We start from the raw sequence: 144,179 nt of genomic DNA on the forward strand, positions 1-144,179 counted from the left end.
TTTTCAAAGCTAATAGCTCAGATATCTCCTCAGTCAGTTCCTTGAGTATTCTAGGATGCATTTCATCAGACCCTGGTGACTTGAAGACATCTAACTTGTCTAAGTAATTTTAAACTTGTTCTTTCCCTATTTTAGCCTCTTCTGATCCTACCTCATTTTCACTGGCATTCATTATGTTAGACGTCCAATCACTATCTACCTTCTTGGTGAAAAACAAAACAAAGAAATCATTAAGGACCTCTGCTATTGCCACATTTTCTGTTATTGTTTTCCCCCCTCATTAGTAACGGGCCTACCCTGTCCTTGGTCTTCCTCTTGCTTCCAGTGTATTTGTAGAATGTTTTCTTGTTACCCTTTATGTCTCTTGCTAGTTTGATCTCATTTTGTGCCTTGGCCTTTCTAATTTTGTCCCTACATACTTGTGTTATTTGTTTATATTCATAGTTTGTAATTGACTTAGTTTCCACTTTTTGTGTGACTCTTTTTTGATTTTTAGATCTTTGAAGATCTCCTGGGTAAGCCAGGGTGGTCTCAAGCCATACTTCCTATCTTTCCTACACAGTGGGATAGTTTGTCACAGGTGTATAGATTCCAAATGATTTCAGTGTTGCCCTGGAATCTTTTAGGCTATGCAGCTTATCTTCCATCTTTTGTGAAAAGAGGAAGAGACCCTCAAAGAGCAAATCCTGGATGGTATGCTGTATTTCGGGAGGGAAACCAGAAGACTGCAGCCACAAACACCTCCTAATAGATATGGCAGATACCATGGATCAAGCTGCTGAGTCTGCCATATCCAAGCTGTCCTTGCCACCAGCTTGCCCTCCTCTATGATAAGAATGAATTACTGCCTGGAGTCCTCCAGTAGCCTGTCTTTAAACATCATGATATTTTCCCCTAGGGTGAAGTCGTAGCAACATAGGAGTGCTTGTTGGTTAGCAATTCTAAGCTGTAGGCCTCCTGTAGAATAAAGTTGATGACCAAACAAGTCCAGCCTCTTTGATTCTTTACCCTTTGGTGTCAACCCTTCTTGGTGTCCCTGCCTCTGCCACTCATTAGTTGTTGCAGCTACTGGAGATGTAGGGGGATGAGAGCAGAGGTGTTTGGAACCCTTAGAAGGGACACAGTGTCTGTTCTCTGCCTATTTAGCCGTGGGGAGAAAGGGTTTGCAAAAATGTTTTGATTGGTTCCAGAACTGCTTCGTTAATTGGAAGCGTCACGCTGGAGGGCCCCGCACACGCTAATATGTCCACTATCTTGTGGGATTTTTTCATGGACCTCTTCTGCTTGAATGTCTAACACTGGGGCACTCTTTTAAGCAGTCCGTGGTAAGCCTTGTAATCCTCTAGTGGTGGTGCATACTTCTCTACAGCCTCATCTGGCAATGAAGAAGATGCACCAGGATGCCGAGGCAAAGGCTGATCTACCTCTTGCAATGGAGGAGCTGCCTGAGCAACTTTCAGCTGATCAGTACCAGTGCCTGTACTGGGTGTTGGAGAATGTTGTCTGCAGTACTGATGGTCTCTGTGCACCCTTGAGGAAGGCAACTCAGATGGGAGAGGGGTTGTCATAGCAGGGGCTAGGGTACTTCACAGGGTCCAGAAAGGCCACTGACATAGCAGTGGTGGACTCCATGGTTGTACAGGCCATTACCCCTTATGATTTGGCCACTGTTGATACTGCTGTGACTTCCATGGACACTAAGGCTCTGACAGAGGATAAGCTTCCTGTATGGTATGGGACACAAAAGACCCTTCTTCTGAATCCAACAAAGATGAGTCAGATTCCTGCTATAACAGTGGAGAAGAACCCATGTGGACAAGAGATAGGTAAGCTGAACACGGAGATGGCGGTAGTGAGGATATTAATAGTGGCTTGCCCCTGGAACATACTGGCTTTTTAGGTACCGGAAGCAACATCAGAACCGCATGTTCTTGTGAAGCTGATGTAGGAACTACAGTCACTAGTACCAGCTGAAACCCTTCCTTAAATGCTGGGGACATTGATACCAAAAGGTTAAGCAAATCTCAGCATTATTGGTACTGGAATTGGGTCTTGAGTCTGGTGTCTTTGTATAGAAATTTCGTGGGTCAGGCTTGATGGGTCTAGCATAAGTTCCAGAGTCAAAAAACACTCTTGTAGCAGATGAATGTTCTGTGAAATGCCATCCCACAGAGTCCTTGTCTCTAGCTGGTCTCAGTACCTAAGGTCTTGCTGAATGAATTACCGAGGCCTTGGAAGATCTGTATCTCTTCTTTAGTACTGGAGACATAGAACGTGGTGCCAAAGACATCTCAGGAGGCACCTCTGTGCTGAGGGTGCCACACTTGGAGTATATTTTGAGTCCTATGTTTCCATCAGAGGGTGAAGTGCCACCTCCATAAGGAGACACTTATGCCTTGCTGGTCCATCCTTTTTAGAGTGAGGCTTAAACCCCCTACAGATGTGACACTTGTCACTTATGTAGGATTCCCCCAAACATTTTAGACAGTTTGGGTGCAGGTCACTGACCAGCATCAGTCTGGCACATGACAGGCAGGACTTAATCCCAGAGGGCAAGGCATGGCTCTGGACCTAGTCCTGAGAATCAGATTTCGTCCAAAAAGGACTTAAAAACTGAAACTTATCACTAACACAATCTAAGCACTATATCTACTAACTACTAAACAACAAAGAGAGTATATGCAATGAGTGATGGAAAAACTTGGATAGCAAGACTGGAAGTGCACCAACAGCCCTCTCTGGTGGTAAGAAGGAACTGAGAGGGCTGGGGTCAACTCCATCCTCTTATACCCATGATGCACAATGGCAGAGGGTGCTCAAGCCACCCCAATGGGTATCGCTGAGAGAAAAAGTTCTCCAACAACTGTGCACAAGGCGAAGAATAACAAACATAAAGAAGTACTTCTTCACACAATGCACAGCCAACCTGTGAAACTTGTTGCCAGGGGATGTTGCGAAGGCCAAAAGTATAACTGGGCTAAAAAAAGAATTAGAGAGGTTCATGTAGGATAGGTCCATCAGTGGCTATTAACCAAGATGGTCAGGGTATCCCTAAACTTCTGACTGGCAAAAGCAGGGGCTGGATGACAGGGGATGGATTAGTTGATCATTCATGTTCCCGTTCATTCCCTAGGCTAGATGGACCATTAGTCTGACCCAGTATGGTCATTCTTATGTTTTTATGTTCTAATCCCTGCTTTGAGTGCCAAACTGAACTCAGCCTTAACTATGGAACCATGAACAATGATAAAACCAAAATGACCTCCCCACAGTATTTTCTTGAAGAGTAGTTTTGAAATTGGATAAAACACAAGAAACGTACAATGCTTCTGTAAAACCTGCATTAAACTGATGTCTTCAGTTACTAACCTCATCCATGCCACAGTCACATTCCTCCTCATCGTCTGTCACACCATTACCACACATCTGTACTCCAAATGCTTTCTTTTCTGGTATGTCAAGTAGACAAGTTTTTTCTGGTTTTCTTATCATGTCATAATAGTTTGCTCTAGAGCAGTTACTGAACTCTGTACACTGTATCCTCCTGCGTAAGGAGAAGATATCTAATACTAAAGAGCACTTTAATCTGTCAGATAGATGTATATCAAAATCCAATGGCTGGAAGTTAGACTCATAGACTTAAAGGTCAGAAAGGACCATCATGATCATCTAGTCTGACCTCTTGCACAGTGCAGGCAACAGAACTCACCCACATACTCCTGTAATAGACCCATAAACTCTGGCTGAATTACGGAAGTCCTCAAATCATGATTTAAAGACTTCAAATTAAAAAGAATCCACCATTTACACTAGTTTAAACCTGCAAGTGATGCATGCCCCATGCTGCAGAAGAAGGTTAAAAAAACCCTGGGGTTTTCTTCTTGAAGTAGAAACATGTATTACTTTGAAGCCATTCATTCAGATGGTGGTCTGATTTAAAATTAAATGGACTCCTCTAATACACAGACAAACTGACCATGCACATAAAATATAAAAAACAGACTAATCACTTTACAATAATGTTTATACTGTAGCATGAAATCAACTTTGCTCTATATTTTCAATTGAATATTCTCTGATCAGGAAATTAAAGTTGTTATTAAAATACTTTTGATTTTATAATGAATCATGTTTTAAAAATAATTCCTTACCTCATCATTGTTCCCTGCAGATTGATTCCATTGGTGCAAACTAGGTGGATAGTCCTTTCTGTATATGCAAATCAGCTTGGAGTCAACCAGTAGTAGCTGAGAATTTTCCCACTCTCAGTCACTGACTCCTCTTCCTGTTTTCTCCAAAGTTTTTCAAAGCTGTACCTTCAGTTTAAGTGAGCCAGCAAGTGAACTGTGGGGGGTTGTAGTGTTGGATTTTGTCCACAGAGAAGAATTCCCAGATGAGAAATTCTTTCTTCTGCATCCTGTTTCTACCAGGATGAGAGACAAAGCTGTGGTGAAAGGAATATCTTCCCTCTCAGCAGGGGCTAGGAGGGAGAAGAGTCAGAAAGAACCAGACATCAGAGCTTTGGAGGATTGGGAGGGATGGTCCTAGCAAAGGAGCCTATGAAAGAACACAGAATCATGGACTCGTAAGACTGGAAGGGACCTAGAGACGTCATCTAGTCCAGTCCCCTGCGCTCATGGCAGGGCTAAGTATTATCCCAACATGTTAGAAAAATGAAGGTTACTTACCAGTAACTAGAATTCTTCAAGATAGACTCTGCATATTCTGACTCAGCGGATGCTCTGACCAGTGGAACCCTAGCTAGCAATGCCCATTACAGAACTCACACAGCTCCCCTGCCCCTCCCCTTAATGAATGCAGAATGTTCCACTGCAAGGGTATACAAGGGCACAGTGCTTCTGCAGTCTCAGTTACTTCTGCTCCGGCTTAAGGTCCTTTGGTAAGTAAGGCTTCCAGGAAGTGGGGAAGAGTATACGGAGAGCATGAATATGTAGAGTCCATCTCAGAGATCTCTGGTTACAGGTAAGTAACCTTCATTTCTTCTTTGAGTATCCTCTGCATATTCCCACTCATGGAAATAACAAGCAATAACTAACCAATGATGGTGGGATATGGAGTCCTAACTGAACAATGATTGCAGAATTGTTATATCAAACTTTGCATCTGATCTAGAGTCTCAGTCTAATGAGTTGTGCTTAGCCCTGGTCTACACTAGGACTTTAGGTCGAATTTAGCAACGTTAAATCGATTTAAACCTGCACCCGTCCACACAGTGAAGCCCTTTATTTCGACTTAAAGGGCTCTTAAAATCGATTTCCTTACTCCACCCCTGACAAGTGGATTAGCGCTTAAATCGACGTTCCCAGCTCGAATTTGGGGTACTGTGGACACAATTCGATGGTATTGGCCTCCGGGAGCTATCCCAGAGTGCTCCATTCTGACCGCTCTGGACAGCACTCTCAACTCAGATGCACTGGCCAGGTAGACAGGAAAAGAACCGCGAACTTTTGAATCTCATTTCCTGTTTGGCCAGCGTGGCAAGCTGCAGGTGACCATGCAGAGCTCATCAGCACAGGTGACCATGATGGAGTCCCAGAATCGCAAAAGAGCTCCAGCGTGGACCGAACGGGAGGTATGGGATCTGATCGCTGTTTGGAGAGAGGAATCCGTGCTATCAGAACTCCGTTCCAGTTTTCGAAATGCCAAAACCTTTGTGAAAATCTCCCAGGGCATGAAGGACAGAGGCCATAACAGGGACCCGAAGCAGTGCCGCGTGAAACTGAAGGAGCTGAGGCAAGCCTACCAGAAAACCAGAGAGGCGAACAGCCGCTCTGGGTCAGAGCCCCAAACATGCCGCTTCTATGATGAGCTGCATGCCATTTTAGGGGGTTCAGCCACCACTACCCCAGCCGTGTTGTTTGACTCCTTCAATGGAGATGGAGGCAATACGGAAGCAGGTTTTGGGGACGAAGAAGATGAGGAGGAGGAGGAGGTTGTAGATAGCTCACAGCAAGCAAGCGGAGAAACCGGTTTTCCCAACAGCCAGGAACTGTTTCTCACCCTAGACCTGGAGCCAGTACCCCCCGAACCCACCCAAGGCTGCCTCCTGGACCCAGCAGGCGGAGAAGGGACCTCTGGTGAGTGTACCTTTTAAAATGCTATACATGGTTTAAAAGCAAGCATGTGAAAGGATTACTTTGCCCTGGCATTTGCGGTTCTCCTAGATGTAGTCCTAAAGCCTTTGCAAAAGGTTTCTGGGGAGGGCAGCCTTATTTCGTCCTTCATGGTAGGACACTTTTATCACTCCAGGCCAGTAACACATACTCGGGAATCACTGTAGAACAAAGCATTGCAGTGTATGTTTGCTGGCATTCAACCAAAATCCGTTCTTTCTCTCTCTGTGTTATCCTCAGGAGAGTGAGATATAATTCATGGTCACCTGGTTGAAATAGGGTGCTTTTCTTCAGGGACACTCAGTATAGCCCATTCCTGCTGGGCTGTTTGCCTGTGGCTGAACAGAAATGTTCCCCGCTGTTAGCCACGGGGAGGGGGGAGGGTTGAGGGGGTAGTCACGCGGTGGGAGGAGGCAAAATGCGACCTTGTAACGAAAGCACATGTGCTATGTATGTAATGTTAACAGCAAGGTTTACCCTGAAAGACTGTAGCGACTGTTTTATAAAATGTGTCTTTTTAAATACCGCTGTCCCTTTTTTTTTCTCCACCAGCTGGATGTGTTTCAATGATCACAGGATCTTCTGCTTCCCAGAGGCTAGTGAAGCTTAGAAAGAAAAAAAAACGCACTCGAGATGAAATGTTCTCCGAGCTAATGCTGTCCTCCCACACTGACAGAGCACAGACGAATGCGTGGAGGCAAATAATGTCAGAGTGCAGGAAAGCACAAAATGACCGGGAGGAGAGGTGGAGGGCTGAAGAGAGTAAGTGGCGGGCTGAAGACAGGGCTGAAGCTCAAATGTGGCGGCAGCGTGATGAGAGGAGGCAGGATTCAATGCTGAGGCTGCTGCAGGACCAAACCAGAATGCTCCAGTGTATGGTTGAGCTGCAGCAAAGGCAGCTGGAGCACAGACTGCCACTGCTGCCCCTCTGTAACCAACCGCCCTCCTCCCCAAGTTCCATAGCCTCCACACCCAGACGCCCAAGAACGCGGTGGGGGGGCCTCCGGCCAACCAGCCACTCCACAACAGAGGATTGCCCAAAAAAAAGAAGGCTGTCATTCAATAAATTTTAAAGTTGTAAACTTTTAAAGTGCTGTGCTTAAAGTGCTGTGTGGCATTTTCCTTCCCTCCTCCACCACCCCTCCTGGGATACCTTGGTAGTCATCCCCCTATTTGTGTGATGAATGAATAACGAATGCATGACTGTGAAGCAGCAATGACTTTATTGCCTCTGCAAGCGGTGATTAAAGGGAGGAGGGGAGGGTGGTTAGCTTACAGGGAAGTAGAGTGAACCAAGGGGTGGGGGGTTTCATCAAGGAGAAACAAACAGAACTTTCACACTGTAGCCTGGGCCAGTCATGAAACTGGTTTTCAAAGCTTCTCTGATGCGTACCGCGCCCTCCTGAGCTCTTCTAACCGCCCTGGTATCTGGCTGCGCGTAACCAGCAGCCAGGCGATTTGCCTCAATCTCCCACCCCGTCATAAACGTCTCCCCCTTACTCTCACAGGTATTGTGGAGCGCACAGCAAGCAGTAATAACAGTGGGAATATTGGTTTCGCTGAGGTCTAAGCGAGTCAGTAAACTGCGCCAGCGCGCTTTTAAACGTCCAAATGTACATTCTACCACCATTCTGCACTTGCTCAGCCTGTAGTTGAACAGCTCCTGACCACTGTCCAGGCTGCCTGTGTACGGCTTCATGAGCCATGGCATTAAGGGGTAGGCTGGGTCCCCAAGGATACATATAGGCATTTCAACATCCCCAACAGTTATTTTCTGGTCTGGGAAGAAAGTCCCTTCCTGCAGCTTTTGAAACAGACCAGAGTTCCTGAAGATGCGAGCGTCATGCACCTTTCCCGGCCATCCCACGTTGATGTTGGTGAAACGTCCCTTGTGATCCACCAGAGCTTGCAGCACTATCGAAAAGTACCCCTTGCGGTTTATGTACTCGCCGGCTTGGTGCTCTGGTGCCAAGATAGGGATATGGGTTCCGTCTATAGCCCCACCACAGTTAGGGAATCCCATTGCAGCAAAGCCATCCACTATGACCTGCACATTTCCCAGGGTCACTACCCTTGATATCAGCAGATCTTTGATTGCGTGAGCTACTTGCATCACAGCAGCCCCCACAGTAGATTTGCCCACTCCAAATTGATTCCCAACTGACCGGTAGCTGTCTGGCGTTGCAAGCTTCCACAGGGCTATCGCCACTCGCTTCTCAACTGTGAGGGCTGCTCTCATCCTGGTATTCATGCGCTTCAGGGCAGGGGAAAGCAAGTCACAAAGTTCCATGAAAGTGCCCTTACGCATGCGAAAGTTTCGCAGCCACTGGGAATCGTCCCAGACCTGCAACACTATGCGGTCCCACCAGTCTGTGCTTGTTTCCCGAGCCCAGAATCGGCGTTCCACAGCATAAACCTGCCCCATTAGCACCATGATGCATGCATTGGCAGGGCCCATGCTTTCAGAGAAATCTGTGTCCATGTCCTGATCACTCACGGGACCACGCTGACGTCGCCTCCTCGCCCGGTATCGCGTTGCCATGTTCTGGTGCTGCATATACTGCTGGATAATGCGTGTGGTGGTTGATGTGCTCCTAATTGCCAAAATGAGCTCAGCGGCCTCCATGCTTGCCTTGGTATGGCGTCCGCACAGAAAGAAGGCGCGGAACGATTGTCTGCCGTTGCTCTGACGGAGGGAGGGGCGACTGACGACACGGCTTACAGGGTTGGCTTCAGGGAGCTAAAATCAACAAAGGGTGTGCCTGTACATCAAGGAGTATTTCAGGCAGGACTGCACGGAGGGTTCCAATAAGAAATGGTGCACCAAAGTTATCGTTGTTATTGGAACAAGGAGGTTAGCCTGGCCTCTGATTGATACATGGCTAGATTAACCTCGCTGCGCCTTCTCTGTGACTGACTGCAGTGTGATCTAGACAGGGGAGGAGGAAAATGAGTCCAAAACAAATCTGGTCTATTTCTTGTTCTGACCCACTCCATCTATCCTTTACATCTTTGGCTGGCAGCAGACAAAAAAGGCGCGAAATGATTGTCTGCCCTTGCTTTCACGGGGGGAGGGAGGGTGGGAACGGGGTCCTGACGATATGTACCCAGAACCACCCGCGACAATGTTTTAGCCCCATCAGGCATTGGGATATCAACCCAGAATTCCAATGGGCAGCGGAGACTGCGGGAACTGTGGGATAGCTACCCACAGTGCAACGCTCCAGAAGTCGACGCTTGCCTCGGTACTGTGGAAGCGCTCCGCCGAGTTAATGCACTTAATGCACTTAGAGCATTTTCTGTGGGGACACACACACTCGAATATATAAAACCGATTTCAAAAAAACCGACTTCTATAAATTCGACCTAATTTTGTAGTGTAGACATACCCTTAGTGAAAGTATGGATTGAACTCCATGTTGCCGTTCTACAGATTTCCACTACAGCTGCCTTTGTCTTATAAGCTTCTTGAATACATAACGCTAAACCATCTAGAAAGCATTTGCACACTGACAGTTTTCCCCTTGTTTTCCTTCTTATAAGACATTAGCAAATTGAGTAATTGTCTAAAATGCTTAGTTTTGTCTAAACAGAAAATGAATGCCCTTCTAGCATCCAATGTAATCTAGTTTCACCCACTTGGTTGGTAAAATTAATGACTGATTAATATGAAAACCAGAAACCACCTTGGCAAGAACTTCATGTGATTATGTAATACTATTTTATCTTTATGAAAGACAGGAAAAGGAGGCTCTGCCATTAACAGTTGTAACTCACTTACATGCCTCACTGAGGTAATAGCTACTATAAACAGTCTTACTCAGTAAATGAAACGTACAATCTTCCATACATTCAAACAGATGCTGTATTAACTGTGAAAACACTAAATTTAAAACTCAAAAAGGTACAGGATCTCTAATCGGTGGATATAGATTATTAATACCTTTTAAGAAACTCTTAACCACATAAGTAAATACCAATTTAATGACAGGTTTCAGAGTAGCAGCCGTGTTAGTCTGTATTCTCAAAAAGAAAAGGAGTACTTGTAGAACCTTAGAGACTAACCAATTCATTTGAGCATAAGCTTTCATGAGCTACAGCTCATTTCATCGGATGCATTCAGTGGAAAATACAGTGGGGAGATTTATATACATAGAGAACATGAAACAATGGGTGTGACCATACACACTGTAACGAGAGTGATCACAAGGTTAGCTATTACCAGCAGGAGAGCAGGGGCGGGGAACCTTTTGTAGTGATAATCAAGGTGGGCCATTTCCAGCAGTTGACAAGAACCTCTGAGGAACAGTGGGCGGTGAGGGTTGCGGGGGATAAACATGGGGAAATAGTTTTACCTTGTGTAATGACCCATCCACTCCCAGTCTCTATTCGAGCCTAAGTTAATTGTATCCAGTTTGCAAATTAATTCCAATTCAGCAGTCTCTCGTTGGAGTATGTTTTTGAAGTTTTTTTGTTGAAGAATTGCAACTTTTAGGTCTCTAATTGAGTGACCAAAGAGATTGAAGTGTTCTCCGACTGGACAGATTGACAGAGCCAGAAGAGTACCCAGAAGTCACCTACTACAGGACAGGCCCAAGAAAGAAAATATGTGTGATTTGGCCTTCCTGATTTCACTCCTGCATGCCTGAGCAATATTTTTATACTCCTCCCTGGTCATTTGTCCAATCTTTCACTTCTTGTAAGCTTCTTTTCTGTGTTTAAGATCAGCAACGATTTCACTGTTAAGTCAAGCTGGTTGCCTGCCATATTTACTATTCTTTCTACACATCAGGATGGTTTGTCCCTGTAACCTCAATAAGGATTCTTTAAAATACAGCCAGCTCTCCTGGACTCCTTTCCCTCGCATGTTATTCTCCCAGGGGATCCTGCCCATCAGTTCCCTGAGCGAGTCAAAGTTTGCTTTTCTGAAGTCCAGGGTCCGTATTCTGCTGCTCTCCTTTCTTCCTTGTGTCAGGATCCTGAACTCGACCATCTCATGGTCACTGCCTCCCAGGTTCCCATCCACTTTTGCTTCCCCTACTAATTCTTCCCCGTTTGTGAGCAGCAGGTCAAGAAGAGCTCTGCCCCTACTTGGTTCCTCCAGCACTTGCACCAGGAAATTGTCCCCTACACTTTCCAAAAAGTTCCTGGATTGTCTGTGCACCACTGTATTGCTCTCCCAGCAGATATCGGGGTGACTGAAGTCTCCCATGAGAACCAGGGCCTGCGATCTACTAACTTCCATTAGTTGCCGGAAGAAATCGTCGTCCACCTCATCCCCCTGGTCTGGCGGTCTATAGTAGACTCCCACCACGACATCACCCATGTTGCTCACACTTCTAAACTTAATCCAGAGACTCTCAGTTTTTCTGAAGTTTCGTACTGGAGCTCTGAGCAGTCATACTGCTCTCTTACATACAATGCAACTCCCCCACCTTTTCTGCCCTGCCTGTCCTTCCTGAACAGTTTATATCCATCCATGACAGTACTCCAGTCATGTGAGTTATCCCACCAAGTCTCTGTTATTCCAATCACATCATAATTCCTTAACTGTGCCAGGACTTCCAGTTCTCCCTGCTTGTTTCCCAGGCTTCTTGCATTTGTGTATAGGCACTTGAGATAACTCGCTGATCGTCCCTCTCAGTATGAGGCAGGAGCCCTCCCCTCTCGCATTCTCCTGCTTGTGTTTCCTCCCGGTATTGCACGTCCCCACTTACCTCAGGGCTTTGGTCTCCTTTCCCCGGTGAACCTAGTTTAAAGCCCTCCTCACTAGGTTAGCCAACCTACTTGCGAAGATGCTCTTCCCTCTCTTCCTTAGGAGGAGCCCGTCTCTGCCTAGCACTCCTCCTTCTTGGAACACCATCCCATGGTCAAAGAATCCAAAGCCTTCTCTCCGACACCACCTGCATAGCCATTCGTTGACTTCCACGATTCAACGGTCTCTACCCAGGCCTTTTCCTTCCATGGGGAGGATGGACGAGAACACCACTTGCGCCTCTAACTCCTTTATCCTTCTTCCCAGAGCCACATAGTCTGCAGTGATCCACTCGAGGTCATTCTTGGCAGTATCATAGGTGCCCACGTGGAGAAGCAGGAAGGGGTAGTGATCCGAAGGCTTGATGAGTCTTGGCAGTCTCTCCATCACATTGTGAATCCTAGCTCCTGGAAAGCAGCAGACTTCTTGTTTTTCCCGGTCAGGGCGGCAGATAGATGACTCAGTCCCCCTGAGGAGAGAATCCCCAACCACCACCACCTGCCTCCTTCTCTTGCATAACAAGTGCAAATACACGAAGTAATCCAGGACAAAATTGTCTGTGAAGAGATTGGGAGACCTTTCATCATGTGAGCCATAGCTGTATATAGTTGGGTGAAATTTTGGAATAGTTTAGTTCTTTCTGGTAAAGATCATTTGTGTATTCCATGAGGGGATGCAAGGTCAGGCACCTTTTACAAAACAAAAGTAAAAGAAATACTAATAAGAGAAGCACTTTTTGCGGATGATTGTGCCCTCCTAGCACACACAGAGCGAGATCTCCAGTACATCGTAGATGGCTTTGCCGAAGCATCAAAATTGTTTGGCCTCAGAATTAGCCTGGAGAAAACTGCGGTGGTGCATCAATCATCTTCACCGCTCCCTGCCATATCCCCGAGCATCTCCATGAGTGGAACCCAACTAAAGCAAGTTGACAATTTTACCTATCTCGGCAGCAACATCTCCAATGATGGATCTTTTGATAAAGAGATCACGAACAGGATACAGAAAGCTTCTTAGTCACTAGGAAAGCTATGTAGAAAAGACCTGAAATCCTACAACATAACCCTCTCAACAAAAAGAAAACTTTACAAACTTTTGTGCTCACATCTCTTCTCTATGGCTGTGAGACCTGGACATCATACAAATGACATATCAAAGAGCTAGAGGCCTTCCATATGTGGTCTCTGTACGCCATTATGGGGATCTGCTGGCAAGACAAATTACAACCCTGGAGATTCTCCAAAAGTCAAATGCCACAAGCATCGACGTCATGCTGATAAAAGCCCAACTATGCTGGGTTGGCACATTATTAGGATGCCTGTACATCGACACCCCAGAATTTTTTTTTACGGAGAATTGGCACAAGGATACCGGAATCAAGACCGCCCCAGAAAGCACTACAAGGACAGCATCAAGAACAGCACACGCTTTGGTGCAATAAAATCGGATGATCTCAAGAAGGCTGCGTCAGTATGGCAAAACACCACACTCAGAGTTTTCCGAGCCTTTGAAGAGGACAGAAATAATCAACTGTTAGCTGCAAGGGAAAAGTGTCATACCACTGCTATAGCTACCAAGATGCTCACCAATGACTTTTTTCAGAGTAGCAGCCATGTTAGTCTGTATTTGCAAAAAGAAAAGGAGTACTTGTGGCACCTTAGAGACTAACCAATTTATTTAGTATAAGCTTTCGTGAGCTAGAGCTCACTTCGTCAGATGCATAAAGTGGAAAATGCAGTGAGGATGTTTTATATACACAGACCATGAAAAAATGGGTGTTTATCACTTCAAAAGGTTTTCTCTCCCCCCACCCCACTCTCCTGCTGGTAATAGCTTATCTAAAGTGATCACTCTTCTTACAATGTGTATGATAATCAAGGTGGGCCATTTCCAGCACAAATCCAGGGTTTAACAAGAACGTCTGAGGAACAGTGTGGGGGGGCGGGGGTAGGAAAAAACAAGGGGAAAATAGGTTACCTTGCATAATGACTTAACCACTCTCAGTCTCTACTCAAGCCTAAGTTAATTGTATCCAATTTGCAAATTAATTCCAATTCAGCAGTCTCTTGCTGGAGTCTGGTTTTGAAGTTTTTCTGTTGTAATATTGCAACTTTCATGTCGTTCACCTGCACATCTACCAATGTGATATATACCATCATGTGCAAGCAATGCCCCTTTGCCATGTACATTCGTCAAACTGGACAGTCTCTACGTAAAAGAATAAATGGACACAAATCAGATGTCAAGAATTGTAACATTCATAAACCAGTCGGAGAACACTTCAATCTCTCTGGTCACGCGATTACAGACATGAAAGTTGCGATATTACAACAGAAAAACTTCAAAACCAGACTCCAGCGAGAGACTGCTGAATTGGAATTAATTTGCAAATTGGATACAATTAACTTAGGCTTGAATAGAGACTGGAAGTGGTTAAGTCATTATACAAGGTAACCTATTTCCCCTTGTTTTTTCCTACGCCCCCCACTGTTCCTCAGACGTTCTTGTTAAACCCTGGATTTGTGCTGGAAATGGCCCACCTTCATTATCATAACATTGTAAGGAGAGTGATCACTTTAGATAAGCTATTACCAGCAGGAGAGTGGGGTGGGGGGAGAGAAAACTTTTTGAAGTGATAAACACCCATTTTTTCATGGTCTGTGTGTATAAAACATCCTCACTGCATTTTCCGCTTTATGCATCCTATGAAGTGAGCTGTAGCTCACAAAAGCTTATGCTCAAATAAATTGGTTAGTCTCTAAGGTGTCACAAGTACTCCTTTTCTTTTTACCAATGACTTTATCTGCCTGATCTGCTCACAAGCATGCATGTTATGCTTTGGACTTCAGAGTCACTCCAGAATTCACAAAAAGAGATAGAATGAAAATATAGTCGAACAGATGGAGTATGTGAGATGTAAAGAGCTAGGGCTCATCTAACATCCAGTGACTGAAGGCATTGTTCATTCCTATTTGCATATGGCTTCAGGTACAATAAACTTTCCTACAAAACAAGTCTAATTTCTTTGAACCTTTTGATTTTGGGGTTGCACCCTGATGACCCTGCCTTTCTTTCTCATTGGCCGCAGATACCATCAGAGATACTAGGGGGAGGGACAACGGGTGTACAGGAACTTGTGGCCTGGGCCGGAACAAAGAGGGGAAGGGATGCGGGGTCTGCCACAAGGTCTTAACAGGATCCATAATGGCCTCATTGAGAGGCAGGGCTACTTTTGAGGGGCCCATAGCAGCTAACATGCCAAGTAGGCTTTGCACTACCTCCACCTGTATGCTTAGATTTAAGGCCACACTCTTCAACAATTCTTGGTGAGTCTTACAGTCACTGAGGGGCAGTGACACGCCCCCTCCTGAGACAGCTTATCCAAGGAGGAGGAGGAGGTGGCCAGCACTGGCTGTGGAAGCTCTTCCTCTCTTTCTGCCTTGGCAGGATACCATTGATCTGGCTCTTGCAGCTTGGTTTCGGGTTCAGTACTGCAGTCCAGATTGGGTGCTGCCCAAGAGGACAATGCTCCCCTTCTTTCCAAGGCCACTGAATAGGAGTACCAGGAATGAGCCCTGGAAACTGGGGGAACACCCCAGGGGGCTCTAAAAGGGCCACTGCACCAGCGCAGTCCCCAATGACCTCCTGGGCATGCACTCAACGGTACTTCTGTGCCCAGGTCCATGGAAGCATAGAAATGCCTAGAGGAGTAGCAAGAACTGCTCCTCAGATGGGAAGAGTAAGACCCGGTCTCCAATTCCAAAGAAGACAGGTCTCTCTCCAGTGAACACAGTGGTACCATTCCCACCTGTGCCAGAGACTGGTGCCAGGGTGGAGATGCCTGCACCAAGGCCAGCAGAGCTTGTTTCCCTTTTACAGTACTGAAGGGTACAGGACTGAACGATGACAGGATCCAGCAGGTTCCCTCCTCATTGCCAGCACCGATAATGCTGACTCTTGTACCACCATTGACACTGATATCAACAGTAAGACACAGTCTCTGGCAGTGGCAAATGACTCCAGTGTGGTCGGTACTGTTTGGATTGCACTCTACTCTGATCCCAATGCCTGTCTGTCTTTGGTGTTGGCGATTGCCCCCTCTTGGCCATCTGTTTCTTGTGCCTTTTCCTAGGCACTGCGGATGGTGATCATTGCTGGGACTCTAGTACGGTAGGGGGAGCACTCTTAACTGAAACTGAGGCACTCGGTGCTGAGTCTTACTGGCCTGGCTCAGATGGAGGTCTCAGTGCTGTCTTCATGAGCGAAAACTTTAGTCTGGCCTTCTGGCCCTTTTTTGTGCAAGGTTTTAAGTCCCTGTAGACCTAGTAATGGTCCCCAACGTGAGCTTCACCCAGGCACTTCAGGCAACATGAGTGTGGGTCACTCAGGGGCACAATCTTGTTGCAGGAGATGCAGGGCTTAAGGTGCTGCCTCGGCACCAGGGAACCAACAAAATTCTGCTAAAACACAAACTTACAGAACTTCACTAAAATTATCTAAAACTGACTACAACTAACTATGTACAGAAAGAAGAAAAAAAGTCCACTGAGGGAGTTTTCAAAGGCAAGAATAGCTGTTCCAATGACCATCACGGGCACTAAGAAGGAACTGAGAGGGCACAAGATTGGCTGGGCATTTTATACCGGTGCTATTGGAAAGATAACAGAAATAGATCTGCAACTAGGGTCCTAGATTTCAAAAGATTTCAACTTTAAAAAAATAATGGAATTAGTTAGGGAAGTGGACTGCATCAAAGAACTCAAGGATCTGAATGTGGAGGAGACTTGGAAGGAGAAAAACCAATACACCCAAGTCTATCAAAGAATGACTATGAGCTGAGCTGCCAATGCGATGCCACCATGAAAAAGGCTAATGCAGTGTAAGGATCCAAGGTATTTCCAGTAGAGACAGGAAAGTTAGTACATTTATACAAGGCACTGGTGAGACCTCATCTGGAATAATGTGTGCAATTCTGGTCTCCCATGTTTAAGAAAGATTAATTCAAACTAGAACAGGTGCAGAGAAGGGCTATTAGGATGATCTGAGGAATGGAAAACCTACCTATCAAAGAGCTTGGCTTGTTTAGCCTAACCAAAAAGAAGGCTGAGGGGAGATATGATTTCTCTCTATAAATACATCAGAGGGATAAATACCAGGGAGGAAGAGGAGTTATTTAAGTTAAGCACCAATGTGGATACAAGAACAAATGGATATATACTGGCCATCAACAAGTGTAGGCTTGAAATCAGGTGAAGGTTTCTAATCAGCGGAATGAAGTTCTGGAACAGTCTTCCAAAGGGAGCAGTGGGGGCAAAAAACCTAACTGGCTTCAAGGGTGAGGCTTGATTAGTTTATGGAGGGGATGGGATGATGAGACTGCCTACAATGGCATGTAGCTGATCTGCGATATATCTCCAATGGCTAGTGATGGGGCACTAGATGGGGAGGCTCAGAGTTACTACAGAGAATTCTTTCCCAAGGGTCTGGCTGGTGTGTCTTGCCCACATGCTCAGAGTGTAACTGATTGCCATATATGGGCTCAGGAAGGAATTTTCCCTCTGGGTCAGATTGGCAGAAACCTTGAGAGTTTTTTACCTTCCTCTGCAGCACTGGGCACAGGTCACTTGCAGGTTTAAACTAGTGTAAATATGAAGTCTTTAAATAAATATTTGAGGACCTCAGTAACACAGCCAGAGGTTATGGGTCTATTACAGGAATGGATGGATGAGGTTCTGTGGCCTGAAATGTGCAGATCAGACTAGATGATCATGATGGTTCCTTCTGACCTTAAATTCTGTGCATCAATGACCCTATCCTTTGCTCCCCTGTCTCATGAAACTATACACCGGCCACCTCGACAGCATCAAGGAAAGATTCAACTAACAACTCAGCAGGTACAGAATGAATTAGATGTGCTTTTGGAAGACTGAAGTGACCCTGGCATTTTTTCCTCACAAGATTGGATCTCAGTGAGAATAACATCTCAATGATTACAAGTCTCACAGGTGCACCAGGCTGAGGCTGATTGTGCCCAGAGGAGCCCTTTAACTCCTTTCTGACTGGCGTGGGGATCTGCCCACATACTCTCCCATTTAACGTGATCCTCAGGACCCCAATGACTGAGCCTGACTCCTTCACTTCCCATAAAAAGAAGTCCACATTGATGCAGGAAAGAAACACAAATAAAATTCTTAAAAAATCTGGACTGAAGAGGACAGGCTCCTAGCACAGCCTGTCTTTCAAAGCGCTAAAGTCTTTCTCACAATGTTCATCTCTATGGACCTTCTTTGAACTCCCATCTTGTATCAGGTCTACCAAAGGGATGGGATGGCAGTGAAACTGGGAATAAACAGCCTATAGTAAGTAGCCAATTAGTCCAATGAAGTGCCACACCTGCCTCTTAGTGTGCAGAATAGGACATACCAACAATGTCTGTACATTGCTGACTAGTGGCCTAAGTTGGTCTCCTCTCACAGTATAACCAAGGTAATTCACCAATTTGCATTTTGCTGGATTGACTATGAGCGGGATGTATGGACATCCCACTGCACTTTTTCCCCAAGGTCCTACCATATCCATCCCAATTCAAGTGAAGGGAGTTTTGATTGGGAGAGTGTGATCAAATGGGCCTTTGGGCACACAGGACAGGAGGCACAGTACTCTCTGACTTCCTGGTAGATGCCAGGCCAGTAGAAATGAGCCAACATTCAGGACAAGGTTGTGATGCTGGCACCATTAATAGACGGATCGTTCTCTTGTGGATTGGTACTAGAAACAGAGACTGATGCCACTGAATGCTGAGTCAGCCTTCAGAGCCTTTCTCTGGCTCTGGGATCCCTTGGTGCCTCCTTTATCCCAGAAGCTGGTCTAGGAGGCTTAACCAAAAGCGTGGGAACCCTCAGTTCTAGGAGGCTTCACTGCTAACGCTTCTTAAGGCAAGATTCCCTGTAGTCTTTTCTGCCACTTTTTCTTTGTTCATATGGTAAATATTAAGTGTATTGAGTACTTTGATGCTGAGTGACCCTGGCCCAAGAATGCCAGGCATCTAGATGCTGGGAATACTAATGGACATGACATGCATCTTTTAAAACCTGATTTCTTGGTCTTTGGTTCTGCTATCAAAGCACCAAAGAAACTTATACTTATAAAAATTCAAACTAAACTATACTAATACATGTCTAACTAACTACAACTACCATCTAACTAGGCACTACATATATGGATCTGGAAGAATCCTGGATGGATTCCTAATCCATCTGCTGGTCATGGCTGGAAGAACATGAAGCAGCTGAAGTGCTTTTATACCCTCACCATGGAACATCTGATGTTTGCTAAGGGGATGGATGAGGGAGGCATGCGAGCGCTCCAATGGGCACTGCTACCTAGGCTTCAACCATTCAGAGTGCACTAGTCAGAGCATCCCATGAATGGGAATATGCAGAGGACATTCAAAGAGGAACTTATACATATTTTAGTCTTTGAAGGGAAAACTCCTGACAAAGAACTTAGCCCTGAATTATGAAGGGGAGGGGTAAAACTGTGTTGTTTTAGTCATTAATAGCCACATCCAGCTGAATCTCCAAACAATATAGAACATGGCATAGCCATCAATGTACCAAGGCCTTAACTACAAGGCCTTGAGAGCCAAAAGAGAAGGATGCTGCATTTGTCTTTTAAATGTCCTTTGTTCAAACAAAAAAAGACAACAGGAATACCAATCAAGGGCATCGCTTCCTGACAGTACGTAGACAACATGTGTGAGGTAATATCTTTTATAAAAGTAATGACAGTACATACAGTGTTTAAATCCTGGAGAGTCTGTGTAGTTATTAGCAGAAAGGACTACAGAGAAACAAAAGAACTATTTACCAATAACAAGAGATGATAAAGCTAGGTGAAGCAACACAGGGAGCTCCAACTTGCATCACAGGCAGTGAGAAAGAACTAAGAGGGACTTGAGGTGATCTCGCCCTTTATGCCCTGAGCTGCAAGCACAAGGACATGCAGGGCACATGCGTGCGCACAACAGTACTGCTAGCAAAAATCTGACTCAAGTGTCCTGGGTGCACATACACCTATAGTGAAATCGCTTGAAGGAGAACCAGTGCCACAAGGTGCATTCACCTCCTGGGGAAGGTCACTGCAAAGTGGGCTAGCACAAGGAGTAGGAGGCCCATAATCATTTTCCATTCTTGGGTTTCATACTGAACTCCAAAACTGCAATGCAATGGAAATGAGGTCAAATGTGGAATAAGCAGCCAAAAAATCCCAAAACAACTCCCCGCCCCCAAACGGACAAATAAAAACCAAAGGAAAAATATTACTTGTTCGAGACAGAGAAGACTTCTGAATTTAACTAATTCGTCAAAGGCTGGAGCCAACTGGCCACATGGAAAGGAAGGGAAGCGGAGTCAGTGACTGAAGATGAGAACATTTTCAACTGCTATTCTGTTCCCGTACATGATATGTTATGTAGAGGAAGGACTATCCTGTCCCATGTGCATCGGAGACAACCAGTCTATAGAAAAAAGAAACTATTCTCCAAGATGATCTTATCAAAAGCCATAACTGTTGTATTTAAAAGTTTAAAAACAAAATATTACTCACGAGGCAAATGACCACATGATGCATTTTCCTCCTCCAGGGCATTTGCAAACACAGCCTCTAGCTGTATTTCTCTTAGAATTATCATGAAGGAAGCCAAGAGAATGGCCCATCTCATGTGCAACACTGATTGCATCATAGAGCACTGAGCTAGATCTCGCCTGTACACAGTTAGACAAAACACAAAGACAAGAGGGAGTTATGAATTACATATGAACATAAAAAGCCACATTTTTAGTTATTGCACGGACACACTGGATAATTTCATTTGCAAACAGATAATTCTAGAACATTGCAGAATTCGAAAAGAGAACTTTCAGAGTGAAGGAATAATTTCTTCACACTATTCTCTGAGATCCTTTTAACAGGGGGAAAAAATGAACTACTTACGAGTGATATGCCTAGCTCCGCCAAGGTCCCCAGGCCATAAAATTTCATCCCATAATTCCTCTACATCAAGCCTATAAGTGGAGATTACTTACTGTAACTGGATGTCCTTAGAGATGTGTGGTCCCTATCTGTACTCCACCCATGGGTATGCGTGCACACCATGCACGTGAGTCCGGAAATTCTTCAAAACAGTGTCCATTGACTGGCATATAGGCAGGAGTTTTCCTCATGCTACTAACTGATGGTATGAGAGGCAGCATGGGTCAATGCCTCTCCAATTTCTCTTCTTACAGCAAATCCAACAGGATCTGAAGCAGATGGGGTGGAGGGCAGGTTGTGGAATACAGATAGTGACAATACATCTTGAAGAACCTCCAGTTACAGCAAGTAACTTTCACCACTTCTTTTTCAAATGATGGTGTATTCTCCATGTGGGTGACTGGTAAGCAGTGTTCAGACTGGAGGAGAGTGCAAGGAAGATGACACAAAAATGCCATTCCTACCGCTTCATCCACAGTCAATCCATTACAGTGTAATGTGTCACAAACATGTGGACAGAACTCCAAGTCACTGCCCTGCAAATGTCCCAAAGCAGGACATCAGATAGGGATGCTGTCAAGGCTGCTTATGCTTACATGGAGTGAGGTGTCATATCCCCAGGGAAGGAGGAATTCTTGATATTTTGTAGCACTCCGATATGCATCCTGAAACCCACTTAGAAATCCTCTGGGAGAATATATCTTGCCCATGCGATCTTTCAGCTATGGCAATAAAAAAGCTGAGATTTTCTAATGGGTTTGTTTCTTTGCATATAGAATGCCAGGGCGCACCTGACATTAAGAGAGTGAAGTCTCTTGTCTTCAGAAGCAAGGGGTTTCAGGAAAAATACAGTAAATTGTATTGTTTGATTGATGTGGAATTTAGAAACAATCATGGGGAGAAATATGGGGTGTAACTGAAGAGAAATCTTCTCTCTGTGAAACACTGTATAGAGAGTGTCTGCGAGGATGGCTCCTCGTTCACGTACCCTTCTGTTGCCATAGGTTCGAAGGGCAGACCTGTGAGTGTTGACAGGACAAGGACAAGGTCCCATTGCGGTATAGCCTTAATGATCAGTGCGAATAGCCTGATCTAGCCCTTCATAAATTGTACAGTAGTTGGTGAGAAAGAAGGAATGTTGTTCCACTGGAGGGAAGAAGGCACTAATCACTGCTAGGTATACCCACAGCAAAGTAAGAGCTAGACCTGAAGTCTTCAAGGATAGGAGATAGCTTAGGTCAATTGGAATGCCAATGGTATCCAGCAAACATTGGTGGAGACATCCATAGGCCGAAAAGTGCCTCCATTTGGTTAGTTAGCAGGTTCCTGTAGAATCCTTTCTACTTTGCTTAATGATTTCCTGAACAGGGGTGGAGCATAAGCATTCTATTTTGGATGCCCATCCAATCACCAGATCATGAGGTGGAGAGAGCTCGGGTTGGGGTGCTTGATCCCTCCCTCCTTGGGTTAGGAGATCTGTAAATGGTTAGATCCTGATAGGTGGGCAGATGGACGTATCTAGAAGTTCTGTGAACCAGAACTGTCTGGGCCAGTAAGGTGCTAGGAGAATGATGTTGGCTTTGTCGCAATGGATCTTCCCTATGATTTCTGGGAGTAGGGGGATGGGAGGAAACACGTATCTGAGGCCATCCGTCTAGGAAAGCAGGAGAGGGTCACCCTGAGAGTTGCAACCCATGGCTCCCCTGGAGCAATACACTTCCTTTAATCTGGGACACAAATCAGTCCCATAGTGGAGTACTCCACTGTGTAAATATCTTAGTTAGGACTGTGTCATGAATCCCTCATTCATGATCTGCAGAGAAGATTCTGCTTAGTTTGTCTGCTAAGGAGCTGTGAACACCTGGGAGGTACAAGGCCTATATTGTGATATGGTTTCTCATACACCTGTTCCAAAGTCTGACATCTTCCAGGCAAAGAGAATGAGATCTTGCTCTTCCTTGTTTGTTTATAGGCATCACAGCAGTGATACTGTTCAATGATATCTATACGTGTAGCGAGTGTAGGAGGGGAAGGAAAGCCTTGCATGCAAGGTGGACGGCCCTCAGTTCCAGTGCGTTTATATGTAGCCTTGCCTCTCGCAGTATCCAGGCACCCTGAATGGTGTGGCAGTCCTGGTGAGCAACCCACCTCATAAGGGAGGCGTCTGACACTATTTCCTGCATGTGGGAGGGATGAAAGAAGTCCCCACCATGACTTTGTTTGGGTTCAACCACCAAGTAAGGGAGGTGAGAACTCTGGTGGGAACAGTCACCTTGGAACTGTGGTCCCTGTTTGGTCAGTAAATCAAGTGGAGCCAAGCTTGCAGACACTGCAAGTGGAGACTGGTGAAATGTGTCATGTAGGTGCATGCAGCCATGTGGCTTAACAGAAGGAGACACCTGGCACCATAATTCATGGTCTGTCGGTGACATGGGAAATCAGGTTCCTCATTGCATAAAATCTGTCTCTGGGGAGGAATGCTCTACCAAAGACCAAGTCCAAACATGCTCCTATAAAACATGCTCCTTTTATTGTCCTTGTGGGAGATAAAATGGACTTTTCTTCATTTATGCAAATGTTTAAGGTAGCAACAAGTTGCAGAAGAGATCCTGTTGCTGACAGGACTGCCTGATGAGACTGGCCTACCAGAAGCCAGTCATCCAAGTACGGGAACACAGTTAAGCCATGGCACCTCATCTGGGCTACTACCACAGAGAAAATTTTCATTAAAATCTTGGGTGCTATAGTAAGCCCAAAGTGGAAGACCTGAAACTGGTTGTGTTCCTGGCCAACCATGAAATGCAGGAACTTCCTGTGTGAGTGGTGAATGTTCACATGGAAATACGTGTCCTTCGTGTCAAGAGCCACAAACCACATCCCCTCCTGAAGAGAGGGGATTACAGAGGCCAATGTAATTGTAATCCATGTGCCTAATAGGGAGATATCCCTTTAAGAGATCTACGTAGGGGGATGAGTTGTGACTCTTTCTGTAGCTGCCTGTACCACTGATTTGGGGGCAGGATGGGAAAACAAAGTCAGCTCCTTTGGCAGGAACAAAATGCCTCTCAGCCCTTTTTGGTGTATGCGCACAAGATGTTTGTGTGTGCCAAACCACGCCATCCAGCTCTAATATAGCCTCTTTAATCGGAAGGGCCACCTTACTCAGTCCTTGCAGTTGCAAGATGTCCAGGAGCTGGTGTTGAAGGTTCTGGACCTCTTTAAATGGGATCTGTAGATCATTTGCAATCTGCTGTAACAGCTCCTGGTACTGATGGTGGTTATCTGGCAGAGAATGTGATGAAGAAGTGACAGCATGGTCCAGAGATGATGAAGAAGCTCCTGTTGGAACCATCAGTACCAGTGGAAGCAGTTCTGGCTCTTTCTCCTCGTACACCAATGGAACCAGTGAGCGAGAGGGGGAGGAGTGGTACTACCTCTGAGAATGGCCCAGATGCCTGATATATTGATCCCATGGGCACCAATAAAACCAGAAGGAGGGATCCACTGGTTGCAGAGGACTGCCAAGGGAATCAGTACCAGCGGTTGCTTGGGGAGGGAGTCATACCCAGAGGAGTGGTGAACATATCCTCTTGATTGTCGGTCAGGCTCCTGTACCTCTGAAGAGATACTGGTGCATATATCTCCTCTGACTCCGCTGATTCAGAGGACTGTTCCCTCAGTAGTGGCGATGCCATCAGTACCGGGGTACTCTGGCCCCATGGTTGGAGATGGAACCGCTCTTGGGATATCGGCATAGATTCATCTTCCAGAGTAAAAACATCAGTTAGTAGGGCAGAGCCAAGGAGGAGTGAAGAGTAAGGGTGTGGGAGAAATATATCCTCCAGTGTTATATCCTCCAGTGTTATGTAAGTCTCTGTATGGCCCATGGTAGTCCAACAGACACGCCTGAAGGACCTAGCTTATCTGTTTCAGCTAAACTGTTTTTAGATGAACAAGGCAGTACCGATGATGAGTCTGGCCCTTCACTCACAGAAGGAACTGGCAAGCATCTGTCTTTCTATTTCAGTACCACAGTCACCATTGAAACTAGTGGATCCCTCTTTCTGTGCACCTTGCCCTCCAATCTGGGGATCTTTGATGGAGCCTGTTCCATGGGTTCCATATGTGATGTCTCACCCGACCTGGACTATCTCAGGGAGGGAACGCATTTCCTATGGACATTCCTCTGTGGAGATCTGTCCTTGCACCCATGGGAGTGCCCTCTACTCTCATGGGGAGCCCTCGAGGAAGACTCATTGGACTTCAAGGTTAGAGGCTCTGCTCCAAGGCAAATGCTCGGAGGGGCACTGCTGGTTGGTTGAGGCTGAAGTATATGGTGGTCTCCTGGACCCAGATCAGAGGAGGGCCTCATAACCTCCTCCATCAGAAACTTTCTAAGTCAAAGCGCCTAGGCTTCTTGAGTTCTGGGTAGAAAAGATCACTTTGCAGCAATATGTGCCTCACACAGAAAGTACAGGCACCGCAGATGCTCATCACAGATGGAGAAAGAGCAAAGGGAGGAGAGACAACTCTTGAATTCCAGACTCTGTGTATAATCCCAGAACAGGGAGAACGTCCCCCGACAGGGGGCTGGGCGGAACTACTCTATACTACCTATAAACAATACTAACTACAAACTACTTAAGCTAAGATATTTACAAATATTTTTACTTTACAGTTTGTACACAGAGTGAAGGAGGACATGATTCTGACTAAGCCCAGGCAGCGGGTAAGAAGGAACTGAAAAAGCATTTACCTACACTGTCTCTTAAATGGTCAAGAGCATGGGGAGAACTACTACACATGTGCAGGTCAACGGACACTACTTTGAATAATTTCCAGACTCAAGCGTATGGCATGCATGCATACCCATGTGTGGAATACACATAGGAACCATCACTTGAGGAAGAACTTCTGGTTGTGCTGAAGCATTTCTTTTAGAAGGAAATTAATTCCTGATTTCAAGACTCCATGTGATGGAAAATCCATCACAATGGTCAATAAATTGTCCTAATGGTTAATTACCTGTGATGTGCCTTATGAACATAAGAATGGCCATACTGGGTCAGACCAAAGGTCCATTTAGCCCAGTATCTTGTCTGCTGACAGTGGCCAATGCCAGGTGCCTCAGAGGGAATGAAAAGAACAGGTAATCATCAAGTGATCCATCCCCTGTCACCTATTCCCAGCTTCTGGCAAACAGAGGCTAGGGAAACCATCCATGCCCACCCTGGCTAATAGCCATTGATGGACCTGTCCTCCATGAACTTATGTAGTTCTTTTTAAACCTTGTTATAGTCTTGGCTTTCACAACATCCTCTGGCAAGGAGTTCCAGAGATTGACTGTGTGTTGTGTGAAAAAATACTTCCTTTTGTTTGTTTTAAACCTGCTGCCTATTCATTTCATTTGGTGACCCCTAGTTCTTGTTATGAAAAGTAGTAATAATACATTCTTATTTGTTTTCTCCACACCAGTCGTGATTTTATAGACCTCAATCATATCTCCCCTTAGTCGTCTCTTTTCCAAGATGAAAAGTCCCAGTCTTAGTAATCTCTCCTCAGAAGGCAGCCGTTCCATACCCCTAATCATTTTTGTTGCCCTTTTCTGAACCTTTTCCAATTCCAATATATCCTTTTTTTTTTGAGATGGGGTGACCATATCTGCATGCAGTATTCCAGATGTGGGCATACCATGGATTTATATAGAGTTAATATGATATTTTCTGTCTTATTATCTATCCCTTTCTTAATGATGTTCAGCATTCTGTTCGCTTTTTTGACTGCCACTGCATATTGAGTGGATGTTTTCAGAAAACTATCCACAATGACTCCAAGATCTCTTTCCTGAGTGGTAACAGCTAATTTAGACCCCATCATTTTATATGTATAGTTGGGATTATGTTTTCCAATGTGCATTGCTTTGCATTTACACTGAATTTCATCTGCCATTTTGTTGCCCAGTCACTCAGTTTGGAGAGATCCTTTTGCAGCTCTTCACAGTCTGCTTGGGACTTAACTATCTTGAGTAGTTTTGTATCATGTGCAAATTTTGCTCCCTCACTGTTTACCCCTTTCTCCAGATCATTTATGAATATGTTGAACAGGAGTGGTCCCAGTACAGAGCCCTGGAGAACACCACTATTTAACCTCTCTGCATTCTGAAAACTGACCATTTATTCCTACCCTTTATTTCCTATCTTTTAACCAGTTACCAATCCATGAGAGGACCTTCCCTCTTATCCCATGACTGCTTACTTTGCTTAAGAACCTTGGTGAGAGACCTTGTCAAAGGATTTCTGAAAATCTAAGTACACTATATCCACTGGATCCCCCTTGTCCAAATGCTTGTTGACCCCCCCAAAGAATTCTAGTAGATTGGTGAGATATGAGTTCCCTTTACAAAAACCATGTTGACTTTTCCCCAACAAATTATGTTCATCTGTGTGTCTGGCAATTTTGTTCTTTACTATAGTTTCAACCAGTTTGCCCAGTACTGAAGTCAGGCTTACTGAGCTGTAATTGCCCGGATCACCTCTGGCATCATATTAGCTATCCTCCAGTCATTTGGTACAGAAGCTGATTTAAATGATAAGTTACAAACTACAGTTAGTAGTTCTACAATTTCACATTTGCATTCTTTTAGAACTCTTGGGTGAATACCATCTGGTCCTGGTGACTTATTATTGTTTAGTTTATCAATTTGTTCCAACACCTCCTTTAATGACGCCTCAAGATGGGACAGTTCCTCAGATTTGTCACCAAAAAGACTGGCTTATGTTTGGGAATCTCCCTCACATCCTCAGCCATGAAGGCCGATGCAAAGAATTCATTTCGTTTCTCCGCAATGGCCTTATCATCCTTGAGTGCTCCTTTAGCATCTTGATTGTCCTGTGGTCCCAGTATTATTTATCAGGCTTCAAGCTTCTGATGTACTTATATATTTTTTTTGCTATTACTTTTTGAGTCTTTGGCTAGTTGTTCTTCAAATTCTTTTTTGGTCTTCCAAATTGTATTGTTACACTTCATTTACCAGAGTTTATGCTCCTTTCTATTTTCCTCACTAGAATTTAACTTCCACTTTTTAAAGGATGCCTTTTTGCTTTTCACTGCTTCTTTTACTTTGTTGTTTAGCCATGGTGGCACTTTTTTCCTTCTCTTGCTATGTTTTTTAATTTGGGGTATACATTTAAGTTGAGCCTATATTACGGTGTCTTTAAAATGTTTCCATGAAGTTTGCAGGGATTTCACTTTTGGCACTGTACCTTTTAATTTCTGTTTCACTAACTTCCTCATTTTTGTGTAGTCCCTCTTTCTGAAATTCAATGCTACAGTGTTGGGCTGCTGTGGTGTTTTCCCCTCCACAGGGATGTTAAATTTAATTATATTATGGCCATTAGTACCAAGCAGTCCAGCTATTCACCTCTTGAACAGATCCTGCACTCCACTTAAGACTAAATCAAGAAGTGCCTCTTCTCTTGTGGACCTAGGGGTTATAATGGATGAGAAGCTGGATATGAGTCAATGGTGTGCCCCTGTTGCCAAGAAGCCTAACAGCATTTTGGGCTGTATAAGTAGGAGCATTGCCAGTAGATCGAGGGATGTGATCATTCCCCTCTATTCAGCATTGGTGAGGCCTCATCTGGAGTACTGTGTCCAGTTTTGGGCCCCACACTATAAGAAGGATGTGGAAAAATTGGAAAGCGTCCAGCAGAGGGCAACAAAAATGATTAGGGGCCTGGAGCACATGACTTATGAGGAGAGGCTGAGGGAACTGGGATTATTTAGTCTGCAGAAGAGAAGAATGAGGGGGGATTTGATAGCTGCTTTCAACTACCTGAAAGGGGGTTCCAAAGAGGATGGATCTAGGCTGTTCTCCATGGTAGCAGATAACAGAACAAGAAGTAATGGTCTCAAGTTGCAGTGGGGGAGGTTTAGGTTGGATATTAGGGAAATCTTTTTTACTAGGAGGGTGGTGAAGCACTGGAATGGGTTACCTAGGGAGGTGATGGAATCTCCTTCCTTCGAGGTTTTTAAGGTCAGGCTTGACAAAGCCCTAGCTGGGATGATTTAGTTGTGGATTGGTCCTGCTTTGATCAGGGGGTTGGACTAGATGACCTCCTGAGTTCCCTACCAACCCTGATATTCTATGATTGCTATTAGGATTCTGTGTCAAATTCTAGTGTGCACACTTTGTGGAAACACTGGAGAGATTTTAAAGGAGAGCCATAAATATGATCCACACACTAGAAAACAAGCCTTATGATGTTAAGCTTATAGAGCTCAACTTATTCAGCTTATTGAAGAGCAGGTTGAGAGGTGAGTTGATGACTGTGTATATAGCTTGTTGGGGTTTTCGATCTTGCTGATGAAGCCATAATAAGATCCTATGGTTGGAAGTTGAAGTTAGACAAATTCAACCTTGAAAAAAGGTGCAATTTCCTAGCAGCAAGGATAATTGAACACTGGAACTGAATAATTTCTTAGAGTCTTTAAAATCAGGTTAGATATCTTTATAAAATATATGCTTTAATCACAACTGGCCAGATGTATCCAAGCAGGGGGAGTTCATTTTCCTCTGAAAGATCAGAGATTGTCCACAGCTGGAGATGGGGCACTGAATGGCTGAACCAATGCTTTTAGGTAGTACAGATGTCTGACTGGTGGGTCTTGCTCTCATGGCTCAGGGTCTAACTGATTACCAGATTTGGGTTTGGGAAGGAACTTTTTCACAGATCAGATCAGCAGGGACCTTGGGTTTTTTTTGTTTGTTTTTGATTTACTTCCTCTGCATGGGGCATGAATAACCTGCTAAGATCATCTAGACATCTTCCACCTAGTTGTTTCTCTGTCATTGCAAGGGCCTTGGTGGCACCTGTGTCTTTCCTGTGGTCTGCCTGTGGTACACAATAGTTTAGTCTTCTGAGGATTGAAATGCTTTGGCCTGACTCAAGTTATTGGGATTAATATAGGGATGTCTGGGTGAAATTTAATGTCCTGTTATATACAGAATGTTAAACTCGACCATCCTTCTATGCTTAAAATCTATGAAATTATGAATTATTAGCATAGTGTTAATTAAATTATCAGTGTTCAAAGTGTACGTACTGCGAACTATACTTCACATACTTTGACAGTAGCTACTGAGGGAAAATTAGTGCACAGATAGTCTCCATATGAATATCCATCATATCCTGGGTATCTTCCACCACTGCAGTACAAAATACAAAAAAAGATATAGAATGTTCTGTTGATATTACACTGCTCTCTACAGCTATAAATGCATTCAGTCTAAATAAAAAGAGTGATATATAAACCTATGTTTAGAACGATAAGACGACAATTTATTCTCACCTGTAAATACATCTTCTCATAACATAAATGTCCACCAATCCAGAGTCACTTACTGACTAAAGTCTGCCCCTCAGAAACAATTGGAAACATCTCTGCTGAAATGTATTTCACTGGGAGCAGTGACCATGTTAAAATATTAGCTATTTATGTGACACCATATTCAAATATTAGTCACGCAGTCAGGATAAATATACATTCCATTCTCATATTCATAGGGCCAGAACTTAGCTGCTGTGAACTGGTGCAGGTCCCAATTGAGCTATACCAATCTATATTATGTGCTGATCTGGCCCAAATTGTCTTCACTACTGGGGAACTGGTTTACAGTAGTGCAGAAAAAAGGGGCATTGAAACTATTTTCAGAAACATGTCAGTTTAGACAGGCTCTTTGTCAACGAATACATTAGAAGCAAGAGGAAGACCAAGGACATGATAGACCTGCTACTCAATGGGGTGTGGGGGGAAGACAATAACAGAAAATGTGGAAATGGAGAAGTACTAAATGACTTTTTTGTTTCAGTTTTCACCAAAAAGGTTAGTAGATATTGGATGTCTAACATAGTTTATGCCAGTGAAAATGAGGTGGGATCTGAGGCTAAAATAGGGAAAGAACAAATAAAAAATTACTTAGACAAATTAGATGTCTTCAAGTCAGCAGGGCCTGATGAAATACATCCTAGAATATTCAAGGAGCTGACAGGAGATATCTGAGCCATTAGTGACTAGCTTACTTAGAAAACTCATGGCAGACGCAGTGTTCCCTCTAAGCTGTGCGACTGCGCAGCCACACAGCAATCCATCAAGTGCCGCGCACTAGATTATTGCAGCTGCATAACAGGGTTGCCAGGTGTCTGGTTTTCAGCCAGAACACCCGGTCAGAAAGGGACCCTGGTGGCTCTGGTCAGCACCATTGACTGGGCTGCTAAAAGTCTGGTTGGTGGTGCAGTGGGGATGGTAGGCTCCTTGCCCAGCTCCGTGCGGCTCCCAGGAAGCAGTCAGCATGTCCCTCCAACTCCTGGCAGAGGGGCAGCCATGGGGGCTCCACACGCTGCAACTGCCCTGAGCGCCAGCTCCGCAGCTCCCCTTGGCCACAGTTCAAACTACAAAGCAATTTATGAAGTGATCAATCCCATTGTTCAGTCCATTTCTAGCAGTCAGAGGTTTTGGGACACCCAGAGCATATGGTTGCATCCCTGACCACCTGAGCTCATAGCCACTGATGGACTTCTCCACCATGAACTTATGTAATTCTTTTTTTAACCCACTTATGCTTTTGGCCTTTGCAACATTCTCTGTCAATGAGTTTCACAGGTTGACTGTGCGTTATATGAAGAAGTGCTTCTTTATGTTTGTTTTAAACCTGCTGTCTATTAATTTCATTGGGTGACCCCTGGTTCATGTGTTCTGTGAAGGGTTAAACAACATTTCCCTTATTTATTTTGTCCTCACCATTCATGATTTTATAGACCTCTGTGATAGTCCCCCTTAGTTGTCTCTTTTTTAAGTTAACCCATCCCAATCTTTCTAATCTTCCCTCATATGGAAGCTGTCCCATACCCTTAATCATTTTTGTTGCCATTCTTTGTACTTTTTCCAATTCTAACATATCTTTTCTGAGATGGAGTGACCAGAACTACAAGTGGTATTCAAGGTGACAGTGTACTACAGACTTATAAAGAGGTATTATGATATTTTCTCACTTATTATCTATCATTTTCCTAATGGTTCCTAAATTTCTATTAGCTTTTTTGACTGCTGCTACACATGAAACAGATGCTTTCAGAGAACTATCCATGATGATTCCAAGATCTCTTTCTTGAGTGGTAACAGCTAATTTAGATCCCAACATTTTGTATGTACGGTTGGAATGATATTTTCCAGTATTTATTACTTTGCATTTATCAGCATTGAATTTCATATGCCATTTTGTTGCCCAGTCACCCAGTTTTGTGAGATCCCTTTGTAAATCTCCACAGTCAGCTTGTTTCTTAACTATCTTGAGCAGTTTTGTATTATCTGCAAACTTTGCCACCTCACTGTTTATCCGTTTTCCCAGCTTATTTATGAATGAACAACACTGGTCCCTGCACAGATCCTTGGGTGACCTCGTTATTAACCTCTCTCCACTGTGAAAACTAACTGTTTATTCCTACCCTTTATTTCCTATTTTTTAACTAGTTACTGATCCATAAGAAGACCTTCCCTCTTATCCCATGATTCCTTACTTTGCTTAAGTGTCTTTAGTGGGGACATTGTCAAAAGCTTTCTGAAAGCAAAAGTATGCTATATCCACTAGATCATTTTTGTTTGTTGACCCCCTCAAATAATTCTAATAGCCAGCTGAGGAATGATTTCCCTTTACAAAAAACATGTTGACTCTTCCCCAATAAATCGTGTTCATCTATGTGTCTGATAATTCTATTCTTTACTCTAGGTTCAACCAATTTGCCTGGTACTGAAGTTAGGCTTACAAGCCTGTAATTGCCAGGATTACCCATAGGCCTTTTAAAAAAAAATTGGCGTTACATTAGCTATCCTCCAGTTGTCTGATACAGAGGCTGAATTAAGCAATAGATTATACACCACAATTAATTCTGCAATTTCATATTTGAGTTCCTTCAGAACTCTTGGATGAATCTCATCTGTTCTTGTGATTTATTACTGTTTATTGATTTGTTCTAAAACCTTCTCAACTGACACAGCTCCTCAGATTTGTCACCTAAAAAGAATGGCTCAGGTGTGAGAATAATAAAATCATAGGACTGGAAGGGACCTCGAGAGGTCATCTAGTCCAGTCCCCCACACTCAAGGCAAGACTAAGTATTACCTAGACCATTCTTGATAGGGGTTTATCTAACCTGCTCTTAAAAATCTCTAATGATAGAGATTCCACAACCTCCCTGACAATTTATTCCAGGGCTTAACGACCCTAACAGTTAGTTTTTCCTGATGTCCAACCTATACCTCCCTTGCTGCAATTGCTTTTTGTCCTAACCTCAGAGGTTAAGAACAACAATATTTCTCCCTCCTCCTTGTAACCACCTTTTATGTACTTGAAAACTGTTATGTCCCCTCTCACTCTTCTCTTTTCCAGACTAAACAAACCCAATTTTTTCCATCTTCCCTCATAGGTCATGTTTTTGAGACCTTTAATCATTTTTGTTGCTCTTCTCTGGACTTTCTCCAATTTGTTCACATCTTTCCTGAAATGTGGCACCCAGAACTGGACACAATACTCCAGTTGAGGCCTAATCAGCGCAGAGTAGAGCAGAAGAATTACTTCTCGTGTCTTGCTTACAACACTCCTGCTAATATATCCCAGAATGATGTTTGCTTTTTTGCAACAGTGTTACACTGTTGAGGCATATTTAGCTTATGGTCCACTGTGACCCCCCCAGATCTTTTTCCACAGTACTCCTTCCTAAGCAGTCATTTCCCATTTTGTATGGGAATCTCCATCACATCCTCTGAAGTGAAGACTGATGCAATGAATTAACTTCTCTGCAACAGCCTCATCTTCCTTGAGTGCTGTTTTAGTACCTCAATTGTCCAGTGGCCCCATTGACTGTTTGGCAGACTTCTTGCTTCTGATGTACTTTAAAAAATTGCTATTAATTTGTGTCTTTTTCTAATTACTCTTCATATTCTTTTTTTGCCTGCCTAATTCTTTTACACTTGATTTGCTGGAGTTTATGCTCCTTTCTATTTTCCTCAGTCGGATTTGACTTCCACTTTTTTTACTCTAATTGGCTCTTTTACTCTGCTTAACCAGGGTGGCATTTTTTGGTCCTCTGTTTTTGTTTGTTTTCATTTTGTATATACATTTAATTTGAGCCTCTGTTATGGTGTTTTTTTTTAAAAGTTTCTATGAAGTCTGAAGTCATTTCACTCCTGTTACTGTTCCTTTTAATTTATGTTTAACTAGCTTCCTTATTTTTCTGTAGTTCCTCTTTCTGAAGTTAAATGCTACTGTGGTAGACTTTTTTTGGTATTTCTGCCACATCCAAGGTTGTTAAATATAATTACATTATAGTCACCCATTGACAAGCAGTTCAGATAGATTCACCTCTTGGGCCCGGTCCTGTGTGCCACTCAGGACTACATAAAGAATTGCCTCTTTATTGTTGGTTAGAGGATTAGTTGGTCCCAGAAGCAGTCATTTATGGTGTCCAGCAATTTTATCTTTGCATCCCATCCCGGGGTGATATGGAGCCAATCAATATGCAGAGAGTTGAAATCCCCCCTTAATACTGAGTTTTCTATTTTTGTAGCCTCTCTAATCTCCCTGAGCATTTCACAATCTCCGTTACCATCCTGGTCAGGTGGCTGATAGTATAGTAGTAGGAATGTACTCTTATTATTCAAGGATGAAATTTCTATCCATAGAGATTCTACGGTACTGTTTGATTTAAACACTTATAAAGTTTGTCAATATTTAGTTTTCTACCTTCATGTGATGTAATTGAATGGGATTCTTTTTCACCTGTTTCTCTTCAGTTCCTACCTATATTTTATCAATGTCTATCCTCTCCTCTTCACTCGGATATAGAGAATCCCTGTTAATTGATTCTCCACTAAGGGATATCTCTGTCTGAATCTTGTAATCCTCTTCCTCAATCAGCTTTCCCTTAGCTCTTAGTTTAAAAACTCCTCTATGACCTTTTTAATTTTACATGCCAGCAGTCTGTATCCATTTTGGATTAGGTGGAGCCCATCCTTCCTGTATAGTCTCCTTCTTTCCCAAAAGGTTACCCAGTTCCTAATAAACTTGAAACCCTCCTCCCTACACCATAGTCTCATGCACTGAGACCCTGCCATTCTGCCTAACTGGCCCTACATGTGGAACTAGAAGCCCTACCTTCCCTATGTCACTAGTACATACATGGGCCATGCGTACCAGCTCCTCTCCAGCACTGCACATGAGTTTGTCTAGATGTCTTGAGAGATTCTCAGCCTTACCACAGCTCCTACAGGAACTAAAAAGAGTGTGTGTGGGTGTGATTAAGGTGATGCACTCAGATTGTAAGCACCTCAGATTGTAAGCACTTGCATATACTGATTCAAAATCAACATACAAAGAAAAGCCTTGTCGAAGGGTTGGAAAAAACTTTGGTCTAATAGGGTCCCACAAGACTGATGGGTGACTCCAGGTGTGTTTAAATCTGTTTATTTTTATTATGCTTTCTCTGTAATGCTTTTACCTTATGTGACGGGGCAAGGCCAGAAGGCTATAGAAAAGTAGTGGGAGATAGATATATTAGCTCCAGGCTAAACAAATCCCTGGTACCAGGATAAGTGAAATGGCAGCTGCTCCAGGTCAATTAAGACACCTGGGGCCAATTAAGAACTTTCCAGAAGGCAGGGAGAAGGCTAGGTTGATTGGGACACCTGAAGCCAATCACGGCTGGCTGAAACTAGTTAAAAGCCTCCCAGTTAGTCAGGTGGGGGTGCATGTCAGGAGCTGTGGGAGGAAGTTGCGCTGTTGGAGAGGCTGAGTAGTACACACCATATCAGGCACAAGAAAGGAGGCCCTTAGGTAAGGGTGAAGTAGAGCTTGAGGAAGTGAGAGCTGCTGTGGGGGAAGTAGCCCAGGGAATTGTACATGTCATGTTTTTAAAAGGTCAGCTACCATAGCTGATACTATTAGGGTCCCTGGGCTGGAGCCTGGAGTAGAGTGGAGTAGCCCCCACTTTGCCTCCTGATTAATCACTGAGACTGGGAGACAATAGAGACTGTGCAAGGAAGGATAACTTCTCCTCACCTCCCTCGCTGGCATATGATGCAAATGGCTCAGTAGACTGTGACCCTTGTCTCTAGAGGAGGGTCACAGTGAGCCTCTGAGGCTAGCGAAATACGCCAGGAAACGCGGGACCCACGGAGGCAAGGACAGAGCTTTGTCACATTTAAGAATAAATGTACTTGCTTAAAAAGAACTGTGTGGTTACTTGTAACTGCTGACAATATACCGTTCATACCCCTCAGATAGAAAGGAAAGCATAGGTGCTGGCCGTTAGGCAGACTGGCTTGCTAGGGATATCGCAGTGTAAGGCAGGGAGCTTTGTAGCCTTAAAATCCCCAGTAGGAGGGAGAGACACATGGGTCTCCACCCAAGAAAGGTGGTGGCTGGAAGCCAGAAACTTTAAGTGGGTGCCCTCAAGGAACCACTCATAAGCAGGAATATCGAGTAGTAGTAGAGAGGTTATATAACCTCTGTACTTGGCACTGGGGCAACTGGAATATTTTGTCCAGTTCTGGTGCCCACAATTCAAGAAGGCTGTTGAAAATTAGAGAGGACTCAGACAAGAATTAGGAAAATAATTAAAGGATTGGAAAACATGTTTATATTGAAAGACTGAAGGAGCTCAATCCCTCAAAGACAAGATTATGGGTTTACTTTTATCAGAGGCTATAAGTACCTATATTAGAAACTGAAATTTTAAAATAGGAGGCTCTTCAATCTAGCTGTAAAAGATTCAGTGGCTAGAAGCTGAATTTAGACAAATTTAGACTAGAAATAAGGCATATATTTATAACCAACTTACCATAAATTGTGGTGGATTCTCTATTTTAAAATCAAGACTGGATGTTTTTCTGAAAGATATGCTCTAGTCCAAAAAGGAATTAATTCAGGTAAATCCTGTGTCCGGAGTCATGCAAGTCAGACAAGATGACGACAATGGGTGCTTCTGGATTTAAAAATCTATGGATGTTTGTACAGTTTCTAGAATAAACTGAGATTTTCCAAAGCAAGTGAGAGACTATCAAACTCCCCACGCTCTTAGAGTACACCTACACAGTAATTAGACTTCAGCTGACACAGGTTTGCAGGGCTTAGGCTGAGGGACTATTAAATTGCAATGTAGATGTTCCAGCTCAGGCTGCAGTCTGAGGTCTGAGATCCTCTCACCTCGCAGGGTCCTAGAGCCTGGGCTCCAGTCCAAGCCAAGAAAACTACACTGGAATTAAGCAGTTCCGCAGCCCAAGCCCCATGAGCCCAAGTCGCTGGCATGGGCTAACCATGAGTTTTTAATTGCAGTGTAGACATACACTTTGGGTGCAGAAGCAAGCGAAAACCCAGTACTGAAATGGTCAGCTGGGTTACACCGGAAAATAAGGGATACTTTTTGGGGATATTTTTTCTAGTTTCCAAACAGAATCTTGCAAAATATCTTTAAAATCCTAATTAATAAGTGTAAATCACAGTATTTACATATTTTTACAGATTAAGATAAAAGTCTTACACAATTAATTCCGTGTGGTCAAAATGTACCCGGTGCTGAAGAAAATTTTCAACATAGCTTAAAAAAAATCCAATAACCTGATCCAAAAGGTGAGTAATTGTTATTAGGTCCCTTTCTGTCCAGATCTCTAATCCAACCAGTATAATATGAAGACCAAATGGACGGTACATCTAAAAACATAATATTAAGTATTAAAAAGAAGTCATCTACATGTAAAACTTTGAAGCTATTATCCTTAATAGATCCACATTGTTGGTGTCCCTCCCCATGTGTATTTCTGTTGGCATCATCAGTAGCTGCAGGACTCAATTTAAAATCACAATGTTAAAGGGAGGCTTATGGATTTGAAAATCTTATTTCTGGCTGGAAAAACGTTTACATATCATAATTACAAACAACACTTGTAACTACAAAAGCTGAAATAACTTAGAACAATATCTGCTTTTTCATTTCTTTACTTTGTGCATTTGACAGTATTTTGTGTACAGCTTTTCTGTTCTGTCGATGGTCACTTGTACTTTCTGCCTCATGCACGAACATACCATCACTTTCATGCACTGTTCGGGGAATGGGGGGGGATGGGCTTCACTCACGTGCATATTGTTTAACTGGAACTGAAGAGAGGGTTTACCATTAACAAAATTATGTTGTAGAGAACAATCCAACAATAAGTTGGCAGGAGGCTAAACTCGTGGTGGCTTGATATACTCATGGCAGCTCTATGCTAGACGTGCTCCATTGGCACAGCTGCACTGATGCAGCTGCACTGCGGTAGTGCATCTGGTGAAGCTGCTCTATGCTGATGGCGGGGCACTCTCCTGTCGCCATAATTATTCCACCTCCGTGAGAGGCAGAAGCAATGTCAGTGGGAGAGCATCTCCCACCGACATAGTGCCGGTGTGGATAGCTCTTAGGTTGCTGTAACTTGAGTCTTTTTCACACCCTTGAATGACGTAAGTTAGATTGACTTAAGCTGTCGTGTAGACCTGCCCTCAGACTTTAAGGCCAGAAGGGACCGTTATGGTCATCTAGTCTGATCTCCTGCACATTGCAGGCAACAGAAGCCCACCCACCCACTCCTACCATAGGCTCATAATGTCTGGCTGAGTTACCAAAGTCCTCAAACCGCGATTTAAAGACTACAGAGAATTCACTATTTACTCTAGTTCAAACCAGCAAGTGACCTATGCCCCACGCTGCACAGAAAGGCAAAATCCTGTCAGCACCTCTGCTAATCTATCATGGGGGAAAATTTCTTCCCGTCCCCAAACATGGTAATCAGTTGGACACTGAGGAAGTGAGCAAGACCCACTGGCAAGACACCTGGGAAAGAATTCTCTATAGTAACTCAGACTCCTCTCCATCTAGTGTCCCATAGAATCACAGAATCGTAGGACTGGAAGGGACCTAGAGAATTTATCTAGTCCAGTCCCCTGAACTTATGGCAGGACTAAGTATTATCTAGAGCATCCTTGACAGGTGTTTGTCTAACCTGCTCTTAAAAACCTCCAATGATGGAGATTCCACAACCTCCTTAGGCAATTTATTCCAGTGTTTAACTACCCTGACAGGCAGAAAGTTTTTCCTAATGTTCAACCTAAACCACCCTTGCTGCAACTGAAGCCCATTGCTTCTTGTCCTATTAATGAGAACAATTTATCTCCTTCCTCCCTGTAACAATCTTTCATGTACTTTTATGTCCCCACTCAGTGTTCTCTTTTCCAGACTAAACAAACCCAATTTCTTCAGTCTTTCCTCATAAGTCATGTTTTCTAGACCTTTAATCATTTTTGTTGCTCTTCTCTGGACGAGGCCTAATCAGTGCAGAGTAGATCGGAAGAATCACTTATTGTGTCTTGTTTAGCACACTCCTGCTAATACATCCAACCCCTCTCAATTTGGTATCATCCACAAGCTTTATATGTGTTCTCTCTCTGCCATTATCTAAATTATGATGAAGATATTGAACAGAATTGGACCCAGAAATGATCCCTGAGGGACCCCACTTGATATGCCCTTCCAGCTTGACTGTTAACTCTTCTCTGGAAACAGTTTTCCAACAAGTTATGCACCCACCTTATAGTAGCTCCATCTAGGTTGTATTTTCTTGCTATTGGGCTTGCAATTTCATGTGCCAATTCCTTTAATATTTTTGGACAGAGATTTATCCAAACTGCCTGATTTGGGTTTGATTAAGCTGTTGGAATTTGGCTTCCACCTCGGATGTGGTAATTTCTACTTCCATATCCTTGTTCCCATTAGCCACACTGCCCCCAAGCTCCTCATTATTGTTACTAAAAACTGAGGCAAAATATTTGTTTGGGTGTTGGGCCAGACCTATATTATCTTTAATCTTCACCCTGTCGTTCAGTCCTTAGCAACCCCACTGGGAAGCATAGATCAGTGTTCATGTCCCGCTCCCTGCCAGTATCCAGCCCAGGCTGAGGAAGCTAATGATCCCCAACAGCAGCTCATGCACTCATGATCTGTCTCTTCTTGTGACTCAGCCCTCTGACCAAGTCATTTAAAGCCTCACCCCCTTCCGAGATAACAAAAAGTCCAAATAAAACTTAAGGTCTAATGACTTTAGATTAGGTCTTCAAGCCTGATCTAGGCTCAATATTCCTTGCCTCTTTACTCCTGAGGTTTACACCTCCCCTCCTGCGGGCAGTGGTAAGGGAACCCAGGCTCACCTTCTTCTCTGGGTTCCAGCCCAGGGACCCTGTGTTAAGCAGTTAAGATCTACTTCTTACAATCCATTGGTGCTTCCCTGGGTGGCTTCTATCTTTGCCTGGTTGCAGACATCTTTCACAGAGCTACACTCTAATCCTCTGTCCCCAAAGCTCCATCTCCTTGGTCAGCTTCTTCCCAGTCTGCTGCTGAGGAACTTCCTCAAGGTAACTCTCAGATTCTCTAGTAGGGTTGCCACTGATGCATCCCCAGAATACCGGGAACCCAGGTACTTCCAAAACAGCATAGATCCACCCCTGCCTGCATAATCCCTCCCCGAGACCTTGCATGAACTCACAAAGAGGACACCATTTTGCAGACCATGCCACCCCAGCCTGTCCAGTGCATGTGAGGTCACTCCACATGGAGGATGCCATTTTGCAGAGGGTATCACCCCTCCCTTTACCAGCATGACCTTGCAGGCACCATGCGTGTGAGGTTGTGTTGCACAAAGGATGGTGTGACCTCAGATGCACAGTACATGGAAAGTCATTCCAGCAGTGGCAGAGCAACATGCTCTGGAAAATGACATCTTCTGTGTCATGACCTCACATGCACTGTGCGTGCAAGATCACACTGGCACAGGTGGAGCAGCATGCTCTGATACCAGACAAAACCACATCCAGTACCAGATAGGAACAAACATTACCAAAAACAGGTCCAGCTGGCTTAAAACCAGTTGAATGGCCAGCCTGCTGTTTGGTTGTCTCCCTTTTCTGCCTAAGCTATAGCCTTTTATCACAGCGAATGCTAATTATCCACTTAATCACAGCTAGAGATGTAACTGATCCATTTATTCACCTCTTCCTGACTGCTACCGTGTGAGATCTAGACACCCCATCACAGATGGACTATATTTTGTTGGTTCTACTCGATGCCAGCAAAAAACAGGAAATTTGATTGCTAAAGGAAAAGGCATAACAAGACATTCCCTTGAATTGGGTAGGTTACTAACCTAGACTAGGTACAATTGGTCAGTCCTAACACTGCGTCAGCCACAGGAGTCCCAAAAATGAGAATAAGGAGAGTAAATAATAACTCACTTCACTTGTTAAATGGATATATTGAAGCATCTTCAATGTCACTAAAGTTTCATTGGAATCCTCAAGGCGAAACTAGGAGTGAAAAGAACATTTTAGAATCTCCATCCTGAAGAGAAATTAATTCCATGTGATATCTTTAAACAGTAGCACATTTCATGAAAAATCTTTCCATTAAGTGTGATTCAGACATATTTGCTTACATATTACTATTTCACTTCTCCCATTAATTTTTATTAACTTACATTTTCCAAGAAAAGGGAGTTATATTCCTGTGATTCTACTTCTCTGAAAATACTCCATCAGGATTTTCACCCTTGGATCTTGACTGAAGAGCTCATTATCAAAAAACTAATGTTCTTGTAGGCAATTATCAACTGTGATCAAATCACCCCTTAACCTTCCTTTTGCTAAACTGAGTAGATTGAGCTCCTTTAGTCTATCACTATAAGGCATGTTTTCTAATCCTTTAATCATTCTTGTGACTATTCTCTGACCTTTCTCCAGTTCATCAAACATCCTTCTTGAATTGTGGACACCAGAACTGGACACAATATTGCAATAGTGGTTGTACTAATGCCCAACACAGAGGCAAAGAAACTCTCTACTACTACTCAAGATTCCCCTGTTGATGCATCTAATGATCACATTAGCCCTTTTGGCCACAGCATCACGCTGGGATCTCATGTTCAACTTGGACTTAGGCAAATCTTTTAGAAAGTCATCCAATCTTTATTTCGAAACTTCAGTGATGGTAAATCTATGGTATCCCCTTGTAAATTGCTCACAAGGTTAATGAACTGCTCTGTTAAAAATTTCCAGTCTGAATTTATTTAGTTCCAGTCTCCAGACACTGGGTCTTGTTATATCTTTGTCTGTTAAACTAAAGAGCCTCTACTATCACTGATCATCTCCCATTGTTGTAGACTGTATGCAAGTCACTTCTTAACCTTTTTCTTTGTAAACTGAACAGATTGAACTTCTTAAACCTCTCACTGGAAAGCAGGTTTTCAGACCTCAAATCATCTTTGTGGGTATTTGCTGAATCCTCATCCATTTTGCAACATCCTTTTTAAAGTGTGGATATCAGAACTGGACATAGTGTTCCAGTAATGGTTTTACCAATGCTGGATACAGAAGTAATACCATCTTCTTACTCTGACTCAGTGTTGCCCTGTTTATAAACCCAAGAAGTGGTTTAGCTCACTTAGCTAGGGCATTACACTAGGAGTTCATGTTCAGTGGGTTATCCACCACCATCCTTGTTTTCCAGAGTTTTCCAGTCTCCTATAGATGCCGATTCTGAGGGTGCTCCGGGGCTGGAGCACCTACAGGAAAAATACGGTGGGTGCTGAGCACCCATTGGCAGCCCATCAGCTCCCCTCCACCCACCAGTGGCTCCCGCCTGCTGAGGCCCCCACAAATCAGCTCCTCCCTCTCCCTTCCTGTACCTCCTGCCTGACGCGATCAGCTGGTTCGCGGGGTGCAGGAGGCTGGGGGAGGGAGGAGCGAGGGCACGGCATCCTCAGGGGTGGGGGCGGAGTGGGGTCGAGAAGAGGCACGGCAGAGCCTTGGAGGAAGGGGTAGAGTGGGGGCAGGGCCTGGGGCAGAGCCGGGGTTTGAGCACCCCCCAGCACTTTGGAAAATCAGCACCTGTGCAGTCTCCAATTCTGCTAGTTACATTCTTTGCTCCAGAGGTCTGTCTACACTGCAGACTTACCACATTCTTATGTGTTTTAGCCCAAACGCTCCTACCATCCACACACAAAACCATTAGCCACAAGCTTATATGTCCTTTGAACCGATGTTCTATTGCACTCCTGGGGTATGGGTAAAAGCATGTGTTTCGTTTTAAGGTGTATGCCTACTTCCTAACTTCGTAATGATCATGGAACTAAAGTATGTGTAACTGAGTGGGTGTTTGGTTAATCCTCCAATACCATCTCATAATTCCTAGAGCTTGTGCCTTCCACCTCTTCTGTTTACTTCCTTCCTTTTACCCTCCTATGAACAGGTAGCTACCTGCCAGTTTATTTACACTGGTCAATTAATCTTTCTTTCCACATGACTTGCTCCATTTTCTACAGAGCTCAATCTTCAAGCTGAGCCAAATACATGATGCTTACCCAGCATGCTGCTATCTGGCCAGAGGAGCATGCCAGCGTTCTGGTTAACCTATGGTGTGAGGAAAGCAAGGACCATGATTTTAGAAGAAGCATCAGAAACCTGAAATTATATGTAAGGATCTCAAAGAATTTGATGGAGTGGGGATCAGTTGGACTGCTACCTAGTGCAGGGAGCATAGTAAATACCTCAAAACCATCTACTCACAGGCCAAGGATGACAATGGCAGATCCTGGAACTCCCTGACTACTAGCCCCTACTACAAAGAGTTCAAATAGCTGCTTGCCCCCATCCTGAGCTTAGAGCCCACAGTGACTAGCTTCCTAACAGGGATGGTATGATGATTTTCAGACTGAAGGAAGAGGAGATGTGGATAGCACCAGAAGAATGACAGAGGGGGCAGAATAGCAGAAAAAGACCCCAGAACAGACTCTGCAGCAGGAACCAGCACCATACCAGGCCATGCAGCAGAGTGGGCCTGGAGCCATATTCCAAAGAGTTGTTCAGGAATGAGCCTGGGGAACAGCTTGGAGAGGAAGAAGCGATACAGCAGAAACCTGTTGAGGTTTCAAAGAAATCTGATGAGGTTCAATAAGGATAAGTGCAGGGTCCTGCACTTAGGACGGAAGAACCCAATGCACAGCTACAGACTAGGGACCGAATGGCTCGGCAGCAGTTCTGCGGAAAAGGACCTAGGGGTGACAGTGGACGAGAAGCTGGATATGAGTCAGCAGTGTGCCCTTGTTGCCAAGAAGGCCAATGGCATTTTGGGATGTATAAGTAGAGGCATAGCGAGCAGATCGAGGGACGTGATCATCCCCCTCTATTCGACATTGGTGAGGCCTCATCTGGAGTACTGTGTCCAGTTTTGGGCCCCACACTACAAGAAGGATGTGGATAAATTGGAAAGAGTCCAGCAAAGGGCAACAAAAATGATTAGGGGTGTCATAAATATAAAGGGAAGGGTAAACCCCTTTGAAATCCCTCCTGGCCAGGGGAAAGCTCCTCTCACCTGTAAAGGGTTAAGAAGCTAAAGGTAACCTTGCTGGCACCTGACCAAAATGACCAATGAGGAGACAAGATACTTTCAAAAGCTGGGAGGAGGGAGAGAAACAAAGGGTCTGTGTCTGTCTGTATGCTGGTTTCTGCCAGGGATAGACCAGGAATGGAGCCTTAGAACTTTTAGTAAGTAATCTAGCTAGGTATGTGTTAGATTATGATTTCTTTAAATGGCTGAGAAAAGAATTGTGCTGAATAGAATAACTATTTCTGTCTGTGTATCTTTTTTGTAACTTAAGGTTTTGCCTAGAGGGGTTCTCTATGTTTTTGAATCTAATTACCCTGTAAGATATCTACCATCCTGATTTTACAGGGGGGATTTCTTTATTTCTATTTACTTCTATTTTTTATTAAAAGTCTTCTTGTAAAACACTGAATGCTTTTTCATTGTTCTCAGATCCAAGGGTTTGGGTCTGTGGTCACCTATGCAAATTGGTGAGGCTTTTTATCCAACATTTCCCAGGAAAGGGGGGGTGCAAGTGTTGGGAGGATTGTTCATTGTTCTTAAGATCCAAGGGTCTGGGTCTGTAGTCACCTAAGCAAATTGGTGAGGCTTTTTACCAAACCTTGTCCAGGAAGTGGGGTGCAAGGTTTTGGGAAGTATTTTGGGGGGGAAGGACGTGTCCAAACAGCTCTTCCCCAGTAACCAGTATTAGTTTGGTGGTGGTAGCGGCCAGTCCAAGGATAACGGGTGTAATATTTTGTACCTTGGGGAAGTTTTGACCTAAGCTGGTAAAGATAAGCTTAGGAGGTTTTTCATGCAGGTCCCCACATCTGTACCCTAGAGTTTCAGAGTGGGGGAGGAACCTTGACAAGGGGTCTGGAACACATGACTTATGAGGAGAGGCTGAGGGAACTGGGATTGTTTAGTCTGCAGAAGAGAAGAATGAGGGGGGATTTGATAGCTGCTTTCAACTACCTGAGAGGTGGTTCCAGAGAGGATGGTTCTAGACTATTCTCAGTGGTGGAAGAGGACAGTTGCAGTGGGGGGGAGGTTTAGGTTGGATATTAAGAAAAACTTTTTCACGAGGAGGGTGGTGAAACACTGGAATGCGTTGCCTAGGGAGGTGGTGGAATCTCCTTCCTTAGAAGTTTTTAAGGTCAGGCTTGACAAAGCCCTGGCTGGGATGATTTAATTGGGGATCGGTCCTGCTTTTGAGCAGGGGGTTGGACTAGATGACCTCCTGAGGTCCCTTCCAACCCTGATATTCTATGATTCTATGAACCGCAGCTAGAGCCTTGCAAGTGGCACCGATCAACTCTGTTATTATTATAATGTTGGAAATTGCCAGATAAGTGGAAGGGGAGGAAGGAGGGATATCCAGATTCCAACCAATAAAATTATTGTTACACAGAGATTACATTAATGGGGGATGAATTTAGCTTCAATTGAGCGTGGAAGCCACACCTTTTCTCTAGCCCCCCTTTTACCTCCCCAACCAAGACAGATTCCAAATGGGATAAAGATGTAAATAAGCCACTATCAATTCATTTTTTACAATTAAAAAAGGATGAGGACTACAGATTTAGTAATCATTGGTGCATATTTCTGCATATACTGTTCTCTTTGTAACTCTGTCACATTAGTAGATTGCTATAAAATTATACCACTGTTGTAGGCAGTGTTGTTGCAGCTATGTGCGTCCCAGGATATTACAGAAGGTGGGTGAGATATTATTTTATTGGACCAACTTCTCTTGGAATGCTTTCAAGTTTACACAGAGCTTGTTTACAAGTCTGGGTACATTTCTGGTCTATGTGAGCTCAAAACCTTGTCTCTTTAACAAACAGAAGCTGGTCCAATAAACTTCACGCACCTTGTCTCTATAGAATTATAACACTATTAGCAGTACAGTAGTATGCTTTGGTTGAGAAGTCCCAGTGGCTCTAGTAAGTGGAAAAGTCCCTTGGGGATGGTGATACTGGGCTCCTGGCCCTGTCCATTCGTGGCATGCTATCTGGAGTGTGTGTGTGTGCTGGGGGGTAGATGGAGGAGGCAGAAGAGAGTCTGTCCTGGTGCATCTTACTTCAGCACCATGCCAATGTTTGCCTGGATTTTCTCCCATTGCCGGCAGTTGATGCTTGAAAAGTTTGCACATAAGAGAAATTCTAGATGGTTGGCGAGATTCCTGGGCAAGACAAACTTCCAATGGCCATCCTTGTAGTTTAATAGCCTTCTTCTCTAATTGACATGCTCTTCAGTTAGCAGATGATAAAAATAAATCTCCTCTGTATAGATGGAATTCCTCTGCTGGCCTGGAAAAGTTGCTCCCTCTTCCACTCTAGGACCTCCAACAGATTAATATCTTCCCAGGTTTCTCTGGCCTGAAAGAATGTTAAAACCTAATACTGGTAAGAGGCCATGATCTGATTACCCCCACATGCCAAAAGCAGGTCCCAATTAAAAAAAATAAATCAAATTGTCACAACAGTGTATCTTTGGTCTGGATATCTGACTAGCATGAGAATCTGAACAGTCCTGTGTATAAAGATAGAATAAAAGTATACTTAGATGATAAAAGTATTAAACTTTAGCCTTGTCATGATGTTCAACACTAAAAGGGGGAGCGGAATTTTTTTCTTTCTTTCTCTCCATGGACAGAAAATATACTCTTCCATGTTCTTGACAGACCCTCCCACTTCTGCTGAACCAAGGCAAGCACCTGGATCTCTTACAGAGAGGACTCTCAACCAGTACAGGAAAAGGCTCAGATGAACTGCTGCACGACAACGTGGACAAGTCAGACGAACAACTGTACTATCGCCAAGGGAACGAGGATCAGAACATGTAGAGCATCAAGAGTCTCAACACTGCCATGGATTAATTGCCCAACAAGACCATCACCATTGCTTTCTGAAGGACAGAAACTGCTGCTGAAATGCCCACCACTGGTTCACAGAAATGACAACGCAGCTGCAAGCAAAAACAGCTCTTCCACAGGTACTATATCCATGGCTTGCCACTGGCTGGGATTCACATACAATGCCAAGCTTACATAGTGCCTCCAGGACCCAAGCTTTATTGGTGATAGGTCCATGTGTTAGGAAGTCATGGCATATAGCGGAAGAACTCAGCTGCACGTGCTCAGAGCCAGGAATCTGATTACAGGTAGGACGTCTCCTCTAAAAAAAAAAAAGTTGCTAATGAGCATCACTCCTGTGGCTAATATCTGAATCCCATTAACACTGATGTTAATGGGACAGGACTGGTTCCTGGCAAAATGTTGCCTTTAACCTGAAGTTGCTATTATCACAATTACTATTAAGAAGCATCCACTATAGGAGTACAAGATGTACTGGTGCAGAACTGATATCCAAATAGGTGAGTCTGTTGAGTTTATGTCAGAGCATATTCTTGAGGCACTATTTAAGACCCCTTCCTTAATCTCAAAGCAGATCGATCCAGCCTTAACCAGCACCATTTTCACACAGGCTGAACAGCTGCAACTATAACCAGTGACAATTACATTTCATGGACACACAAATTATGTCAGTGAACTTTCATCAACTGAAGAGTATATTTACATTTCTAACCAATGACTAAGGAGAATGGTTCACATCCTGATCTATAAATCAAACTTCAATGTTTCATATATATTTCTACTGGGAGATTTAAGTACAGAAGGATTACTACTAAAATAGTTTTAATGTATCAAATTACAATTAGAACAAAGCACTATCGTTATAATTTGATGAGACTTACCTTGGCTTTGTCTGCTACAAAATAACATTCTAAGTATCTGGAAGATGTGTACGAAGGGCTTAGTCCATCTTTCTGGAAGTGAAGATATGTAAAGCAGGGTTATGTAAAGTAAATTCAGGTGTTTTACCTGTATGAAGAGTCATAGAAATACAGCTCTGAACCATACTCTCCTGTATTACACAATTCACCCCATGGGAACATCTCACAGAAATATAATTCAATACAATTCTGCAGAATAACATTGTCATGGCACCTACAATATGAATTTGAATAGAACTGCACAAAACTGACAACACTGAGTATGTAATACTGTAAAAATAATTTTTCTTTGCCATAGGGCTTCTCTAGAGCAGTGGTTGTTCACATTTTTTTCAGTGGGGAAACAAAACCATCTGCAGTTTCTTGCTGTAACCCACCCAATCCCACAATCTTTTTGTGCAGCAAAGGATTTAGGTCAAAATAAGAAGTAGTTCTTTTGGTCCCAGTGCTGTTGCTGGGTATGGACAAGCTTCTCACTTCTTTTTTTCCTGCAACACTTGGTTTCAGTGAAGCTGGGCTTTAAGAGGCTGTGAACTGCTCATGACAGTTTAGCAGTCATGGAATTTTATATATTTCCACCTCACTACACCTGGAGGGCTGTCATTGAAAAGGCACGCACAGTTGATCTGCCTCTGCTGGAGACAAGAGCCCCAGATCTATTTCCCTCCAATGTAAGTTGAAGGGCTCCATTTGTTAACATCATAGACTACTTGAATGCAATCAGCAATCCATCCTGAACACTTCTGAGCTGAAACTGATTGTTCTTTTGATATGCAACCGAATGCCACAAAGAGTGATTGATTTGCAGGTGGGTTTTGTTTTGATAAGGTGGTACAAACGTGTTCTTTAATATGAAAAATATGAAGCTTTGCTTCCCCTGCAGATGAATGAGTTCTTAGGGAAAAAACACTGATAAGTGGAGGTATTGGTTGATGTCAAAGTCTGAGACCCCCTTCAGAATGAAAATTAGGACAAGGTCTCATTGTCATTCTGTCCACAATAAAGACAATATATGAAGAATTTGACGTGAATTGTATATCTTTACTTTTTCTCATAGAATAAGCAAAGGCTACTAGGAATACAGTTGTCACTGATCACTGATGTAACAAACAAGATGACAGGCTCATAGGGTGGAACAATCTATTTTGAGAGAATCAAGTTTAGGTGCCATGAGAGAAGTATCCAATTTATGGGTGGAAAAACTCATGTTAAACAATTTAAAAGTCTGTTAACTGTCTGGTGGGGAAAAACAGAAGTTCCTTGTTCTGGTGGATGACAGGCCAACATTGCTGCTAAATGGGAAACTGAACTTTTGGGAACTTAACAACAAACCTGATATCTTTAAAGATAATAAATAGCACAAAAATCATGAGAACAGAAGCTTAGATCAGAACACAACTATGACTGGATGCCAACTGTTAGAAAGCTTATTCCTTCGCTCTCCCACTTCCCTGGTCCTTCTTGCATGAAGAGAGAACAATACCCGAAGTCTGAAGGTGCAAACAATTCAATGTTTATTGGAGTGAACCTCCAGTAAGCTTAAATCCAAGTTCCTTTTTCCTTATTTTCGAATCCCAACTTACTTCCTGTTTGCCCCTAATTTATATAGTAATATTCTTAGCTATACCTTAACCAATCATTCTACTGAAATTTACCTAACCAATCCTAACATATTGTAACATGATTAGCTAACCAATTATATCCCACCACCTTAATTAGTTTACACCCAGCAAAATTAATTATACAGCAGACAGAAACAATCACAGAATCAGACACAGACCATGCAAATAAACAATAGCAAAGTGGGAACTATAATGACAAAACAATACAGAAGTGAGGATTTCACAACTACATCTATAAAGACATAAGGGTTTCCCAGCTGTGTCTATTGATAAGTGAGTTCTTACCAGACAGAAAACTTAAATTTCCTTTTACATCTTCTAGGCTCTTCCCTTTCTCTGGAGGTGATAGATTGGATCACCTTCCTAACAGCCCCATATTGACTAGCTTGGAATGTGAGGATCTGACCGTACGATTCCCAGCTTATGGCTGCCTCTGTTGCTTAGCCAAAGACATTGGCCTAAGAACAGGGCCTCAGACTGTCACAGCGAGAGAAGGCCCTTACACAGATTCTTTCTTGTATACCTCTATTACTAGCTAAAAGATAAACATATACCTACATTCTTAAAGTGTAGGCCTGACCGGCAGGCCTGAATATCTATATCCTAACACCAACAAGGAAAAATGCTTCCATTTATCCACGTATGTTCTTCTAGTTGCTTTCACGCTCTGTAATACAATATTTTGAATGTCCAAGAAGCAGCTCTTGTCCACAGAAGTCAACCATGCAACATCCACGCCGTCAGGCAGAGGGATACTGACTCTGGATGAAGGATTAAATCATGATTCTGAGAGATTATGTCCTTCTGTGGTGATAATGTTTATGAAGCCACAGTTGAATAGATGTACAAGGTCTGAATACCAGAAGTGGTGTGGGCATGTTGGAGCTATCACAAGACCGGCAGGTAATTGCCTCTGATGACGCATCACACTCTTTGGCTCAGGGATGACTCACTGGGCTTAAGTAGGCACAGGCCCAAAGGTAACTCAGAAATGACTCATCACAGTCACAGCGGGGAGAGCCAATGAGAATGGGACTCTCTCGCACACGTTGTCTTGGTTTATCTACCAGTTCAAAGATGACAATACCCTGGCTGGATGCATACTAACTAGTCCAGATGGTGTATCTGAGGGGAGTAGACTGATTTGAGCCATGCCTACATACCTCAGAGATGGAGTCTGGCATGCGGGGCGGAAGTAGCAGCCATGTGCCCAGGAGCCTTAGGCAATTCTGCCTGTGGTTTGTGGCTGACCTTTGAACATCACACAAAGGTCCTGTATAGCTCAAAACATAGGTAAGAGCAAATAAGCCTTGGCTGAGGTCAGGTCCAGGACCACCCCAATGAACTCTATTCTTTGGAGTGGTGACAGGAATGATTTTTCTCTATTTATTTTCAGGTGTATAAAGGTGAACAGATAAAGTCTACGGGATATTGCTCTTCACCTGATGACTGGAGTGACCCCAGAGCAACCATGAACGTCTCAACAGCAGAGTTAGGCTGCTACAACTGCCATGCACTAGGTGAAAACCCTCGGTGCTGATGATAGTTCAAAGGGTAGTATGAGTAACTGTTAATGATGTCCTCCGATCAAGTACCTTAGGAGCCTTCTGTGGCCAGGGCTGATTGCCCCATGGAAGTAGACATCCTGCAAGTTGAGGACAGTATGCCAGTCACCCAAATCTAGAGAAGAGATAAAGGGTAGAAAGGGTAACTATATGAAATATTAACTTTTTGAGTGTGAGGGTTCGTCCTGAGATCTAACGCCAGCCCAAGATGAGTGGGGGGCAATCTCCACAGCTGTGGGAAACAGGGACTGGAGAACAGAGTCCTAATTTCACTTGCCTGCTCCCAATGCACTCCCCCACTTCAGTCCATAGGTCAAGAACACACCAAGAGGAAAAGGAGAAAGAAAGGTGGGAAAGATTAACTGCAACACTAACTCTACTCTCCGTTCTACCCCAGAATCTCAGGCCTTCCCTATGTGAAACACAAACAGAGGGGGAAAAGTGAGCTCTTTCTGCAAGATGGAAGCAGAATATTGGGCTTTTTCTAATCCTGACCAAAGGGAGACAACATTTCTAGAAAGCATAGATGACAACATTTCTAGAAAGAAATCAGCAAATAGAAATAGATCTGGAACTTCTACTCCAGCAGAGACAGATCAACTGGGGCATTTAGGCACACAGGTTTAGCATAGATTCCATGATTCTGACAAATTGCTTTCCTCACAATCAGACAGGAATGCTTTTAGTTTCCAGACTTATAGATGGACAAACTATGGAAGAAGAGATTTATTTTGTGAATTTCCAGCAGAGGTGAGCTCACTTCTAACAATGAGTTTGAAAGATGGGTCTAACACGCATACTTTGTAAGTTCTCCATAATATCAGTTTACTTTACGTGAATCTATATAGAACACTTACACCTATTACAAGCTGTTTCTCAGTTTGAATCTCAGGTATTTGATGTTCTCTGTTTTCAGCTGCTCCATCTTTGATATCTTCATCAATTACTCCACACCGACCAGGTGAGTCTTCTTCAGCCATCATTCGATAAATAATGTGTTGAAACGTAGAGGAAGATTTAACAGGTTCAATTTCATAGTTTAAATCATAAACCTTCAAATGTCCCCTGAGAATTGCAAAATTGAAGTGTGATTAAGGGGCTCAAAACTGAAAAGTTTCTTAAAAGATGTACATAAATATTAGAGTTGGTCAGAAATTTTTCATCTCAATTATTTTTGATGTATAATGCAGTTTTTGAAATATTGAAATTTCCTCTCTTCCTTCCTGAAAGAAAAGTGCTATAGGGGAAAATCATTTTCAATTAACAATCAAATACAAATGTTCTTGGTAACACAGCTACTCTGGAGAGGCAACAATTAAGAGCTTGAAGAGTCCCAAGTGATCACCATGCCACAGATCAGTCATCACTGCATTACATTCTGTTTTACAATCTATAAAATAAAAAAAGAAAATAAGATTACAGACTTTTGAATCTAGCTCTATGGAATGACCCTTATGAACTAGTTTGCATGAAATCTGCATTCGGAAAAGAAGGCACTAAAAATGATTCTGTTATGTTAAATCTACATTCCCATCTCAGAAGAAAGTAATTCACATTGTTTACAATCTAACCAAATGAGGGGCCAACATTACCAGAGCCCAGAGCAGGTGCTGAGAACTGCAACAGATTCTGGCACATCCTCCACATATCCAGAGTAGTAGCAATCATCCTGCAAGGTCCAAAAAAATGTTTTTCTTCTCTACCATTAATTGTAGTCAAATAGAACAACAGACACTAGTTACACAAAATTAAAGATACACAACACAATGACAAAACTCTTTTGCATCTGCTCTCAAAATGTGGTTCTAAGATGAAAAGTGACCATATATAAATGGCACCTTTTCACGCAGCAGATCTGTTTGTGTGTGCACTCAGAGTTAGTTCTGCTGACTTTGGTAGCAAAACCACGTTTTGCTACTTTTTACTCATGTTAACCATGCAGAGACAATGCAGCTGAAACGGAGTGAGCTTCAAAAGGGAGGTTCTCTTATATTGCACCTTTCACACAACAAATTCCTATCTACCTTACTATTCACACTTCTGCAGCCTTAGCATCAACAACTAGCTGAAGGCTGCTGTTTGCAGTACATGATGGAAATGATATTAATTTTTCTCATTTAGTGCAGTCTAGGGAAGGTAAAGGAAAAGGGATGAAGCAGCCTCAATTTAACACCCAAACTACATAATCTTGCTTTATCTAGTATTTCAAATAGTTGAGAAAAAAGTACTGATTCATATGGAAATCTGACACCATATGTAACAAGGATGATGTATACAAGTGCTGGCAAGAAACAGAAGTTAAAAGGCAGCCTTACTTGTGTATTTTCTTCCTCAGACCCTCCATGTCCGGACAATGGCCTGTTCCCCTTTTCCCTAATACTGGAGGCAGACCAACTCCAGAACAATATAATTTCTTCCACTTGAGAAGACAACTGCATAAAAGTTAAAGTATTATCTGGCTCCGTTCATTTACAACAAAGCCTTGATAAGAAGAATCCCCAAATCTCTTAAGAAAATAAAGCATTCTTCTCTTTCAAATTACTTAAATGAATGATCCTTGAAGGGAGAATCAAATTGTCAGACATGGGGGATATTAGAAAGTATATTCACAAGCAGGACTGAAGTTTCCTATTCATGTATTTGTATTACAGTACATAATAATTGGGGCTTATTAGGACTACTCCAATATGTAAAGTACACTAGAGTATAGATCAGTGGTGGGCAACCTGCAGCCTGCACGCTGCACACGGCAAGTCAGGGTAATCCACTGGCAGGCCACCAAACAGTTTGTTTACATTTGCACGGCCACCTGCAGCTCCAGTGGCCAGGGTTCACGGTTCCCGGCCAATGGGAGCTGCAGAAAGCAGCGCGGGCCACAGGGACATACTGGCCACTGCTTCCTGTGGCTCCCATTGGCCGGGAACAGCGAACCGCAGCCACTGGGAGCTGCGGGCAGCCGTGCAAATGTAAACAAACTGTTTGGCAGCCTGCCAGTGGATTACTCTGATAGGCCACAGGTTGCCCACCACTGGTATAGATCATATAAAACAGTAAATACTGCGCACATGTAACTGCCATATTTTCCTCACCACTCCAGGGTATTCTTTGGGCTTGGGTTGTCCAGAGTTCTTGGACCATCTGGGCTTAACAAAGAAGACAAACCCCCCCCTTGTTCTCTTGCCCCCAAAGCCTCCTCCCTGTCTGGCTCTCTCTGTTTCTGTGCGGCTCACTATTTAAAACCCTTCACTCCCTTCCTTTCTTCTGTCTTTTGGATAACTTTCCTCTCTCCTTCTTTCCCTGTTCCCTTCAGACTCAGCTAAACTGCTTTTCTAAGGATGCAGCTCACCCATTGTTCAGGTGTTTGCGCCTGAATAGGGTCACTGAGGCCTAAGCACTGCCCCATCATATCTGTATGGTGTATACCTTCCTGTCATCAATGGTGAATCCACAGACATTAACACACTCATGATACAGCCGTTTTTCATAATACAACTTTTCAATATCAACCAGAATTCATAAGCTGTACAGACATAGGCCCAATTCATTACATTTCTCATTTATAAAAAATAATAAAACAAAACAAAACCATACACATCAGGAGTACCTCACCAGTATTCCCAAGATGTGCTGGCACCCCACCTTTAGACAGAGCATCTGCTGTTACTACTTATTAATTCAAACTTAATATATTAACTCAGTTATTAAACAATTCCAATGATTGTATCAAAATACAAATTTCAGGAAATCACAGATCAGCTCTTACCTAACTTGCACAAATCTCCTCCCTCATTATTCCATGGAAGAGGTAACTACGATTAGAGTTGCTGAGCTCCCATATGCTCATTACCCCAATATGTCTGATTGGTTGGGGTCGCCACAAAAGCCTGGGGTTTTTGTAGGGTGAGTCTTAACACTGTAGCACTTCAGTCAGAAGACTCATACCTGTCCCAGGGTGAGGTGGTATCTACACACTTTTCTCTGAGCCCAATCCCCTTCTTCACACCTCCTGGAGAGAGTTGAAGTGTTACTCTCCTCCGTTCCCCTACATTTAATTACATCATGACTGAACAAGCTGAAGCCAGAGATTCACAGATTCCAAAGCCAGAAGGGACAACTGTGATCATCTAGGCTGAAATTCTGTATAAACACAGACTAGAGAACTTTCCCAAAATAATTCCTAAGCAGATTTTTTTAGAAAAACATGCAATCTTGATTTAAAAATTGCCAGAGATGGAGAATCTACCACAAGCCCTGGTAAGTTGTTCCAATGATTAATTACTCTGACTGTTAATACTTTACATTTCAAATGCTTTAACTGTTCTTTCCTTATCTATATCTTTAATAAAGGTTAAAATGATGTTTTAATTGTGTGTTTGTCATGGGATTAAGCAGGCCAATGTGTCTGTATTGTGTTCCAAACCCCAAGGTTTAACTGTATAATGTTGAACAGTGATAGGGTCACAGTAACACCTTTGATTCTCTGGGCACATTTATTCCATCTAAATTAACACCACAGCACTATACAAAAATATAGTAAGAGACAGTTTCTGCCCTCAAGAGCTTACATTCTAAAGACAAGATGGACAAATCGGTGGGTGGAGAATCAGAGGCAGAGAGATGTAAAGTGACTTTCCCAATGCCACACAAGTCAGATAAATTTGAGAACTGAACCCAGGTCTCAGTCCCACTCCAGTGAATTATCTACTGAAGTGTATTGCCTCCTTTGCTCTCTCCCCTCCATGTTTGATGGTCTTTATACTGGGATGTAGAAAGCAGTAAATCATCCCTAGAGAGGAAGGAAGATTCAGCTTAACTATGTACATGTTGGAAAGAAAATAAAGGATTTCTGAGGCACTGTGTGCTGTAGTGCCCATCTACCAACAACGCATGTGAGATATGTGGATGTCAACCTTATGTCTCTAGCCTCCCTGGCTACTGCAGTATCTCTTCTGACTGGCTCCTGAATGGTGAATTTAAGTTTACTGCCAGCAACAATTTTAGCCACTTCTACTTCTCACTTCCTTCGGCTGAAGTTAAAGAGCACCAAAGCTTACATAAAAAAAGGACAAAATACCAACAAACCAAAGAAAAGGGGGCTGTCAAACTATTGAAAGTGAGTGTTTTTTAGAGTGTCCTTGTTCGATTTCCTTCCTTCAGACACAATCAATCCTCCTCTCAATGAGGTCAACAGGAGTTCGACCAATGACTTCAATGGGAAAAAGATTGGTCCCTTCCCACCATCACACTCTGTTAGGATATAGATATTCAGGCCTGTCTGCAAAGGCCTGTACTTTAAGAATTTAGGTGTATTCTTATCACTTGGCTAGTTCCAGAGGTATAAAAGAAAGAATCAAAACCACTGTCTGCCAGTGTAAGGGCCTTCTCTTACTGTGACAGTCTGAGGCCCTGTTCTTAGGCTAAGGCCTTTGGCTAAGCAGCAGAGGCAGCCATAAGCTGGGAAGCAAACAGTCACATCCTCACATTCCAAACTAGTCACTCTGAAATAAGGTGCTATTCGGCTGTTAGGAATACAATCCTGTCCTGATAATTCCTATCACCTCCAGAGAAAGGGAAGTGCCTAGAAAATGTAAAAGGAAACTTAGTTTGATAGCATCCTGTCTGGCAAGAACTCACTTATCAATAGCTGGGATGTGAAATCCTCACTTCTGTGTTGTCTTGTCATTGTAGTTCCCACTTTGCTATTGTTTGTCTGTATAATCTCTGTCTGGTTCTGTGATTGTTCCTGTCTGCTGTATAATTAATTTTGCTGGGTGTAAACTAATTAAGGTGGTGGGATATAATTGGTTACATAATCATGTTACAATATGTTAGGATTGGTTCGTTAAATTTCAGGAAAATGATTGGTTAAGGTATAGCTAAGCAGAACTCAAGTTTTACTATATAATCTGTAGTCAATGAGGAAGTGACTGGGTGTGGGTGGGCATGGGCATGTGGGTGTGGGAAATGGGAGCAGGGAATGGGGGTAAGAAAATTGGAATCATGTTTTGCTAAAGGGGGAAATGGGAACAGGGAATGGGAGTAAGGAAGTTGGAATCATGTTTGGCTAAGGGTAGGAATGGGAACAGGGACACAGGTGTAAGGCTCTGTGGTGTCAGAGCTGGGAAGGAGGATACTAAGGAAGGAAACTGGAATCATGCTTGCTGGAAGTTCACCCCAATAAACATCGAATTGTTTGCACCTTTGGACTTCGGGTATTGTTGCTCTCTGTTCATGCGAGAAGGACCAGGGAAGTAAGTGGGTGAAGGAATAAGCCCTCTAACACACTCTCCCACTCCACTTCCTGCTACAAGTCAGCACAGCTCTTGTCCTTGCAGTAACTATTCATTTGTGTATACACTTATTATATATTTGGAAAAGGACTCTCTAAACATTTGAACAGAAGAATGTAGGAACATAAGAATGGCCGTACTGACCAATGGTTAGCAAACTAGTGAAACCAGCAGGAGAGTGAGTTTCTGTGTGTGGGGGGAGCAGAGGGTGAGAAAACCTGGATTTGTGCTGGAAATGGCCCAACTTGATGATCACTTTAGATAAGCTATTACCAGCAGGAGAGTGGGGTGGGAGGAGGTATTGTTTCATGGTCTCTGTGTATATAAGGGTCAAAGGGTCAGACCAATGGTCCATCTAGCTGGGCATGAGGACAGAGAGTAGGAAGGACAAAAAAGGGTTTTTAAACTTTTATTTTTTTAAATTATTTTAAACCTTTCACTAGTTTGACAGCTCATTTTCTACAGGTTATCCCCTCTTTCATTTAGAATTTTGCTAATGAATTCAAAGATTTAGTATTTTACCTCAGGGTTTTTAACCAATATTTAGGGATATAAATATCACTCTTCAGCCCAGGACACGGTTGTCTCAATGCACAGAATACACCCTCAAGTTATAACCCAATTAAAAAAACCACGAATTTGCTATCAAAATTGACACTTTCATACATCCAATCTTTAGAGCATGGCAGCTTAATTTTACTCAGTATTGTATCCTCTTAGGTACATTTCTCACACTTACCCGTATATATGGATAATCTGTTATCAAGTCTCCCTTCTGATTGTAAGTAAAAACTGGGAAATTTGGAGCTATGAACATTCTGAAAATAAAGATTACAAAAACCTAAAATTAGAAATTCAAAAGAATAGGACCTGCTGCTTTCAGTCTTGATGTATATGATTTGTTGGTTACATGTGGTCTAAGGACTAGATCCTCAAAGGTATTTAGGCACCTAGCTCCCACTGAAATAAATGGGATTTAGTCATATCTTTGAAGCTCTAGGTCTATGTCAGGGCCCAATACATCCTGTAGCTGTGAATTTGCTGTAGAATTCACTTCTTGCCACAGAGCTGTGCTCTAAAAATCTCATCATTCATTACAAAAATATTTCTAGCCCTTGTGGTAGTGAAGAAAATAATGTGAACTGAACTGCAGAGATCCCATTATTCCCATTTTACAGATTAGTCTGGGAGCACATGTAATTGCATTGGCAAATTAATGATAAAGAAGTAAAAGAGGTGTCATTTGATTAATAAAAAACTACAGAATCATTATTTCAGCCACACCCTTCTGTGGTATGGCAGAGGTGATTGCTTCTCACCACCCTGGCTCCCAGGTCCCCCAGTTGGTGAAAATTTTGATAACACAATGTCATTGGAAATAGGTCAAGTTGGGTATCATTCAAAAGCCCCTTCTCTCACAAGCACAATGGTTCCAAACATGACAAACCTAGAATGATTAAGTAGCTGACAGGAGATTTTTGGTTAAATAAATTAAGAGCTTCTCTCCAGGCACAGAGTGAAGTTGCCCATACCTACAGCTACATGCCAAACAGAGAAACCAAGGCAATAAGAGATGGTGTGACATTTTATAACCTTAGCTCTGAACAATAGCTCTGGGAAGGAGTGTTTGTGTGGACTCATGGGCGCTGCTTTTCTAGGAGGTTCAAAAAGCTCAGCAGCACTAGGAAGCTTACATCCTACAAGTGCTGACATGGATTCATCACCTCAAAGAGGAGCGTCTTGTTCTTTTAGAGTAGCAGCCGTGTTAGTCTGTATCCGCAAAAAGACAAGGAGGACTTGTGGCACCTTAGAGACTAAAAAATTTATTTGAGCATAAGCTTTTGTGAGCTACAGCTCACTTCATCGGATGCATTCAGCGGAAAATACAGTGGGGAGATTTATATACACACACAACATGAAAGAACGGGTGTTACCATACACACTGTAACCAGAGTGATCACTTAAGGTGAGCTATTACCAGCAGGAGAGCGGGGGGGTGGGGTGGGGGGGACCTTTTGTAATGATAATCAAGGTGGGCCATTTCTAGCAGTTGACAAGAACATCTGAGGAACAATGGGGGGTGGGGGGGAATAAACATGTGGAAATAGTTTTACTTTGTGTAATGACCCATCCACTCCCAGTCTTTATTCAAGCCTAAGTTAATTGTATCCAGTTTGCAAATTAATTCCAATTCAGCAGTCTTCTCCTTGGAGTCTGTTTTTGACCCATCACTTTCACAGATCTTGGGAGACAGGGCAGTCCTTGCTTACAGACAGCCCTGCAACCTGAAGCAAATAATCACCAGCAACCACACACCACACAACAGAACCACTAACCCAGGAACCTATCCTTGCAACAAAGCCCGTTGCCCACTGCGTCCACGTATCTATTCAGGGGACACCATCATAGGGCCTAATCACATCAGCCACACTATCAGAGGCTCGTTCACCTGCACATCTACCAATGTGATCTATGCCACCACATGCCAGCAATGCCCCTCTGCCACGTACATTGGTCAAACTGGACAGTCTCTACATAAAAGAATAAATGGACACATATCAGACGTCAAGAATTATAACATTAAAAAAAACAGTCGGAGAACACTTCAATCTCTTTGGTCACTCGATTACAGACCTAAAAGTGGCAATTCTTCAGCAAAAAAACTTCAATAACAGACTCCAAGGAGAGATTGCTGAATTGGAATTAATTTGCAAACTGGATACAATTAACTTAGGCTTGAATAGAGACTGGGATTGGATGGGTCATTACACAAAGTAAAACTATTCCCCCCCCTTCCCTCCCCCGTTCCTCAGATGTTCTTGTCAACTGCTGGAAATGGCCCACCTTGATTATCACTACAAAAGGTTCCCCCACTCCCCTGCTGGTAATAGCTCACCTTACCGGATCACTCTCCTTACAGTGTGTATGGTAACACCCATTGTTTCATGTTCTCTGAGTATATAAATCTCCCCACTGTATTTTCCACTGAATGCATCCGATGAAGTGAGCTGTAGCTCATGAAAGCTTATGCTCAAATAAATTGGTTAGTCTCTAAGGTGCCACAAGTCCTCCTTTTCTTTTTGCATCTTGTTTGTAGCTCTCATCTCTCTGAAATATATTAATTGAAATAATAGAAATGTAAGGCTGGAAGGGGCCTCAAAAGGCCATCTAATTCAGCCTCCTGCACTGAGGCAGGACCAAGTAAACCTAGACCATCCCTGCCAAAAACCTTCAATGACGGAATCTACAACCTCCCTTGGAAGCCTATTCCAGTGCTTGACTATCCTTATAGTTAGAATGTTTTTCCTAATAGCTAACCTAAATCTCCTTTGCTGAAAATTAAGCCCATTACTTCTTGTCCTACCTTCAGCAGACATGGAGAACAAATGATCCCTGTCCTCTTTATAACACCCTTAACATATTTGAAGACTTACCAGGTCTCCCCTCAGTCTTCTTTTCTCAAGACTAAACATGCCTAGAGTTTTTAACTTTCTCTCTTAGGTCATGTTTTCTATACCTTTTATCAATTTTATTGCTCTTCTCCAGATTCTCTCCAATTTGTCCCCACCTTTCCAAAATGTGGCACCCAGAACTGGACACAGTACTCCGTCTGAGGCCTCACCAGTGCCAACTAGAGAGAGAAAATTACCTCCCGTGCCTTACACGACACTCCTGTTCATACACCTTGAATGTATTAGCCTTTTTTGCAACAGCATTACATTGTTGACTCATATTCAATTTGTGATCCACTAAAACCACCAGATCCTTTCCACTACTGCCCAGCCAGTTATTCCCCATTTTGTAGGTGTGCATTTGATTTTCCATTCCCAAGTATAGTACTTTGTCCTTGTCTTTACTGAATTTCATCTTGTTGATTTCAGATCAGTTCTCTAATTTGTCGAGGTAATTTTTTTCCTGCTCCCAATGTATTTATAAACTTTCTTCTTATTCCCTTGTATGTCCCTTGCTAGGTGTAACTCATTTTGTATCTTAGCCTTTCAAATTTTATCCATGTTTCCAATTTTACTAGGATTCTTTTTTGATTTTAATTGTGTCTTTTTAATTCTCCAGTGTGTTTCAAAACTTCCCAAAATATCCTTTCTGGCAGACGATTACACATGTGTAGAATTTCATGTGCATTGGTTTGCTCTTGGCAAAGCTAGAAAGTATGTAAAAAAATCAAGCTTATAAAATGGAAATTTAGCTTTAACTTTAAAACATGGAAACACTTGACCCGCTATAATTATTACTCCTTTAACTGCTTCCCATATAAGCAGTTTTCTTTGCATCCCTTTCCTCCTACTTTACCATTTCAGTTATTTCTCCATATCTAGACTGACAGATTCTGGGGAAAGGAACTTTTGTCTTCATACTTTATTATAAACCCCCACATACACCTATTTCTCTATAAAAAGAGCAGATGAAAGGTTTGGAAGAGAACAGTTACTTACTTCTTCTGTAACAGGTGAACAATATGGTGTTTTCCTTCTACTCTAATAAGATAAGACACCTCCTCCTAGAGCATTCAAATAAAAAAACATAATTTAATAGTATCATAAAACTCATACTAATCAATCCCTATACGATATTGCATTTTATGAAAATTGTATCCACTACGTTTCCTCAGACTGTGTTCAGAGAAGGTATCTTTCTTCCATCTAAGAACCCTCTGTACTAGGGAAGTTTTCTAAATACTTCCCAAAGCTGTAACATTGGTTCAGCTGGATCACTGTTAGCAGTATTGGGATCCCTTGTATAAATCGACTTCCCATGGTAACAACAGTATTTAATTTTAGGATCCTGTGACAAGGGGGTGGGACTTACTGAGAGAAAACAGGGGTTTCAAAAGTCAGCTCCTAAGCGACCAGGGAAGATTTGCGAGGGAGTTTAGAGAGGGAGAAGGAGAGCCAGGTACACCTAATGAACATTCTCTAAATTTAGGCCAATACCACCCCACCGCACCCCACCCCCTAAAACCTCAGCAAGAGTAAAAATAATGCAAGCAGAAGTCCAGCAGCAGAGTGGGGACTATCCAGTTTATTACAATAAATGCACCGTGTACAATGACTTGCTTTGTGGGCAAGGAGGCATGAGTGCATTCAGGCAAGCAACTCATGGCTCTCAGAGACTAAGTATTGGCTCTTGAGATAAGTGGCTGAACTAGAGGAGCTAAGGGAGACAGATAGGTACATAGATGAGCCTTTCCAGAACATGGCAGAGCAGTCTCATTCCCAGTCTGATAGCCTCTGTGCTGTTGAGGAGGATGAAGGTCCTCGGTAAGGAGAACATTATGCTGGAGCAGAAGGAAACGACCCAATAGTTGGAACCCTCCTTCCAGATGGTGGATTGTGGATCTACATGGTGGATTGCCTGCTGGGCACAAAGGATGCATCCTCTCAAGACATCTAGGTAGACTTATGTGTAGTACTGCGAAAGAGTCAGTGGTTGTGGTACGTGTAGATACCAATGATATGGGGAAAGGCAGGAGAGAGGTCTTGGAAGCCAAATTTAGGCTGCTAGATAAGAGATTAAAGTCCAGGACCTGCAAGGTGGCATTTTCTGAAATGTTTCTAGTTCCATACACTGGACCAGTTAGACAGGCACAACTGCAGGGTCTCAATGTGTCGATAAGACAATAGTGTAGGGAGGAGGGATTTAGGTTTATTAGGAACTGGGGAACCTTTTGGGAAAGGAGGAGTCTATAGAGGAAGGATGGGAACCACCTAAACCAAAATGGAATCAGATTGCTGGCATGTAAACTTAAAAAGATTGTAGAGGAGTTTTTAAATAAGGGCTGGCAGAAAGGCAACAATTGTGGAGGAGCACACAGTTCAGATTGAGCCATCCCTCTGGGGAGGATTTATTAAAGAGAGGATAAAAGTTGATAAAGTTAGGTAGGAATTGAAGAGAAAGTCAAGTGAAAAAGAGTTCCATTCAACTACATCACATGACGGCAGACAACTAAATACTGACAAATTGTATAAGTGCTTGTATGCAAATGCCAGAAGTCTAAATACTAAGATGGGTGAACTTGAGTGCTTGGTATTAAATGATATTTATGTAATAGGTATCACAGAAACTTGGTGGAATAATGATAATCAATGGGATGGGGTAATACGAGGATATCAAAGATATCGGAATGACGGAGTAAGTTGCTCTGGTGGGGAGTGGCACAATATGTTAAAGAAAGCATAGAGTCAAATATAGTAAAAATCTTAAATGAATCAAACAATATCATAGAATCTCTATGGATAGAAATTTCATGCTTGAGTAATAAGAGTATAACAATAGGAATATACTATCAATCACCTGACCAGGATGGTGATGGTGATTGTGAAATGTTCAGGGAGATTACAGAGGCTACGAAAACGGAAAACCTGATAATAACAGTGGATTTTGAAAACTATCCCCATACTGACTGTGAACACGTCACCTCAGAATGGGATGCAGAGATAAAACTCCTAGACACCATTAATGACTGCTTCTTGGAACAGCTAATCATGGAACTCACAAGGGGAGAAGCAATTCTTGATTTAGTCGTAAGTGGTATACATGATCTGGTGCCAGAGGTGAATATAGCAGAACATCTTGGTAGTAACGACCATTGTGTAATTAAACTGAACATCTCTGTAGGGGAAAAATGCAAAAGAAACCCACCACAGTAGCATTTAATTTCAAAAGGGGGACCTTACAAAAATGAGGAAGCTAATTAAACGGAAATTAAAAGGAACAGTCACAAGAGTGAAATGCCTGCAAGCTGCACACAAACTTTTTAAAGGTTTCAGAGTAGCAGCCGTGTTAGTCTGTATCCGCAAAAAGAAAAGGAGGACTTGTGGCACCGTAGAGACTAACAAATTTATTTGAGCAAAGCCTGTTGCCAACTGTGTCCACATATCTATTCAGGGGACACCATCATAGGGCCTAATCACATCAGCCACACTATCAGAGGCTTGTTCACCTGCACATCTACCAATGTGATCTATGCCATCACATGCCAGCAATGCCCCTCTGCCATGTACATTGGTCAAACTGGACAGTCTCTATGTAAAAGAATAAATGGACACAAATAAGACGTCAAGAATTATAACATTCAAAAACCAGTTGGAGAACACTTCAATGTCTTTGGTCACTCGATTACAGACCTAAAAGTGGCAATTCTTCAACAAAAAACTTCAAAAACAGACTCCAATGAGAGACTGCTGAATTGGAATTAATTTACAAACTGGACACAATTAACTTAGGCTTGAATAAAGACTGGGAGTGGATGTGTCATTACACAAAGTAAAACTATTTCCCCATGTTTATTTCTCCCCCTACTGTTCCTCACATGTTCTTGTCAACTGCCTGAAATGGCCCACCTTGATTATCATTACAAAATGTCCTTTTTCTCTCCTGCTGGTAATAGCTCACCTTACCTGATCACTCTCATTACAGTGTGTATAGTAACACCCATTGTTTCATGTTCTCTGTGTATATAAAATCTCCCCACTGTATTTTATACTGCATGCATCCGATGAAGTGAGCTGTAGCTCACGAAAGCTTATGCTCAAATAAATTTGTTAGTCTCTAAGGTGCCACAAGTACTCCTAAACTTTTTAAAAACGCCATAATAGAAGCTCAAATTAAATGTATACAACAAACAAACAAACAGTAAAATAAATTTGTTAGTCTCTAAGGTGCCACAAGTACTCCTTTTCTTTTTGCGGATACAGACTAACACGGCTGCTGCTCTGAAACCAGTAAGAAGATGAAAAATTGCAATCATGGCTAAACAGAGTAAAAGAGGCGGTTAAAGACTTCTTTAAAAATTGGAAGTCAAATCCTACTGAGGAAACTAGAAAGGAGCATAAACTCTGGCACGTCAAGCATAAAAGAATAATTAGGCAGTCCAAAAAAGAATCCGAAGAGCAACTAGCAAAAGAGACAAAAACTAACAGCAATTATTTAAAGTACATCAGAAGCCAAACAATCAGTGAGGCCACTGGACAATAAAGGTGCTAAAGGAGCACTCAAGGAAGACAAGGCTGTTGCAGAGAAGCCAAGTTAATTCTTTACATCAGTCTTCACTGCAGAGGCTGCGAGGGAGAGTCTCTCACCTGAGCCATATATGTTTTTACTACAGTCAAATGATTTATGTTATTAATGCCCACTGTGCTCCTCTAATAAAAATATCAACTGCAGTCACACAGGCAATGATAAAAATGTATTAAGGATGATCAACCTTTGTGATTTAGAACAGTCCCAAACCACTAATTGCTCAGAATTAGGAAGAAACTTTCCCCAATACACACTTTTTTAATGGAGGTGTTACACTTCCCATCAAAGCATCTGGTACTTCCATTGTCAGAGATAGGATTAATGGACCATTGGTCTGATGCAACATAGCAATTAACATTTTCTAAAAGAGCAGTACTACCTTGTTGTCAATGCCATCCCTTGGTTCAAGCTTTTTTGGCACTATTATTTCAGAATAAGAAAAGTTTGAGGTCTCAGAAAATCCTAGAAAGAGAAATAGTTACAAAGACAAAACACAATATTTAAAGTTTATAATAACTGGGATATGTTCTACCAAACTAGCACTGCAAATAATTTTATACAGAAGTCACTCTGTACAATATGTTAATGAGGAAAAATTCAAGGGGAAATGAGGGGGATGAAGTCTTAACTCAATAATATTTGTAAACCATTTGAGGAGCTTGGACAGAGAAAAGAGCATTACTATTCTCTTGCTTCTCTTTCCCAACTCAAGTTAATTTTTCAAGCAGGCCCCTCCCATCCTTGTTTCATCACCCTGATTTCCTCTCCCCCCATCAAACATATTCCCCCTTCAGCAGGCCCTCTCTCCTCACCCCCACAGCCAGCCAAAACCCTCACTGGACCACCTTGCTTCCTTTATTTGGATAGAAGGTGGTTAAAAATTGATGATTTAAAAAAAACACAGATTTTTTATTTAAATAAGATTTTTTAATTTAAAATTAACTAAAGTTTCATTTTGTTAAAAATAAACAATTTAAAATTAAATTTGAGATTAACAACCTGTGTTAAAGGCCTAAACGTATTATAATCTATTAAAATCATTTAACTACAACAATAGTAAGCAGTACATTTTTGCTGCAAAGTTTAAAGAAAGTCAAACCATTGAACTGGTGGAAGTCACTGGCTAAGCATGTGGAACCAGAGTTTGTTGAAGTTCTAAACCAGCTTTTGACACCAGTATCCTCTTCTGCAGGTGCAGAGAGAATATTTTCTTAATTTCAGTTTATTCAACTAGTTCAGTTCAATGACTAGTTTTTTCAAATTTAAGAAACCAATGGGAGATTAAAAAACAAAAACAAAAACTCATTTTCCTCTTTCATAATATGAATAAAGACGATGTATGAAGGGAGGAGCTCTACTGGTTCTAAAATTTTGAAGGCTACAGAGACCACAAACAATGAAACTTAATTCACCAACTCCTGATAATAGTTACTTTCTTTAATAGATCTGTTTTAAATGAAAAACATTTTAACAATTCTACATATCCAGAACATTCAAGCTAATTCAACTTAATAAAAAAAATAAATGTGGCTTGTGCATTTTTAATTGAACCTGAATTTCCTTCTAAAAAGAGCTTGACACAAATCTCAAATAAAAAAAATCAAACACCAGCTGGTAAATAAGAAATGCAGCCCCCCCTTGGAGTGCTCCAAAACCCCCTCAGCAACCCTATTTCCTTCAAAATCACCATGCCTAGGCTCCACTACAAAACACTAACTCTTTGTGGATCCCCCATCACTTTCCCTGTTCAAGCATCCTTCAAGCCTTCTGTGGGTCCTGCCCTACCCCTCCACACTACCTCTGACCACAGCCATGACCCCCAAACTCCCTACTCCACACCTTTCCCCCTCTTCCCCCATCCTGTTCTGCCCCTGCCCTCACAAAATCATTCTCATCCCCCCAAAAACTCAGTGGGCCTGGCTCCTCATTTCCTGCTGTGTCACCCTCTGAATCATAGAATATCAGGGTTGGAAGGGACCTCAGGAGGTCATCTAGTCCAACTCCCTGCTCAAAGCAGGACCAATCCACAACTAAATCATCCCAGCCAGGGCTTTGTCAAGCCTGACCTTAAAAACTTCAAAGGAAGGAGATTCCATCATCTCCCTCGGTAATGCATTCCAGTGTTTTACCACCCTCCTAGTGAAAAAGTTTTTCCTAGTATCCAACCTAAACCTCCCCCACTGCAACTTGAGACCATTACTCCTCGTTCTGTCCTCTGCTACCACTGAGAACAGTCTAGAACCATCCTCTTTGGATCCACCCTTTCAGGTAGTTGAAAGCAGCTATCAAATCCCCCCTCATTCTTCTCTTCTGCAGGCTAAACAATCCCAGCTCCCTCAGCCTTGCCTCATAAGTCATGTGTTCCAGCCCCCTAACCATTTTTGTTGCCCTCTGCTGGACGTTTTCCAATTTTTCCACATCCTTCTTGCAGTGTGGGGCCCAAAACTGGACACAGTACTCCAGATGAGGCCTCACCAATGTCGAATAGACGGGAACGATCACGTCCCTCAATCTGCTGGCAATGCCCCTACTTATACATCCCAAAATGCCATTGGGCCTTCTTGGCAACAACAATCCCACCTGGTGGGCCCCCCCCCGTCTCTCCTCCAACCTCACTGCCCCTCTTCCCTTCCCCCTGCAACACCACACTGCTCCCCCTCCCCACGAGAGGCACCACTACCCCTTCCCCACCTAAACTCATCTGACCAAGGGCAGGAGCAAAGTCCCAGCATCAGCCCGGCCATGGAACCCCCAGGAGGCAGCACCACTGCACTGCTCCTCACACACACCAGCCAAGTACCGGCCTCGAGAGACGTCACCTCAGCCACTTCCCAGCCAGCCCCTTTTCCAGCTCACCCCTTTCCAGCGGGTGCTTTGGGCCAACCTACTCCAGAATCCATACGCCTCGCAGCCCTTTGCCCCGGTTCTAATCTCTCCCTGCCTCATTCCTTGAGCCTCCCCCTTGGTCGTCTGTGCTCACTTTTCCCTGCCCCCGAAAGAGTCCCTTTGCCCCCTTCCCAGTTTGCCTCCATGAACCCTCAAGCCCACAGCCCCTTTCTGCCTCCTGCCTGGTTCCAGGCCCTGACCTGCTCTCAGGAAATCCTGCTCCTAGTCCCACTCTGACACCTCCTGAATCCCCCGTCCGTGCACCCTGCTCTGGCTTCACAAATCCCCCACCCTTTGATTTACCCCCCAGTGCTCCCTGCTGCCCCCAAGACCCCATATTCCCCCTCCACTCAAGCCCCTGTTCCCCTCCTTGTGCCCCAGTCCTGCTCCTCCTCCTGTTCTGGCCCCGTTTTCCCTCACAACCCTGCTCTGACTCCTGGCTCCCCCCTTCCCTGCATGGCCTCCACCTTCCCTGCATGGCCTCCACCTTGCAAGCATGACCTCAAATATCTACCCGCTCTGGCATCTCCACCAGACTCACTGCCCCCCTCACCTGGGCTGAGGAGCAGGAGCAGGGCCCAGACCTGCAGCCCCATCCCTGCGGCTCCTCACAGACACCGGCCAACCACGTGCAGCAAGAACAGAGACAGCGTCTCCCACCCCCTCTGCTCAACTGCCCTAGTGCCAGCTCCGCTCCAGTCCCACTGCCCCAGCCCCCGCCCCCTCCGCTCCTATTGCCTCAGTGCCCGCCCCGCCCCCGCTCCAACGGCCTCAGGGCCAGCCCCGCCCCCTCCTCTCCCCTCCCCTCCCACTGCCCCAGGCCCAGCCCCGCCCCCTCTGCTCCTATTGCCTCAGTGCCCGCCCCGCCCCCGCTCCAACGGCCTCAGCGCCAGCCCCGCCCCCGCCTCTCCCCTCCCACTGCCTCAGGCCCAGCCCCGCCCCCTCCTCTCCCCTCCCACTGCCCCAGCCCCGCCCCCTCTGCTCCTATTGCCTCAGTGCCCGCCCCGCCCCCGCTCCAACGGCCTCAGGGCCAGCCCCGCCCCCTCCTCTCCCCTCCCCTCCCACTGCCCCAGGCCCAGCCCCGCCCCCTCTGCTCCTATTGCCTCAGTGCCTGCCCTGCCCCCGCTCCAACTGCCTCAGGGCCAGCCCCGCCCCCTCCTCTCACCTCCCACTGCCTCAGGCCCAGCCCCGCCCCCTCCTCTCCCCTCCCACTGCCCCAGCCCCGCCCCCTCTGCTCCTATTGCCTCAGTGCCCGCCCCGCCCCCGCTCCAACTGCCTCAGGGCCAGCCCCGCCCCCTCCTCTCACCTCCCACTGCCTCAGGGCCAGCCCCGCCCCCTCCTCTCCTCTCCCCTCCCACTGCCTCAGGGCCAGCCCCGACCCCTCTGCTCCTATTGCCCCAGGGCCAGCCCCGCCCCCTCCTCTCCCCTCCCCTCCCACTGCTCCAGGCCCAGCCCCGCCCCCTCTGCTCCTATTGCCTCAGGGCCAGCCCCGCCCCCGCTCCAACTGCCTCAGGGCCAGCCCCGCCCCCTCCTCTCCCCTCCCACTGCCTCAGGGCCAGCCCCGCCCCCTCTGCTCCTATTGCCTCAGGGCCAGCCCCGCCCCCTCCTCTCCCCTCCAACGGCCTCAGCGCCAGCCCCGCCCCCGCCTCTCCCCTCCCACTGCCTCAGGCCCAGCCCCGCCCCCTCCTCTCCCCTCCCACTGCCCCAGCCCCGCCCCCTCCGCTCCTATTGCCTCAGTGCCCGCCCCGCCCCCGCTCCAACGGCCTCAGGGCCAGCCCCGCCCCCTCCTCTCCTCTCCCCTCCCACTGCCTCAGGCCCAGCCCCGCCCCCTCCGCTCCTATTGCCTCAGACCCATCCCTGCCCCATTGCACTCCTACTGCATCTGTGCCAGCCCCACCCCCGCCCCTCCAGCCCTAGTGCCAGCTCTGCTTCAACTGCCTCCTCCCCTCCAACTCCCTCAGTGCCACCCTGGTCCCCTCCCTGCCTCAGGCCCAATCCCACCTGCCACCCAATCCGACCCCGCCCCCTCCTAGCCCCAAGACCCTGCCCCCCCGCGCCTGAACCTGCCCTTTGCCACGTCCCATTTGCCTCGCTCCCCCAAAGATACCTTGGTGGCTCCCACCCGGACTGGCTCCCACATGAATCCCCCTCAGCCTCGTTCCTCCACCCCACCATGCCGTGCTGCCAACTTAGCAATTCTGTCACCAGGCTTAGTGACGTTTTGGTTTCCCGAGCGAGGAAACAAGTGTCAAAGTGAGCAGGAACACATCTAGCAACTTTCACTGCCGCTTACAGGGATATTCGGAGAAAGAAGTTGCCAATCTGCATAGGAGGCTCACCAGTGTTAATAAAATCAGTCCCACGCTCTTCTTACTATGCCAAGGTACTGCCATTACGGCTCACGTGGGCATGTCCTTGGAACTTCCTGGGCTGAGAGGCTATGAATGAGAAGAGGGGTTTGACTAGAGCGCCTGGTGGCAGAATAAATCCTTAGCCCATAGCTGGGGCTTAGCCCGTAATTGGGGCTCAGCTTCGATTCCTTGGTGGCAGGGAGGGGGTGAAAAGCCAGATCTAATGGGGTGGGGAAGCTGGAAGGGAAAAGGATACAACTGCCTTTATGGAGAAAAATTTTGATCTTCTGCTTAGTAAAAGCCATTAGTGATCAGGGCAGGTGCCAGTCCCTAGGTGAGGGTGATGCAAGAAAAAACATCTGTCAACAGATCTTCGAGCCTTTGGCCACTGAAATGTTAACTGATCAAAATCCCCCAGCAAGAAGTGTGAAGCCGGCTTGCCTAGCTGAGCAATTCCTCTGCACTCTGCTGAACCTGCCCCTGTTACTAGCTTCTGTGCTCACCCTGCTCGGGCAAGAGGACACTTCCAGGTCCAGAACAGAAAGCAGAAGCAATGCTGGGTGCTTCCTCTCCAGTTAGATAGTTTTGGCAGCAGCTCTATTGGTGTCTCTCAGCTGGTAGGGGACTGGCAAGAGGTTTCTGGCTGTCCTGGTTACATGGGGCAGGGCTGGGGGTTCCCCCCTGTTCTTAACCTGGCATTTGGCTGCCTCTCCAGCCCTCTCTTTGTGGCTCTCCTTTCTGGGGCACAGCCCAGATTCCCTTAGCCCCTGCAGGTATGATCTGTCTCAGGCAAAGCGAACATGCCTCCCTAAGTCACCCCCTGTCCCCATGGGCCCTGCTCCACTTCCCAAACCACCCTCAGTGCATCGCCCCCTCAAGCCTTTCATCAGCAGGCTGTGTTCTGCTCCTTCTTGTTCCACCCCCAAACCTCCCATCTATGAATCCCCCATCTGCAAGCCACATTCTGCCAACTCATGACTCTACTTTTCATTGATGTTGACAGAGTTTCAAGAAAACAATCTCTCCATGAATCCCATGGAGTTGGCACTTGTAACACTGACCCATGAAGGGGAATCGGCAGCAGTGATCAAACCAGGGACCCTCTGGAGCTAAATGCCTGAGCTGCTAATGCATGAGGTAAAAGACACATATCTCTTAGCCAAGGCTGCAGTAGGCTCATCGATCGCTCAGGGGCCTAACCACCCTAGAGGGGACCAGAGTGCCACTTCAAGCACACAGGCGTTACAAGACAAACAGTACTTTTTCAACTTTCCTATATTTTATGTTTACTTCTCAGAGTGAATAGTGCTTTTCTCACACAGTGTCTTGTAGAAAGGTAATACAAGTAAAGCATATATTGTCTTTTTATGTTCCTACATTTATCTTGTTCACAGTCAGGATTTAGTATTTAGTGCTCAGTTATGCTCCATTCAAAAAACTGATTCCACTTTTCCAAAGAGGTAGAGTTTAACAGAAGAAGTATGTCATCTCTCCAGTTTTACTTTTATACAGAGCTTCTCTTAGTGTCACTTTATATTTTACTGACTGATTTGGCAACATTATTTGTTAAACCTACATATTACATTGTTTTCCATATAACAATTTATATTTGCTCCATCAAAAAAATTCAGGAAGAGAAGATTAAAGTTGTGCCATTAATCACCTCAAAGTCAAGAAATTTCAATTTTTAGTTGTAGAAAAGCCTTAGAACAGTAATTATTAGGTTTCAGTGTTAACAACCAGTTGAAGAATTAAAGTAGTTCTCACTTCTGGGAGTTATTGTTTTAAGCTGTTTTTCAAATTTTGGAGGACATTTTGTTAATTTTTTAAAAAAAATTTTCAGCTTGGTTATATTCTGGAGCAGTATTGAACAGTTAAAGGGTGGATTCTGTGGAAAATATATTCATACCAGTCTCAGAAAAACTAAGGTAACTATGAGGAATTTTATTTTCCTCAGGAATTTGGTCAACTCTCTTAGATCTAAAATAGGCCTGTGATCTCCTTTTGCTTTGAGAATAAGAAAGTAGCGGGAGTAGACAACTTTCCCCTGAAGCACAATTGCACTTCCTTTATGGCCCATGCCTGAAGGAGTGACTGGATCGCCTGCTGAAGGACAGTCTGGTGAGAGGGGTCCCTGAAGAGAGACAAGGGATTGGAAGGAGGGATAGAAATGAACTAGAGGACATATCCCAGTTTGATCATGCTTGAGACCCACAGATCCGATGTTACATGGGCCCAAACACTTAGGAAGCAGATAAGCAATTTGTAAACAAGAGGTGGGAAACAGATGGAACTAAAGTAACTGGTTCACTGCCCTGGACCAACCCATCAAAATGCCTGTTTATATGAGGTAGCTGGAAAGGATGAACATACTGATGCTGAAGAGGAGGGTAGTGAAGGTTGTCTCCTATCCTTTCTCCTTGTTGGATCTTGAGAACAGGGAGTAAATCCCTGGTGTCTGCATGACTGTTGTGGAGGGAACTGTTTCCTTTTTGTTGCCAGAGTATAGATTCCAAGTGATTTTAATGTTGCCCTGGAATCTTTCAGGCTATGGAGCCTATCGTCCATCTTATCCAAAAACAAAGAGAGACTTTAGAAATGGAGGTACTGGATAGTCTGTTGGACCTGTGGGGGAGCCCAGATGACTGCAACCACAACCATCTCCTCACAGAAAAGAAAAGTGACTAACCTTTCCTTAACTGTTGTTCTTCAAGATGTGCTGCTCATGTCCATTCCACGTTAGGTGTGCACATGCTGCATGCACTGTCACTGAAGATTTCCCCCTCAGTGGTATCTGTTGGGCCAGCTCTAGCACCCTCTGCTGCCACATGCTCATTGTTAGGATATAGATATTCAGGCCTGTCTGCAAAGGCCTGTACTTTAAGAATTCAGGGGTATTCTTATCACTTGGCTAGTTCTAGAGGTATAAAAGAAAGAATCAAAATCACTGTCTGCTGGTGTGAGGGTGTTGCCGACACCCAGTGCCGAGAGGCTGAACAACAGCTTGAGTTGGTTCGTTACCCGGTGTGCTACACCCAATAATCACAACGGGGTGGAGAAGCAGAAAAGTTTATTTGCAGCTGCAAAAAGGTACAGGGAGAATAGAATCTCAAATCCTGCACAACAGAGCAGGAAGTTACACAGGCTTTTATACATCCTTTTTCCCAGCATACTTATCCAATAGCAAGCTGCCCCAAGTATCCATATAGCCAGCCAATCCAGTTCCCAGCTAGTTCCCTGATTCTCTGTATCATTTGTTAAACTATACATAAAGCTGCTTTATTCAGCATTGTTCTTCCATATCTGCCCTGTTTGGCCTTGCTTAGTTTCAGGCAGTCTGACTCTGCAGCATATTGTTGCAGATCCTCAGCATAACTGCTGTGTGTGCCTCCAGGCGGGTGGGGGGGCAAGGACACTTGGGCCTAGTACGCAGAGCTGCTGCGAGTGCCTCCAGGCAGGAGGGGGGGCCAAGGACACCGGGGCCTAGTGAGAGCGGGCTTCATCGACACTCGTGGTCTTCCATCCCCTCGAGTTACCTAGTGGCCATGCCCCAGTGTCCCCAACAACGGCCTTCTCTTACTGTGACAGTTTGAGGCCCTGTTCTTAGGCTAAAGCCTTTGGCTAAGCAGCAGAGGCAGCCATAAGCTAGGAAGCGAACAGTCACATCCTCACATTCCAAACTAGTCACATTGAAATAAGGTGCTATTGGGCTGTCAGGCACTATCAGGACAGGATTGTATTCGTATCACCTCCAGAGAAAGGGAAGTGCCTAGAAAATGTAAAAGGAAACTTAGTTTGATAGCATCCTGTCTGGCAAGAACTCACTTATCAATAGCTGGGATGTGAAATCCTCATTTCTGTATTGTTTTATCATTATAGTTCCCAGTTTGCTATTGTTTGTCTGTATAATCTCTGTCTGGTTCTGTGATTGTTTCTGTCTGCTGTATAATTAATTTTGCTGGGTGTAATCTAATTATTGTGGTGGGATATAATTGGTTAGCTAATCATGTTACAATATGTTAGGATTGGTTAGTTAAATTTCACTAGAATGATTGGTTAAGGTATAGCTAAGAATATTACTATATAAATTAGGGGCAAACAGGAAGTAAGTTGGGATTCGAAAATAAGGAAAAAGGAACTTGTATTTAAGCTTGCTGGAAGTTCACCCCAATAAACATTGAATTGTTTGCACCTTTGGACTTTGGGTATTGTTGCTCTCTGTTCATGCGAGAAGGACCAGGGAAGTGGGAGAGTGAAGGAATAAGCTCTCTAACACCCATGCACTGGTATAAGAGGCCCAGCTGGCCCCACACACTCTCAGTTCCCGCTTGCTGGCTAACTCCGACAGAGGGGCAGAAGGGTGGGTAAAGGATTGAAACAGTGCTCTACCAAACTTGGCGTCATCCCTAGTCTGCTGAGTGATGATGTAGTGGGAGGAGAAAGTATGTACTGATGACCAGGTCACTTGCCCTGCAGATATCCTGTATCGGGACTGGGGCCAGAAACACCGCCAATGAAGCCTGAGCTCTCATCAAATGGGCAATCAAGGTGGCAGGAGACAGGGCGCTTGCTTTCTCATAGCACGTACGAATGCAGGAAGTGATTCAGGATGAAATTCTTTGGGCCAAAATTGGTAGGCTTTTGATCCTGTCTGCTATTGCCACAAAGAGCTGCATGGATTTATAGAACAGCTTGGCTCTCTCAATGTAAAAAGCCAGACATCCAGTGTGTAGACGTTGCTTCTCTGTACTCTTGAGCAGCTTTGGGAAGAAAATTGGCAGGAAAATAGACTCATTACTACGAAACTGCAATATCACCTTTGGGAGGAATGCTGGATGGGGGCACAGTTGAACCTTGTCCTTAAAGAACACCACATAAAGGGGTTCAGGTGTAAGGGCCCTGATTTATGAGACCCTCCTGCCAAGGTAATCGCTACCAGGAAAGCGACCTTCCAGGAAAGATACAACAGAGGGCACAATGCCAGCGGCTTAAATGGAGGGTCCCATAAGTCTGTCTCATTGGCCGCTGTGACCACAAGGGACCTGGGGTGGGGGGGTCAGAATATAGGTATTTGTATACCTTGGCAGGAAGATAGTACTTTTTCTCTGCTCTTTTTGACATGCGAGTCAGAGAGGATGGGACCCATAATGGCCTCACTGCGGGATAGGGCCACCTTTGATGGGGCCGCCATGGCCAAAATGTCAGACTGTGGGAGGACTCTTTAAGAACCTCCACCTCTAGACCCAGGTTGGAAGTCACCATTTTCAATAGCTCCTGGTGAGCTCTAAAATCATCCTGTGGCACCAAGCTGCTCAGTCCCAAGACGGCTTCATCTGGGGAAGAGAAGGAGGAGGTCTGCACTGGGTGGGGGGAACCTTCCTCCTCTTCTTTTGCACCGACCATATCCTGCAGGCCTAAGTCCTGAGTGTTGATACTGGGCTCGGTACCAGAGTCTGGGTCGAGTGCCGCAGGTGCAATAGAGGAGCCCTTCTCTCAGACACCACTAAGTATGAATGGCTGGAAGGTGGTCCCAGTACTGGGAGAAAAACCCACAGATTCCAAAACGGTGATTGGACCTGCATCGGCCACTTTCCTCTGGGCCAGGTGCCAGGGGTGGAGGGGGAGAGACACACGCACCAAGATCTGGTGGAATGTAAGTGACGTACTGGTGATGGCTCCATGATTGGGTGAAGGTCTTCACCTCCAACTCTGAGGACAAGTCCACTTGAGGAGGCCATAGGAAGGCGGTATCTCCCACTTCCACCGCCCAGTGCCAGGAGTCTAGGAAATGGTGCCAGAGTGGGGAAATCTTCACTGATGTCAGCAGGGCTGATTTCCCTCTAGTCGGTATCGGAAAACACAGTGCTGGATATGAACTTGGGGTAAACAAGCTCCTTAGAATCATAGAATATCAGGGTGGGAAGGAACCACAGGAGGTCATCTAGTCCAACCCCCTGCTCAAAGCAGGAACAATCCACAACTAAATCATCCCAGCCAGGGCTTTGTCAAGCCTGACCTTAAAAACTTCTAAGGAAGGAGATTCCATCACCTCCCAAGATAACCCATTCCAGTGCTTCACCACCCTCCTAGTGAAAAAGTTTTTCCTAATATCCAACCTAAACTTCCCCCACTGCAACTTGAGACCCTTACTCCTCGTTCTGTCATCTGCTACCACTGAGAACAGTCTAGATCCATCCTCTTTGGAATCCCCTTTCAGGAAGTTGAAAGCAGCTATCAAATCCCCCCTCATTCTTCTCTTGTGCAGGAGACTTTAGCAAACAATCTCAGTTCCCTCAGCCTCTCCTCAGAAGTCATGTGTTCCAGTCCCCTAATCATTTTTGTTGCCCTCCGCTGGACGTTTTACAATTTTTCTACATCCTTCTTGTAGTGTGGGGCCCAAAACTGGACACAGTACTCCAGATGAGGCCTCACCAATGTCGAATAGAGGGGAACGATCACGTCCCTCAATCTGCTGGCAATGCCCCTACTTATACATCCCAAAATGCCATTGGCCTTCTTAGCAACAAGGGCACACTGTTGACTCATATCCAGCTTCTCATCCACTGTAACCCCTAGGTCCTTTTCTGCAGAACTGCTGACTAGTGACTCAGTCCCTAGTCTGTAGCGGTGCATGGGATTCTTCCGTCCTAAGTGCAGGACTCTGCACTTGTCCTTGTTGAACCTCATCAGATTTCTTTTGGCCCAATCCTCCAATTTGTCAAGGGCCCTCTGTATCCTATCCCTACCCTCCAGTGTATCAACCTCTCCTCCCACTTTAGTGTCATCTGCAAACTTGCTGAGGGTGCAATCCACACCATCCTCCAGATCATTTATGAAGATATTGAACAAAACCGGCCCCAGGACTGACCCTTGGGACACTCCGCTTGATACCGGCTGCCAACTAGACAGGGAGCCATTCATCACTACCCGTTGAGCCCGACAATCTAGCCAGCTTTCTGTCCACCTTATAGTCCATTCATTCAGCCCATACTTCTTTAACTTACTGGCAAGAATACTGTGGGAGACCATATCAAAAGCTTTGCTAAAGTCAAGGAACAACACGTCCACTGCTTTCCCCTCATCCACAGAGCCAGCTATCTCATCATAGAAGGCAATTAGATTAGTCAGGCATGACTTGCCCTTGGTGAATCCATGCTGACTGTTCCTGACCACTTTCCTCTCCTCTAAGTGCTTCAGCATTGATTCCTTGAGGACCTGCTCCATGATTTTTCCAGGGACTGAGGTGAGGCTGACTGGCCTGTAGTTCCCAGGATCCTCCTTCTTCCTTTTTTTAAAGATGGGCACTACATTAGCCTTTTTCCAGTCATCCGGGACCTCCCCCGATTGCCATGAGTTTTCAAAGATAATGGCCAATGGCTCTGCAATCACATCTGCCAACTCCTTTTAACACTCTTGGATGCAGCACATCTGGCCCCATGGACTTGTGCTCGTCCAGCTTTTCTACATAGTCCCGAACCACTTCTGTCTCCACAGAGGGCTGGTCACCTCCTCCCCATGCTGTGCTGCCCAGTGCAGTAGTCTGGGAGCTGACCTTGTTCGTGAAGACAGAGGCAAAAAAAGCATTGAGTACATTAGCTTTTTCCACATCCTCTGTCACTAGGTTGCCTCCCTCGTTCAGTAAGGGACCCACAATTTCCTTGACTTTCTTCTTGTTGCTAACATACCTGAAGAAACCCTTCTTATTACTCTGAAGATCTCTTGCTAGCTGCAACTCCAGGTGTTATTTGGCCTTCCTGATTTCACTCCTGCATGCCCGAGCAATATTTTTATACTATTCCCAGGTCATTTGTCCAAGCTTCCACTTCTTGTAAGCTCCTTTTTTGTATTTAAGAGCAGCAAGGATTTCACTGTTAAGCCAAGGTGGTCGCCTGCCATATTTACTATTCTTTCTACACATCGGGATGGTTTGTCCCTGTAACCTCAATAAGGATTCTTTAAAATACAGCCAGCTCTCCCCCTCATGTTATTCTCCCAGGGGATCCTGCTCATCAGTTCCCTGAGAGAGTCAAAGTCTGCTTTTCTGAAGTCCAGGGTCCATACTCTGCTGCTCTCCTTTCTTCCCTGTGGCAGGATCCTGAACTCAACCATCTCATGGTCACTGCCTTCCAGGTTCCCATCCACTTTTGCTTCCCCTACTAATTCTTCCCAGTTTGTGAGCAGCAGGTCAAGAAGAGCTCTGCCCCTAGTTGGTTCCTCCAGGACTTGCACCAGGAAATTGTCCCCTACACTTTCCAAAAACTTCCTGGATTGTCTGTGCACCGCTGTATTGCTCTCCCAGCAGATATCGGGGTGATTGAAGTCTCCCATGAGAACCAGGGCCTGCGATCTAGTAACTTCCGTTAGTTGCCAGAAGAAATCCTCGTCCACCTCACCCCCTGGTCCGGTGATTTATAGCAGACTCCCACCACGACATCACCCTTGTTGCTCACACTTCTAAACTTAATGCAGAGACACTCAGGTTTTTCTGCAGTTTCATACCGGAGCTCTGAGCAGTCATACTGCTCCCTTACATACAGTGCTACTCCCCCACCTTTTCTGCCCTGCCTGTCCTTTCTGAAGTTTATATCCATCCATGACAGTACTCCATGTCATGTGAGTTATGCCATCAAGTCTCTGTTATTCCAATCACATCATAATTCCTTGACTGTGCCAGGACTTCCAGTTCTCCCTGCTTGTTTCCCAGGCTTCTTGCATTTGTGCACAGGCACGTGAGATAATTTGCTGTTTGTCCTGCTTTCTTAGTATGAGGCAGGAGCCCTCCCCTTTCGCACTCTCCTGCTCGTGCTTCCTCCCGGTATCCCACGTCCCCACTTACCTCAGGGCTTTGGTCTCCTTCTCCTGGTGAACCTAGTTTAAAGCCCTCCTCGCTAGGTTAGCCAGTCTGCTTGCGAAGATGCTCTTCTCTCCCTTCATTAGGCGGAGCCCGTCTCTGCCTAGCACTCCTCCTTCTTGGAACACCATCCCATGGTCAAAGAATCCAAAGCCTTCTCTCTGACACCACCTGCGTAGCCATTCGTTGACTTCCACGATTCAACGGTCTCTACCCAGGCCTTTTCCTTCCACGGGGAGGATGGACGAGAACACCACTTGCGCCTCAAACTCCTTTATCCTTCTTCCCAGAGGCATGTAGTCTGCAGTGATCCGCTCAAGGTCATTCTTGGCAGTATCATTGGTGCCCACGTGGAGAAGCAGGAAGGGGTGGCGATCTGAGGGCTTGATGAGTCTTGGCTGTCTCTCCGTCACATCGTGAGTCTTAGCTCCTGGCAAGCAGCAGACTTCTCGGTTTTCCTGGTTGGGGCGGCAGATAGATGACTCAGTCCCCCTGAGGAGAGAGTCCCCGACCACCACCACCCGCCTTCTCCTCTTGGAGCAGTGGTCGTGGAACCCCCATCCCTAGGACAGTGCATCTCATGCCTTCCAATCGGCTGAGTCTCCTGTTCCCTTCCCTCAGATGTATCATCTGGTCCACTCTCCGAATTAGTACCTGTGGAGAGAACATGAAAACAGTTCCTTACCTGTATCTGTGCTGCTGGTACATGGACGCTCCCCCTTCTTCTGGAGGTCACATGCTGCCAAATTTCTTCACCGTCCTCCTTCACCGTCCTCCTGTCTCCGCTGCGCAGCCTGCTCTGAATCTTCAGAATGTTGTGTCCGTAGAAGCATATCCTGATATCTGTCCAGGAAATCTTCAGTTTTTCTTATGCAACGCAGGGTCAATACTTGTTTCTCCAGACCTTGAACCTTCTCTTCCAATATGGAGACCAGCTTGCACAAAGTCACTTCTGTCCTGTGGAATAAAGACAGATATGGCACATCCAGTGCAGGTCACAACAGCTGAACGCTCCCCATCCATATTACCTTCCTTCTACGAGCTTCCTCAGGAGTTGTAGTAACTACTCAGAGAAGCCGGCAAGATGTAAGCCTCAGTGGGCTCTCCCCGGGGAAACTCCCAGGCAAACCCCCTCTGTTAGCCTCTCTGCTGTTCGCCGCTCAGCTGGTTTGCAGCTGACTGGCTTTTTATAACAGTCAGGCCCACTCAAGGCTCACCTGGAACAAAGCATTCCCAATTCACACTTTTTCCTTCTACTCAACACTCTTGCCAGTGCCAGGAGTTGCCTTATTGGGGTGGGTGGTAACAGAAGAATCAACAGGTCCCTGGCTGCTGCGAAGGCCTCTGGGGTGGATGGCACCGCAATCCCACTGGTGCCACGATGTTGCCCTCGTGTCAGTGGATGGTCTGGCACCAGGACTCAACGGCACCTGCAAGCAGGGCAGATTCGATGGTGCCACTTGTGAAGTGGGACAGGAGGAGTGGCCCAACGCAGGTAGTACTCTACTATACTCGCCTTGCTTGTCCTTTCTTGATTCCAGGGAGCGTCCCCTCTCAGATAGTTGTTTCTTGTGCTTCTTTCTAAGTACTGGAGAAGCGGAACAGTGCTGAGAAACTTGAGTTGCAGGAGGAGCACTCCGTACCAAAGCTGAGGTGCTTGGTGATGAGTCTGACCGGCTTGGCTCTGACACTGGTCTAAGTGTGGCTTCCATCAGGATAGCCCTTAGCCTAGCCTCCCCGTCCTTTTTTATACAAGGCTAAAATTCACGACAGACTTGGCAACACTTTTGTATGTGAGCTTCCCCCAGTCACTTCAGACAGTTGGACTGTGGGTCGCTCACCAGCATAGTTTTGCCACAGGAGGCACAGGGTTTGAAGCCCGGAGACTGGCCATGCCCAGCCCCAGGGGTGGAGGAAGCCCCTCTAAGCTACAAGAGAGGGGGGTCTAACTGTATACACTGTTACTTTATACACTATGTACACACCTACTAGAAAATAAAACCGAAGGTAACTTGTTGCGGTTCAAATACAAGACAGCACAGAGCTTTAAGCAAGCAAACAGGCTGGTCTGCCAACGGACTTGTCCTGTCAGCTTTCCACCCTCTCCTTTATTCTCTCTCTCCCCCCGCGCATTACATTCTCCAACAGATAAAAGGAACACACTGGCTTTGTTTAACATTCTTATTTACCGATTTCTATCTACCACATTCCTTGCTCTCGGGCCTTGAGCCCAGTCCTGGGAGGCTTCCCACGGTTCATGTCATCTGGGCGAGATCCCAAGGTTCATGCCCTTGAGAGGAGCCGTGTATGCACAGCTCCTACACAACACTCTGGGTGTGCCCTGAATGTTGCCAAGCACATGAACCCTGTATGAATCCTACAGTAACTAAATTTGAGAATAACGGAAACGCTGATGAATGTCTTGTGTAAACAAGAGAAGTTGTTCCAGTGACCCTCATGGGTCGTAAGAAGAAACTGAGAGGGCACAGGGGTGGCCTGGACCCCTATACTTGTGCATGAGCATGCGGCTCCAGAGGGTACTAGAGCCAGCCCAACAGATACCACTGAGGGAAAAATCTCCAGCGACAGTATATGCAGCACACACACACATGTAATGTGGAATGGACGTGAGCAAGCACTTGAAGAAGAAATAGCGGATGCCCTGTTCAAGCAGCCAAGTCTGTGCCTTCTAAACTGTCCTGGAGAACAGTTCTGGCAATCAGCTTGGCCTCTTCCACAATTACTGCAAACTCCTGCCTACAGTCCTCTGGTAACTCATCTTTAAATTTTTTAGCATTTTCCCAGAGAGTGAAGGCTTAGTGAATCAGGAATGCCTGTTGGTTTGCAATCCTGAGTTGCAGATTTCCTGTGGAATAAAGTTTGCATCTAAACAAGTCCAGTCTCTTTGAATCTATTCCTTTCAGCATTCATGTTTGGTGTCTTTGTCTTTCTTATTCATTAGCAGATGACGCCACCAAGGAACCTAGGAGAGGGTGAGAGTACAAATGCTCATATCCCTTAGGGGGGACGTAGTACCTCCTCTCAACTCACTTTACTGTAGGAGGCAAGGAGGAGGGTGTCCACCACAGTACTTTAACTACTTCCATAATGGCTTTATTAAATGCCAGAGTCACACTGGGAGCGACCACTGATACTAAGATGTCCACCAACTTGTGAGAGCACTCACACATCTCCTCTGTCTAAATGTCAAGAACACAGGCCACACTTCTCAATAGATCTTGATGAGCTCTGTGGTCCTCTGGCAGTGGTGAATTGCTTGCTGCCCTCAACAGCTTTGTCTGGTGACAAGGACAAGGATGCAACAGGATTCTGAGGTGGTGACTGCTCCAGGACTTGTGGTGGGGAAGCTGCCTGAGTGACTTCTGGCTGCTCAGTATTGATCTCAGTCCTGAAGAATGATGCCCTCTGTGTTGATGCCCCAGAGACCAAGATGGTTGCGTGGAGGTCCTAGGGGGAGGAAGGATGATAAACTGTGTCTGGAATGTCCACTGATATGTCCCTGGAACCCACCCTTGACCAGGCCATTGCCCCTTAGAAGGAGGTCAGTGCTGAGATTCCTGTATAACCCATGGTCTCCATGTCTCTGATGGAGTGTATGCTCTCTGTCTTGGATGGCACACAGACAAACACATTTCCGAGTCTGAAGAAGAAGAAACCAGAACAAACGACAGCAGGGGAGGCAGAACCAGTTGGGACTATGGATAGGTAGCCTGAACTTGGGGATGGTGGTGCCAGGGAGGTTTGTCATTCAATTGCACTACCCTCTACAGAAGCTTGGGAAGCAATGGTACCACAAGTTCCTCAGGCGGTGAGATAGGAGCTCAGTAAGCCTTCCTACACCGCTAGGGATACTTGTACCAAGCGGTTAAGCAGATCCCTTTTGGCTGAATATGCCTCTGGGGTGGTTGAGGGTGGCAATGACTGATGGCTGTGCCGCAGAGATCTTTCAGGGGATGCCCTTGACAGACCTGGCAGAAGCTCTAGAGATGGGGATCCCTTCTTCTTAGCTGAAGAGTGCACTAGCAAGAGACTCTCACCTGAATGTCTTCTAGAGTCTCTGCCCCTACTTGGCTTTGGTATTGACACACCCAAGCAAGGTACCTAACCTGAGGAGGGCCTATGCCTTTTCTTTAGCACCAGCGAAAAAGACCAAGGAGCTGCAGATATCTCCGGTGGGCCGTTCCATACCTTAGCTCAAGGGTGGGCAGCCTGGGGCTCCGGAGCCACATGTGGCTCTTCAGAAGTTAATATGCGGCTCCTCGTCTAGGCACCGACTCCGGGGCTCGAGCTACAGGTGCCAACTTTCCAATGTGCCGGGGGGCGCTCACTGCTCAACCCCTGGCTCTGCCACAGGCCCTGCCCCCACTCCACCCCTTCCCGCCCCCTCTCCTGAGCCTGCTGTGCTCTCGCTCCTCTCCCCTCCCCACCAGAGCCTTCTGCACGCCACGAAACAGCTGATCGGGAGATGCGGGGAAGGAAGGGGGAGGTGCTGATCGGAGGGGCTGCCGGTGGGTGGAAGGTGCTGGGAGCGGGGGGGAGGAGGACTGACGGGGGGCTGCTGACGTATTACTGTGGCTCATTGGCAATGTACATTGGTAAATTCTGGCTCCTTCTCAGGCTCAGGTTGGCCACCCCTCCCTTAGCTGATGTACTTGTGACGCTCTCCCCATGAGATGAGTCCAAGGGAGGGTGAAGTGCTGCCTCCCTGAGTCAACACTTGAGCCTCACCTTTCTTTGAGTGGGCCTTAAAGCACACACACACACACACACACACACACACACAAGGAAATCACTTACCACAAGTTTGACATTGCTTCATCAACCATGACTGATGGTAAGAAGAAACCGAGGGAGGTTGGGGGCAGTTCCACCTCTCACACTAGTATGCAGTGGCATGTTGCAACAGAGGTTGCTCAAGCCGTCCCGATGGGTACCAGGAAGGAAAGAGTTCTCTGACAACTGTGCATGAGGCACATACACACCTATAGTGGAATGCACATGTGTATGCACTCCAAGAAGAACAGCTAAGTTTCTGCTTCCTAGGGATAGAGAGTTCTAGGGATAAATCCTAGAGGACATGACCAGCTTAGAAGTAGGATGAGATTCTATGAAGTTCTGAGGAGACACTTATGTGAATACAGAAAGAAAAGCATAAATAAGGATAAAACCTGTTTATTCAAATTAAAAAGTGGAATAGAAGAACAAAATAAACTGACAGTTTAAAAAAAAAAGGAAATTCTTTATGAATCCCATGTCACTGGCAGTTTTGACGCATCACTATCTCAGCAGGGTTTCACATGTTCTTTCAGTGGCTGAACGGATAAGAAAACAATTGATTTTTCAAATGTCCAGTATCCTGTGTTTTGTTAAACAAATTGCTTCCCTTCTAATTTTTAGACCGAATACTGCTTTTTTTCCTTCAGGCTTTTCTAAAAAAACAAAACAGTAAAATGATTAAAGCATAGTCTATCTAACTGGCAAACTTTATGTAACCACATTTATCCTGCCTGCACTCATTCAGAATCTGGCATTCAGAGTTCTAAGCAGTCATATTCCCTATTGAAGAGGCAAAAGTCACATTTCCAGTTTTACTTTCACAAAGACCCTCTCTCAGGCACTATGATTTTATGTGCTACTGACTGATATGGAAACATTATTTGCTAAGCCTACCAGTTTCCCATGTGATATGAATTATTATGCCAAAACATTTTTTAAAAGCCCTTAAGAGACCTTCATGTTGTATAGCTAAGCACGCAAGTCAGGACATTTTCTTTCTTTCATTAGATTTATAATAAAAGTCTCACTATTCATCAATCTTCTCCCTTGGAAAATATTACAAAATTAAAATATAAATAACCACACAGTTCAGGGTATATAAGAGATATAAATAAATAAATACATAAAATGACAATAAAAAATACAGATGCCTCCAGGCCTCAGCCGGTAGCATACACAAGCTTAATTCTGCCCCTTGTGTGAGTGCCTTGGGATGTTGCATTGCATGTTCACATACTTGTTTTCAAATTTCATAGATCACTACACAGTTTTTCTACAAGTTTGTGTGTGTGTGTGTGTGTAGCATCTTGCAATGCATTTTTCATTCTTGAGTACTTACACTGATGTAAAATTTCCAGTATAATTTTATGCCCCAGGCCAGCAAGTAGCTCCATTAGGGAGAATGCCATGCCCATTCAAGCATAAACACAGGACTGGGCCCTTGGACTTTTTACATTACCTTTTACTCTTTTTTTATTTTCTCTATATTGCAATACCTTTGACAGTATCCAGATACACTGTGTTTTTATCCAACTAGCAGCACAGCCTTCCCTCTGTTTAGTTCAGGTGATGAAAAACTTAAATAAAAAGTAGGGCTGTCAACTAATTGCAGTTAACTCAAGCGATTAATGCAAAGCAAATTAACTGGTTTAAAAATAGTTGTGATTAATCGCAGTTTTAAAACACACTTTTAAACAACAATAGATTTTATTATAAATATTTTTGGATGTTTTTCTACATTTTCAAATACATTGATTTCAATTACAACACAGAATACAAAGTGTACAGTGCTCACTTTATATTATTATTTTTAATTACAAATATTTGCACTGTAAAAAGATAAAAGAAATAGTATTTTTCAATTCACATCAGACAAGTACGGTAATGCAATCTCTTTATCCTGAAAGTGCAACTTACAAATGTAGAGTTTTTTTTCCACATAACTGTACTCAAAAACAAAACAATGTGAAACGTTAGAGCCTAGAAATCCATTCAGTCCCACTTCTTGTTCAAGCCAATCGCTAAAACAAACATGTTTACATAATGCTGTCCACTTCTTATTTACAATGTCACCTGAAAATGAGAACAGGGGTTCGTTGGCATGACACTGTTGTAGCCAATTTGCAAGGTATTTATGTGCCAGATATGCTAAATATTTATATATCCCTTCATGCTTTGACTGTAGATTGCACTTTTTTTTACAGTGCAAATATTTGTAATAAAAATAATAATAAAAAGTGAGTACTGTGCGTTTTGTATTGTAATTCAAATCAATATATTTGAAAATATAGAAAAACACCCAAAATATTTATAATAAATTTAAATTGCTATTCTGTTATTGTTTAACAGTGTGATTAAAACTACCATTAATCATGACTATTTTAATCTTGCGATTGTGATTATTTTTTGTAATCATTTGATCACCCTAGTAAGAAGCTAAATTGCCTGTCAATGTAGGTGGCCTTGTAACATCTTTTAACATGGTTTTCATTCTTGAATACTTATGCTAATTTTGCTTACTTAAGTGTACTGTTGACCGAACCCATATACAGTGCTAAATATTTTCTTTTCAACCAGTAGTACAGTTCCCCTATGTTCACTTCAAGGGATGAAGCAATTATCTACATAGCTAAATTACCTGCAGACTTTATGGCCTATCTACATCACCAAGCTTTCACTGGTTCTTTAGGTTGTTACACATAATCTGTAATATGTGTTGTGCACATTTTACTTTGTCTTTTTCATCTAAATGACTCTCCTCTCTCCTGGCCCATGATTAACTTGCATACACAGTACTGCAAGCAGGGCCTTGTGTACTGTGCTGCAAGCTGTATCTCATTTCTATTGGCACCCCAGTTCAGCAGTCTAGAAATTCTGAGACAGCTTCAGGGAAATGAAGAAAATGACTGTTTCAAGTCCTTTGAAGATGTGGTGGTAAATTCTGGGTGATGCTACTGTTTCAGACTGTTTGCAGATTCAGGCATGGGCTGCACCACCTGAACCCTGTGGCCCAGGTCTGTTTATGGATTGCTTCCAGGAATGGAGGAAAGAGAAGAGGAGAAGAGAGGGTTACTCATCGTGTGCAGTAACTGAGTTTCTTTGAGATGGGTGTCTCTGTGGGTGCTCCACTTCAGATGAACGTGCATCCCTGCACCTGCAATCGGAGCATTTCAGCAGCAATGCCCATTTGGGTTGCACATGCGCTCTCCCCATCTCGCGCCACCTCGTGGCAGCTACATAACGCTGGGCGATCAAATCATCCTCAGTTCCTTCTCCATCACAGAATGTATATCTGAATTCCAAAGTAGAAGGGAGGAGGGCGGGTAGTGGAGGACCCACAGGGACACCCATCTCAAGGAACTTCAGTTACTGCACAAAGTGAGTAACCTTCTCTTCTTCAGGGAATGTCCATGTGGGTGCTCCACTTTAGGTGACTGTAGAGAAATGCCGCTCCCTGGAAGGATGGGGCTTCACAGTTGGATCTACAAATGGTGATAAGACAGTGAGTCCTAACAGAGCATCCTAGATTGAGTCTTGCTCAATTGTGTAATGCTCCATGAAGTTTTGGTTTGAGGCCCAGGTGGCTGCTTTACAAATGTCTGTTATGGTGTAGCGGGGTAGCCACCCTGCTCCTGCCCTGAAAGGGTTAAAGCCCGCCCTGGGAGTGGGCTGGGGCTGTGAGAAAAGGCTAGACGGATTGGGAACGCAGCCTCAGCTGGGGCCATGCCCCAATCAGGCCACAGCTGGCCCTATAAAAGGCCAGTGAGCCAGGAGCTGGGAGAGTCTCTCTCTAGCTGTAGAGAGAGAAGGACCTGGCTGCTTGGGAGCTGAGCAGGGTACTTAGAGTGGAGCAGGGCTGGGGGAAGGCCAGAGGAGCTGGGGAGCTCCAGCCTGGAAAACCCCCAAGCTGCAGGCCTTGCTAAAGGCCAGGAAAGGTACTTGGGTACAGAGGGAATAGGCAGAGGCAGCTGCTCCAACCCCCCTTGCCAATGATGAGTGGCTATTACAGACTGCAGTCTGCCCCAGTGAGCGGGGGCTAGATGGTGACTGGCAGTAGCCACTGAGGCAAGGTGGGGATAGAGGGTTGGGAGTTCCCCTGGGTGGGGAGACCCAGATTGTGGGTTACTGCTGGGGCAGAACTCCAGGGTAAAGGGCATTGGGGTCCGGGAGGGACACAGGGCCAGTGGCAGGCGAGACACCAGCCTGCAGAGGGCGCTCCGAAAGCTGGAAAGAGCTAATTCCTGAGATTACCAGCAGGATGCGCCACGCCGGTGAGTCCTCGCATCACTATATATGGGTACACTGTTTACGAAGGCTATCAAAGTGGAGAGCAATCGGGCAGCGTGTGTTCGAGCCCCTGGTGGTAGCAAAGATGAATGCACCCAGAAATCCATTTAGAGAGTCTCTGCTTGGATATGGCAGAGCCATGGCTGCACCTCTTTGCTTGCTTCACATTTACTGCTTGAAGTTTGTGTTCGTATAGCTTTAGAGTAGCGTTAGTTAGCTATAGCTATCCTCCTCTCTCCCCATTTATTTTCTTTCAATTTTTTAAAAATTATTATTAGTTAAGATTCCATTCACCCTTGTAGTGTAGTGTAGCTTTAACTTCCTTCACCTGGGAAAACGCTACTTCTGGGGCATGCCCGGATCACTGGGGTTTAAATGCTTTTCTTGCCAGGAGTTACGGGCACTCTCAATGTATCTGTTGTCTGGGTGAGATATACATACCTCAGAAGTGCCCCCATTGACACAATCTCAAGTCTCGCGCCAGAAAAGCAAGGAAGCTCAAGTTGAAACCTATCCTTATGGAAAAGTCACTGCTCCTGGCTTCCGACCCTGGACCACAGACCCTCCCCCAGGTACTGGTCTCTGCCAACCCCAGTAACAGCTTCCAACAGACATTCCCTGTCATCCTCACAGAGGAAATTACTGTCGTCAAAAAAGGTGGTTAAAAATCGAGCAACAACCTCCCCTTCCAGGGAATCAGCTAAAAAGAAACAATCACTAGCTCATTTGACACTCTCGGTATGGACCATGGTGCTGCTGAGCACCTACGAGTCAGTGGGATCCTCTGGTATCACTGATACTGCAGAACCCATAGACCCTAAGTGGATGGGCTTTGAGAGGAATGGCAAAGAGAAGTGTCCTTCCTCATCCATGGTACCCACAGAGCCGCTTAAATGTACCGCACCAGGCAGCTTAGTATCACTGCATTCCATGGTGCCACCTACTGGTCACCCTGTGCATAGCACAGCCACATTGGTACCAACAACCTCTACAATTTCAGTGGCATCACCACCAACATCCTCTGCGGCACCGATGCTCAGATTTCTTGTGATGGGGTGTCTGCCCCAAGCTGGCCCATAAGGGGTTAATAGAGCCCTAGGGAGGCTGCGCAGGAAGCAGCCAATCAGGGCTGGGCTTGCCCATATAAGAAGAGCTAGGGAGCACAGCACCTAGGGAGCAGAGTCACTCCCTGGAGCTTGAGGAGAGAGGTCGACTGGCTGCCTTGGAAGCTGAAGGCAGCAAGCACAATGGACAGAGCAGCGCTGCAGGCAGAGACCTGGGGAGCTAAAGGCAGCTCCATGCAGGTTGCAGGGATTTGCAGGCTGAGGCCCTCAGGCAAGGGCAAAGAAGGTGCTGGGGCCACAGGGAAGTGGCCCAGGAAAATCTACTGAGGAGTCAGAGGGAGCGCTGCAAGCAGCGGCCATCTATAGGGTCCCTGGGCTAGGACCCAAAGTAGTGGGCAGGCCTGGGTTACCCCCCACTCCCACAATTTGCTACTGAGGAAGTGGCTGGACTAAGGGACTGCAACATTCCCCTGGAAGGGGGGAGCACAGAGTGTGGCACAGCCAGAGGGCTGTGTCCTGAAGAGGATGCCATGGTCCTTGGTGCGACATAGGTCCAGGAGCTCAAGTGACAGTGGCGAGGCACAACCAGAAGAGGGCACGCTGGTGAACAGAGCTAATCCCTGGGACAGCCAGCAGGAGGAGTCGCAGTGGTGAGTCGCACCTGGCCACAGTTCTACAATTCCTTTTCCTGTTAGCTTCCTTTAATTCCTAAGGACCTGTTAGTCTCTGCAACACAGGAATCTCTCCTTCTTGGTAGTGATGTTACTCTGGCACACTCGGTACTGTTCCAATCTACACCACCATCCAAATCGACCCCTCCTTTTTCCAGTGAGGATAATGAGGAGGAGGAAGGGGACATTTACTCCTCATGCCACTTCTCACCCATTCAGACAACCACTGGACGAGGTCCAATTGAAAAAAACTTGATTTCAGATGCTCTGTTAGGACTCACTGTCTTATCACTTGCAGATCCAACTCTGAAGTCCCATCTTTCCAATGAGGGGCAGTGCTCTTCAGTCACCTAAAATGGAGCACCCCTAGGGATACTCCTCAAAGAAGAAGAGAAGGTTACTCACCTTGTGCAGTAACTGAGTTTCTTCAAGATGGATGTCCCTCCCTCCTCCCCTCTACTTTGGAGATCAGATATGCACTCTGTGGTGGAGAAGGAACCTAGGGTGGTTTGGTTGCAAAGTGCCATGTAGTCACCAGGAGCAGTGCGAGATGGGGAGACCCAAGTGGTCACTGCTCCTGAAATTCTCCAATCCAAAGGCAGGAAAGCACATTCATCTAATGTGGAGCACCCACAGGGATATCCCTTGAAGGAAAGATTAAAGAGGAGGTGAAGGTGTAGAAAGACTGCTGTGGGTGGCCTATATTTCTCCCCTCCCCCTTGCAGAACAGATTGCTGAGAGGCTGTGTGTTCTGTCATAGAAGCAGCAAACTGAGCTGTGCAGCAGTTCCAAATTAATATAGAAAGCAATTTGGACAAAACAACAGTTTCAGCTATTTTGGTGGGTGTGGTTAAATCAGAAGTCAGACCCCTGACCAATGGATTTCTTTTTATGTGTGAGAACAGAATTTTAGAAACTAATCTTAGCATCTGGAGCAGGAGCTCCTTGGCAAATTCCACACCTACAGAATCATGGATTACATTGGACCTACTGTTCCCTCTAAGCTGTGTGCGTGTGTGTGCGCACACAGATCCTAAACCCCGCGCACACGGTGAAACACCGCGTGCACAAAAATTTGCACTGAAGCATAACAGTTTGCACAGAAGAAATTTTTTGCGCACACGGCCTGTCAAAAATTAGAGGGAACATTGATTGGACCCTGACTAAAATATGCTACATGCATATGTAAAGTTGCAACTGTGTGATTAATATTAGATTATTAGAAAAATAATAAAAAACCACGTAATTAAGTAATGTATAATAAAAATGTTCCCCCAACTGGGCAAAGTTAAGGTTGTGGTTGCAATTTTAACTTTGGCATCTGACTTTTGAGTATTTAGTCATGCAACCTTAACACTTCACTTTGAGTGACAAATGCTAGAATTATCATGCGCCCACTACTAAAACATCCTTGCAATTTCTAAATATTATAGGCGACCATTTCCTAACTCAGAGTGTTGCACTCAGCATGGGGAAGTTTTTTATTAGACCTCATCTTGACCAATAAAGAGGAACTGATCACAGAACTCAAAATTAATGCTAAATTAAGTACAAGAGATCATGACTTGGTCACCTTTATAATGTGCAAACAGAATAAAGTACAGACCAGTGATAGATATATATTTGATGCTCTAAGAGGTCTAGTTTCACAAAGCTGAAAACAATTATAAGCCAAAGCAGTTGGGAGGAAGAATGTAATCAGAAAAATGTGAATGATAATTGGGAACTGTTAAAGAACACTTTACTAAATGTCCCAAAAGCCACAAGCTCACAAACAACGAAGAAGACTGTATTGGTTAAAAAAAACAATCTTGCTTCGAGGGGAAGTGAAGGCAGCTGTGAAAAATAATATAAGAGAAGTTGAAAGTAATGAATATAAATCAGAAGCTAGAAATTGAAAATTGATAATGGAAGCAAAGGGACACAATTAGAAATACATGGCCAGCAGAGTTAAGGACAATGAGAAGGAGTTTTTAAAGTATATTAGCAACAAAAATAATGTTAATCATCACATTGGTTCATTACTAGATGAAATGGTAGAACTATCAATAATAATGCAGAAAAAGGTAGAAGTGTTCATAAATATTTCTGTTGTATACTCGGGTAAAAATAAAACAGATGATGTAGTCATTTCAAAGGAAATACTCCTTGCACTCCACTGTATCTCAGAAGGATGTTAAACAGCAGCTACTCAACAGTTAGATATTTTTAAACAAGCAGGTCTGGATAACTTGCACCCAAGAATTTTAAAAGAGCTGGGTGAGGAGCTTGCTGGACCATTAATGTTGATTTCCAATAAGTCTTGGAACACAGAGGAAATTCCAGAAGACTGGAAGAAAGCTAATGTTATGCCAATATTTAAAAACAGTAAACATGATGGATAAATCTAATAGTGTTGATGCAATATCCAGAGACTTCTGTAAGGCATTTGATCTGGTACCACATGATATTTTTGTAACAAATATGGCAATGTCCTGCACTATCTTTGGAAGATCTTACTGCATTAAGTGTATGTACCATTGTGGAACAGGGACTATAAGTAATACCATGGGAAAGGTAACTACAGTTCCTCCTGGAATTAAGAAAAATGGGGGGTAGAGAGGAAGATGGGTGATTAGGTAAATTCACTCAGATTGTAACACTTCCAGAGAAGTACACCTCCCTGGGTGATGCTTACATATACTAGTTCAAACTGGATTATCCAGAAGCCAACAGACAAAGAAAGGACTTTTGGATAAATAGCCTGTGTTTAAATTCACTCAGGGCCTTCTTTCTGATCCAGAAAATGAACAGGACCTTTTGTCCCCAGTGGGTGTGGGGAAGGTTTGGAAGAACTGATAGCTGCCATTGGGGTGGAGTTGGAGTGGGGTGACATCTGGTAAGCTTTTTAGCATGCGTGTAAATTCTTGTATTTTAATCTGTTTTTAATGCTTTCACCTTAAGAATAATGTGCTTGCTTAGAAAGGGCTGTGTGGTAACTTAGAACTGTGGGCAATTACAACTGTTCATAGCCTCTGAGGAGAAAACAAAGTGCAGACACAGGTCAGTTTAGGCCCTCTGGCTTGCTGGGAAACTCACAGTATAGGCAGGGAACAGTGCAGCTTGAGAAAACCCTGTTCAGGAGAAAGAGATGTAGGTCTATGTCCAAGAGAGATGACGGATGAAAAGCCAGGAGCCTACAATGGGTGCTGTTGCTAGACCATGAGTGGGAAGTACAGGTGCCCCAAAATGTGGCTATTTTGATTTAAAATCTAGAAAGATATAAAATCAACATGACACATATTAAATGGATTAAAAGATGCCTAATTATTAGGTCTCAAAGTAATTGTAAATGGGGAATCATCAGATGGGTGTGTTCAGGCCCGCCGACGGGGGAGGGCAAGGGGCAATTGCCCAGGGGCCTGGGAGATTTAAAAGGGCCCAGGGGGCCCTGGCTGCCACCACTGCTGTGGTAGTGGCGGTGGTAGCCGGGAGTCCCGGGCCCTTTTAAGTTGCCCGGCTGGGCTGCAGGGCTCCTACAGGCGCGCTGGACTGCTCCGAGTCCAGCGCTTTGGGGGCCCCGTGTGGGCCGGTGCAGTCGATATGGGAAGTAACGGCATCCCGGAAGTGACAAATCGTCACTTCTGCCCCAGAACCCTTCCCCTCAGGGTTGGCCCTGGCCCTGGCACCCAGAATTGCTTTCAGCGGGCCTGGGTGTGTTTCTAGTGGGTCCCACATGGATCAGTTCTTGGCTCTAATTTAACATTTTTATTAATGATCTGGAAGAAAACATAAAATCATCACTGATAAAGTTTACAGATCAAACAAAACATTGGGGGAATAGTAAATAACAAAGAGGACAGGTCACTGATACAGAATGATCTGGGCCATTTGGTAAGATGGGCACAAGTAAACAATATGCATTTTTAATATTGCTAAATATAGATGTATATATCTAGAAACAAAGAATGTAGGCTATATTTACAGAATGGGGGACTCTATCCTGAGAAGCAGTGATTCTGAAGAAGATATGGTGGTCCTCGTGGATAATTAGCTAAACGTGTGGCCAAAATGGATAATACAGTCCTGGGATGTATAAAGAGGGCTTTTTTCCTGCCAAATATCAAGTTGCTATCCCAAAATGTTCCTGTGCTATAACTGAGAGAAAGCTTGCAGATTTTTTTTTGCATTGGGAAAATGTGTTTCCAAATCTCCTTGTTTGTAAAATAGCTCAATGACTTTTTTGCTTAATCAAAAAAACAAAACAAAACCTAACCAACCAAAATAAAAGCAACCCATGGGGTTCAAAAAATTCACCCCCAAATGTGAATGTTTTGGAAAGCTACAAGGAGCTAAAAATAAAAGATTAAGATGGAATGGCTTTGGGAACCTTATCTGTAGCAGTTGCAATACTCATATTCTGGCTTTATTATTTTCAGCTCTCCATGATCATTTTTCAAATTGAAAAAAAGAAGAGAAATTTTGATCTTCCAGACTAGAAAATGCTCATGTGCTCTTCGCATATTAAAGAGTAACTGAAGTGAGCTATGTGAAAAACACTTACTGTGTCTGCAGCATCAGATCTACCTTCTGCTGTCTGTCTTTTTCTGGAGGGCCTACAATACAAACCACATGCTGTTTAGACAATTCAGTTTGTGAACAAGCTGAAACTGTAATTATTATGCATGGTTTTGAGAAGATGCTTCTAACATCTATCAAACCAGCTGTGTTACATGAAAGAATGTTAATTAATCATGTTTCTGCATTTCAGATTAAACCAGTCTAGCTGGATGGGTTGCTCTTTCACCTTAAGTAACTGGCATCAGTGTGCAAATGTTGGCTCCTGCCAGCCTCCATCTCTCTGGAATTCCTCACTCCAGGTTTTCCATAGCACTTGGTATAACCTTTGATCCCTGAAAGTGGATTGATGCTAAATTTAGGTTTGGCCAGAGGGAAAAATGCCAATAAACCCACTTAAAGCAGCAGAGCAGCCTACCAGCTGTGGAAGACTGGAGGCAGAAGGGAAACTGCGGCAGCTGAAGCACCCAATGCTAGAGCAGGTAAGATACTCCTACACTCACACACAAGTTTCTTATTACATCTGCAGTCATGATGCTATTATAATAGGTCCTGAACAAAGTAAAATAAGTGCACTCTGATGACCAGCGAAGCTAGTCTCTTTAGAATGTACCAGAAACCCATTTGGAGTCTTCATGATGTAATATCCAGAGACTTCTGTAAGGCACATCTCCCCAACACACACACCGTTTCCTCTGTCCTCCCACAAAATATGGGAGGCTAAGATCCTCTTGGGGACTATGACTAATAAATAGAGACCATGTTTGCTTGGCATGTATACAGTCCATAACAAAACTTGTACCCATCTCATCTGGAGCCTTGGAAACAGGGTCAACATAGGTCATACCACTGCAAGCACCTAAAAGGGCCAGGCAGCATCACACTGACATTCTGAGGGTCATCCAGATTTCCTGTCTGAGTCTGACAATAGAGAGGAAGTGATCTTCTGTGTGACATATGGTAGAATTCTCATGCTGCCAGTATTAAAACATTCTTCGAATTTCTAAACATAATCAATGACAATTTCCTAACTCAAAAAGTGTTGCAGCTAACATTGGGGAATTTTATATTAGACCTTGTCCTAACAACTAAAGAGGAACTAATCACAGAACTAAAAAATAATGGCAGGTGAGGTACAAGATCATGACTTGATCCCATTTATAATATGAAAGCAGAATAAAGTCAGATCAGTAATATAGACACATGGTGCTTTAATAGAGCCAATTCACAAATCTGAAAACAATTATGAGCCAAATCAGCTGGATGGAAGAATTTAATCAGAAAAATGTGACTGATAATTGGGAACCATTTAAGAATACCTTACTAGATGCCCCAAAAGTCACAATAAAGGAAGAAGGCAGTGCTGGTTAAAAAATCCACTCTAATTTAGAGAGGAAGTGAAAACAGCTGTAATAAATAACAAAATAATATATAACAAATGGAAGAAAGCGGAAGTTGAGAGTAAAGAATATAAATCAGAAGTTAGGAATATTTGAAAATTGATAAGGGAAGCAAAGGGACACAAGCAAAAATCTATGACCAGCAGGGGCAAAGACCATAAGAAAGAGTTTTTTAAATACAGTTGGAACAAAAATAATTCTGAAAATGGTATTGGTCTATTACTAGATGGAAATGGTAGATTATCAATAATAAGACAGAAAAGGCAGATATGCAAAAATTATCTCTGTTCTATATTTAGGTAAAAACATCTACAGTATCATCATATGGTGATTTTAGAAGCTTGGAGTCGTTCCTCCTTGTTTGCATCAGAGGAAGGCCCTCTGCCTCGCTACACCATCTAATGGCTAAGGGCCGATCAACAGGGGATTAGCACTCTATATTAGTAAAGAGTCTATAGCCAGCCCGCTGGCTAGGGCAGGCAGCAAACACATCCAGGCTCAGCCCTCTGGGCAGGGCCAAGCAATACTAAGTAGTCAGGCTCATGTCCTCTTGGTGGGGCAGAGCAAAAACAGTCTATAGCAGATGGCAGACAGTCAGGCTCCAGATGCCTGGATGGACACAGCAGAAGCAGTCTATCGCCCAGCTCTCTGACTGGGGAAGACAGCAAACAAATGCAGGCTATCCGACCTAAGGTGGGTAGGCTGCCATCCCAAGGATGGGGTTGGCAGCCTAATCCACCAGGTCCCAACCCAGGGCCTAACAGTGGTGGGGAATCCCACCACTTGGTCAACTGGGATCCTGCTGAAAAACGCTGACTGTGGCTTCAGCAAACACAACCAGACTAGTGTCTGGCTTCCCTGGGCTACTTTCTGTCCCTACTTGGTCACAGGGCTTTATCGCTCATGGGTCCTCGAGGTACTTGGCAGCCAGCAGTTCCAGCAGCTCCTCGTGGTATTCACCGAGTGGCAGCTCCTCCAGATATTTGCCAGGTGGCAGCTCCCCTGGATATTCCTCCAGAGACGGGTTGACACAGCTCAGTCCCTAGTTCATGGGCAAACAGCAAGGCAGCAGCGCCTGACTCTTTTGCTGGCTCTCCCTCAACTGAGCTGGAGGATCTGCCTCTTATACTTCCTGTTCCTCCCCTCTGCTTCTAGTGCAAGAGGTGGGCCTGGCCTGGCTCCACCAGGAGGTGGGGAGTGGTTCCTCCCTGTCTGTATCAGAAGGAGGCCACTCCACCTCGCTACAGTGATAACAACCTCTTTCCATTCCACTACTATCTATGGAAGATGTTAAACTGAAGCTACTAAAGTAAGCCATTTTAAAATTAGCAGGTCCAGCTAACTTCTGTCCAAGAGTTCTAAAAGAGCTAGCTGAGGAGCTTGCAGGTTTGTTAATGTTGATTCTTAATACGTTTTGGAGCACTGGGGAAGTTGCAGAATACTGAAAGAAAGCAAATGTGCCAATTTTAAAAAAGGGTGAACAGGACAGGCTTAATTATAGGCCTGTCAACTTGATGTTGATCCCAGGCATGATAATGGAGCGGCTGATATGAAGAATTGTGAACATAGTTCCTATTTTTAAGAAAGGAAAAAAAGTGATCCAGGTAACTACAGGCCTGTTAGTTTGACATCTGTAGTATCAAGGTCTTGGAAAAAAATTTGAAGGAGAAGGTAGTTAAGGACATTGAGGTCAACGGTAAATGGGACAAAATACAACATGGTTTTACAAAAGGTAGATCATGTCAAACCAACCTGATCTCCTTCTTTGAGAAAGTAACAGATTTTTTAGACACAGGAAACGCAGTGGATCTAATTTACCTAGATTTCAGTAAGGCATTTGATACGGTGCCACATGGGGAATTATTAGTTAAATTGGAAAAGATGGGGATCAATATGAAAATTGAAAGGTGGATAAGGAATTGGTTAAGGGGAGACTACAGCGGCTCACACTGAAAGATGGACTGTCAGGCTGGAGGGAGGTTACCAGTGGAATTCCTCAGGGATCGGTTTTGGGACCAATCTTATTTAATCTTTTTATTACTGACCTCGGCACAAAAAGTGGGAATGTGCTAATAAAGTTTGCGGATGATACAAAGCTGGGACGTATTGCCAATTTAGAGAAGGACCGGGATATCATACAGGAGGATCTGGATGACCTTGTAAACTGGAGTAATAGTAATAGGATGAAATTTAATAGTGAGAAGTGTAAGGTCATGCATTTAGGGATTAATAACAAGAATTTTAGTTATAAGCTGGGGACGCATCAATTAGAAGTAACGGAGAAGGACCTTGGAGTATTGGTTGACCACAGGATGACTATGAGTCATCAATGTGATATGGCCTTGAAAAAAGCTAATGCGGTCTTGGGATGCGTCAAGCGAGATAAGGCGGTGTTAATACCGTTATACAAGGCACTGGTGAGACCTCATCTGGAATACTGTGTGCAGTTCTGGTCTCCCATGTTTAAGAAGGATGAATTCAAACTGGAACAGGTACAGAGAAGGGCTACTAGGATGATCCGAGGAATGGAAAACCTGCCTTATGAAAGAAGACTCAAGGAGCTTGGCTTGTTTAGCCTAACCAACAGAAGGTTGAGGGGAGATATGATAGGGATAAATACCGGAGAGGGAGAAGAATTATTTAAGCTCAGTACCAATGTGGACACAAGAACAAATGGATATAAACTGGCCATCGGGGAGTTTAGACTTGAAATTAGACGAAGGTTTCTAACCATCAGAGGAGTGAAGTTCTGGAATAGCCTTCCAAGGGAAGCAGTGGGGGCAAAAGACTATCTGGCTTCAAGATTAAACTCAACAAGTTTAGGGAGGAGATGGTATGATGGGATAACATGATTTTGGCAATTAATTGATCTTTGACTATTAGTGGTAAATAGGCCCAATGGCGTGTGATTGGATGTTAGATGGGGTGGGATCTGAGTTACTACAGAGAATTCTTTCCTGGGTATCTGGCTGGTGAATCTTGCCCACATGCTCAGGGTTCAGCTGATCACCATATTTGGGGTCGGGAGAAATTTTCCTCCAGGGCAGATTGGAAGAGGCCCTGGGGGTTTTTTGCCTTCCTCTGTAACTTGGGTAACGGGTCACTTCCTGGAGGATTCTCAGCATCTTGAAGTCTTTAAACTATGATTTGAGGACTTCAATAGCTCAGACATAGGTAAGAGGTTTATTGCAGGAGTGGGTGGGTGAGATTCTGTGGCCTGCGTTGTGCAGGAGGTCAGACTAGAGGATCATAATGGTCCCTTCTTACCTTAATATCTATGAGTCTATGAATCTATGAGAAAGATTTGGGGGTCATGGTGTATAATCAGATAAACATAAGCTCCCTGTGTAATGCTGTGGCCAAAAAGTGCTAATGGGATCCTGGAATACATAAACAGGGGAATCTTGAGTAAGAGTAGAGAGATTATTTTTCTTCTTCTGCTGCTGGAATACTATGTCCAGTTCTGGTACCCACAATTTAAGAAGGCTATTGATAAATTGGAGAGGGTTCAGAGAAGAACCAAGAGAATGATTAAAGGATTAGAAAAATATGTCTCAGTGATAGACTCGAAGTTCAAACTATTTAGTTTAACAAAGAGAAGGTAACATGGTGAGTTGATTTCAATGTATAAGTATCTACAAGGGGAACAAATATTTAATAACGAGCTCTTAAATCTAGCACAAAAAGGTGTAACAGGATCCAATGGCTGGAAGTCAGAGCTAGACAAATTTAGAGTGGAAATAAGGCATACATTTTTAACTGTGAAGGTAATTAACCATTGGAACAATTTATCAAGGGTCACAATGAATTCTCCATCACTGGCAATTTTAAAATCAAGATTGTATGTTTTTCTAAAAGATCTGCTCTAGGAATTATTTTGGGGAAGTTCTATGGCCTGTATTATGGATGAGGTCAGACTAGATGATCAAAATGGTCTCTTCTGGCTTTGGAATTTATGAATCTATGAATCTATAAGTATGCCCTTGTCCTCACACTGTCCACCCACATTCTGATAAATTATCTGCATGCTGCAGGTGGACTTTCCCAGGTTCGTCTTGAGACTGAGCCTTCTGACCAGGTCTAGAAGCATGGTGGTTGCTTCCTGTGTTTCCTGGTAAGATTGTCTCTTTAAAAGCCAATTGTCCAAGTAAAGGTACATCACCATCCGTGTTGATTAAAATAAACTTCCACACCTACAATACCTCAATGAAAACTCTCAGTACTGCCAAGAGTCCAAAGGGAAGGACCCGATACTGGTAGTGTTGCTGGCTGGCCATGAACCTTAGGAATCTCATGTGTGCTGGTTGAGTATTCACATGGAAGTAGACGTCTCTAAGATCAAGGACCATGGATCAAGGACCATGGATCAAGGACCATGAACCAATTTCCTGGATTTAGAGAAGGCATAATATGCAACAAGGTCACCATTCTGAACTTCAGCTTGCAGATAAATTTGTTCAGTTCCTTGCAGCCCAAGATGGGTCCCTGTCTTTTTAGGACAAGGAAGTACCTTGAATAAACCCCTTTCCCTTTCTTGCTGAAGGTGCTAGTTCTTTTGCTCCTGTTTTGAGGAGTGACTACCTCCTGCAGAAGAATAGGTTAGTCCATTTCAGGTGCGCATACGCCTCTTGAGCCCTTAATCGGAGATTTTCCATTAGCAGTGTCCATTCAGCCTGCGTGTGCATACTATGCACTCTTGTGCTGCACACTGAGGATATATAGAGCTGTACGGGAGAACTGCATTCTGTTCCTTCTCCATCCAAACATCCTACTGAGAACAGTCTGAAGTAGAGGAGAAGGGAAAATAGTGGAGCACCCACAGGGGGACACATCTCGAAGAACTGCAGTTATGGCATAAGTTGAGAAACCTCTTCTTCACGTAGTGTCTCTATAGGTGCTCCACTTTGGGTGGCTCCTGAGCTGTATCCCTAGAAGGAGGAGGGAGCTTTAGAACTAAGCGCAGAACTGACAATAGTACCTCATTACTGAGTGCCGCCTTGGATCAGGTGGCATGGATCAAGGCATAGTGCTTAGAAAATGTATGTAATGGAGCCCATGTAGCAGCCCTACAATATCTCAGATACTGGAACATTTTTGAGTAATTATTCCTTCCTGTTTATGGATGTAGAATATGCAGGCCATATTGGCCATCATGATCTAACTGATTTGCCCCATTGAGAGGCGAGAAATGAAGGCAAGCATTCCTGACAGCCCTAATTTCCAAAAGGTAGATGTGGAGATTGGTTTCCTGAGGTGACCATCTACCCTGAGTTGTGAGAGTATTGAGGTGAGCTCCCTATCTCAAGAGAGATGTATCCTTTGTGAAGGTTGTTGTTGGAGGTGGGAGAATGAAAAGAATACCAGCACAGACATTGAATTGATTTTTTTACCAGTCTAGGGAGTTCTTCATGGGGAGGGAAAACATGACTTGCCTGCTCAGAAAACAGGCCATTCTGAGCCAGCTCTGGAAGCAGCGGATGCATAGTTTTGCATGATCAGTCACGAAGGTGCAGGCTTCCATATGACCCAGGAGCTGTACACAATTCCTTACTGCAGTTCATGGACTCCCCTGAATGGTCCTGACTAGATATGCTAATGTTATGAATCTGTCGGTGGGGAGGTAGACCCTGGCTGTCAGTGAATCCAAGTATGCCCCATGAATTGTATTTTCAGTACACGGTGGTATGTTGGTACCAGGGAAAAAGACAATATAGAGGACAAGTGGGATACCAAAAGACCCTGCGTACCTATGTGCAGTGGAGAGTCAGGTTCATCTGAGACAAAGAGGTCTTTAGGAAAGCTAAACTCCTCCAGGACCAGAGGTCAGCTGAATAGAGGGGGGACTAGTTAGAGTTTAAGCCAATCGGGGTAAGTACCGGTGCTACTCTGGTCTTTGGGGGCATCTGGTGCTCCGACTGCACAGTAGTTGTCTGTGATTCAGAGGCCATGGATGGTGTGGAGGGTGCAGAGGTCAGTACTGAGACTTTCGAAACATCAGAGTGTCTCTTGTATGGTTTCTTTGGTACTGGACACACGGCATGGGTCAATTGGTGGTTCCCAGCAGTATTGGGTACCAGGAGACTTAGAGCTACTGGAAGCCTTTTTTTTAGGTGGCACTGGGCACTCAATACTGAAGGAGCTTGGAGCCTCAACAACACTTCTTTTTTGGGCATCAATTCTCTGAAGTGATCTAGGTCTCTTGGTGCTGACAACTCTCAGAGGATAATTGGAAAACAACTTATTTGAAGCCTTAGAGGAGTCTCCCATGGTCTCTTCCCAAGAAGGCCTATCAGGAGAATAGGCTGCAGTGAAAGTCAACAGGGACTTCAGTTACCGAAGACTGTTATATGTGGGGATTGTGCAGGCCTGGGTCTGATGAGGATCACAGGGAGTACCCACTCTAAGTGTCATCTACCTGTTCTTCCTAGACCTGCTCCCAAAACCAATACAGATTTGGCACCTAGAAAGGCAGTAGATATAGCTAGCATGCCCATCACTAATGGGAAGTCTGTGTATGTCTCTTGGCTTTCACTAGAGGTACCCCTGAAAAGTTAAACTGTAAACCAGAAGGCTCACACCTTCAGTGGGAATCTGGGGAATGTGCTAAAGCTGTTGGGGACACTGCACTAGTTTTAGGACCTAGACATTTAGACTGCAGAGGTCACCGCTGCCAAGAGGGGTCTCCTACTTGAGGTCTGCTCCAGGAGTGTGTGGCCAGAGGCACAAAGCCAGGAACAGTGCCTAACTCAACCCTGTTCCAGCAAGCAAAAGGCACATGGGATTCAATTTGTGGATTAAAAGTGGGCAAAAAGAGGAAGTGTGTGAGGGAGTCTCTTTCTGTTAAAACTTTCATGGTTTTGAGAATATTTAATCCCAAAACTGGACAAAATGTCAAAACCACAAAAAAAAAAATTGAAGTAAGGACTTGGAAGAAAAATTCCACTTTGAGACAACCAAAACATAACTTCTTAGCTTCCCAGCTACCCACAAGGAAGGTTCAAGTCAATTTCACAATAAATTGACAAGAAGCCTCCAGCCCTGCTGCTGGAGAGGCAGAGAGCCCCTTCTCTCTGTTTCCCTGCCAATCCCCTCAAGTTCCCAGAGCAAGTAAGGTGGTGCTCTGCCTGTCTGTCCCCTAGAGCCAGTTGGGAAAGTGGGGAGGCAGAGCTTCTGATGCAGAAACTATCTGTCCCTCTGGAGCTATGGGAAAGGTGGGAAGGTAAAGAACACCAGTGCTGTCCTTCCCCATCCCCTGGCACTGTGGGGAGATGGTGATTGATGAAGGTTTCATTGAATCTGTACTAGATTTGATGAAACGTTTTAATCTGCCTAACTGGCATTTTCTGACTAAACTAAGTTTTGGCAGAAAATTTCCAGCTGGCTCTAAATTAGATTACCTCACAGCAGTCTGGTGAGTGTCCAGTAGTGGGGAGCCCATCAGTCTGTGACAGCACCCTAGGCTAATAATGGACCAGTTAGGAAGTGTAACAGAGGTGCTTTTGCAGGTGACCAGCAATGCTTGGCAAGTTTACAGCCAAGTGTAACACTGGGGGAGCTGGGATTAGAAATAAGTAAGTGTCATAACCTTATCATATAGTGTAAATATGAATGGAATTTTACTTACCTGCTAAAGACCCGAGCAATTTGAGTTCTTTTATGCACAGCAAAGCTGAGAACCAGAAGAAGAAGAAGTATGCTTCCAATTGCTATTCCCATGATGATGACAATGTCACTATTGGACACTTGGAAAGAAACAGACACAGAACATTACACTTTGTTTGCACTTAGGACTTACTCATACAACTGTAACAAACATTTCCGTGTAAACAGAAGCTTGTCCCTGTATGAAGTGTACATGCCTCACACACACATACAGCTATCTCGTACGTACATTGACAATACTAGCAAAGAGGGCCTCCACATTTGTTTGGTCTGCAGAAAAGGTGCCAGCATTGATGCTTGTTTCTGCTGTGCGTCCCCCCTAGTCATGGATGCCATGTGCTGGCAGCACGTGGGCATGCTGTGTGGTTGGCTTATTGCACATGAATTATGATGCAATATAGCTGACCAAAAAAAAGCTAATGCAGTTTCAGGTTGTGTACGCACAAGCATCAGATCATGGAGTAAGGAAAGAATACTTCTTTTCCATATGGGTTTAGAGTGACCACACCTGGAATTGAGTTCATTGTTCAGCACTACAGTTACAGAAGGATATTTACAGATTAGGGGGAGTGAAAAAAAAATAACGAAACTATCAGGGATCTTGAGGGTTTGATTCACAAGGAAAAAGTAACAGAGGTACAGGCTTGGTTGAGCAACAACTAAGGGGGATAATGGCAACAGTCTACAACTATGTAAGTGTTCTCAAATGAGAATGCTCTGCTTCTCCCAACCCTGGTAATTCAACCAGAGCACCCCAGCAAATGTTAGCTGCCGCTGTAAGAGAGGCAGTCTCTCGAAACCTGGATTCCAGGCTAGACAGAGCTTTAAATGTCATACCCAACATCCAGAACTGCAGCCACAAATGAACAGATACCTAGGACAGATCACACAACATTCCTGTCACATGCTAATAGGCGAGCCACTGCCTTCTGCACCAACTACCTTCTGGGGGGCAGACTGGGATCCACAGGAAGCATGGAAGGAGTATATAGGCCAGACAGGGTCCCTCCCTGTGACCACCCCATGGACAGAAAAACGCTTCTCTAAAGCAGTGGCACTAACAGCCAAGGCGCCACATGGGTGATACATACACTACAGAGCAACTGCCTGAACTCATGTCTCTGGCTGCCTCCAGCTATCGCCATGATGTCAGCAGCACCAGTGTGTGTGTAAAATGCGTATCTGTGCAGGAGAGAGAGGACTGAATGGAAGTGTGTTGAAGTTGCTGGAGGAGAGGCTAGGAATTGCTGTGTGGAGGGAGAAAGAACATTTATTCACCTTAAAGTAACTTTGCTAAATCAAGGGTAGTAATATACTGTGCCTCTCCCAGGTGGTCTACCTGCGGCATTGGTTATGTGTTGAATTGGAAAATTACATTGACCCTCCGGAAGTTGATACAGAACTGCCAGGTCCCGTCCGGCTTGGGGACAAGCACAATAGGGCTCTGCCACTTCTGGAGGATCGCTTGATGACCCCAAGTTCCAACATAGCTTGGATCTCCTGTTCCACCACTTCTTACTAGTCGCGCAAGAGCGGCTGGGTTGTTCCATGGATGACCTCTCTGGGGTTGGTGCAGATGGTGTGGCAGACCTGGGTGGTCTCCCCCAGCATGGCTGTGAAAGTCCTAGGCAAAGCCTCAGTGAGACACCAGGCTTGCTTCAGATGGTCCTCTAAAAGTGTATCCCTGAGCAGGGGTGTCTCCGGTTCTGTTTCCATGATGGCCTGTGGCCCCAGTTTGTGTTCCAGGGGGTAGAGGATCATCAATAGCCCTTCTCTTTCGTGCCAGGGTTTCAGAAGATGAATGTGGAAAATCTGGCACTTCTTTTTCTAGTTGGGCTGTTGGACCTCACAGTTGACAAGGCCTGTCTGGCAGATTATCTCATACAGATCCTGCCAGCAAGCTAGCAATTTTGACTCCTTGGAGGGGAGCAGTACAAGGACCTGATCTCCTGGTTCGAAGGTCTGCACTTGTGTGCCCTGATTATATCCTCTCATCTGGGCTCCTTGGACAGCTCAGAGGCTCTGTTTTATGTGGAGTTCTTGGAGCTGTATTACATATTGGAGTAAACCCTTGGTCTGGGACAGTGTCTGCTCTCATGTCTCCCTCATGAGATCCAGCAATCCCCGTAGCTGGCGGCTACATAGCAGCTCAAATGGAGAAAATTTAGTGAAGGCCTGTAGCACCTCCCAAATGGCGAGTAATGGGGAAGAAGAAGCTGCTCCCACCAGTGAAGTTCTTCCAGTGGAAACTTCCAGAGAATGCTTTTTAATATTGGGTTGGACTGCTCAATCAAACCATCTGTCTGCGGACGATATATGGATGTCCGGAGTCTTTTGATTCCCACGAGGCCACAAACCTCTCCAAGGAGTCAGGACATAAAATTCGTGTTCTGGTTGGTCAGAATCTCACGGGGCAGGCCCACCTGGGTGAAGATCTTTAGGAGTTCTGCTGCAATGAAGGAGGGCTGTGGCACTCCTCAGTGGCATGGCCTCGGAGAAGCAAGTGGCATCTCCTCTATAAAAAAGGTGTATCGGAAGCTCATGGCACTCTTCGCGAGGGGCCCCACCAAGCCTATGGCCACCCTCCTGGAGTGATGAGTGTGTATTAGGTATATAAGTAAAGCATGGCTGAAACACAATGCCTATAGCAGTGGAAGGCAACCTGCGGCCCATGGGCTGCACGTGGCCCGTCAAGCTAATCCTCTGGCGGGCCACAAGACAGTTTGTTTACATTGACCATCCACAGGCATGGCTGCCCGCAGCTCCCAGTGGCTGCCGTTTGCCATTCCCAGCCAATGGGAGCTGTGGGAAGCGGCAGCTAGCACGTCCCTGAGGCCCACCACTGGCCTATAGGCCGACACCTGTAAGATTTTATCTTAGACATAGTAGGCCAGGCTTAAGAATGCTTGACATGAGTGGGTGGCCTAGGAATAACCCCATGCCAGCAAGGTCACAAGGTTACTGCATAAGATGTGCAAACATGCGATGTTATGGAAACATGCATTGCAATGTATTTTCCAAGACCATGAGACACCTGATTGTAACATCTTTGAATGTCTCTCCTGACCACATCCCAATGCCGCACCCCAATATTCATGGGGTGTGGAAGTACCAAAAAGGAAAAGAGGATTGACATCTTCATGCATATGAATAAGATGTTAGGTGTGGTCAGAATGACAAAATAAAAGAGGGTTACCTGGTTGGGTAAAAGTGGAAAAAACCAAGGTCTGGTTTCACAGGAAACCCCATCAGGAAACATCCTGTGACACTGCACCCCATATTATTCACAGTGATATTATTATGATATGATTATGACATAATTATAATGTATTTTATGCAAGATAAGTCATGTGAGATGTCATTGAAAATGTTACTTGCTGACTATGATTATCCTGTTTGTATACATATATCATTTTTGTATCTGAATTTGTGAATATTGACTAAATATCTGTATTTCAAAATGCAGTTACATCTGGAGAATGCCCACTAGACAAGAGGCTTTCATTCTAGATAGCTGGGTGAGGAAGGGCCTATTCAGGGCAATGAGCTATTAGGAAAAAACAATAGGCCTTAGCAGAAGCTTATCTCCCACCTGGGAAGCCTTCTTGAGAATGCTACTGACAGCCTATGAGTAATGGCTGCTATGACTCTACAAAGACATTCAATGTAACCACATGTCTCTAGACTCCATCTGTTTTTCCACAGACCGGTCTGGGAACTAAGCTTTGAAACAAAGGGTTCCCGCCATATGCAAAAGCTATATAAGGCGGGGAGTGACATCATCTGGTGTTCTTCACTCCTCACACAAGATGACTCCTGGAAACAACTGACGAACAAAGACTGAACTGAGGGGAAGTGCTGGACCCCAGCTACAGGGATTTTTAGCCTGTGAATGGAACACATGGGGATTCCAAGCTGTAAGCAAGTGCAAATTGCCCCTTAAGAATCTGCAGCTTGCTTGTATCATCTCTTAAAATGAGGCTTTGTACTTGTGTGTCTGTGGTCATTACCCTTGGACTTCATGTGTTCCTAGAGCCTCCAAATTTGAGAAAAGCACCAGATGCAATTTCACTCTGTTGAGCTTGAAGACGAACCCAAGGTTGTGTAGTAATCAACAATACATTTACTTTAAATACAATAGAAAGCTACCTACTCAATCCTTCAGGGACCACTCATGAATCTAAGAACTGTCCCTGTTGAGACAGTCTGCTAGCACATTGTTTTCCCAGGCTAAATGTAGGGCCACTGGATAGATCTCCTGAAGGATGCATCAATCCCATACTCTGACTGCTTTAGCACATAACTGGAAGGAATGATGTCCCCCCGTCTGTTCACATACATAGTAGTTGTATTGTCCATTGCCACATGTACCACACTCTCTTGTACATGGGGGAGAAACGAACTGAGACCCAAATGGATGGTTCTTACTTCCAAGACACTGATGTGAAAGTTCTTTTCTTGAAAAGTCCAGTGACCCTGGATTGTAAACTGAATTAAAGGGGCTCCCCATCCAGTACCGGATGTATTTGATCTTATTGTAACCAACAGTGAAGGGTGAATGAATAGGACGCCCTCTGAGAATATTTGATCTCTTTGTCCTCCACATCAATGAATCCAGAACATCCCAAAGAATGGTGACAAATATATGAAGACTGTCCCGACTGCATGTGCAAACTGGGAACATCCAATGCTGCACTGGGTGCATTCTGAGATGAGCAAAGGGGATTACATAAGTGGAAGTTGCCATCAAACTCATGAGAATGAGAAAGAGGATCCAGTATTGACAGACTCAATTTTGCAGAATCACTTGTTATAGACTGTCTTCTGGAGGAAAAGCTCTTCCTTCTACTGAGTCCAGTATAGAACCTATAAAAGGGATTCTCTGAGTTGGACAGATATTTGACTTCTTGCCATTGAGAAGCAAACCCAGATCCAAAAGGACAGAGATTGTAACTTTGATGTGGAGTGACAGATCCTCATGTGTAGCACTTTTCAGTAACCGATAGTTCAAATATGAGTAAACAAAAATAGCAGCACATCTGAGAAAACAGGGTAAGACAGAAATACACTTTGAAAAGACTCTTAGTGAAGATGATAGGCTTAAAAGGAGTACCTTATACTGGAAATGGGACCTTGCCACAGCAAAATGCAGGTATTTTCAATGACTGGGTCAGATGTAAAAATGAAAATAAGCATTCTTGAAATCAGGATTGGTGGTATCAATGTAAGTGAGGAAAGTATGGAGGCCAGGGTTAAAAAATGAAACCAGAATTTCCACATGTACTTGTTCAATTTTCTGAAATCTAAAATCAGACCAAGAACCCCATCTTTTTTTCTGTTTCAGGAAGAGATGTTCAGATACAGCCTCTACAGCTCCTACCTAGAGCAGCTTGTGATGTTCCATTAGTAAAATAATTTTGTGAGTTAGGTCCCACAAGAGGAAAGGGTGGAGGAATTGAAAGGGGGCAGTTTTTTTAACTGAATGGCATAGCCTGTCTCTATATTCTCTAGTATCCATACATCCAATGTAATCAGCCTCTATTTGTTAATGCATTGGGCTATCCTGTCCCCAAACAGAAGAGGGGACTGATCCTTGCTGATTGGTCAATGACTCTCAATCCTCACATCAAATCTGAGGTCTGATGTTTTCTGAAGTTGAAGAAGAGGAGCTAGTTGCATCACCTGAGGTCTAGAACTGAAAGACCTCTTTTTATGCTGGCTATGAAATGAAGACAGGTTTCTGTTGCCTCTGATTAAAGGAAAAATAAGTAGAAGACTGAGGGAAATACTGCCGCTGGTATAGAAAAGAACAAGTAGAAGGTCTCTTTCTGGTTGAGGGATAGAGACCCAGAGAAGCTGAACAGACTCTCAAAGTGGAGGGCTTCCATTTTAACTTTAGTGTCCTCAGCCAAAGAAGATGACAGAGCCAAGCATACCACCACAAGCAGACTGCAGATGCCAAAGCTCTGGCAGAAGAATCTGAAGCATCAAATGATGCCCTGAGATCTTTGCCTTGTTTTGTTCTTCTGTCAGAATAGCATTAGTTAGTCTTCTTTTATCCTCTGGCAACCCTAACAAAGTATGCCATTCTTTTCTTCAAATGGAAATGGTAATAGGCCATCACTACCTGTTAATTAGCCACTCTAATTTCCACAGAAAAGGACGAGAACTTCTCTCCCAACTGCATCAATCTTTCTCTCCTCTCTATCCACAGAGGTAGAGAGAGCATGGCTAGATCTAAACATGTTATTGGCAACTGCCACCACCAGAAAATTTGGTATAGGATGGGTAAGAAAATAAGAGAAACCTTCCTGAGAACCTGATACAATTTGTTCACTTTCTTGGACAAAAACTGACAAGAAGTAGGAGTTGACCAAAATACTTTAGCAGGTTGCAAAAGACCATCCAAAATAGGGAGTGGCCTGTTTGTGAAGGTAGCTCCAAAGATGTCAAATACTGGATGGATGTTTTCTTGCACAGCTGATTTCAAAGAGGGACTGGGGGGAAGGCATACAGCAGTGGGGCCTCCCATTTCACAAGGAAGGTGTCTCCCAGAGAGTCATGCCCCAGTCTGGCCTGAGAGCAGTATTTTGGGCACTTGGCATTGTATGCCATTGCGAAGAGATCTATTGAGGGGAATCCCCATTGTCTCAATATAGTTTTTATTATTCAGGGATCCATCTCCCACTTGTGGGTTAGTGAAAAGTTCCTGCTTAGGTGGTCTGCTGTTGCATTCTGGCATCTGGGCAGATAGGATGCTATGATGTCTATGTTGTTGGAGATGCACCACTGCCAGAGGTGGACTGCTTCTGCACAGTGGGGATAAGATTGGGCCCCTTCTTGGTGATTTACATAAAACATAGTGGTCAAGTTGTCCGTAAGAATCTGGACAGTCCTGTTCCGGATCAGAGGGAGAAAGTGCTAGCAGGTGTTTCAGATTGCCCTTAGCACCAGTAGATTTATGTGGAGATTAGATTCTGCTAGGGACCAGCAACCTTGGATGGTATTGTCACACAAGTGTGCCCCCCATCCCACCAGAGTGGAGTCTGTGGTGATTGTTACAGTTGGAAGTTTTTGTCGGAAGGGAACACTTGGGCAAATGTTTGTATGTTGTGTCCACCATGTGAACGAGTCTTTTAGACTGCTGGGCATTGTAAGATGTCTGTTTACTGAGTGCCTGTGTGGAGTCAGGCCTGTAGGCATCTCACATGGAGCCTGGCATGTTTCACGACAAACGTTGTAGCCGCCATGTGCACCACGAGTTGTAGGCACGTTCTGGTGTACGTTTGTGGGCTGTCTCTTACTGTTGTAATTAGATTTGTTAAAGTAAGAAGGCGTTGTTGGGGTAGCTGTGCTGTTGCTGTGAGGCAGTCGAGGTGTGCCCCTATAAAGTCTAACTGTTGGGTGGGCATCAAAGTGGATTTTTGAAGGTAGATTTGTAACCCTAGGTCCGTAAACAGGGTTATAGTGGTGTGAGTGGCATCGATTGCTGCCTGATGTGTTGGTGCTTTTAGAAGGCAGTCATCTAGGTAGGGAAAGATGATCACACCCTGCCTGCGAAGGTGTGCTGCTGCGATGGCGAGAACCTTGGAAAACACCCTTGGGCAGTGGACAGGCTGAAGGGGAACACTCTGTACTGGTAATGCAGGTTCCCTAGAGTTAATTGCAGGAACCGCCTGAGTGCCAAGTGAATGGTAACATGAAAGTAAGCATCCTGTACGTCAAGGGCCAAGAGCCAAATTCCTTTCTCCAATGCCAGAATTATAGTTGCTAGAGTCACCATCTTGAAACATTGTGTTCTCTCAAACTCGTTTAGTTTTCCCAAGTCCAGAATGGACCTCCATCCACCTGTTTTCTTCCAAGTGAGAAAGTAATCTGAATAAATCTAAATAAATAAGTAATCTGAATCTTCTGCCCCTGTGTTGAGCTGGCATAGGTTCCACCGCACCTAATTGTAGGAGATAATTTACTTCCTTCTCTAGCAGGTGCACATGAGAGGGGTCCCTGAGGAGGGATGGGGAAGCGGGGTGGATAGGTGGAATAGAGATAAAAGGGATGGAGTAGCCCTTCTGGATAATTTCCAGAACCCATTTGTTCATGGTGATGGCTTTCCAGACTGGGTAGAATGGTAACAGGCGGTCCTCAAATGGGCTGAAGATTGGCCATAATTCTGGGATTGGAGAATGTGGGGTTCTCATGTCTTCAACCAACACTTCAAAATGTTTGCCTCAAAGTGGATGGCTGAGACATAGATGACTGATCTTGTGGTTGTCGGCATCATCTGCCTCGGTTTGTGGTGCTGGTTGTAGTGTCTTTGAGGTTGGGTGTATTGGGCAGTTCGGAACCATTGATTATAGAATCTGCCTTGTTTCTTTTTGTTTGCAGGGACATAGATTCCGAGTGTCTTTAATGTTGCCTGAGAGTCCTTCAACGTGTGCAAGGAGACGTCCATGCTCTCTGCAAAAAATTTTTGGCCTTCAAAAGGTAGGTCCTCTATGGTTGCTTGAACTTCCCTGGGAAACCTGTAAAGATGGAGCCAGAAAATCCTATGCGTGACTACGGACGTAGCAATGGATCATGCTGTTGTGTCAGCAGAATCAAGAGAATCCTGCAGGGCTGTTCTAGCAATGAGGGAACCTTCTGCAATGTTGGCCTTATATTGCTTCTTTTTGTCTTCTGGAAGATGTTCAATAAAGGTTGCCATCTGAGAAAACATGTTGTGCATGTATTTGGCTAGTAGGTAGGGTATGGGTAGGTAGGAGGCTATTGCCTGCAGCCACATCCTCAGGTTCTTCAACTTGTTCCTCCAGTGTTTCTGAGGAAGCTGGGGCAGGCGACAAAGGTGATCACATTGTTCTGGACCTGGGTGGGTTGGGGAGCCTGAAGTTCTGTGCCCTGTAAAATGCCCGTGGGTCTGAGTATGTCAAGTTTGGTGGGAGAGCAATGGGGGTGGCACCCATTGTGGAACCTCCCAGCCTCTTCCATCCAGAGATGTTTGGTGCTTCGAGGGTCTAGGTTTGGGTGAGGAATGGTGAGGGGTGTACATCCCTGCCTCCTCTTCCTCCTCCTCATCGCTGGCAAGGGGAGGGGCTGAGCCAGTGGGGGTAATAGCCAGGCTTGGTCCCAGTCTCGCTGGGGTGCCATCAGAGTCTGGGTTTTCTTTGGCTCCACCGGTGCTGAGCTAGGAGTCTTGACTTTGGTATGTGTACCTCCATGACACACACCAGGTCTTTAGCTCCTCGGAACGTCTCAGTATCGGATGTTCCCGGTGCCTCATGGTCCGGTGCTGTCGGTACTGGGGCAGACTTTGTGGTCGGAGATGTCTTTTTCTGAGGCAAATCTCACTACGGTGAAGAGTGAGACTGCTTTTTTTAGGAACAGAGTCCTCAGTAGATGTTTTAGAAGAGGGTCCCATGTCTGAGGCATCTGTTGGAGACCATTGACCAGGTGTCCCAGACTCTGGGTCGGAGGCTAGTCTGAGGGATTTCTCCATCATCAGGAGTTTCAACTGGAGATCCCTAGTCTTCCTTGTCCTAGCTGTCATTGTTTTGCAGTAGGGACACTTTTGAAATATGTGTGTCTTCCCCCAGGCAACGGACACAGTGCACGTGGCTGTCAGAGACTGGTATAGACAGTCCTCAAGTGAGATAATGTCTGAAGAACCAGGCATCTCTGAGAGGCTATTTTGAAAGGAAGAATAGGAATAATCCCGTTCTTATGCCTCTTCTGTCACTGGAAGTTTCCCATCTGAGGCAGGAGAAAGAGGAGGACTAGGAAAATGATTTTTTTTAATTGTAAAAGAAAATTAAAGAAGAAATTAAGGGAGAGAGGTACTAGCTGGGAAAGAACTGAAATAATAGAAATAACTAAAGCTGTGAGGGTGCTGCTGTCATTCCGACTGAAGCCAAAGGCAGTAGAGAAGGAACTGGGGGATGGTTGGCTGCGCACGCGGGATAACCGCTCGGAGTGGTGCGAGATGGCTGCCACGTGTGCACGGTCATCTGGGGCATTGCTACTTCAAATCTCTGATTAGAAGCGCAGGGCGCCAAGACAACTAAAATGGAGCAGCCACACGGATGCTCCTCGAAGAAGAAGCACAAGTTAATGGAATTCCAAACATTCTCAGAAAGGGAGGATGCCCAAGTCATGCCCACATGCTTGTTAGGTGACAAATCGAGATCAGAATCAGTATCCATTTCCTCCTGTTGAAAAAGAGGACTCAGCTCCTCATCCTGTTCTTCAGAAAGAGTATCAGGCAATACTATCTGAACTACCAACGGATCTGGAGGAACTAGATCTGAGGACTGTTGGGCCACCAGATTATACTTAATAGATTATACTTCACAGTTCACTTCTCTATCCTCCCTCAAAAATTGTTGTGGTGAAACTCTAGGGCCATGAAGACTATGGTTGCCAGTGTCTCCAGTAGTTGGGATCTGGAAACATACCCATGAGAGGAGGAGCAAACAGATAGGGTAGCATAACCTAGGATGAAGCAGGTCTCTTGAGTCCTCCTCTATCCTGCTCTAAGGACAGATCCGACCTTGGATGTGGTATGGATGTCACTGGAGAAAACATAGCAACTGGAGGGTGAAGAGAAATAAAGTGTGAGAAAGATCTACCTAGAGATCCCATCGGAGTCTTAGGAGGAGGTATAGAAGGATCTGGAGAAAGCCTACTATACTCTGCTCCTCTTTTCAGATGATGACAAAGCAGACCTTGGAATTGAAGATGACTCCCTCTTCTCCTTTGCCAAGTTTCTGTTGGTCAGATCTGAGGACCGCTCACGTGGAGGAAAATAGACATCAGTCACTACTGTTGATATCCTCTTTGGCCTGATGATGGTCTAGGAACTGGAGCAGAAAATGGGCCTGGAAAATACTGGATCCAGGAAAACACTCAGCTACATAATACTGGGCTTTGAAATAGAACCCGGAACTGATTTGAACTTCAAAGTCAGAACCATAAAGGTTATGTTTGTATCAGACAGATCTGATAAGTCTGACTAGTGAGATCTAGCACTGCTAACAGTGCCCCTGTTCTTCCTCAGCTTCTGCTTCTTTGGAACTGATACAGCTGGAATCAGTATGTCTTTAGGTTCCCTGACAGGTCAACAACCCTTTTCTATTTCCAGTGCCTTTGAAGCCCTGGCAGCTTTAGCTGAAGAATTGGAAATGAGCATCGACAAAGATTCCAATGATGTAGAACTCAGTCTTGCTAGAGGAAGCTACTAGAACTGAGTCAGGCCTCTTATTTTTCCTTTCTGATGAATGCCTGGAACTGGATGGCTTAGCAGCCAAGGCCTCCTTGAGCAACAGTATTTACAGTCTGGTCTGCCTGTTCTTGTGTGCACTGGGAGTGGAAGTTCAGCAAATGAAACACCCAGAGGGAGAGTGTCCTTCTTCCAGGCACTTAAGACACTTTACGTGTTCTTCTGATGCTGGAAAAACAGCAGGGCATGAAGCACATCTCTTAAAGCCCATACTCTTCCTCTACGGTTTTGCCATAACACAAGGAACTGACTTTACAGAGTATATTACACTATCTCTATTATCCTATACTTAAAACTACTTTATACTAAAAGCTACACTAAGAACAACACCTATAAACTAACAAGGCACTATAAATGGAGAAAACCCTGGATCCAAAGGACAGGAGCAGTTCACTTCTGTCTGGTGGTTGGAAGGAACTGAGGGGGTAGAGCACACAGTGCCCTCTGACATAGTCTTACCCTCAGTTTTTAGTACAAAGTAGTTTAGGTGAGAGGGAGGAGTGGAGACACGTGTGCTATATCAGGCCCTGCTTGGAGAAGGTTCTACTGTTGAGTACAAAGAGAGACTACCAGTAAGTGGGGATGTGCAGAACACACAAACAAAAACTAATTATTCCCCAATTAATAGCAATCTGGAAACACTTAAGAAATTTCCTTACTAAACCCAGAAATACATGAGCCAGCTCTCCAAAGACTGTTAAGAAGAAGCAACAATGCCTTTGTAAATGGCTACATAAATTTAAAGACACATTAAGAATTAGTTAAGTTTAAAAAGACTATTTGAAAACTGAAAAATGTTTATATAGAAAACAATGACAGGTTTCAGAGTAGCAGCCGTGTTAGTCTGTATCTGCAAAAAGAAAAGGAGGACTTGTGGCACCTTAGAGACTAACAAATTTATTTGAGCATAAGCTTTTGTGAGCTTATCCGATGAAGTGAGCTGTAGCTCACGAAAGCTTATGCTCAAATAAATTTGTTAGTCTCTAAGGTGCCACAAGTACTTCTTTTCTTTTTATATAGATGTCATAAATATAAAGGGAAGGGTAAACCCCTTTAAAATCCCTCCTGGCCAGAGTAAAACTCATCTCACCTGTAAAGGGTTAAGACGCTAAAGGTAACCTCGCTGGCACCTGACCAAAATGACCAATGAGGAGACAATATACTTTCAAAAGCTAGGAGGAGGGAGAGAAAAAAAGGGTCTTTGTCTGTCTATATGCTGTCTTTGCCGGGGATAGACCAGGAATGGAGTCTTAGAACTTTTAGTAAGTAATCTAGCTAGGTACGTGTTAGATTATGATTTCTTTAAATGGCTGAGAAAAGAATTGTGCTGAATAGAATAACTATTTCTGTCTGTGTATCTTTTTTGTAACTTAAGTTTTTGCCTAGAGGGATTCTCTATGTTTTGAATCTAATTACCCTGTAAGGTATCTACCATCCTGATTTTACAGAGGTGATTTCTTTACTTCTATTTACTTCTATTTCTATTAAAAGTCTTCTTGTAAGAAAACTGAATGCTTTTTCATTGTTCTCAGATCCAAGGGTTTGGGTCTGTGGTCACCTATGCAAATTGGTGAGGCTTTTTACCAAACCTTGTCCAGGAAGTGGGGTGCAAGGTTTTGGGAAGTATTTTGGGGGGAAAGACGTTTCCAAACAGCTCTTCCCCAGTAACCAGTATTTGTTTGGTGGTGGTAGAGGCGAATCCAAGGACAAAGGGTTGAATATTTTGTACCTTGGGGAAGTTTTGACCTAGGCTGGTAAAAGTAAGCTTAGGAGGTTTTTCATGCAGGTCCCCACATCTGTACCCTAGCGTTCAGAGTGGGGAAGGAACCTTGACAATAGAAAATAAGTGTGTTTGGACTTATTTGAAATAGAATATAAACACCTATTATACCCTGATGAAACTCAATGTATATCTCAGAAAATGGACTGAATAAAATAGAGTTATAACTCTAACTTTAAATGGTGTTCAGAGAAATTCCCACCACAAAGAGAAAGGCAGTAAAACTATCAAGTTCAGGAAAAATTACAACCCTACTGCACAAGTATTAGCAGATCACCATTCACTAGCTGAAATTGTTACCAAGACCAAACAATGAAGGTGTTGAGCGAATGAAAGGATGACAACAGAAAATTTTGAATCCAGCCTAGCCTGAGAGAGTTGTTTTCCTCCTTCCATGAAGTTACGGAAAGAGAAGGGTGTAAAAACCCTCAGAATTAAGCAAATTCTCTCTGCTCCTATCCTCAACTTTACAGCATTCACTATAGCATCTCATCTCTGCTTAGCTTGTCTCTACAAGCAAGCCAGCTAAGGAGAAAACAGCCAAAGAGCAGCATCAAGAAGAAGCAACCTTCCAGTTCAGATGACATCATCATCAAGATTTCAACATGTATGGTGAAATGAAGTTGTAAAGCCCTGTCAAGGGATTAAATTTAATGTTTTTCTTGTAATGATTTTAATGGTACTGAAATGCTATTCGACAGACAAGATGGGTGAAGTAATATCTTTATTGGACCAACTTCTGTGGGTGAAAGAGACAAGCTTTTGAGCTATGCAGAGCACTTCTTCAGGTCTGGGAAAGGTAGTACTTAGAGTGTCACCGCTAAATATAAGGTGGAACAGATGTTTTGCATAAGTAGTTAACACATATTCTAAGGGACCATTCAAGGTGAAGAAGCCCACTTGTCTCTTTCACCAACAGAAATTGGTCCAATAAAAGATACTATTTTACTTCCTTGTCTCTCTAATATCCTGGGACCAACATGGCTACAACAATACTGCAAACATTGAAATTTTATTGTCATTTAAGATATAACAGCTTCTCCTGTTAAACCAAAACAAATCTTGTACAAACCATGGCATGCAAAGTGTCAATGGAAAAGTTGTGATTTGCTAAGTACGATTATCCTATTTATATACATGTATCATTTTTGTATATGAAGCTATGAATATTGGCTATGCACTGGTATCTTACCTATGTGCTGTATTCCTGGGTAACACACACCAGATAAGATGTACGTCAAGGCTAGACAGCTTTGAGTTGATGGCCCATTAAAGACACTTAGCTCTCACAATGAGCCATAGAAGAAACTCATTCCCCCCATTTAGATCTTCTGACAGATGCCTCAGCCTCCAAGGGGCCAATGGCTACCCCCTGTGAGTCATCAAGCCATGTAAGGCATGTGACCCTGGACTCCTGTGATGTTCCCCTCTGGTGTTATCCGGACCGGTGATCTGCTAGGTCACTCCAAAACTCCTTGACTCTGGGAGCCAGCCTTACCCTGCTCTGCTGTGAGAACCCCCACTCCAAGGCTGTTCACGCACAGCCTCTGGCATGTAAGAGGCTCCTTGGACTGTGCAACCAAATGACACTAGCCAATATCTCCGGTCCCAGACACAACCCTAGGAACCTCCATTTTGCAGTGTCCAGTTATGCCCGCTGGATGCTGCAAGCTTATATAAGTTCATCAATTTAACAAAGAAATTGATATATACCAGGCTTGTTATCCCAAGGGGAGTCTCTGACACGCTTCAAACCAAACACACTGCTTCTGGGAGAATAAATAAACAGATTTATTAAACTATAAAGATAGATTTTAAGTGATTATAAGTCAAAGCATAACAAGTCAGAGTAGTTACCAAAATAAAATAAAATATAAGCACCTACTCTAAACTCTCAACCCTATTAGACTGGACAACTAGATTAAGCAGTTTTTCTCACCCCACTGGATATTGCAGTCCTTAACATACAGGTTTGTTCCCTAAACCTGGGCCAGTCTCCTGTGTTGGAGTCTTGTCTTCTTCTCAGTGTCTTGGTTGCTTGCAGCATAGATGGGGGCAGGAGAAGGGCCCAGTATGTGTCCACTCTATCTGTTTTATACTTTCAATCCATGTGCTTCGGGAGCACAAGTCAAGGCATGTCTGGAGGGCATTGCTGAGTCTCTCCAAGCAAGGTTGAGCAATTTCCCTGGTGTGGCCTCATGCAGGTGAGTCATTGTAGCTCCCTTGCTGGATAATGGCTGTTGATGGGTTGTTTAACACCCTGCCCAGGCATTGGTTACTTTCCTTGCTGTTGCCTCTGGGGAGCTAATATCTGGCTGATTCCCCTATTTACAGCATGCTTTAGTGACCACCATACAACACAATTCTCATAACTTCATATGCATTAACGATACACATATATGGATAGAGAAATGACTCTCGGCAGATCATAACCTTTCCCCTAATACCTTAAAAGACATGCTTTATATGTAAGATCATGATTTTAGTTACTAAAGTATTGGTAGCCGAGTGATTATTGCGATATTGACCTGGCTAAGTGACTGATCTCTTGGGATTAGTAGGACCCTATATGAGATGAAATTGGTTTTCCATAACCACTCATCATACAGTCAATGGTCTGTGTGGTGAGATAAGGGCTAGAATGCCTAAGGAGACTGTATTTTGACTTCTTTTTAACTAATGTGGTGAGACAGAAGTTTACTTTGGGTTAGTATATCTAATAATAGAATAACTACTAGTTTAGGGTGAGTCTGCCCTATTTCTCAGCTGTTTGTCCTGAACCTGATATTCTCAGCTGTGACCCACTGAGGCACAGTGACAGCTATGTATTCCTGGACAGGAGACATAAATTAACATTGGTAAACAGAGAGAAAAAGTGGGATTTAATATTTCATCAATTTGCCTCTTTCAGTGAAGCTCCTTGAATGACTTCTTTGAGGAACTGATTTAAATAGGTTTTTTTTTACTTCATAGCACATAATTAAGATTACTCACTTTTGCCTATTTATAACCTGTTATGTTATCCATTATAACTCAAAAAGGGCTCCTCTGCTCTTAAACAAAAGTCTTTTGCCCATCTATAAACTGTTTTATTATCTATGACACACTAAGACAAGGCTCACTCCCAATTTTGGGAAATGAGGTACTTTGGCCCCCTCCAAGGGTAGATCAAGGGTAAACTCTGAAAAAGTGTAATGTCTGTCAAAGCTCTCCACAGAGAAACATATAGACAAGATTGTAAGTGAAGTAACCGTTATTTATTGTTTGTGTTCTCTTTTGGTTTTAATTTTTTCCCTTTCTTTAATAACAGTCAAAGTTATTAATTATTATTATTTTGCTTGTCTTTAGTTGTGGTATCCTTTAAGGCCTGGCAAATAACCTCATGTGACTAAAACAGTGGAAGTAATGTCCCTGAATTGGTATTAAGAGAGAACTTTATTAAGATTTGGCCTATTATTCCTTATTACTCAAGACTATACAATTTTAGTCATTTTTAAGATGAAATTACTTGGTGCTCAACAACCTGGAACAGTCCTTTTTACCCCAGATGCACCCCAGAAATGGACTATATGTGGACAGTCACTGGAAGAATTGGGGAGATATGGGAATTCAGTGAGTTTACAAAAATTGTAAAGTAATAACCAGTTAAAAGGAATGGATGCCTACTAGGACTAGGGGATTTAGGGTTATGGTAAGGTGGAGAAATGCTACATAAGGAAGAAGAAAAATTCAAAGGGTTTGGGTAGGAACCCCCTAGAAGGTAGGTAGGAAAAAAGTGCATCACCGTCTTTACATTACTCTTTTGCCTCTGGTGTCTATTTAGGGCTAGATTCTGATCCACTCATTAATGATGAATAGTACCTTATCTCCACAAGATCCCACTGATCCATTTGTGAAGTAAGATGCTACTTGTGTAGCTTTAGCATTTATTTTATTTGGCAGTAATATAAGGAACCTACAGGCCTGTAACCTGTAAGACATGGGCTTCAGCAGTTAACATAAGGCTTGCAACCTATGAGCTGTGGCACAGATAAATGGCCTAAACGCCACTCCTAAGTTTTGGGGAACTGGAAATAGAGTGTGTAAGTGGGAATTTTGTCCATAATGACACCAGCTAACCACAGGAACATGAGCTAACACTGGTTTTTGGAGAGAACATCTGCAGATATCTGACCACAAGAGTGTCATAGCAATGAACTGATGTATATGATAATAAGTTGAGATCATTAGTATACTAACCAATAGGAGAAGGGAACCTTAACATTAGTAGGGTGAAGAAATACAGATAAGGAAGAGGGGAGAACCCCCTATTGAATATGCATTAGGCATAGTGGCATTAGTGTAACATAATATAAAAGTTGCATCCAAGCCTGTGTGTGGGAGGAGAGAGAGGTGTAGCCCTTGCGAACTGCCAGGATGATGGCCACTGGAGATGATGAGGAACATGATGGTGATGAGGAAGATAATGGTTAACATTTCAGGCTGTTCTTCCAGGGATGGTGTGAGTATATGGATGTTCAGATGTACATTCTGTATTATCTCTATTCACTTTACTGGGTTCGAGTGTTTGTGACTTTGCTAAATGTATTAATAAATTATTGTAGAATAGTGAGAGTGTTGCAACTGTGCACATCGGGGCTCTCAACTATACAGTAATTTTAATAATACTGGGCCTGATCTTGGGACAAGAACCTGTCAAATCTCAGAGTGATAACTGGGAATTCTTAAGTAATCAATATAATTAATATGTAATTTATGGATTGGGCTACACTTGATATGAGTAAGAATATCAGAATCAGGCCTTTTGAGTGTTATATAAGTAAAGACTTCCAGCTCCTTTCAAGGGCAGCTCCAACTGACCACATTGCTGTAGTATAGAGGTGTGGGTGACAGCTGCAAAGACCACATTAGAATACAAGTCATAGATCCCTGGCTTGAGACTGAAAGACAGGATAAAATATAGAGCGCTTAGTTTTTCACAGCACTTACTAGTGGTAGTCGGAGGGGGTCCACTGTCAACACTTCCTCCAAATCCTTTTAATGTACAGTCTGGAGGGGCCCAACCAAAATTACAATGGCAGTTTTTCTTACTGTTGCACATCTGAAATAGAATAAGGGTTTAAATAACATGAACCAAATGAGCAATTTGATGAAAATAGAGCCTTCCTGAGCTCTTGGTGCAATCTTACTGCCCTGTACAGTATGGCATCACATACTAAATAAAAGACAGAATGGTACTTTCTTATCTGCTATTTTAGGTTTCTCCAAGTCTCTTGACAGGAGCACCAAGATAACTAATTACCCAGAGTCTCCATCTTTGGCAGGAGGAGTTAATGTACGGCCTTTGGTTTATTAGTGTGCAATCTTTATCATCTAGTGGCTGACCAAGAGATCTAAAAATTGAACCAACTTCTCTAACCACTTAAATCAGTTCTCCTTCAGTTTAACTTCATTAGGGCTGTATTTCGCAGTTGAAAGACAAAGTTTAATGGAATCACTGCATACCCAATCTGATAGGGATCTCAAAGCCTTTGAAAACAGAGTACACAACAGAGCAAACTTCCCCTCAGATGAGAAAATCCAATGTGTAGAGTTATTAATTTCATATAAAAGACATTTTAATGTTATCGAAACCCCTAGTGAAATCATGTGGAAAGCCCCAAGAGGAAAGATAGGAAGCTAGAAAGCAACAGCAGATTGCATATGGCAGAGTTGGTTTCTTCCTTCTTTCCGGCTTGTAATATAAAAGGTAGAGATCTGGGCATGTTTATCTTGGAGGAGTATGTTTTACCTTCAGAGCCAGGGGAAGCTGGCTTTATTAACCTGTAGGTCTTGAACTCCAATTTCAGCCAAGTAAGTGCTACTGTTTGTATTTTTGCACTGCTCCATCTAGTGCTAGAAATGCAACTTGGAAATCAGGAGTTGGCTCATTGACTGATGTAAGGTAAAGAAGGAGCCATGGGATTATAAAACAGGTTTTCTACTTCTAGATGTAAATCAAGGACAGGACACAATGCTGGTTGTCATAATTTAACTTTTACGTTGCAGTAGTGCCTAAAGGGCAGAAGAAGGTTGGGCTCCCATTGTGTTGGTGCACAAATATGTGATAAATGACAGTTCCTGCCCCAGAGAGCTTGGTTAGAACTTGGTTGAGCTCAGGTTAATACTCAGTAGTACAGCAACCTCGGGTCAGGCCAAAAATCAGCCAGATGGTTTTTATATTGTAGAACTAGGTTTTAAGAAAAATTCTTAGTAAAGGTACTACTTGAATTTTTGTTACTAGAATTTCATAAACCACATTTATTTTTCTCAGGGTTATCAATTAAAATCTCTCCATTCCCTTTCATCAGAACAGCCAAATATTCTGGGGCCCCCTTTCTTGAAGGGATTAAAGAAGAGAGTGGTTGTCCCATTTCCAGGCTCCAATCCACACACAAAATCCTTTCCCCTCCATTTGGGCAGAAGCCATGCTTCTTCTTCCCAGGAGCACCTGCTTCCTACTGAAACCTTTAACTTCTTATGACTTCCTCTGTCAGTACCATTCAGCTAGCTAATGTGCTACAGCCCTCACGTCTTCTCCTCAAGCCTGACACTTAAAGTGATCTTTATAGGCTGGGCTCTTCCTCTCAGCCCACTGAAGAGTTTAACTAAGACTAAGGGTATGTCTACACTACGAAATTAGGTCGAATTTATAGAAGTCGGTTTTTCTGAAATCGGTTTTATATATTCGAGTGTGTGTGTCCCCACAGAAAATGCTCTAAGTGCATTAAGTGCATTAACTCGGCGGAGCGCTTCCACAGTACCGAGGCAAGCGTCGACTTCCAGAGCGTTGCACTGTGGGTAGCTATCCCACAGTTCCCGCAGTCTCCGCTGCCCATTGGAATTCTGGGTTGATATCCCAATGCCTGATGGGGCTAAAACATTGTCGCGGGTGGTTCTGGGTACATATCGTCAGGACCCCGTTCCCACCCTTCCTCCCCCCGTGAAAGCAAGGGCAGACAATCATTTCGCGCCTTTTTTGTCTGCTGCCAGCCAAAGATGTAAAGGATAGATTTAGTGGGTCAGAACAAGAAATAGACCAGATTTGTTTTGTACTCATTTTCCTCCTCCCCTGTCTAGATCATACTGCAGTCAGTCACAGAGAAGGCGCAGCGAGGTTAATCTAGCCATGTATCAATCAGAGGCCAGGCTAACCTCCTTGTTCCAATAACAACGATAACTTTGGTGCACCATTTCTTATTGGAACCCTCCGTGCAGTCCTGCCTGAAATACTCCTTGATGTACAGGCACACCCTTTGTTGATTTTAGCTCCCTGAAGCCAACCCTGTAAGCCGTGTCGTCAGTCGCCCCTCCCTCCGTCAGAGCAACGGCAGACAATCGTTCCGCGCCTTTTTTCTGTGCGGACGCCATACCAAGGCAAGCATGGAGGCCGCTGAGCTCATTTTGGCAATTAGGAGCACATCAACCACCACATGCATTATCCAGCAGTATATGCAGCACCAGAACATGGCAACGCGATACCGGGCGAGGAGGCGACGTCAGCGCGGTCCCGTGAGTGATCAGGACATGGACACAGATTTCTCTGAAAGCATGGGCCCTGCCAATGCATGCATCATGGTGCTAATGGGGCAGGTTCATGCTGTGGAACGCCGATTCTGGGCTCGGGAAACAAGCACAGACTGGTGGGACCGCATAGTGTTGCAGGTCTGGGACGATTCCCAGTGGCTGCAAAACTTTCGCATGCATAAGGGCACTTTCATGGAACTTTGTGACTTGCTTTCCCCTGCCCTGAAGCGCATGAATACCAGGATGAGAGCAGCCCTCACAGTTGAGAAGCGAGTGGCGATAGCCCTGTGGAAGCTTGCAATGCCAGACAGCTACCGGTCAGTTGGGAATCAATTTGGAGTGGGCAAATCTACTGTGGGGGCTGCTGTGATGCAAGTAGCTCACGCAATCAAAGATCTGCTGATATCAAGGGTAGTGACCCTGGGAAATGTGCAGGTCATAGTGGATGGCTTTGCTGCAATGGGATTCCCTAACTGTGGTGGGGCTATAGACGGAACCCATATCCCTATCTTGGCACCAGAGCACCAAGCCGGCGAGTACATAAACCGCAAGGGGTACTTTTCGATAGTGCTGCAAGCTCTGGTGGATCACAAGGGACGTTTCACCAACATCAACGTGGGATGGCCGGGAAAGGTGCATGACGCTCGCATCTTCAGGAACTCTGGTCTGTTTCAAAAGCTGCAGGAAGGGACTTTCTTCCCAGACCAGAAAATAACTGTTGGGGATGTTGAAATGCCTATATGTATCCTTGGGGACCCAGCCTACCCCTTAATGCCATGGCTCATGAAGCCGTACACAGGCAGCCTGGACAGTGGTCAGGAGCTGTTCAACTACAGGCTGAGCAAGTGCAGAATGGTGGTAGAATGTGCATTTGGACGTTTAAAGGCGCGCTGGCGCAGTTTACTGACTCGCTTAGACCTCAGCGAAACCAATATTCCCACTGTTATTACTGCTTGCTGTGTGCTCCACAATATCTGTGAGAGTAAGGGGGAGACGTTTATGGCGGGGTGGGAGGTTGAGGCAAATCGCCTAGCTGCTGGTTACGCGCAGCCAGACACCAGGGCGGTTAGAAGAGCTCAGGAGGGCGTGGTACGCATCAGAGAAGCTTTGAAAACCAGTTTCATGACTGGCCCAGGCTACAGTGTGAAAGTTCTGTTTGTTTCTCCTTGATGAAACCCCCCGCCCCTTGGTTCACTCTACTTCCCTGTAAGCTAACCACCCTCCCCTCCTCCCTTTAATCACCGCTTGCAGAGGCAATAAAGTCATTGCTGCTTCACAGTCATGCATTCGTTATTCATTCATCACACAAATAGGGAGATGACTACCAAGGTATCCCAGGAGGGGTGGTGGAGGAGGGAAGGAAAATGCCACACAGCACTTTAAGCACAGCACTTTAAAAGTTTACAACTTTAAAATTTATTGAATGACAGCCTTCTTTTTTTTGGGCAATCCTCTGTTGTGGAGTGGCTGGTTGGCCGGAGGCCCCCCCACCGCGTTCTTGGGCGTCTGGGTGTGGAGGCTATGGAACTTGGGGAGGAGGGCGGTTAGTTACAGAGGGGCAGCAGTGGCAGTCTGTGCTCCAGCTGCCTTTGCTGCAGCTCAACCATACACTGGAGCATTCTGGTTTGGTCCTGCAGCAGCCTCAGCATTGAATCCTGCCTCCTCTCATCACGCTGCCGCCACATTTGAGCTTCAGCCCTGTCTTCAGCCCGCCACTTACTCTCTTCAGCCCTCCACCTCTCCTCCCGGTCATTTTGTGCTTTCCTGCACTCTGACATTATTTGCCTCCACGCATTCGTCTGTGCTCTGTCAGTGTGGAAGGACAGCATGAGCTCGGAGAACATTTCATCGCGAGTGCGTTTTTTTTTCTTTCTAAGCTTCACTAGCCTCTGGGAAGGAGAAGATCCTGTGATCATTGAAACACATGCAGCTGGTGGAGAAAAAAAAAGGGACAGCGGTATTTAAAAAGACACATTTTATAAAACAGTCGCTACAGTCTTTCAGGGTAAACCTTGCTGTTAACATTACATACATAGCACATGTGCTTTCGTTACAAGGTCGCATTTTGCCTCCTCCCACCGCGTGACTACCCCCTCAACCTTCCCCCCTCCCTGTGGCTAACAGCGGGGAACATTTCTGTTCAGCCACAGGCAAACAGCCCAGCAGGAATGGACTATACTGAGTGTCCCTGAAGAAAAGCACCCTATTTCAACCAGGTGACCATGAATTATATCTCACTCTCCTGAGGATAACACAGAGAGAGAAAGAACGGATTTTGGTTGAATGCCAGCAAACATACACTGCAATGCTTTGTTCTACAGTGATTCCCGAGTATGTGTTACTGGCCTGGAGTGATAAAGTGTCCTACCATGAAGGACGAAATAAGGCTGCCCTCCCCAGAAACCTTTTGGAAAGGCTTTAGGACTACATCTAGGAGAACCGCAAATGCCAGGGCAAAGTAATCCTTTCACATGCTTGCTTTTAAACCATGTATAGCATTTTAAAAGGTACACTCACCAGAGGTCCCTTCTCCGCCTGCTGGGTCCAGGAGGCAGCCTTGGGTGGGTTCGGGGGGTACTGGCTCCAGGTCTAGGGTGAGAAACAGTTCCTGGCTGTCGGGAAAACCGGTTTCTCCGCTTGCTTACTGTGAGCTATCTACAACCTCCTCCTCCTCCTCATCTTCTTCGTCCCCAAAACCTGCTTCCGTATTGCCTCCATCTCCATTGAAGGAGTCAAACAACACGGCTGGGGTAGTGGCGGCTGAACCCCCTAAAATGGCATGCAGCTCATCATAGAAGCGGCATGTTTGGGGCTCTGACCCAGAGCGGCTGTTCGCCTCTCTGGTTTTCTGGTAGGCTTGCCTCAGCTCCTTCAGTTTCACGCGGCACTGCTTCGGGTCCCTGTTATGGCCTCTGTCCTTCATGCCCTGGGAGATTTTCACAAAGGTTTTGGCATTTCGAAAACTGGAACGGAGTTCTGATAGCACGGATTCCTCTCCCCAAACAGCGATCAGATCCCGTACCTCCCGTTCGGTCCATGCTGGAGCTCTTTTGCGATTCTGGGACTCCATCATGGTCACCTGTGCTGATGAGCTCTGCATGGTCACCTGCAGCTTGCCACGCTGGCCAAACAGGAAATGAGATTCAAAAGTTCGCGGTTCTTTTCCTGTCTACCTGGCCAGTGCATCTGAGTTGAGAGTGCTGTCCAGAGCGGTCAGAATGGAGCACTCTGGGATAGCTCCCGGAGGCCAATACCATCGAATTGTGTCCACAGTACCCCAAATTTGAGCTGGGAACGTCGATTTAAGCGCTAATCCACTTGTCAGGGGTGGAGTAAGGAAATCGATTTTAAGAGCCCTTTAAGTCAAAATAAAGGGCTTCACTGTGTGGACGGGTGCAGGTTTAAATCGATTTAACGTTGCTAAATTCGACCTAAAGTCCTAGTGTAGACCAGGGCTAAGACAGTTTAGCTAAGACTAGGACACATACATCCTGGGCTTCTTGTCCAGCTTCCCATTTGTGTGCGTGTTTGATTTAAATAATAATTGCATCTGTGGTCTGCACAGATCACCTTACAGACGGGCATCTGACTGCTAGATACCAACTCCTGAGAATGTCAGTTGCTCAGGCTGAACATTGTCTAGCTGGTAGGAGGGTAAGTTTATGGACTGACTCTCTCATGTTGCTTTTTAACGAGATTCGCAGTTCCATTAGTAGCTACTACAGGAGCTCTCCTTATCTCAAGCAGTACAGACCTGGATTTTCGGAGCCCAAGGATCAGGGCTCTAGCTCTTGCTCCCCAAGTCGTATAGCTGTGTCTGGGAGGAACCCTGTCTAGTCTGTACCATGCCGGGACTTCGGACAATTTATCAGGAACCCCAGTGACTCCACTGCCATGGAGCTGATGATATTTAAAACTTTCCTGCAGTGTTACACATAGATATTGCATGTCACTTGGAATTTGAGGACAAGTTAAGTCTTCCCGTTTCTCAATGTCAGTCATTGCAAAAGGATTTGAAATAACGATGTAAATCTCTTCCTGATTCCTCACATTAATTGTGGTGGATAAGCTAAACTATTACCTACAGTCAATAGCCTTTTGTCCTGCCTAGCAAATTACTCCTTTAGTTAGCATGGGATAGATTCAGTCTTACCGAGGAGAGTGCTGTCAGATGTTTGGCTGGGTGCGTGTTCTCCCATGTGTTCTCCCGTGTGCTGTCCCAGCTCTGCGCAGACAGCTGGCACAGCAAACATCAAGCGAACCACCCAATAAATCTACAGACTTGTCTCAGCGAAGGCACTTGGTTAAGTTTATTGCAGACGACGCACAGTGATAATGACGCAGCTCAATGGTTACAGGTACACTAACACATGTATGCTTGTGACAATGGACCGGCTCAGGTAGTGGCGGGACTTTCCACTAGCTCCTAGGCCAGACAAAGACACTCCCTCTGAGATACATCTTTATACACCAATAAAAACAAGTTATGTATCACGCTTAATGTATCAGAGTGCCACCCATTGCCTTGTACCTGCAGGTTAGATCAAAACATCTATATTTATTATGCTGTCATCCTGACCTTATGTCAAGGTTCCCTCCCCACTCTGAACTCTAGGGTACAGATGTGGGGACCCGCATGAAAGACCCCCTAAGCTTATTTCTACCAGCTTAGGTTAAAAACTTCCCCAAGGCACAAATCCTTCCTTGTCCTTGGATGAGTACTGCTGCCACCACCAAGTGAGTTAGACAAAAATTCAGGAAAAGGACCACTTGGAGTTCCTGTTTCCCTAAAATATCCCCCCAAGCCCCTTCATGCCCTTTCCTGGGGAGGCTTGAGAATAATTTACCAACCAAATAGGTAAACCAGATTCTTAAAAAACAGAATTTTATTATAAAGAAAAAAAAGGTAACGGAAGCACCTCCATAAAATCAGGATGGAAGGTAACTTTACAGGGTAGACAGATTCAAAACAAAGAGGATTCCCCTCTAGGTAAAACTTTAAAGTTACAAAAAAAAAAAAAACAGGGATAAACCTCCCTCTTAGCACAGGGAAAATTTACAAGCTAAAAACAAAAGATAATCTACCATGCCTTGCCTTATTTACATATTCTTTTTGCAATATTGAGACTCATTTTAGGATGATTTTAGGATAAGTAGTTTTCTGACCTGATGCTTCTCTGCTTCCCCAGAGAACACACAATGCAGAGCACAAACAAAGCCTCCCCCCCAGATTTGAAAGTATCTTCTTTCCCCATTGATCCTTTTGGTCAGGTGTCAACCAGGTTATTTGAGCTTCTTAACCCCTTACAGGTAAGGAGGAATTCTAGGCTACCCTTAGCTATATGTTTATGACGCCTTATCCTTAAGATGGGTCAACATGTTCCTGTTATCTTTGGGGAATGTGTTTTTCAGGGTGTTCTTGTACCACCCTTCTGGAATGTGCTTGTGTCATAAATATAAAGGGAAGGGTAAACACCTTTAAAATCCCTCCTGGCCAGAGGAAAAACCCTTTCACCTGTAAAGGGTTAAGAAGCTAGGATAACCTCGCTGGCACCTGACCACAATGACCAATGAGGAGACAAGATACTTTCAAAGCTGGAGGGGGGGAGAAAGACAAAGGGTCTGTGTCTGTCTGGGTGATGCTTTTGCTGGGAACAGAAAAGGAGTCTTAGAATTTAGTAAGTAATCTAGCTAGATATGCGTTAGATTGTGATTTCTTTAAATGGCTGAGAAAATAAGCTGTGCTGAATGGAATGGATATTCCTGTTTTTGTGTCTTTTTGTAACTTAAGGTTTTGCCTAGAGGGATGCTCTATGTTTTGAATCTAATTACCCTGTAAGGTATTTACCATCCTGATTTTACAGAGGTGATTCTTTTTTACTTTTTCTTCTATTAAAATTCTTCTTTTAAGAAACTGAATGCTTTTTTCATTGTTCTTAAGATCCAAGGGTTTGGGTCTGTGGTCGCCTATGCAAATTGGTGAGGATTTTTATCAAACCTTCCCCAGGAAGGGGGTGCAAGGTTTCAGTGAGGATTTTGTGGGGAAAGACGTTTCCAAACGGGTTCTTTCCTAATAAAATAAACCCAGTTAGACGTTTAGTGGTGGCAGCAAAAGTCCAAGGGAAAAAGGTAAAATAGTTTGTACCTTGGAGAAGTTTTAACCTAAGCTAGTAAAAGTAAGCTTAGGAGGTTTTCATGCAGGTCCCCACAGCTGTACCCTAGAGTTCAGAGTGGGGAAGGAACCTTGACAGATTGCATAAGTGTTTTGTGCCTAGCACCTCTTAGGAATATGTGTTTTTACAATAGCAACCCTATGCTTGCCACATTCTGTGAGCAGGGCCTGCCTCTTGCTCACAACTTAACTTTGCTTCTACTTGAGGCCTCAGGCCTCATATCAGGCCTCTGATGCATGGGCTTATGTTTCAGGCCCTCTTCCTACTACAGAGAGGAAGTTTTTTTCTGAGGTTTCCCATTGTGCTGACACTCTGGAGCCTTTCAGTCTCTTCACTAAGTAAGTGACAGAACAATGGCTGTTTGTCATAGGACTGCTGTAAAATACAGGGTTTGTAAATATTCCTAGGAAGTTCATCTATAAATGCCTAAGTTCACAGGACTCAAGTTCTATCATTTTCTTGTTGAAGAAGGGATGAAAACTGGGGAGAAAACAAAAGACAATATAGAAGAGGAGAAATGGTTGTATGGGGATGAGAAGCCTACTGAGAAGGAATAAAATTAATCAAGTATTTTGCACCATTCATCTAAGGAGCTCAAAGGACTTTGAGTCTCATGCCCTTCTGTGAGGAATATGGGTAATACTGTATCTATCAGTAAACCAAGGAATCCCAGGTAACGATGATGGTCAAAAATGTTTTATCACCACCTTCTGCTGGCTTGGAGATGACGACCTTTGCTATTAAATGAAGACCTCACCTCAGTTTGTGGCTGAGCAAAGTGAAGTGGCCCTACACACAGCACTTCTCTTCCTTCCTCTGTGTGTGTGTGTGCGCGCATGCGGGCACAGCCTCTCCAAAGTCTGCTCCATGGTTGTTGTTGGGGGAGGAAGAAACAAGCTGTCTGTCCATCCCTTCCATCCCAGGGGAGAAAAAGATCATTGGGGGGCCGGGGGAGAACGAGGAGACACACACCAAACCCCTGCCACAGGGGTTGGGAGCAGGGAAGGCAGAGCATAGAGGGTAATACAGAGCCCCTGGTATGAGGGAAGGGGCAGGGTGGTTGCAGGGAGTTCCTGAAATAAAGGTGGATTGGAAGGTGGAGCAAGGAGCTTATAGGGAGAAACAGAAGATGTGAACTGGTGGATTCTCTCCTGTACCAGGGAGTTTGGCAGATAATCATTAATGTACTTATACTTAAAAAGGCATATATAGTATTTAGTTTCCCCCCCATCCCCATCTGTGTTTTGTCATCTTCTCTTAACCATTTCTGGAGCTGTTTTCCCCTATGTACTTGTAGGAATATAGACCTGGTAAACTATGATTTTAAACTAAGTTTGGATGTTAGTGCAAGTGATAAGCCTAAAACATGTAACCAAAAAGAGTAAGAAATAGTGTTTGTGTTAAATTTATACAGATCCTTGAAATACCAGCATTATCTTATGTAAGGTTTAGGTCAGATGCAGTAAATAATTCTTTAAAAATTAAGAAAACATAGTTAATTGGGTACCAGGTGCAGTAAATAATTGATTGTATATACTTCTTTATTATAAAGACCTGCTTAATCCAGTAGCTGGGAGAAATACAGTAAAATAAGATAAGAAGAAAACCTGGAAGAGACGGGGTCCAGCCATTAAACTTGTCTCAACCAGTCCAAAGGTCAGAGTTCAGCCATAAACTGACTCAGACTTTAGCTAAGGGTCTGATAACCAGCAATGACATCACTTGATTATAATGTTATAAAAGGCAAAACGTTAGGGGTTCCTTTGTCACAGTTTTTTCTTATTCCTCTGCAGTCATGCCAAGATAGAAAGGTTTATCCCAAGCTTGATCCTATTGTGCATATTTGCACAATGCTTATAATTTTATTGTCACTAAAATATAATATGCTGGTATTTGTATTTTGAATATAATCAACACCAAGTGGCCTTTAGACTAATAAAGGAATACTTATGTGCACTTATGATATACTTATGATATACTTATCATGGTGAACCTTAGTAAATGTATTAGGAAAATTATTTCCAACAGCACTGCTTCAGCATTCCAGTCTTTTAGAGTGTCACCACACCTTTCTCTCCCTCCTTGGAATGATCTCGGTCATACTTATATAGGTCCAGAACACTCCCATACCCATTAGCCTCTGAGGGGGACTTCTTAATTGGAGTCTGTTACTTGTTCCCCCCACCCCACTATGTAGCAGTTCACTCTCTAACAGACGGATGCAAGACTGTGCAAGCAATGAACTTGGCCTACAGAAACAATGAAGTGTGCAACCCTCTAAATCCTATCCTTGTTTGCTCCAAGATGCATTAGTGTAATGTGCTTCATGTAGGCCTATTCTTGAAGGCCCCAGAAAACCTTTTTCTTGTGCTATGAGAATAAAACACCTGAATTTCCTGTTCTGCACTACCTCCCCAGTTGACTGTAAGTGCAACATATAGAAATAAATGTTATTAGCAATAAAATCCAAAATGGCATGAGATCTGGCTATTTTGCAGCTCTGACTGTATCATGTGTCATATGTGGCTTTTCATCAAATGATGTATAGTTGATAAGATTCTGCCTTTAAAATAGTTTAATTACTGCTTTTCAAGATCTGGTCTGACTAAAATAATCTTAAGTCTAATGTGAAGCATCACTGCTAAGAGACTAAGTTCAGTGTTCTACATATTATACTTTGAAATTCAGAGAATGTTAAAATCTTTACTACTTACCCCTCTGTTATTGCATTTTGTGTAATTACAATCGTAATCCAGAGTTTTTATATTGACACATGTCCTGTTTATACATATCTGTAAAAGTTCAGAAATAAATATACATTAGATAATAGAATGGCACTAGGAAAGCCTAGATTCTGACTGGTGATTCAATGTGGAAACCACACTATAGGTCAAAAAGAAAGGTTAATGGTAAATAACTTTTCAGATTTTCTTAGCACAGTGTGATCTTGGCACCACAGTCAAAACCCTCTAGAAAATAGGAAGCATTAAGGTCATGCATGTGCTCATTTGCAGAACAGAGTTACCTCCACTTCTTCAGAATCCATATCAGAGACTCTGAAGAAGTGGCAAGGGTGGAACTATGTGGGCATTCTACTCAAAGAGTCAGTTTCTGGCAAATAGAACTTCTCCTTTAAGTATTTTTAGTGTAAAGCCTTGCACTACTGCTTTCTTGAAACAGGCATCAGCTGCCAAGTTAAGAGAGTAATGCTGGATGAATATATCAATTGAGTTAAGGAGCAGCCATACATGGTAACAGCTAAAAGTCATCCACAGCCTCTTGACTACTGCAACATCCTTTTTTCTAGGGTGTCCCCATTGCTCCCCATCGATTCAAAAATATCATCCTAGCTCAAATATCATTTCTGACCATATAACCCTCCTCCTTCTCCTCTGTATTCCTTTACTGGCTCATCCTTTATTCATTGCATTGCATTTAAAATTCCTTACCTTCACCTGTTACCCTGTCACCTGGTCAGATTTAATCATTTTTGGCCAGTATTTCCAGCATTACTTGATAGAAAACTAGTCTGTCATTTTATATCCTATGCCTTTTGAAGAATTAAGGAAAATTCCTGCTGGGGAGATTTCCAATGAGCAGCTGCTCAAGACAGCATCTAGAGTATCAAATGGACATTTATGATTATGATTTATGCTTTATAAATAGGACCCTACCAAATTCATGATCCACTTTGGTCAATTTCAGAGTCATAAAAGTTTTAAAATAGTAAATTTCATGATTTCAGCTATTTAAATATGAAATTTCATGTTTTTGTAATTATAGGGGTCCTGACCCAAAAAAGGAGTTGGCGGGGAGGAGTTTGCAAGGTTATTGTAGTGGTGGTTGTTTTACTGCTATCCTTACTTCTGCAGGCAGCTGTGCTGCCTTCAGAGCTGGATGGCCAGAGAGTAGCGGCTGCTGGCCTTGAGCCCATCTGTCAAGGCAGAGTTGCTGCCAGCAGCAGTGCAGAAGTAAGGATGGCACAGTATTGTATTGCCATCCTTACTTCTGCGCTGCTGCCTGAAGAGCTGGGCCCTCAGTCAGCAGTCACAGCTCTCTGGCCTCACAGCTCTGAAGGCAGTGCAGAAGTAAGGATCCTCCCTAAAATAACCTTGTGACCCCCCCTGCAACTTCCTTTTGGGTCAGGTCCCCCAATTTGAGAAGCTCTGGTCTCTCCCATGAAATTGGTATAGTATAGGGTAAAAGCACACAAAAGACCAGATTTCACGGTCCGTGACACATTTTTCATGGCTGTTAATTTGGTAGGGCCCTATTTATAAATGGATGCATAGTTGAAAATCATATAGGGAGGAGAGAGTAAAGAGCTGAGTAACAACTGGATCAGATGGGACATCAACCTGAAATTCCTAGGATGATGGTGGTAAACTGAAATGAGAGGAAAAAGGGTGGATCCGGCATCAAAATACAGATTTTATTTGATGCTGTTGGGGAGAAAAGTTACCAGTTCAGAAGTTAAAGACACTGTGCAGAAGGAGAGGTCACTCGCTTTGTGCGGTAACTGTGCCTTTGATTGGAGATATTCGGTAGCAGTACCCATTTGGCCCACTCATGCACTCCAGACTTCTTCGTGCCCTGTACTGAGGATATACAGAGCTGTGCTAGTGAACTTCCCTCAGTTCCTTTTCTACCATGAAGTCCAACAAGATGAAACTCTGAAGCAAAGGTGAAGGAAGGAGGAGAATGGAGCATCCATAGGGAAACACATCTGAAAGAACTGCAGTTACTGCACAAGGTAGTAACCGCTCCTTTCAGAAGTGTGCCTGAGGATGCTTGAATTTACAGATTCCTGAGCACTATCCCTGGAAAGAGCTTTGGATTGGAGTCCAACACTGAGGACACAACTTAGTTGCCAATCGCAGCATGTGATCTGGCTGTGTGAATCAAGGCATAGTGTTGGCTGGTGCTCTACAAATTTCAGCCACTAGAACATTGTTCAAGAGTGCTAGAGAAGTAGACTGGGATCTTGTAGAATGGGCTAATACCTCAGAAGAGATCCACCTTGAGAGTCTTTGAACAGACACTGTGGATTCCCTGAATCTGTCTGTAAATGAAACAAAACAGATTGGGAGTCTTTCAAAAGGGTTCAGTTTTGTCCAGACAAAAGGCTAATGCCCTTCTGACATCCAAAGTGTAGAGAAACAATTTCCTCCCTGGTCTGGTGTGATTTCAGGAAAGGAGACTGGAAACTGAATAATCTGGTTAATATAGAATTCAGAAAATACATTTGGGAGAAACTTGGGATATGGTTGTCATGAACCTTTCTTCCTGAAGAATACTGTACTGGGAGGGACTGCAATTAAAGCCCCCCTGTGACCGGGTTCCCTCTCTGCTCATGGCACCTCCTGCTCGTCGCTCTGGAGATTAGCTCAGTCTCTCAGTTGCATCCTCTTCAGTGGTCTCTCCACACGTCTTCTCTCCTTATGTGGCCTCTCTCGCTCTCGGTGCTGCTGCTTCAGGTCCATGGCTTGGTACTCCATCCAGGTTACTAAGTCCTTCCCCTTCTGGGGAAAAATCACAATCTTTATGGATGAGCTGTCTGGCAGGCATCTTCAGTGCTCCAAACCACTACCCAGTGTCCGGTAGGGGTACCCAAGTCCACCCTCTATACCCTATAGCATGCAGCCTAGACCTGTACTGGCTGTGACCTTGCTGCTGTTTCCCTGAGCTTTTTCCTACCTAACTGGCTCCCCGCCTCTGGGTTTGCCATCTTCCCTCCTCTCAGGAAGTCTGTGCAGCTTGCCAGCCTGCAGCCACAAACACTTCTCTCTTTCCAGGGGGTGACTGCCCTTCCCTAGCTGCCATGCCCCTCTCTAGCCAGCTACTTGGCTTTCTAGAAGCCCCACCTCTCCTGTCCAAGTGAGCCTGTTCCTCATCAATTAACTCTTGCTTGTAGCCTAGTTAGTAGCTTAGGCCCATCTGGTCCCACCCAGCTCTTGCTTGGCCATTGTGGGGTGCATGTCCCATAACACCCTTAGTTCCCCAACTCTTCATGCAGAAGTGATACCACCTTTCACGGCCAGGTGAAGATGGGGAGAGGTGGCCAATGTCTCATGGCCCTCAGAGACTGAGTACAAGCTCCTGAAACCAGAGTGCCTAAACTGGAGGAGTTAAGGGAGACAGTAGTACACAGATGAGACTTTCTGGGACACTGTCGAGTGATCCCAGCTCCAGTCTGACAGCCTCTGTGCTGCTGAGGAGGAAGAAAGTCTTGGGGAAGGAGAACATCAAACTGGAGCAGAGGGAAATGATCCCATAGTTGGGACCCTCCTTTCATATCATGGTATCCTCTAGCACTGAGGATACCTCTTGGGAGGGAATCTCAGTTATTAGGAAGAGACAGGTAATAATAATGGGGGATTCAATCATTAGAAACAGATAGTTGGCTTTGTGATGACTGGGAGAACCATATGGTGAATTGCCCACCTGGGTGTGAAGACTGGATTTCTCGAGACATCTAGACAGACTTATGTATAGAGCTGGGGAGGAGCTGGTGGTCCTGGTACATTTAAGTATTAATAACATATGGAAATGAGGAAAGAGGGCCTGGAGGCCACATTTAGGATGCTAGGTATGAGACTGAAGTCCAGGATCTCCATGGTAGCATTCTCTGAAATGCTTCCAGTTCCACATGCAGGGTCAGTTACACAGGCAGAATGGAAGGGTGTCAATACATGGATGACAGGTTTCAGAGTAACAGCCGCATTAGTCTGTATATGCAAAAAGAAAAGGAGGACTTGTGGCACCTTAGAGACGAACAAATTTATTTGAGCATAAGCTTTCGTGAGCTACAGCTCCCTTCATCGGATGTATGCAGATGATGGTATAGGGAGCAGGGGTTTAGGTTTATTAGGAACTAGGGAATCTTTGGGGAAAGGGAGGCCTATCCAGAAAAGATGGGCGCCATCTAAACCAAAACTGATCTGAATTGCTGGCATTTAAAATTATCAAGGTGTTAGAGGAGCTTTTAAACTAGGGACTGGGGGTAAAGCCGACAGGTTCAGAGGAGCACACAGTACAGACAAAGACATCCCATAATTGAGGATCTATTAATGGGGATTCTCTACATCCTAGTGAAGAGGAGATGATGGATGTTGATAAAGTACAGGTAGGTGTAATAGGAAGACAGCCTGAGATCATAAGCCCTGATATTAGAGGCCTGGTATGAGGCTCACAGAATCTGGCAAGAACAGGGCTGATATTGCAGAAATACACATTCCTAAGAAGTGGTAGTCACAGAGTAAATACGCAAACACACCCCGATATCAAGTGGTACCAGAACATCCCTATATGAAGGATGATACAAAAACACTCCCCAAGTAGAACAGGAACATACTGACCCCTCCTAAAAGATAAGGTCAGGATGACAGTACTGAATAGAGATGTTTTGATCAAACCAACATGTACAAGGCAATGAGTGAGAACTAGTCACATCAGGGGGCAGTAACTATGTCAGAGGGGCAGTATTAATTTGTTTGTATCGGGTATAAAGATGTATCTCAGAGTGAGTATCTTTGTCTGGCCTAGGGAGGAATGGAAAGTCCCTCAGTTCACTGAGCTGGTCCATTTTTATGGGTGTGTGTATATATATATATATATAGGTCCAGTAGAGTCTGCAGGATACTAGTACCATGCTTTGTCAACAATAAACCTGGCTGGGTGCCTTCATTCCTTAACGGATCTTGTGATCATTGGGCAGTTTGCTTGAGTTCTGCTATGCCAGCTGTCTGCACAGGGCTGGGACAGCACACAGAGGGAACACGCACACAGCCAAGCATGTATCAACATCTAACAGTAGGAACTGAAGTGAAACAGTCAGATGAAAAAAGTCCCATTCAATTACATCACATAAACAACTAAAAAATGACAAATTTAAAAAAAGTGCTTGTATACAAATGCTAGAAATCCAAATACTAAGATGGGTGAACTTGAGTGCCTAGTATTAAATGAGGATATTGATATAATAGGCATCACAGAAACTTGGTAGAATGGCAGCAATCAATGTTTGAATAATAAGAGTACAGTGGTAAAAATATACTACCAACCACCTGACCAGGATGGTGATGGTGAAATGCTCCTAGAAATTGAGGCTATAAAAAATAGAAAATTTTGTAGTAATGGAGGATTTGAACTATCCCCACATTGACTGGGAGCTTGTCACTTCAGGACATGATGCAGAGAGAAACTTTCTGGACCCCATTAATGACTGCTTCCTGGAGCAGCTAGTCCCAGAACCCATGAGGGGAGAGGCAATTCTTGATTTAGTCTTAAGTGGCGCACAGCATCTGGTCCAAGAGGTTAATACAGTTGAAATGTTTGGTAATAGTGAGCATAATGTAATTAAATTTAACATCCTGATGGGGGGAGAGGAACCAAAAGAAACCCACCACTGTGTTTCTTAACTTCAAAAAGGGGAAGTACACAAAAATGAGGAAGCTAGTTAAATGGAAATTAAAAGGAACAGTCACAAGAGTGAAATGTCTGCAAGCTTCAAGGAAACTTTCTAAAAACAATATAATAGAGGCTCCAATTAAATGCATACCCCAAATTAAAAAAAAGTAGTAAGGATAAAAAATGCCACCATGACTAAAACTAGGAGAGTAAAAAAGTTGGTTAGAGGCTAAAAGGCATCATTTAAAAATTGGAAGTCAAATCTTGCTGAGTACAATAGAGAAGAGCATAAGCTCTAGCACGACAAGTGTAAAAATATAATTAGGTAGGCCAGAAAAGAATTTGAAGAATAACTAGCAAAAGACTGAAAAACTATATAGCAAAAAAAAAAGGTACATCAGAAGCAAGAAGCCTGCCAAACAGTCAGTGGAGCCACTGGATGATCGAATTGCTAAAAGAATACTCAAGGAAGATAAGGCCATTGCGGAGAAGCTAAATGAATTCTTTGCACCTGTCTTCATTGCAATATATACTCCCTTTTCCAGATCATTTATGAATATGTTGAACAGCACTGGTCCCAGTACAGCTCTCTGGGGAACATTGCAGAATGGAGACAGTTAAGTAGCAAACTGACAATTTCTTCTTACCCTTGTTTCCTGTCTTTTAACTAGTTACTGATCCATGAGAGATTTTTCCCTGTTACCCCATGACTCCTTACTTTGCTTAAGTGCCTTTGGTGAGGTACCTTGTCAAAGGCTTACTGAAAGTCCAAATACAATATATCCACTGTATCCTTGTCCATATGTTTGTTGACCTCAAATAATTCTAATAGATTGGTGAGGCATGATTTCCCTTTACAAAAGGGGTGTTGACTCTTCCCCACAAAATTATGTTAATCTCTGTGTCTGATAATTCTGTTCTTTACTATAGTTTCAACCAGTTTGCCTGGTACTGAAGTTAGGCTTACCTTATTCGGAGGGCAGGAGGGATATCAGGGCTGTGGCAGGGGATTGGATGATCACGGGGTGGGGGGGGGCTCAGGGGTGCAGGTTTCAGGCAGCACTTACGCAAGCAGCTCCCGGAAGCACATCCCCCCTCTGGCTCAGAGGCGCAGCCAGGCAGCTCTGCACACCGCCCCGGCCGCAGGCACCACCTGTACAGCTCCCATTGGCCAGGAACTGTGGCAAATGGGAGCTGTGGGGATGGCGCCTGCTGACGAGGCGGTGCGCAGAGCCACTTCGCCATGCCTCTGTGTTCTACAGAGGAGCCGGGAGGGTGAGGGTTTGAGCCGGAGGGAGGTCATGCTGGTTGCTTCCTGGGAGACGTGCGGAGCAGAGCAAGCCCTCGACCCCACTCCCCAGCTGGAGTGCCAAAGCGGGGCAAACTCCGACCCTGCTCACCGGTGGGAGCTGGGGGCCTGATTAAATGGTTTGATGGGCCGGATGTGGCCCACGGGCCATAGTTTGCCTGCCCCTGAAATAGACCCTAGATGTTTTAACCACTATTTTAACACTTGAGGATTTTGTATCTAGATTTGTAGTTCAAACCCAGATAGATACCCAGGCGGAGAAGGCTTAATTCAAGTCTAACTATACTCAGACCATGTTGCAAGATCAACTTTTTTGTAAAAACATTCTTCCTGAACGGTATTGTCTTTTTAGTCATGCTCTGGTATATACTGAGCAAATGAAGATGGATTTAGATAGTTTAGCAACTTCAGGAGGGAAGAAGACATCTAGGGACAGATTTGTAAAGGTATTTAGGCCCTGAGGTGGAATTTTCAAAAGCGCAGAGAACCTCAGGACTGTGACACTGGCCCCTACTTACCATTTCTCCATCCACCCACAAAAGGGAATAGAACATCTCCTGATCCTTGTAAAGAGAGTTAAGTTGGTCTTCTTCAGCTGCTTGTGGGTGAGAACAGGCTGTCCTTACAGGGATCGCTAAGGTTTTTCAAGTAAAAGAAGGGAAGGAAATCTGGAGTGGGGAAGAGATGTTCAAGGCCTTCCTCTCCATTTAATCTCTGTTCCACCCTATTCACAAATCTAACTATACTTACTACAGTACCTTGTTATCACCACATGCTGTGCCATCTCCCACTGAGCCAACATCCACTGTGTCTCTCCCAGCATGAAATTCTGTACCCCAACACAAGATATCATCAACTGGGGTTTGAACTATGGACCCAAGACTTTTCATATGAGGTATTTTTTTCACATTAACACACTGCAGTCTTCCACACAAGACATCACTGAAAGAAAAAAAAACCAAAGTTGCTTAAAAATTTATACAAGATTTAAATATCTCTGTGGGATATTTGTGGTATGTCTTACTATGGAAGAAGACAAGTCTCTCCCATAAATCTTTTCCGACACCCATTCTCTGTGTGACTTGTTAACCCCACTAATGTTCCAGCACAAATACGGATCATTCTGAACTGAACACAGCCCTTCGTGGCAAACAGGAGCTCAATGTTGCAGCAGCAAGGTGGAGAGGTGACAGCACAGCAGTGTGAAAGGCTGCTTCTGCAGTACTCCTGGCCTGATGCCGAGGAATAAAGAATTGAGTTTGTGTCCTGAATTTTGATTCTATACTGTAAGTCTACTGTTCTATCAGCAGCCCTACTACCCTCCTCTGTAAAGTGCTCTGGTATGTACAGGTGAAAACGAGTAGTTTTCTCATTTCTATTGGAATTCTCACTGGCTCTATCATTGTTGTCCTGTTTCAAATCTGAGGGATCAAATCACTGTGGTAGGAAACAATATAATGCAGTGTGAAAAAAGGCTAATATCATTCTGTGGTGTATTAACAAGAGTTGTATTTAAGACATGGGGTTAATTCTTCCGCTTGACTTGGTGAGGCCTTGCCTAGAGTATGTGTCCAGTTTTGGAAGTCATACTTTAAAAAAAGAGACAAATTGAAGAGTCCTGAGGACAAAAATAAAAATGATAAAAGGTTTTTAAAAAGCTGACTTATGCTGATAGGTTAAAGTAGGGTATGAGAAGAGTGCTGAGAAGAGAAGAACAGCTCCCAAACAAGATACATACATTTGCAATAACTGCCAAAGATCATGGAAATCTATGATAGGCCTATTCAGTCACGTGAGCCGTTGCAAACCACCTATATCATAGACTGCAATTCCCACTGTCTCTCGCAAACTAAAAGATAACAAAATGAAAGAAGACTGGGGGTGGGGTGGGTGGGGGACCTGAAAAAAGTCTTCCAAAATGTTAAGGGCTGTTATAAATAGGACAGTGATCCACTGTTCTCCTTGTCCACTGAAGGCAAGACAAGTAGTAAAGGGCTTACTCTGCAGCAAGGGAGATTAAGGTTAGCTATTACAAAAAACAAACTATAAGGATAGTTAAGCACTGGAACAAGCTTCCAAGGAAGGTTGTAGATTCCCTGTCATTGAAGGCCTTTAAGAACAAGTTACACAAACACCTTTCAGGGATGGTCTAGGTTTACTTGGCCCGGCGTCAACATGAGTGTGTAGACTAGTTGACCTCTCAAGGTCTGTTCCAGCCCTACGTTTCTATGATTCTATGTGATCTTTTTGGACTATGTGGCCAGCTGGGGAATCAGAGTTGAAGGGTGTGGTCAGAGGAAGCAGAAGAAAGGAAGGAGTTTGAAGAGTCTTTCAAAAAATAAAGCCTACAGTCTTGGACAGCAGCCAACTTCTGGAATCCTGACTCTGCTTGCTACAAACCAGCACTTCAGCCCTTTCTGCTTCTCATAGTTCAGAGAAAGTGCACTATAGTAGATCACTGATCTTTACTGCTGGCAGGAAGTGGAGGAGGACAAGGTGGTGGTGGCAACAGCACCATCTGCCTGGTCATTGTATTACCCAAAGGTCATAACTCTCAAAGGAAAGACCTGCAGGAGCCAAACTCAGTCAGACCTACTGAGGAATCATGGTTAAGGCTATGTTTTAGTCATAGACATGTCACGGGCAGTAAACAAAAAATTCACGGCCCGTGACCTGTGCATGACTTACTATGCGCCCCTACTAAAACTTGGGGTGGGGGTGGCTTGGGAGGGCAGCCCAGGGGGCACAGTGGGTGCTGGGGAGGGGGGCTGGCAGGGCTGGGGTAGGCTCCCTTCCCAGCTCCTGGGAAGCAATGACCCCAGCTCCTAGCTCAGGGGTGTGCAAACTTTGTGGCCCCAGGGCCACATCTGGTTATGGAAATTGCATGCAGGGCTGGGGCAGGAGATTGGGATGTGGGAGGGAGTGCAGTGTGCAGGAAGGGGCTCAGGGCAAGGGGTTGGGGTGCAGTAGAGGTGCAGAAGGGGGTTGGGATGCAGGCAGGGGGCTCAGGGCAGAGAGTTGGGGTGCGGGGTGCAGGAGGGGGTTGGGCTGCAGCCTGGCACCGTTTACCTGGAGCAGCTCAGGGGTGACAGTGGCGTGCACAGGTGCCAGGGCAGGCTCCCTGCCTGTTTGCCCTGGCCCCATGCTGCTCCCAGAAGCAGACAGCACCATGTCCCTGCGGCTCCTGGGGGGGGGCAGAGGGCTCTGCGTGCACCTCCCCTGAAGCTCCCATTGGCTGCAGTTCCCCATTACCAGCCAATGGGAGCTACTGGGGGTGGTGCCTGCAGGCGAGGGCAGCGCACAGAGCCCTCTGCACCACCAACCAGGGGCCACAGGGACTGGTGCTGGACATCCGGGAGCAGCACCATGGGGGTGGCAACCCTGCGGGCCAGATCCAAAGCCCTGAGGGGGCTGAATCCAG

General features: G+C 44.4%; 2 protein-coding genes across 9 annotated transcripts; both read right to left on the reverse strand.

The window, feature by feature from the left end:
- Positions 1 to 4,168: 4,168 nt before the first annotated feature.
- Positions 4,169 to 69,312, reverse strand: LOC140907619 (disintegrin and metalloproteinase domain-containing protein 9). Of its 8 annotated transcripts, none has more exons than XR_013635516.1 (13): positions 69,163 to 69,312; positions 66,103 to 66,185; positions 62,138 to 62,202; positions 58,426 to 58,504; positions 52,989 to 53,065; positions 52,254 to 52,461; positions 48,171 to 48,242; positions 41,288 to 41,359; positions 37,515 to 37,684; positions 30,049 to 30,130; positions 20,497 to 20,654; positions 20,214 to 20,407; positions 19,952 to 20,106 (listed from the first exon to the last, which is right to left on the reverse strand). XR_013635516.1 is itself a non-coding variant. In XM_078851947.1 (12 exons), exons 1-12 carry the CDS (start codon positions 69,203 to 69,205, stop codon positions 4,545 to 4,547), a joined length of 1,122 nt encoding a protein of 373 aa, XP_078708073.1. In that variant the 5' UTR covers positions 69,206 to 69,312; the 3' UTR covers positions 4,169 to 4,544. The 8 variants fall into 8 exon arrangements, 4 of the variants coding, with proteins under 4 accessions (XP_078708073.1, XP_078708074.1, XP_078708076.1 ...); XR_013635521.1 differs by lacking the exon at positions 69,163 to 69,312 and adding an exon at positions 68,580 to 68,874; XM_078851947.1 differs by lacking the exons at positions 19,952 to 20,106; positions 20,214 to 20,407 and adding an exon at positions 4,169 to 4,557.
- A 15,812-nt stretch (positions 69,313 to 85,124) lies between these two features.
- LOC140899613 (disintegrin and metalloproteinase domain-containing protein 29) lies at positions 85,125 to 141,690 on the reverse strand. The gene is made up of 6 exons (XM_073315539.1): positions 141,517 to 141,690; positions 133,755 to 133,832; positions 122,291 to 122,402; positions 104,212 to 104,329; positions 95,174 to 95,225; positions 85,125 to 85,261 (listed from the first exon to the last, which is right to left on the reverse strand). Exons 1-6 carry the CDS (start codon positions 141,646 to 141,648, stop codon positions 85,226 to 85,228), a joined length of 528 nt encoding a protein of 175 aa, XP_073171640.1. The 5' UTR covers positions 141,649 to 141,690; the 3' UTR covers positions 85,125 to 85,225.
- Between the last annotated feature and the right edge of the window lie 2,489 nt (positions 141,691 to 144,179).

Source organism: Lepidochelys kempii, chromosome 1 (genome assembly GCF_965140285.1).
Source record: "Lepidochelys kempii isolate rLepKem1 chromosome 1, rLepKem1.hap1, whole genome shotgun sequence".
Classification (NCBI taxonomy): domain Eukaryota; kingdom Metazoa; phylum Chordata; order Testudines; family Cheloniidae; genus Lepidochelys; species Lepidochelys kempii.

What these genes read in the sequence shown, in the direction of transcription:
- LOC140899613 (XM_073315539.1), bottom strand. Translation starts at nt 141,648, where the DNA reads ATGAAAAGTCTTGGGTCCATAGTTCAAACCCCAGTTGATGATATCTTG. An exon ending in ACCCCCTCCGACTACCACTA is followed by an intron (nt 104,330 to 122,290) that starts GTAAGTGCTGTG and finishes TTTCTTTCCAAG; the next exon opens with TGTCCAATAGTGACATTGTC. An exon ending in ATTGCTCGGGTCTTTAGCAG is followed by an intron (nt 95,226 to 104,211) that starts GTAAGTAAAATT and finishes TTTGTATTGTAG; the next exon opens with GCCCTCCAGAAAAAGACAGA.
- LOC140907619 (XM_078851947.1), bottom strand. Translation starts at nt 69,205, where the DNA reads ATGGGGCTGCAGGTCTGGGCCCTGCTCCTGCTCCTCAGCCCAG. An exon ending in GGGATGGCATTGACAACAAG is followed by an intron (nt 62,203 to 66,102) that starts GTAGTACTGCTC and finishes TGAATGCTCTAG; the next exon opens with GAGGAGGTGTCTTATCTTAT. An exon ending in AGCACCTGCTCTGGGCTCTG is followed by an intron (nt 52,462 to 52,988) that starts GTAATGTTGGCC and finishes TGCAATTCTCAG; the next exon opens with GGGACATTTGAAGGTTTATG.